Source organism: Thalassophryne amazonica, chromosome 1, assembly GCF_902500255.1.
Source record: "Thalassophryne amazonica chromosome 1, fThaAma1.1, whole genome shotgun sequence".
Taxonomy (NCBI): domain Eukaryota; kingdom Metazoa; phylum Chordata; class Actinopteri; order Batrachoidiformes; family Batrachoididae; genus Thalassophryne; species Thalassophryne amazonica.
Window position 1 is genome coordinate 2,754,604 of NC_047103.1, and position 107,462 is coordinate 2,862,065.

The window sequence follows — 107,462 nt, forward strand, 5'->3', positions numbered from 1 at the left end:
ACAGCTCCGTCCCGGCCACAGTCTCTGGAAGAAGTCCGCACTTTTTTATGTGTGACTCGCAATGAGTGTTTCGCTTTTTTTTGGCAACACACAATGCTTCACAAACACGGGAACTCAAATAAAATAATAATAATAATACATAAACCAGTGACCAGTGTGAGGCTGCATGTTCAACCTCCAGCAGAAAATGAAAAGCATTGGCTGAATCCCAGAGACAGTGTTAAAAAGAAATTCATGCAGGGACCCAGTCCACCGCCTTAATGAATAAATAAAAATGGTTACATTTTACAAGTTGGGGAAAACAAAAAACACAAAGCCACATCCCATCACCATTTCAGCAAAATGTCAAGACTTTAACTGAGCTCCTGACACCAGGAAAGATCCAAAACTTGTAAAGATGTGAAAAAAAAATTACCCAGAAAAACACAAAGGGATACACTAAATTTGACAGTCTCCGTGGTGACACAGTGACACTGTGCCATGACTTAGGGAGAGTCCTGGACTGTTAATGTTTTAAAACGCAAAAGTACTTTTTATCCGATTACTCAATTAATTGCCAGAATAATCAATAGAATACTCGATTACTACAATAATCGATAGCTGCAGCCCTAAACCAAATGATGCCATCCCGTCTTCACCATCGGAGCCGCCTTATGTAGCTACGCCTTTGGTGGCAATCCAGACCAAGTCAAACGAGATCCTACGAGCACATGCAGAAAGAGCTAAAACACGCTGACCCTTACCAACCTCACTAAATCTGTGGAATACAATTCATCACAGATGAAAGACTGCAAGGAAAAGAACAAAATGTTGGAAAATTAAATAAAACAACTGAAAGAGAAAAATGCACAGCTTGAGAAAAGGGCAGCTGAGTTTGAAAATCGTACAGCAGAAATTGAGAGGTACAAAAGAAGATGGAATCTCAGATTAAATGTCTTTAAAGAAGAAAACACAAGGGATCTTGTTGCAAGTCTGCTCACAAAGATTGCCCCACACTGGAAGGAAAAAATGGGCTTCATTCTGGACTCTCTACATGGACTCTGCACATAGATTGGGTCCCCCCCACAACCAACCATCCACGTCAGATTATCATACAGTTCACCCTAAGAATCTACAGGGATGAGCTTTGGAGAATGACAAAGAACCACCAGATCTGCAAAGACCTCAGCATCCGCTTTGTAGAGGATCTCATCAAAGAAGACCGAGAAGCAAGGAAAGTGGTTTGGCCCAAGGTGGAACAAGCCAGAAAGGAAGGTCAAAAGACTATGTTCCGTGGGCCCTATGCTTATATCAACGGTCAGAAGGTTATGCCTTAATTCATATGGTCCTACAGGCATAATATGTTCTAAATATTCAGGTTATTGCTACCACCTCTTTGTTGGTAACACTTTTGATACTGTTATTGATTGTTCAATTGTTTACATCTAATTCTTGCTGTTTAATATTCTATGTTTGAATTGAAAAACTCTATTTCTTTTCTGTCTATTAATGCAAGGGGTCTTAGAGACTTAACAAAAAGGAAAAGCTTATTTTTATTTTGTAAAGGGAAAAAGGTGCAATTATTTTTCTTACAGGAGACTCACTCAAAGGAAGAAGATGTCACATTTTGGACTCAACAATGAGGCGATAAAGTCTACTTTAGCCATGGCACTGCCAGATCAGCAGGAGTAGCTATTCTTCTAAAGAACTTCACTGGCCAGGTAATATATAATGATGCAGATGTGAATGGCCACTGGCTCACTATCGTGGTAAATATTGATAATATCACATTTATTTTGATGAATGTCTATGGATACAATAATATAAGTGAAAACAAACAATTCCTGGAAGAATTCAATTCTCTTTCGAATCACCTTAAAGTAGTACATTCAACTGAGAATATTCAGGGCTGCGAAAACTCCGCGGAATTCCACAGATTTCCTCATGGGAGGGGGGGCGGGACTGTTAGTGTTGTACTCTTTAATTGTGATCGTTACTGAGTTTTTAAAATGCTTATCGCAAAGCATTCTCTTTTTTTACATCATGCAAGTTGTATAATTCCGCGGACACTGATCTGTGTGTTACAGATACAAATCAGTTTCCTCGGATCCGCAGAGTTTCGAGGAGAATAAAAGCCACTCAAAGTCTAGCTGTTACGACAGTTGTCGTAAAGCGGGACTGGTTGGTTGCTGCGGTGACGCTGTGTGGCTCCTGTGCGAAGCTTAGCTAAACGTAGCATGTGGACATCGCAGAGTTTTAGAACTTTCAAGTTTTTAAAAGAAGAATTTAGCAGCATGTCTGTGTCACGGAGCGACATCAGACAGAGCGAAGGTGGCGAGAAAGACGGTTTGAAAAAGTCTGATAAGGACAAGAATCCGTGGAATTGTTGGTGACTTCATGAACACACCTGAAAGATAAACGGGAAAAACAAACTGGTAAGAATTTTTTTCTCTCTCTGGAAAAGAAACATTGTGCTGTTCAAACAGAATTTCAGAAAAGATTATGTGCCTTTTTTTCTTTCATTAATCTCGACTTTCTTTGATTGAAAAAAGACATTGTGGCTTTGAATGAATTTAGGCTACATGAATTTACACAACAATGTAAATTAGTTTTTATTAATGTAGACTTTTTTCATGGGAAAAAAGACATTGTGGCTTTGAGTGGATTTACAGCAATTTACACAAGAATGTGTGGCTTTTTATGATTAGGTATGTTATTGATATTTTACCCTGATTTTTTTTTTTTTTTTTTTATATTCTACAATCTACCCCCTGCGAATTTTCCTCGGATTTCACAATTTTCATTTCACAGCCCTGAATATATTACTGAGAGGAGACTTAAATTTGGTAAAAGATGATTTTCTTGATAAAAATTCCCTCTAAATACTCCTCAGCTCATCCTAATAGGGTATTCCATAATTTTTGTAATGAACTTTACCTAACTGATGCTTGGAGACACCTTAATCCTGACCTGAAGCAGTTTTCATGGTTTAGCCCAAACTGTAACTCAAAATCTAGAATTGACCATTGGTTAATTTCACATAATTTAGCACACTTTGATTACAGCTGTAATATATCAGCTGCTCCCTTGACAGATCATAGTGTGCTATATTTTGAAATTAAATCCAAAACCAAATCTTACTCGAATAAATATTGGAAATTCAATTCAAATTTGCTCAAAAGTGAGGAATACTGCAGCATATTAGAGCACTTATCAGTGATATTATATCTAATGAAGAGCTTAATACCCCAATCAAGAAATGGGAGTTCCTAAAATTTAAAATTCGTGAATTTTCAGTTTCTTACAGCAAAAAAAAAAAGAAATGGGAACTTGATCAGAAAGAATATGAAATTATTAACCATTTAAATATCCTCGGCAACAAACACAATCAAAACGAAGATGATAAACAAATGATTTTTAATCTCCAATCTTCTTTAGATGAAATGTATATTGACAAAGCTCAAGGAGCTTTTGTTAGATCAAGGGCAAAATGGATAGAAGAAGGAGAGAAGAACTCTGCTTACTTTTGCGGCTTAGAAAAAAGGCCAAGAAAGAAATGATGGCAAAATCCTTATTAATTGACAATAAGGAAGTCACTGATGAAAAATCCCTAGAATTTTTTAAATTTTATAAACAACTCTACAGTTCAAAGTTTTTTGAAACAGATTGTGAATCTTTTTTTAACAGAGGTTATTACTAACATTCCAAAAATTAATGAAGATTATAAAAAACCTGTGAAAGCCCCCTTTCTCTTGCTGAACTTGATGCTGTAATTGGCAAATTATCTCCCAATAAGGCGATGGGATTACTGGGAATTTCTATAAATTTTTTGGGGAAAACATAAAACATCTACTTTATGATGTATTTGTAGAAATTTTTGAAACTTGCTCACTCCCAGCAACTGTGAGACATGGGGTTATAATCTCAATCCCAAAACCGAACAAGGACTCCAGGATAATAGAAAATAGAAGACCTGTTACACTCAGAAATTCAGACTACAAGCTTCTGACATATATTTTTGCCTCTCGATTACAATCAGGTTTGTCTGATATTATTGGAGAGACGCAGTCTGGTTTCTTAAAAGGTAGATCAATCCATAATAACATTAGACAGGCTATGGACTTAATTGAGAAGCACGGTTTTATTTTCTTTTTGAACTTCTACAAGGCCTTTGATTCTGTAGAACACCCCTTTATTATCTCTGCACTTGACCATTTTGGGTTTGGTATAAAATTTAGAAATTTAATTGGTGGTTTATACAAGAACATAAACAGCTCAGTTCTTCTCTCCAAAGGCTCTACTCCAAGCTTTAGTATAGATGTTGGTATTCCTCAAGGATGTTCGATTTCTCCCAGTATTTAGTCACAGAATTATCTATTGATATCAAAAATTGTAATGACATCCAGAAACTAAATATCTTGGGTAATGAAATAGTTATCAGTCAGCTAGCAGATGATGCAACATTATTTCTAAAAAATGAACATCAAATCCAAATATCCATTGACAAAATCACCAAATTCCCTAAAGCTTCAGGATTATATTTAAATTTAAAAAAAATGTGAACTTATGTCTATTCATGACTCTCCTCTAAAAGAAATTTGCAACATCCATATTAAAACTGAAATCCTCAAAATAAAGCTATTTATCGTGATCGATGTGTAGCAGTTGGTTCAGTGGATCCGTATCTTATACCAGATAGTGAATTTAGTGGTGATGTAACGAACTGGCCGACAGTGTCACACTGCAATACTGTGAACTAGGAAGCTGCCGACCAGGTCAGCCTCACCGGCCTCCTGCAGAGCATCACAGTGGAGCTCTGAAAGCGGAGGTCGTCTTGAAGTCCTGAGTGATTTCTCTCACCAGGCGCTAGAAGGGCAGCTTGTGGATCAGCAGCTCGGTGCTCGAGGACCACAATGTAAATAAGCATCCGTATTGGAAGCGTTCTTGTGTTATCCTCAGCGGTATTTTTATGTATTCTTATATAATTTTATTGCCAAATAAGATCAAATTCTGGGAGCAGTGGATTTCTGGTAGCGGCGGATCTCTCTCAGCGCCACGGTGCCGTGAGGCTTCTTCACACTGACATTGAAGCTTCTGCAATTGTTCACCAAATGCACGTAGTAACACAGCGGCCACCGCGTTGTAATCCAGAATGGCCACGGGACACAAAATGACGTGACTGATACGTCACATGAAAACCCTCTATATAAATTTTTACTAAGAGAGCCTGCAAAAAGTCTGCCACTCACTCCGCCATCTTAGAAAAAAACAAACAAAAAAAGAACAAAAAAACAAACTTCTGCCACAGCTGCGCGGAATGTGCATGCGTTCAACTTATGTTTTTTTACCTGCTGTGTGCTGAAATCAAAGCCCAGAAACATGATCAGACACCAACACACCGGAAACACGTCATGACGGGAAACACGTGACCTCCACACTCAGTGACGCAGCAGCCGCAGATCAAAGGTGAGGTTTTTTTTTTTTTTATTTCTTGTTGAAAATCTTTCTGCATTTTTTCCTGCTGAAGACATTAAAATAACGTGTTTCTGGTCTGGAGGAAACTGACTATGATGTCATCTCCTTTTGTCTCTGATTGGTTGACACTGGTCTGACTTTCTCCCGGTCCACCACACTATAGCACCACTTTGGGCTCCAGATGGCAACCACCCAGTTAGTCAACCAGTCCATCTCCACTTTTCCAGAGTAACCTGCTGCAGCCAGGTGGAAATGTGGGCGTGGCCTTGGCCACTTGGAAATGTGGGTGTGGCCTTGACCAGGTGTGTGTCTTTGGTCTTCTACAGTCTCTGGGGTCAACACTGAGACACCTGGTGTTCAAGACATGTAAAAAAGAAAAGAAAAGTGATTGGACAGTACAGATCCTGTATGACCTTTGCCCAAATCTGAAGTCGTTTTGTTTTTATAATGTGGTCAAATCATTTATTTTTTGGTGCCATTGCGAATTTCAGTTCAATTTATTTTCATTTATATAGCGTCAAATCACAACAAAGTTGCCTCAAGGTGCTTCACACAAGTAAAGTCTAAAGGCTCCCAGAGCAAGAACACAGGAGACAGTGGTAAGAAAAAAATCCCTCTGATTTCAGGAAGAAACTGTTCTGTTTCCTAATAAAATGAATTTAAAAGGGTAAAAAATAACATACTATACCAGTATGCTAGCCATACGAAAGGGAAAATAAGTGCGTTTTAAGTCTGGACTTGAAAGTCTCCACAGAATCTGACTGTTTTATTGACGCAGGGAGATCATTCCACAGAACAGGAGCACGATAAGAGAAAGCTCTGTGACCCACAGACTTCTTATTCACCTTAGGGACACAAAGTAGTCCTGCACCCTGAGAACACAGAGCCCGGGCCGGTACGTAAGGTTTAATTAGGTCAGCTAGGTAGGGAGGTGCCAGTCCATGAATAATTTTATAGGTTAGTAGCAGAACCTTAAAATCTGATCTCACTGGGACAGGAAGCCAGTGAAGAGACGCCAAAATGGGTGTAATGTGGTCGAACTTTCTGCTTCATGTCAAAAGTCTGGCTGCAGCATTTTGAATCCATTAAATAAATAAATAAATGGTTGAGTTCTTCTAAAAACTGTTGAGGTCTAAAAGGTTCTAAGAACATTCTGGACTCACACAACATTCCAACTCATTATAGAAACTGTGCTTAATTTATTACCACCCTTGAAAAATGTCAGCTTCCTATTTTACAAACGCAACCCACTCAGGTAACACTCGAGTTTACATTTTTCTTGTCAAAAAAGAAAAAGGAAAAAAGCAGGATAAAGTATTTGCTATCACTGGGACTGACTTTGAGTTGAACCCACACTTCAACTTTTGTATTCTGTTTACCAGAGGCCAAAATATGGCCATCGGGTACTGCGAAGAATTTGCATCTGTCCATCTGTCCTCGGTATAAATCCAGTCCTAGCAGGGTCTTCAAATTTACAGGGAACATTTTTGGGACACAGACCTTGGACAAGCTCAAAGATGGCGAACCTTGACCTATTTTAAATGGTAAATGGACTGCATTTATATAGCGCTTTTCCATCTGCATCAGATGCTCAAAGCGCTTTACAATAATACCTCACATTCACCCCGATGTCAGGGTGCTGCCATACAAGGCGCGCAATAGGGGATTAAGGACCTTGCCCAAAGGCCCTTAGTGATTTTCCAGTCAGGCAGGGATTTGAACCGAGGATCTTCTGGTATCAAGCCCACACCTTAACCACTAGACCATCACCTCCCCTATTTTGAGAGGCCAAAAGGTCACATTCTGTTTTCTATTTCTGTGGTCATACAGCTGAGGGTGTTTTAGCATTACGTTATATTTTTTTGCTGTTGACGGGACAAAGATATGGAGTTCTCTGGTTCAGGCTGAGAAACACACGTGGAGCAGACAAACACTGAGGATTTAAAAACGCATTTCTTCAGGGATTTCCACAATAAGGAATTAAAGTATTTCCCAGGTGTCGTCTTCCAAAACAAGAATGTTTTCTCGTCAGGCTGTGACGATGAATCTGACTGAAACCTTGTAACGAGTCAGACGAAAACTTTATATGTACTCAGTGTGTGAATACTTTTGTTTGACACATCTAACAAATCTCTTCTTTATGAATTCAGTTTATTCAGAGCTGGTTTGACATTAAATCCCATCTGTGTTTCAGTTACTCAAATATCAAGACTTTAATGTTAAATTTAACCTAAAGATCATTTTTCTGCTGCTTCAGTGTAAAATAAAAACACACCCTGAAGGTCGCTTTGACCAGATATGAGGATAGAGACATGAAGTCGTTTGTGTGAATTCACCTGAAATTATTTACAGAAAACTACTGAAGGACAAGATCTTATTTTTACATCCATCAACAGAGGAGGTTACATTTTTGCCCCCATTTATTTGCCTCTTTATTTGTTTGTGAACAGCCTGGAGCCCACAATTTTCATTATTATTTTTTTTTACTGACGATTCATATCCTGATAGTCAAGAACTGATTAAATTTTCAAGGTCAAAATCAGGAAAAATCTGGGAAATTTGGAAAAATGCCTAACATTGAACAAATTTTCAAAAAATCATAACTGTCAAAAAAGATCACATTTCTTAAATATTTGAGAGCGTTAAGTAGAACGGTGTCCTTTATCGCCTGACAGAGTTTGATCCGGATCTGATCTGGATTGTCGAGATTTGAATTTAACATTAAAAATCCCATTTGTTTTACATTATATCTCAAACAAAAGTATCTCAGTCACTCTCGTTTGTGACAGTGAGGTGCAAACTAGTAGAGTTTGGAGTCTGTTTTATCTCTGGAGTGTAAAGATCTGTTAATTGTGTACAAGTTTTCATTTTAGTGACTAAAGAACTGCAAAAAAAAACAAAACTCCTGTAATGTTTGTCATTTTGAAGGTCTGAAATGAAGTCAAAATGTTTCCTTTAAAGCACATGTCATGTAATGTGTTGATTACAAAATACATAAAAACTGAAGGGAGCTTTTAGAATGGGTAAAAAAATATATTTCTGGGATGAAATATGTAAAATTGGACACATATTTTTGTGTAAAGGAAATCATAATTGTTACCTAATAACAGCATGTCATGAATCACTGCTTCAAAGTCACAGCCAGTCAATCACTGATCATCAACAAACAGCCTATAACCTTACAGTAGGACAGACGCATTAGATGGGGAAGCATGCGGTGTGGTTCCCTACGAGGAGCATTATGGTGGATAAACGGATTATTGGTCGAGAATAATCCAGGACAGCCACAGATGTTTTCAATAACTTGTTTATTCTTGAAGTATCATGTTGTTGGTCCAAAAAGTAGAGGTGCACTGATTGATCGGCCACCGATCATTATCGGCCGATCACGCCTTGATTGGTGATCGGCAAAATGCGCCGATCAAAAGGACCCATCACAACAGTGCAGGCAGTAGCACAGGGAGCGCTTGGTGTGTTTGTCAGGAAAATGATAATTTCTCTGCATTGATTACAGACCCTGCAGCAGGTCGGCTTTGCGCTGAACCTTGAACCAATCGAACCAGTGGTTCGCAGATTGAAGCAATGCTTCGAGCCTGTTGCTTCATTTATACTTTCTTTTTCGCTTAATTTTCCCCCGCTAAAACCCTAAAGAGCATACGTTTGTATTATTTACCATTTCTATGTTAAACCGACCTGTTATGGTCTTCTGAAACAGTTGATAGATGTATTTTATAACTTAAAAACGGGAGCGATGCTAACATGTTAGCATGTCTATGGCATTTTCAATGTTAAAGTTAGCATTATGCATTTGCAGCTGTCATCACGTTCGGGTGCATTTGTTTTCAAATTGTAATATTTCTTAAATTTATTTTTGTTTATATATTTATTATTATTTTGGGCATGATCCAAATATGTACTTGATCGGTATCGGCCTTGATCGTGTCGGCCGATCAAAATTTCCAGAGTGGCTTCCAACACATCTGAATTAGGAGAGGAGATGTGGTCATTACTGACGATCAATGCGGTTTTCCAGTGCAGCCATCCTACCAAAGATGGTTTCCAACGCGCAGTTGACACCCGCCGACTGAGCTGACACTGCCCTTCCAATCGAATCAATCATGTGGGGCAGCCTGGACGGGCCAATTATTGCAGCTTCCACTTTCTTAATTTTCCGGTAAACCAGCACTATGCCCGCTCCACACAGCAGGAACCCGGTCACCATCATGCCAAATATATACATATCTTCAACATCCTCCACAGACAGCGTGTAAAGGCACATGACCTGCCATTTCCTCCAACTGTCCATCACGTAACCCATCACGTGTCCCGGCAGGACAGGTCGGGTCCTCCGCTTCCGAGTGTCTTGTAGAAAAAATAGTGTCAATTGCGTTCAGAGACCACTTTATGCACTATTATTCTGAACACTACTGTATGCATGGACAACCACCTGTAGTTCGCTGTCCTTTTACAGCACAAGATTTCCTAGATTACTTTGAGAAGAAAATAGAAGACATCAGGTTAACCATATCCCAGCATGCCTTAATCCAGCCACTACACCCTGCTATTGAGGTGGGCGCCATTACTGAGGTATTACCTAGATTTACAGAATTTGATAGTATCTCACTAGACGTGCTGATGAACCTGTTTATTTGATCCTATACCAACAAAACTGTTTAAGGACCTGTGGTCCACTCTTGGGCCAACTGTGCTGGAAAATATTAATCTTTCTTTAACTTCTGGATCTGTTCCTAAACATTTCAAATCTGCAGTGATTAAACCATTACTTAAGAAACATAATCTTGACCCTAATGTATTGACAAACTATCGGCCGATATCAAATCTATCATTCTGTACTAAAATTCTGGAAAAAGTGGTGTCACAGCAGCTCGTAGACTATCTTACTGAGAATAATCTCTTTGAGCCACTGCAGTCTGCTTTTAGAAAATATCATTCCACAGAGACGGCTCTCACTAAATTGGTGAATGATCTTCTGCTTACATTGGATTTAGACACCACTACGGTTCTGGTGCTGTTAGATCTCAGTGCAGCAGATAAGAGAATATTTAGAATGGAATCTTGCAAATGGTGACACAAGCATCTAATCAGGCACAAATACACCTTAAACATGAACTCTTGAAATAACCGATTAGCCACCTGAATTTTCAACAGGCAGCCAGGTAGGGGTCAATTGAAGAATTACACAGGGGTCAAAATTAAAAGATGCTCTAATCATATTGAAAACTATATCACATTATTCACTTGATCATAATTCCAAAAGGTATAGTTTGGATTATCTGTGATTGCTGTTTTTAACCCCATAACTCCAGATGGTGATAAAGGTCAGTTTCAGTTTGTACAGGGGTCAAAAGTTAAAGTTGCCCCAATTTCAGTAAAAAGTGGTGCAAACAATTTGGTCAAAATGTGAAATTATGGCTGGAGAACATTTGAGCCTGGATTTATGTACGTCACCTCCTTCAGGCTGTCCAGGCTCCTACAGTCAAACAAGTTTTAACCCCTTAATGCCTACTGTCGCATATATGCTACAATATTTGACTCAAATATGCAACATACCAAACTGACCAGTATGCCTGCTGTCGCAAATTTGCAACATACAATTATTATTATAACATAACAAATTATTACCAAAATACCAAAATTACTATTTATTTTTTGTGCAAAAGTGAAATTGATAATCTCAACATTATTTACCATCTACTTAAAGGCAAAAACACACATTTTTTTTATATACAGCTATATAAATTCAGGCATTAAGGGGTTAAATAAGAAAAGTGACGTAAAAACACCGAGTCAAGACATCATAATAATTCAAAATTCTTTTATTCAGTGTAAAATGGTTTGTAGTGAAGGATTAAAACGTGACATTCTTTAAAACACGTTAAAAACCTTTAAATCTTTCAACGAGCACGAAAAAACTGACGACTTCTAATTTTACAGAAACATCAAAGTTGAAGCAAAAAGAAAAGCTCAAACTTATTCAATTATTGTTTCAGACTTTAAAACAGACACAAAATTACTTCAAAACCTCAGCTCGTCACTTTGAGGACATTCAATGTCACAGAGATTCTCCAAATACTTGTACACATTCTCAATACTTTTTTTCCCTAAGTTTTTTTAAGCAGCGCCATCACGTTTGTTTAGTTTTTTTTTTAATGGGGATTTTGGCACCATCCTTCAGAGCGTCCTGCTGAGCGCACAACAACCTCAGGCGCTTCACCACCAGGGGGCAGATTAGAGCTGAATTATCTGTATGTGCTGCCTCCCCAGTGGTCATGTTCTTACGTGCAGTTTACAGATGTTACTTCTGAGGTCGTGTATAAACGTGATACTGACAAAATGTAAACTGCAGCATGTGCACATGAGCTCGTAATTAAAAGTGAGATAGTTGATGCTCAGCCGCTAATAAAGTCGTACAAATACAACCAGTAAAAACTGGCTTGTGACAGTGAACGTGAGCCACTTCCTATTTTTTGCTGTTAAAGTGTGCCCCCCCCCCCCACTGTGACGACTTTAGGGAAATGCTCCATGTTTCCGATCTCATAGCTTGGACTTGGCCTGGAAGAAGCTCATGACGGCATTGAAGCACTCGTCAGACGTCCAGCGCTCAATCAGACGCTCCACCTCGGCGTCGTTGGTGCTGTGGAGACGCTCCTTCTGCAGCGAGCGAATCAGCTGCTTAGACAGAGCGACAGACTGAGACAGAGAGAAGAGAAACCGTGATGGTCACGCCTTCAGTACATTTAAAACTACAGCACCACTTTGGAACTAAACCCAAACAGAATCAACGTCAAATGTCTTAAAGTCATGTTCCTTTGCTGCCCCCTACTGGCATGTGTACGAACCTCACATGAAGGATAAAATAGCCAAACACTGAACAGATTCCAGCTCAAGATCACGTGTGTGCCACGTACAATTCATTCTAATTATGAACAATAACATTGCACTGTCTCACATTCTCACTGTGATTCTGCCGTCATTCTGCAAGTTATCTTGTGTCTGCATGCAAAATCCACCAATAAAGGACACGTGTGTGTGTGTGTGCACGTGCATGATTTGAAGGGAACGTCGATTTGTATGAGGAGGTGGGTGAGAATTTATTTATTTTTGCTGCCTTTCAGCACCATGGACAGCGAGCAGCACATTTCTCTCACAAAGCAGCACACTGACAGCTGCAGTCCGCGCAGCGTCAGTGAAGTCCCCGTTAGGGTTAATTAAGTAGTTAATGTGCCAATGCAGTTGTTACAACATCATTTAATTCTTAATGTGTCCCAATTCAACCACGTTTTCGCTACATATTTTCATCCACATTAAAATACTTTAATTGTGAAAGACAATCAGGAAAGTATGTTTTCAGCTTTACACATTTAGGTTTCTGCAGCAGGAAAACTGATTTGTGTGGAAGAACTCCCCCTGCTGGCTGTGTGTGCAGAGCTTGTGTGTGATTACGTTGCGAGGCAGCTTGGCGTACGTCTTCAGTCTGGTCCAAACCTCCGACTGGAAGCTGCTGTCAGGGAAAACCTCCGTCACCAGACCCAGGTCACACGCTTGAACCGCCGTCAGCTTCTTATTGAACAGCAGCATCTCACTGGCCTAAAATGCAACACACACAAACACAGATACCAATCTGACACATTATTGATCTGTTTTGAAGGCTCAGTTTGATTTTTTTCCGTTTGTTAAATTCATGATGGCTTTGGTTTTAGCCACTGTTGCTAAGTGAAGCTAATGATTCCATTTTTCCCGTGGTTAATATGTTAGCCGTGGTCACCTTGGCGACACCCATTATTCTGGGGAAGGTGTAGGACGAGCAGCCTTCAGGACTCTGACCCAGCTGGCTGAATGGCGTGTGAAAGGTGGCCTGGAAAGAACAAGAGCAAAACAGTCCAACTGGTCTCGGATCAGTTTCCCACCAAATAAATCAGAGAAAAAATAAACAAAAACACAGACATCACGTACCCGCTCAGTAGCATAGACCAAGTCAAACAGTCCCAGTACTGTGACAGAGATTCCCACTGCTGGTCCGTTCACCACGGCCACGAGCGGCTTGGGGAAGTCGATGTAAGCATTCACGTACTTTCTGTTGAGACACAATGGTAAGTAGAGGGGCACCCAGAGGGTGCATGCTGCCACCGAACAATGACATGTAAACTCAAGATCCAGATCAGTACCAGTTGTTACTTACTGACTCTTATATGAATCACGTTTAAACACAGAGGCCAACCGCCTTCATCATCCACCTGCACCAACCGCCTTCATCAGCTGCCTACATCATCCAACTGCACCAGCCACCTACACCATTTGCCTTCACCAACCGCCTTCACCAGGCGCCTGCACCAACCGCCTTCACAAGCCGCCTGCACCAAGCGCCTTCATCAGCCGCCTGCACCAAGCGCCTTCACCAGCCGCCTACACCAGCCGCCTTCATCAACCGCCTACATCCTCAATCTGCACCAGCCGCCTACACCAACCGCCTTCACCAGCCGCCTCCACCAAGCGCCTTCTTCATCCATCTGCACCAGCCGCCTCCACCAAGCGCCTTCTTCATCCATCTGCACCAGCCGCCTCCACCAAGCGCCTTCATCATCCATCTGCACCAGCCGCCTTATTATCCATCTGCACCAGTCGCCTGCACCACCCGCCTACTCCAACCGCCTGCACCAACCGCCTTCATCAACCGCCTTCACCAGCCGCCTTCATCAACCGCCTACATCCTCAATCTTCATCAATCGCCTACATCCTCAATCTGCACCAGCCGCCTGCACCAACCGCCTACATCCTCAATCTGCACCAGCCGCCTTCATCAGTCGCCTACACCAACCGCCTGCACCAGCCGCCTTCATCAGTCGCCTGCATCAGCCGCCTTCAGTCGCCTGCACCAGTCGCCCACACCAAGCGCCTACGCCTTCATCATCCATTTGCACCAGCCACCTTCATCAGCCGCCTGCACCAGCCACCTTCATCAGCCGCCTGCACCAGCCACCTTCATCAGCCGCCTGCACCAGCCACCTTCATCAGCCGCCTGCACCAGCCACCTTCATCAGCCGCCTGCACCAGCCACCTTCTCATCCATCTGCATCAGCCGCCTGCACCAGCCACCTTCTCATCCATCTGCACCAGCCACCTACACCAACCGCCTTCATCCTCAATCTGCACCAGCCACCTTCTCATCCATCTGCACCAGCCACCTACACCAACCGCCTTCATCCTCAATCTGCACCAGCCACCTTCTCATCCATCTGCACCAGCCACCTACACCAACCGCCTTCATCCTCAATCTTCATCGGCTGCCTGCACCAGCCGCCTTCATCAGCCCCTTGCACCAGCCGCCTTCATCGGCCGCCTGCACCAACCGCCTACACCGGCCGCCTGCACCAACCGCAGCTATTAAAAATCAACCAGATAAAACTAAATAAACCATCTAATTCAACACCTGGGCTTAAGGGCTCTTTCCTCTCGATGAGGTTTACAGATGGGAGGTGATGGTCTAGTGGTTCAAGCATTGGGCTTGAGACCAGAGGATCCCTTGGGCAAGGTCCTTAATCCCCAGTTGCTCCCAGTGTGTAGTGAGTGCGTCTGTGTGAATGAGTGAATGTGAGGCATCATTGTAAAGCCATTTGAGCTTCTAATGCTGATGCTGTAAAGTGCTATAACGAATGCAGTCCATTTACCATCAGCCAGTAAGTTTAAGACATTTATCCATTAAATTAAGGTGAAATAAATAAATCTATAAACCTGAGCAGAGCTCCGGCCTCTCTGGCCATCTTCTCCACACCGCCTTCAGGGATTTTGGTGAAGTTGGTTAAGTCGTTTCCACTGCAATAGAAATCACCAGCACCTAGGAATTACCAGCGAAATGTTTTCCTCTGCATCACCTTTGACCTTTCCTGTTCACAGCCCCCCACTCAAGTAAAAGTTGCTCTTGGCACCTTTCGTTCTGAACATTCAAGTCTGAAGTGGGAAACTAGCATGAAGCTGCTTAGCTGTTGCTGAGTTGTTTACCTCGGCCTACGTACCAGTAAACACGGTGAGGACGGAGTCATCTCTCGCCGCCTGCTCCAGAGCATTGATGATTTCACTGTACATCTGACAGAAAACAGACTCAACACATCAAAATGAAGCAAACGTTCTATTTAAAATTATGTATTTATTAGTACAAAGACATTTAGTGCCCAACTCAAATTACAAAAAATGTTTGCAGTCAAAATCTTGACGTGATTTTTAATCATGTTACAGGAAAGTAGTAAATCAAGAAATTTAAAGAAAAAAAACCCTCAGATATTTAAATCTAACACTTCAAAGGACACGTCGCACCAAAATCATAATTTAGATTTAGTCTGTTAGTGACCGTCCGATGATCCACGGGGATTAATTTGTGCACTTCCACGACCGGTTTCAAAGTATACGGCAATTGCAGCAAACGGCTATGGAGACGTCCAAGAACAAAGTACTCGTCAGATCCGGGACTTGTATTGAGATTATTTAGACAGCACTAATCGGTATGAACAAAACGCAATTCTAGATTCAGTTGAGAACATTACTCATACTGAACCTGACGTGACTGCCTCCCCTGACCGTCACCACATCCAAACCCTTTTCATTCAGCGACGGGTCCTTGCATACACAGATGACCCATTGGACTTTTTGTACTCCCCAATCCCTGAGACTCACTCCTGTGTAGATTAGCATCAGACACTCAGTCTGTCCAGTCACTCTCACCTACGACAGTCATGACATCGGAGACGGACATGACTTCCAGGCCACCACTCTGTGCACCAATCCTGGTCATGTCACCACCCTAATTGCTAACTACCCCGACCTTTATGACAGACACAGCACATGCCATCACACCACAAATCTCAACACCACATATGACAGACCTGATCGCAGTACAGACACTGATCTCATCACTCCACCACACACAAACCAGTCTTCAGTCATTCCTCCCTCAACCAACCAGCATAAACACTTGTTCCCTGCCATCCACATAAGACTCGGTAGTTCCCACACCAGTACCGCAGCCAGGCTTCCTTCACAGCCGGCATTCTGCTCTCCTCCTCTGCCACTGGCGCTGCCACATCTCCTCCACAGCTGACAATCTGCTCACTTCTGCCACAGTCGGTGTTCTGCTCACCTCCATTGCCGCTGGTGTCGGCTCTGCAGCCAGAACCCTGGACTCCAGCGGCAACCGCAGCCCTTGATTGACACCATCCGCGGCACAGGCAGCATTCCCCAGAGGAAGAAGAAATGCCGGTCTAAGTCCAGCCGCAGGTCCCACCAACTAGCTGACTGGGTTGCGGTCTTCCAGCCACTGCCGCCGTCTGGGCCGCTTGTTTGTACAGACTCTGAACTAACTGGCTCTGTTTTCCAGAGTGGGCGTGGCAGTGGAGCAACACACTTTCTCAGCTCATCTGTTGAGGTCCAACAGTGGGTCTGGTGTTCTCTCAGCTGACGGTGCAACTTTAGTGGAGCAGTTCGCTGCTGGTCAGGAAGAAATCGCAGTTCTGGATGGCACTGCGCGTGGTGACATTGGTACACCTGCGAGGCCATCTGGTTGTTTGACCAAATGTTTCACGATATGCTGTTGCACATTTGTCACATTGGTATTCCGGGGTTGTGTGGCGACGTTTTGTGTTAATAATAGTCATATTGCTAAGAGTTTGCTGTGTAACAACATTTATTGCCTGAATGAAGACATTTTGTGTTAATAATCGTCACACTGTGTGCTGTTCATGTGCGCACTGACTGACCTCAGTGGTGATGGCATTCTTTTTGCCCGGTCGGTTCAGTTTGATGGTGGTGATGCTGTCTTCAGTTGTCACCAACAGCGTGTTGTAGTTGGTCCCGCTTCCTGTGGACTGGGCTGCAACGTGGGTGGAGTCTGTTCCCTCAGCAGCCACCAGAGAACCAATGAGATCACAGTACTGCTGCCGGGCATCGTCCTGGTTGGAAAACAGCAAGTATAAATCAAATGAGTTATTCCTTGATGTTTAAAGACTGTTCACACTTAAACCAGAATTTCAAGATTTTTCACAAAAAAATAAAAAATCTTAAAAAATCACAGAGTAAGTGAAAATCACAAATGTTATGTAAAAAAAAGAATCAACTTTAAGAATAGCAGTGGGGGGGGGAGTCCATAAATATCAATGTTAGAACCACTGGTTCAGTTCATCTAGCAAGTGGCATTCAAGGATTTATCTTCATATTCATGAAAAACTGAGACTGGAGATGTATTTCCAATGTGTCAGCAGTTAGTCTGAGTCAAGTCCAATGTTCATTCGTGAATTAAAATTTGCCAAATCCCTAAGTAAGTTCTACGCACCTGTCACAATAGCCAATTTTGCTGGAAGACATACGTATTGCACCAGAGAATATCATGATAAATGATAATATGATATTATTATTGTCAATGACATCAACTCAGTGCAACCAGTACACCGAGTGCCCATCCCAAACCCGGATAAATGAGGAGGGTTGCGTCAGGAAGGGCATCCTGCGTCAAACAAGCCAACCCAACCATGCAGAATAAGAATTACATTTGTATACCGGATCAGTCAAGGCCCGGCTTAACAACGGCCGCCACCTGTGCTGTTGCCCAAAAAGGTGCGGTGTCGCCAACCGAACTGTCCCCCTAAAAATCGGTCCCCCTGATGATGCGGTTCACTTATCACCTCGTTTCTGCTTCAAACTGCCTCCAGTCATCATCTCTCTCAACGACAGACATCTGAAGCTTTTCTACAACAGTAATTTCCACATAAATTCAGCATTATTACATCAGAAAAGACGGCAGAAGCGATCAGAGCACCACGGCTAAACAAGCTGCTGGCTGATGTGTTCACTGTGTGTCGGACATTTCAAAGCGTCACAGATTTTTGCCTCGTTTCTGCTTCAAACTGACTTTAGAATGATTTAAGAGGTTTTACCTTTTTCATCTGATGGTTAATGATCCCATTAATCCATTTGATTGCTTTGGGTGAAGAGACTCCGTCTCAGACGTGCTGCTGTGGTCTGAAATAACACATGCACAGATGCAAAAGGCGGACTGATTTTTAGGGGCAGACCATTCGGTCTGCCACACTGGTGGAAACTGGGCTACTGCTGGGTGAAAAAGAAAAGAAGAAGAGGAGGAGAACGTGTAAAGGGAGCGAGCCGACTGACATGATGGAGAGGAGAAAGGTAGACATACTGTGTGTGCAAGAGACCAAATGGAAGGGAAGTAAGAGCAGGAGCGTAGGTGATGGGTTCTAGTTGTATCATGGTGAGACAGGAAGAGAAATGGTGTTGGGGTCATTTTAAAGGAAGAGTATGTTAAAAGTGTGTTGGAGGTTAAGCGAGTGTCTGACAGGGTGATGAGTGTGTAGTTTGAAATTGAAGGGGTGATGATGAATATCATCAGTGCATATGCCCCACAGGTAGGTTGTGAGATGAAGGAGAAAGAAGATTTCTGGAGTGTGTTAGATGAGGTGGTGGAGGGTGAACCCAACCATGAAAGAGTGGTGATAGGAGCAGACTTCAATGGGCATGTTGGTGAAGGGAACAGAGGTGATGGGGAAGTAATGGTTAGATATGGTATCAAGGACAGGAATGTGGAAGGACAGATGGTAGGTGATTTTGCAAAAAGGATGGAAATGTCTGTGGTGAACGCCTACTTTAAGAAAAGGGAGGAGCACAGGGTAACATATAAGAGTGGAGGAAGGTGCACACAGGTGGACTACATTCTGTGTAGGAGATGCAAACAAAGAATTCAGAGGCTGTAAGGTGGTGGCAGGAGAGAGTGTCATTAGATAGCATAGGATGGTTGTTTGTAGGATGCCTTTAGAAGTGAAGAAGAAGAAGATAGTGAGAGCTCAACAAAGGATCAGATGGTGGAAGCTGAAGGAGGAAGACTTGTGTAAAATTCAGTGAGCAGGTGAGAGAAGCACTGGTTGGAGGGGAAGACATTTTGGACAACTGGAAAAGTACTGCAGATGTGGTGAGGGAGACAGCTAGGAAGGTACCGGGTGAGACATCTGGACAGTGGAAGGAAGACAAGGAGACTTGGTGGTGGAATGATGTCCAAGAAAGCATAAGGAAAGAGGTTGGCAAAAAAGAATTGGGATAGTTGGAGAAATGAAGAAAGTAGATATGAGTTCAAGGAGATGTGGCGTAAGGCGAGAAGTGGCAAAAGCGAAGGAAAAGGCATATTGCGAGCTGTACAAGAAGTTGAATAGTAAGTGTAGTGAGAAGCCTGTCTTCAACCCCAACTTCCTGAGTTTGCATGAAGCAAAAACCATAAAAGTTTCTTAAAAGATAAACCAAACCGTGACCGAGGTCTGGAACTTGTCCACATGCCAAAGGATGTTTTTCTGAGCCCAACACGGGATGGGAAGATGTCTTTAAACCAACATCTTTATCAGGACTTGCGACCTTCAAAGTGGATTCTTGGTGAGGAGTTGGCTTGTTATCAGCTCTACAGCCAGATGCCCAAAGAACCCCCCCCTCCCCCACATGGAGAATACGAAGCCCCCAGTTGGATGAATATGAACAAACTTTTCCCCCAAATCCCAGAACTCTGTCTTAACAACAAAATTCCACTAAGTTCATAATACAGATGAACTGCTCGCAACTTGGAGAGTACAACACAGTTTCTTTGGTCGAAACTGACCTCAGATTGACGAAATTCATGTTTTAGAATTAAATAACAGATCCAGGCTTATCAGATACATGGAACACGAGTGACCCCTTTGGACACATTGGGAATGGACACATGACTTCAGTTTGTGTCATCCAAACTGAAACGGCATTTAAAAAGTTGGACTACTGTTTGTACTCTAGTCAGTATAAAATCTGTAGTCAGTATAAAATCCACTCTTATGGATTTTATACTGACTACAGATTGTAGAAAGTTTTATCAAATGTTTGCTTGTTTCCAAAGTACCCATTTTACAAGAGTTTGGTTAAAACAGGACCTGGTTGGTTTTAAGCGGAAATTTGAGAGTGGCAACCAATGATTTATTAGTGACCCAGACAAAGAAACTCAATCAAAGACCCAGAATTCTTGGGGGTGGAGTTAAAGTCCCTTTAAAGGTAAACGTCTCTGGGGATACACCCTCTTGGCTCTCTTGCTTCTTGCTCTTCTTTTCAGTCTTGGTTTTTGGAGATGCGTAGCCTTCTGCCATCTCGTTTATCAGCCTTTGTTCTTCCAACCACGTGCTGGTGGAATTAATTTCTTGTCCGTGCGCGCAACAAGAAATTTCGTTTTTCTTCCAAAGTTGCTCTTTTACCTCAACTTTTTGTGAAGTTTACGAGTGCTGGCACACATTGCTTCCTTTGACGATTTTTCAAATTAAAAACCCTTTTTCTTATTAGACTCCAAATCCACCTAGTGAACATTTTTGCTACAAAGTTAACAATTTTGTATCAAGTTTTTGGTTTTAACCGGGCTGCACAGATGACAACGGAAGACGCAGTTTTGATTTTGGCGAACAGAGAATAAAGACACTCAAACATTTATTCTGACAATCCGAGACAGCAACCTCACTGCATATATATCCATCTGGGTCAGCCAGAGCCGTGCAGCGATTCAAACCGCTGTCAAAAGATCAACAAGCTTTGACCGCATAAACGACTTCTGGTGACCAGCTAAAGCGGTCGTGCGGTGACCGGCAGAGCTCCTCTGTCAGGGTCCATCAACTGAGCTGTTTTGAGAAGTTGATGAATGAAGAAAATGAGAGAGAGAAAAGGTTGGGTGATGTGGAGAGAAAACAAAGAAGACAGAAGTTGGTGAAAAAAGCATTGGAATAGTTAGCTGAAGTAGACAGGAGTACACGGAGAAAAGAGAAGTGGCAAATGCTAAGGAATGTAAATAAGAGATTAGTAAGGATGGAGTGAGGGCAGCTATGAAGAGGATGAAGAGTGGAAAGGCAGTTGGTCCAGATGACATTCCAGTGGAGGGATGGAAATGTCTTGGAGAGATGGAAGTGGAGTTTCTAACCAGATTGTTTAATAAAATCTTGGAAAATGAAAGGATGCCTGAGGAGTGGAGACTAAGTGTGCTGGTTCCTATTTTCAAGAACAAGGGTGATGTGCAGAGCTGCAGTAACTACAGAGGCATAAAGTTGATCAGCCACAGCATGAAGTTATGGGAAAGAGTAGTAGAAGCTAGGCTTAGAAAACAGGTGAAGATCTGTGAGCAGCAATATGGTTTCATGCCGAGAAAGAGCACTACAGATGCAATGTTTGCTCTGAGAATACTGTTGAAGAAGTACAGAGAAGGCCAGAAGAAGCTACATTGTGTGTTTGTGGGCTTAAGCCTCGGTTCCACCGAATAATAAGCCATGAATAATGAGCCACGCATGGGTGTGTCAGCAATTATTTGAAGAATGATCCACATTTTCATCTATTGCATATCCATTATGAAGAAGCCTCTAGTGAGCCACAACCAACCTGTCATTTGAGCCTCGTCCAGCTTCAAATGGCTCGTGTCGCCCCATATGATCCACGTCAAGCCGCATATGACATGCAGTGCCATGACAACGCAACGTTAATGCACGTGTGTTCATCCGTTAATGTCTGCGAAATCACTCTTTTGCATGCGCACGTTCTTGGACAGTTGCCTCTGCTCTCCTTCTCGCTGGCTTCCTTTCTATCTGCAGCTTTAAACACACATTTGACACCGTGATCCAACTTTTAACTTTGTGTTTGGGCATTATTGACTGCAAAATCACTCTTTTTCGAGCTGGCGTTTTGTGTAAATGCTCTTTTTGAGTGCGAGTCATTGCGCAGCTCATTTGATCCATTATAGCAAGATGTTAAATCTATCATAAACATACTTTTACAGCAGCTCAAAAAAAAAAAAAAAAAACAAAGGAATGAACATGCAACTGTTTTACAAAGCTATTACAATAAAAAAATAGTTACCTTTTAAGGATTTCACGGACCGACTTGGCCTCTACTGGTGGTTGGCTCTCACTGCGGTATTCTATCACTTCCTGTTCCGGAGCACAGCGGTGTTTTGCTGTATCTGTTAGCTGTTTAATCTGCGCAGTTAGATTGATCTAGTTAACTAGATAACGATTTGTTTCACAGTGTAATCTTCACGTGCCTTAACTAACGCACTCCCTCTGCTGAATCACCTCTAAATTATTTACACATTATTCACTTTGTGTGTTTTAAGGAATCTGCTAGCTTAGCGCAGCTACTAGCTCTTAGCCGATTTAGCATGGCGGCTTCTCCTGTCTCTCCCACACTTTTCTGCTCTGGGTGTGAAATGTTTAGTTATTCCTCGGCCTCCTTTAGCAGTAATGGTACTTGTAATAAGTGTAGCTTATTCGTAGCTTTGGAGGCCAGGCTGGGCGAATTGGAGACTCGGCTCCGCACCATGGAAAATTCTACAGCTAGCCAGGCCCCTGTAGTCGGTGCGGACCAAGGTAGCTTAGCCGCCGTTAGTTCCCTTCCAGCAGATCCCGAGCAGCCGGGAAAGCAGGCCGACTGGGTGACTGTGAGGAGGAAGCGTAGCTCTAAACAGAAGCCCCGTGTACATCGCCAACCTGTTCACATTTCTAACCGTTTTTCCCCACTCGGCGACACACCCACCGAGGATCAAACTCTGGTTATTGGCGACTCTGTTTTGAGAAATGTGAAGTTAGCGACACCAGCAACCATAGTCAATTGTCTTCCAGGGGCCAGAGCAGGCGACATTGAAGGAAATTTGAAACTGCTGGCTAAGGCTAAGCGTAAATTTGGTAAGATTGTAATTCACGTCGGCAGTAATGACACCCGGTTACGCCAATCGGAGGTCACTAAAATTAACACTGAATCGGTGTGTAACTTTGCAAAAACAATGTCGGACTCTGTAGTTTTCTCTGGGCCCCTCCCCAATCGGACCGGGAGTGACATGTTTAGCCGCATGTTCTCCTTGAATTGCTGGCTGTCTGAGTGGTGTCCAAAAAATGAGGTGGGCTTCATAGATAATTGGCAAAGCTTCTGGGGAAAACCTGGTCTTGTTAGGAGAAACGGCATCCATCCCACTTTGGATGGAGCAGCTCTCATTTCTAGAAATCTGGCCAATTTTATTAAATCCTCCAAACCGTGACTATCCAGGGTTGGGACCAGGAAGCAGAGTTGTAGTCTTACACACCTCTCTGCAGCTTCTCTCCCCCTGCCATCCCCTCATTACCCCATCCCCATAGAGACGGTGCCTGCTCCCAGACCACCAATAACCCTTAAAAATCTATTTAAGCATAAAAATTCAAAAAGAAAAAATAATATAGCACCTTCAACTGCACCACAGACTAAAACAGTTAAATGTGGTCTATTAAACATTAGGTCTCTCTCTTCTAAGTCCCTGTTAGTAAATTATATAATAATTGATCAACATATTGATTTATTCTGCCTTACAGAAACCTGGTTACAGCAGGATGAATATGTTAGTTTAAATGAGTCAACACCCCCGAGTCACACTAACTGCCAGAATGCTCGTAGCACGGGCCGAGGCGAAGGATTAGCAGCAATCTTCCATTCCAGCTTATTAATTAATCAAAAACCCAGACAGAGCTTTAATTCATTTGAAAGCTTGACTCTTAGTCTTGTCCATCCAAATATGAAGTCCCAAAAAACAGTTTTATTTGTTATTATCTATCGTCCACCTGGTCGTTACTGTGAGTTTCTCTGTGAATTTTCAGACCTTTTGTCTGACTTAGTGCTTAGCTCAGATAAGATAATTATAGTGGGCGATTTTAACATCCACACAGATGCTGAGAATGACAGCCTCAACACTGCATTTAATCTATTATTAGACTCAATTGGTTTTGCTCAAAATGTAAATGAGTCCACCCACCACTTTAATCATATCTTAGATCTTGTTCTGACTTATGGTATGGAAATTGAAGACTTAACAGTATTCCCTGAAAACTCCCTTCTGTCTGATCATTTCTTAATAACATTTACATTTACTCTGATGGACTACCCAGCAGTGGGGAATAAGTTTCATTACACTAGAAGTCTTTCAGAAAGCGCTGTAACTAGGTTTAAGGATATGATTCCTTCTTTATGTTCTCTAATGCCATATACCAACACAGTGCAGAGTAGCTACCTAAACTCTGTGAGATAGAGTATCTCATCAATAGTGTTACATCCTCATTGAAGACAACTTTGGATGCTGTAGCTCCTCTGAAAAAGAGAGCTTTAAATCAGAAGTGCCTGACTCCGTGGTATAACTCACAAACTCGCAGCTTAAAGCAGATAACCCGTATTAGACCTCTATTAGACCCCATTCCTACCAGGCTCCTCAAGGAAGCCCTACCATTAATTAATGCTTCGATCTTAAATATGATCAATCTATCTTTATTAGTTGGCTATGTACACCACAGGCTTTTAAGGTGGCAGTAATTAAACCATTACTTAAAAAGCCATCACTTGACCCAGCTATCTTAGCTAATTATAGGCCAATCTCCAACCTTCCTTTTCTCTCACAAATTCTTGAAAGGGTAGTTGTAAAACAGCTAACTGATCATCTGCAGAGGAATGGTCTATTTGAAGAGTTTCAGTCAGGTTTTAGAATTCATCACAGTACAGAAACAGCATTAGTGAAGGTTACAAATGATCTTCTTATGGCCTCAGACAGTGGACTCATCTCTGTGCTTGTTCTGTTAGACCTCAGTGCTGCTTTTGATACTGTTGACCATAAAATTTTATTACAGAGATTAGAGCATGCCATAGGTATTAAAGGCACTGCGCTGCGGTGGTTTGAATCATATTTATCTAATAGATTACAATTTGTTCATGTAAATGGGGAATCTTCTTCACAGACTAAGGTTAATTATGGAGTTCCACAAGGTTCTGTGCTAGGACCAATTTTATTCACTTTATACATGCTTCCCTTAGGTAGTATTATTAGACGGTATTGCTTAAATTTTCATTGTTACGCAGATGACACCCAGCTTTATCTATCCATGAAGCCAGAGGAGACACACCAATTAGCTAAACTGCAGGATTGTCTTACAGACATAAAGACATGGATGACCTCTAATTTCCTGCTTTTAAACTCAGATAAAACTGAAGTTATTGTACTTGGCCCCACAAATCTTAAACATGGTGTCTAACCAGATCTTTACTCTGGATGGCATTACCCTGACCTCTAGTAATACTGTGAGAAATCTTGGAGTCATTTTTGATCAGGATATGTCATTCAATGCGCATATTAAACAAATATGTAGGACTGCTTTTTTGCATTTGTGCAATATCTCTAAAATTAGAAAGGTCTTGTCTCAGAGTGATGCTGAAAAACTAATTCATGCATTTATTTCCTCTGGGCTGGACTACTGTAATTCATTATTATCAGGTTGTCCTAAACGTTCCCTGAAAAGCCTTCAGTTAATTCAAAATGCTGCAGCTAGAGTACTGACGGGGACTGGAAGGAGAGAGCATATCTCACCCATATTGGCCTCTCTTCATTGGCTTCCTGTCAATTCTAGAATAGAATTTAAAATTCTTCTTACTTATAAGGTTTTGAATAATCAGGTCCCATCTTATCTTAGGGACCTCATAGTACCATATCACCCCAATAGAGCACTTCACTCTCAGACTGCAGGCTTACTTGTAGTTCCTAGGGTTTGTAAGAGTAGAATAGGAGGCAGAGCCTTCAGCTTTCAGGCTCCTCTCCTGTGGAACCAGCTCCCAATTCGGATCAGGGAGACAGACACCCTCTCTACTTTTAAGATTAGGCTTAAAACTTTCCTTTTAGCTAAAGCTTATAGTTAGGGCTGGATCAGGTGACCCTGAACCATCCCTTAGTTATGCTGCTATAGACTTAGACTGCTGTGGGGTTCCCATGATGCACTGTTTCTTTCTCTTTTTGCTCTGTATGCACCACTCTGCAGTTAATCATTAGTGATTGATCTCTGCTCTCTTCCACAGCATGTCTTTTTCCTGATTCTCACCCCTCAGCCCCAACCAGTCCCAGCAGAAGACTGCCCCTCCCTGAGCCTGGTTCTGCTGGAGGTTTCTTCCTGTTAAAAGGGAGTTTTTCCTTCCCACTGTCGCCAAGTGCTTGCTCACAGGGGGTCGTTTTGACCGTTGGGTTTTTTCTGTAATTATTGTATGGATTTTGACTTACAATATAAAGCACCTTGGGGCAACTGTTTGTTGTGATTTGGTGCTATATAAATAAAATTGATTTGATTTTTAAGCTGTTCCAAAATATGTTCTCTGCTTCATGGAGCAGGAGAGAGTGGGACAAAAAGGCTCCAGATGAAACGGTTCTGTGATTCCAAAAGCATTTAGAGGCGTTTTCAACATCCAAACTAACAGAAAATGATGAATCCGCTACAAAATAATCATTTTATATACAGCGTCCAGAGCACAAAGCAGGTGGGATTGTGTGCAGTAAATCAGTAACTCATATTTGCAAAGGGTGGTAGCGGTTAATGGCCCCTCGGTGTCTGAAGTAAGGGGCCATTTTCTCTGTATGATGGTTCATCAATGTCCCTGTAAAGTGGAATAGAATGAAACTGAGAATCAGGTTCACCTGTGAGATGGAGCCCAGAGATTTCCATGCATCCCATTTGGCCTTGTTGACAAAGTCCAGGATCCCGGGTTTGGGAGTATTACAGGGACCCTGAATGGCCTGGAGGACAGTTAAATTATGATGTCAAAAACAGCTTATCCAGATGACTGAGACAAAAATATGCAACAATTCTGATCAAAAAAAGTTATTGGTTGAGTTAATCAGGTTTTTAAAAGGAAGAGTTTGCAACATCTGTTCTGCTTTATAACATTATGGGGTAACATAGGTCAAAGGTCGTAGAATCCAATGGACCATGACATTGTTTGACCTTTACTTTAGAGACCAAACATTCAACAAAGTCAAAAGTATTTTATTAATCCTATTTGCTCCATCGTTAGCTTGCAACACCCCCCCCCCCCCCCCCCATTGGAGCAACTTTAACCTTTGACCCCTGTACAAACTGAAACTGACCTTTGTCACTCAACATTGTTGCTGTTTTTACCCCATAACATGCAGTCCTAGACTGTCCAAATGATACCTTTTTGGAATCATGAGCAGACAAAATAATGTGGTACATTTTTCAATGTGACTGAAGCAAGTTTGAACAGTTCTGCAACCGAGATGAACTCCAGCACCATTGTGCTCTGAATTTCTAGGAAGAGCCCTGTGAAGTGAGGATGAGGATGCTGTTGCCGTGGACTCAGAAAAACAAAGTAAGATTTTGTCTGTGATGAGACTTTTACCTGTTTGAAGAGAGCGTAGATTTTTAGTTTGACCTCGTTTCCTGGGTCGTCCTTCAGTGTGGACAGTTTGCTCTTTGCCTCCTCAAATTGTTCCATCGTCACACCTCAAGACAGACAAAACATCACAGTCAGCCACAGCCCACAGAGTCAGCCACAGTCCAGAGTCAGCCACTGCTCCTCTAACTTCACAGTTCCTTGACAGAACAGTTCTTTTTCTGAACTAATGCGTGTCTGACTCCTCCTGAAGGTCTGGTCACACGGCACTTAATGAAGGGCAACGAAGCCCAAACAAAACAAGAAATCTGGACTTTCGTTGGCATTGTTTAACCTTCACGCTGTTTTGTTCCTGCAGCCTGTGCTTCGTCAGGATTTTTAAACTGTCCAAAAATTTTAACAAATGCCGCTGAAAACCCTCCATTCGTCCAAATTTCGTTTTGCTGTCGTTCTTGACGGTTTCTTATCGTGTGCTTAGTTTCTGTAACGTTAGTGTTTACTTCGACATCGTTGGACCAGCTGAATGTTTTCACACAGTGCAGAAGCAGTTTTGTGAGCACTGCTGCTGCGTTCATGTATTGTTGGAAATTACAAATTACAGGGCAAACTCAGCCTGTTTGGTTGGATTTTTATCTGGGTTGGGGGGGGGGTCAGCTTCACTGGGCTCAGGCACCTTATATAGGCCAGAATTAATCTTCTCCAGGACTGAGCACTATGAGCTCCGTCCCAGCGCCTGGAATGCAGACTCACACTGCAGTGACTCCAAGTGCGCTTCGTTTAAAGCGTCGAGATCAACGTTGGCTTCAGTTTTGTTTTGTTCCTCTTTCCTTCCTTTTGCGCTCTTGATTCGCAGGCTATTTGGTGATGGGAAAAGTCAAAGGCTCATTCGTCCACCTTTTCTCAATAATCTTTTGACTTTTTTTCCCTTCGTTCGGGAATCGTCCTGTGCCGTGTGACCGGGCCATGACGTGGAACTGCTCTCATAAGTCATGTCAAATTTTTAAAATATGTCTGACTGAGCTCAAGGCATTTTTTTTTACATAAATAAATGCAAACGTTATAAAGAAGACTCCAGAAGCAACAGCAGGATCCTTTAAACCTGCACGGGTCAGGAAGCAGTCCCCTTCAAACTCATACCCATCTGTGGAGAAACAGTGGTGTGGATCTTCACACTCGAAGCTGCAGACAGTCTGAGGGACCTGGTGACAAAAAGAAAAAGAAAACTTTCAAAAGCCACCTAAAAGCATTTCTGCATGTGCATGCAGAGAAGTGCATTGTGGGTAACTGTAGCAACTTGTGCTGCGTTGTGTGTTTGACTCCTCTCACTCGCTCCCCTCGGGACGTGATCTCCAGCGTGGACTATTGCACGCGAAGGCCAAAACCCAGAATTGTGATATGTGGCCAGAGACTCCTTTAGCTGTTTGGGGAGTGAGGCTGCACAGCGACCCCTGCTGGCCTCCAGAGTATAAATTACACAATACCTATGAGTATCCAGGAAGAAAACAAGAAATCTCCAGAAAGAGTGTTAAAAGCAAAAAGGTTGTATATGAGAACTAGAGTCTGCACTCCCAATGCTGCCCACTAAAGGCCATTGTCCCTTCATGGACAGCGACATGACGCCTCCTAACCGCGCAAAATATGTGTTAAAATGTCGTTCTGAGATCCAGCGCCACCCTGTGGTTAAAGCAGATGTTATTTAACTTACCACTTGAAAGAATCACATATATTCATAAATCCAAGCAACAACTGTTTGAGAAGATCTGGAGACCCTTTATTAATTTTATAAGGGGTGTGGACCTAACAGATGAATCTGTGGATTACTGAGAATGTACACGATGCAGATCCACAGCTTTAAGTAAATAAATGTACACTTACTTGTTCTGAGATCAGATTCTAGTATTTGAGGCCAAGTTGAAAAGTTGAAAAATTATCTTAGCTGCCAAGAGAAGCTTTGGTTATTTTTTTTATTGATTAGTTTTTTTTTTCCTTCTTGTGTGTGTCAATGTTTTTCTTGTTTTAATATAAATGTCATGTAGTACAACCAAGTAACAAAATCAAAAGTACAGAGAAACCCATGATGTTGTAAGGTCATAGACAAAAACTTTAATAAAATGTTATGGTAAAAAAAAAAAAAAAAAAAAAAAAAAAGCCATTCTGACCTGGATATCGAGCCAGTAAAATTAATTAACATTAAATTATGTCAGGAAAGTATTAAACTTACTCTGACACTGACACTGACACACACACACACTCCCAAATATTATTTACACGGATCTGATCTGTTCCAGCTGCTGCTGTTTTCAGCGCAGCACAACTCTTAAAACCATCAATATATATATATATATATATATATATATATATATATATATATAATTATCCTTTACTGACCAAGTTTCATTCATGAAGTCAGTGGCGTGTGTGTGTGTGAAGCTGACTGTGAGCGGCACAGCGCGGGTCATTATAATCTGCGAGCAGCGTCTCGTTATTTTAAGGTGTAAATTTTTAAAAATCGTCAGTCTTGTCAAACAATTTTAATCACTAATAAGTATTTTAAGGAGACATGGGTCTAGAAGGGGAAAATATCAACTAGATAGAAGTGAAGAGTTAATGGTCCGTATCCTCAGATGACACGGGCAGGAAACACACAACTGTTTATCGTCCAAATGTCACGGACAAAGTGACAAGAACAAAAACCTCTTACTTATGGAAGGAAATATCATCTCCCTTCTTCCTCAGTTTGTGGCTTTGCCAACATGTGCAGCTTTCTGGTGTATTCCACCTGTTTCTTAGTGAGACTCATTGAGTCACGCCCCCTTGCTGGGACACGCCTCAGTTCGACTGCGGCCTCTAGTATACAACCTCTTTGGTTATGTCCTGTCCAGGGCGAGAGGCGGGGTTTACCTTGGACAGGGGTCTGTCCAGGATAAACCCCGCCTCTCACCCTGTGTCTGTTGGGACAGGCTCCACCTCCTGTGACTCTAGATTATAATGAATCAATGCTTCATTATGTCTATGGGTTGCCGCGGAGCCACGTCACTTCCGGCGAAGTGGCCAATCCAAAGGCGAGAATTCGTACTTCCACAACTGGCCGCCCGATGAAAACCACCGCAGGCTGCTTTGATTGTCAATTGAAATCAGATGGTTTTGTTTTGTCTCTAACTTGTTTCGTCAGTCAGTTGACGGCTCTTACTGCCTGCAACGATGAGATTTATACACCAAGCTGACCTGAAACGAACCACTGCACATTAAGCTGACTTTATTGACGAGTCTGACCCTTTTAAAAAGTGACCAAATTACATGTATTTGTATTGAGCTCGGTGATGTCATCGGTCAGAAATGGCCACCAGAGGGCGCTCGGTGTAAAGTCCGCGGTAACCCACATAATCTGGTGCAAAGGTCACTAAAACTATCACACCTATATTTAGTAACATCTAATTACTTGGCGCCAGTTAGTGGTGTGTTAACTATGTTTGTAAACTAGCGTTTTAGTTTCGCTAACGAGTCACAGACTACTTAGCTTTGTAGCTAGCGGCTCCTTTGGCGCTTTGTTTTCTCGAATTAAACTAAATGTTTTTGTGACTGTCACACGCACACAGAGAAAAATAAGATTTGTGTTTGTCACCTGGACAGTCGGACAAAGCGCCAGACAGCGGAGCTCTTGAGGACAGCAGCCATTTAACCAGAAAACAGGTAAGTAAAGCAGCGAACCGCCGTCTCTGAGACACCTTTCATCGACCCCCGAAGCTCTGAAACGTGTGTCGAAGCTGTATGTGAAGCCGCGGGCAGCCATCTTACCACTCCCTTCTTGTGTTCGTATACTCACTTTGGAAAGCCAGCTTTACTGCAAATGTTAACTTGCAAAGAGCAGGCTGCTGCATACAGCTGCTCAATAAAAGTTCCAACCAAAGAATGTTACACAAATGAAGCCCCGAAAATTACATTTAATTATCGTTTCCATCAGATCATAAAAAAATTTGTAAAAAAAAAAAATCTGTCAGAATGCACATATATGGATGAATCATCATCAAATGACCTGTTTGGCTTTTGTACTCAAATGTTATTATAAAAACAACAACAACCGAAAAGTCTTAGATACAGATTGAAGAAGAATCAGAATGTGTGAACTGAAGTGTCGGACCCAGAACACGTCCTTGAGGAACGCCAGAAGTTACTGCGAAAACTCAGACTTCCAGCTCGGATATTTGCTGCAGTTAATCCAGTTTATGTTGATCCTGGCTTTATTATTATATAATTATTGCTCATAATTTGTGTGAAATGTTGCTGATGTCACAAAGCAACGAGGAAGAACTGGTTTAACTTCAGAACCATTTGTTTAGGTTTCTTGTGTTTGTTTTTGTGGCATCTCGTACAGACATAATTCACTCAGTGTCTCTTCTTACAAAATAAAGACTTTCTGGTTGTTCTGGACCCTCTGGTCTGACCTGGGTCTCAGGTCTGGGTCTGACCAGTCTTTCAGTCCTGAGTCTGATCAGAACTGTTGACTGTGTTTGTCGGGGTGCTGGACTGTGGACGGTAAACTCCGGGCCGAGCACTTTCTTTTGTCCCTGACAGCAGAATCAGCAGGTTGAAAGCAAAAGGCCGAATCAGCAGAACTTTTAAAGCCCGGCGGCTCTTTGTCCCTCTGACCCCCCGTCGCTCCGCCCACTCACCCCCTGACGTATAAATTGGGACGTCCAACTTTTCCTCTGACACTGTGCGTGTGCTCGTGGTTCTGTTTGGACATCCAGTGGACAAAATGTCGCAGTACTCTGGGAAGGTGAGTAGAACCCAATGGACTTCAGGAACCCGACCCAACAACAGCATGTTCACAACTCTTCTTTTAAAAGGTTTTATCTCAACCATGTCACATTTTGATGAATTTTTAGGAAACTGGTGGTGTTCACGTTCACTGATGGCGCATTTGTTTTCTTTTCACGTTTGAAAATGTAACTTTAAAAAATGCAAACTTCGGAATAGACGTTAGATTACGACTTCTGAAACACTTAAAAAAATATTACTCCAATACAACATCCATGGTCAAGTCTGTTACCGTGTGATGGTACTGTGCATCACTGCATCTGTGACACCATGGAACCATTTTGGATTCTGGGCGGCAACCACCCAGACAGATAACGGGCCCATCACCACATCTCTAAAATAACCATCGATCTGCTGTAACAAGGGCAAACATGGGTGTGTCCTTGACCTCTTCCGTCCCTCCCGTGTCCTGGATCATGTCCAGAGAAACTCCCCACACGAACTAAATGTGGTGTCTGATGTTCCCTCACCGTGTCAGTGATCCTCCTCATCTGAGTCTCACTAAGTAACTGTTTACTGGACACAAAATCATTACAGCAGGAACCAAAGATCTTCCACAGAGACCTGGGACCAAAGACATCCAGTCCCTACCTCAGGTCACTGGTTAGAGTTCAAATCTCAGGAAGCACCAGGACTTTAAAGACTTGGACCTTTGTTCTCCTGCAGATATCAGCGTCACCAAACACCTCTGTCCTTTGACCTCATGACTCCATAGATCTTCCCAGGTGTCTCTGCATCTGAAAGACTGAGGACCCAGAGACATGAAGGTCACTGAGCTCATTGAATGTTTCTACAAGTTCAACACTTTGACCACATACAGAGACACATCTCATGGACGAGTGCAGGAAGTCACTGAAAGTTTGGATTACATGCTGTGTTCAGAACCCTCAGACATCCAGAAAGACCCAACAGAAAAAAACTCCTACTGCGTTCATAAGATTACCACAGTAATACGCACCATCAAGTACTTTGGCTCTACCACAGTTGAGCTAGGCTAATGTTATCATGTGGGCTAACGTTAGTGTCACGTGTTTGTTGATGTGTGGTGGTGCTAACGTCACTAACTGTACACAGAATGTAAATGTATCACATACAGCAGATGTCTTCTTAAACATTCACTTAAAGATGCATTTTCAACATTAGTATCGTCGTTGTCTCAGTGGTCACAAACAGGGCCACCGTGGCTGTGACAGTACTGCGGTTTACTTAATGTCCTCACGACTTTATGAGCGAAAATTCCAGCTCAACAACGCATTCCAGGCATTTCCCCTGAGCTAGAAGTTGGAATCTCCAAGCTTACAAGGGTTCTGAATGCAGCATAGTCCAGATCTTAGTCTGGATCCAAGACCATCGCAAACCCAGATACTTAAATTCTTCACTCAGCTTCTCAAGTCCTACAGTCAGAGTGTCCACTGATTCCACAAAGATCACAGCATCATCAACAAACTCAACATTTGTAAACCTTTCCTTAGCAACAAAAGCACTTAAGTTTACTAGTTTCTACAACCTGACCCAACACCTGGTCCAGCACCCAGTCTATCCAAGAACTGAACAGCGTAGGAACCAGAACACATCCCTGAGGAATGCCAGTTTTCACTAACTGTGAAAACTCAAGTCTCTGCCTCTGCTTCACACAGCACTCAGTGTCTGTGTCCAGGCTGATTATGATGTCCAGAAACTTCATGGGGATCCCAGAGATTCTCAGGATGTCACAGAGAGCAGTCCGAGCCACGGAATCAAATGCAAAGAAGTACTGCCAATATTCACATTGGTGTTCTACAAGGACTCTCAAGGCTAGAATGCAAAACAGTGCTGACTAAAATTGGTCCAGGGAAGGAAAACCGGTGAACCAGCAACAGGGTCGCAGATGGCAAAGACTCTGTGCAGTCCGATCCAACAGAAGGACCTGCTGCTCATGTCTTGGTATCAAATAAACAGTATTGGCAGATCACAGACAACATCTTAAAATCAGACTGATCTGTGATTTGCTGTGTCTTTGTCCATCTGTCTTCAGATCACTTTCTATGAGGGAAAATGTTTCACCGGCAGGAAGCTGGAGGTCAGAGGTGACTGTGATAACTTCCAGGATCGCGGCTTCATGAACAGGTGAGATGAACTAATCAGGGGTGCCCAAGCTTTTCTGAACCAAGATCTACTTTTAAAGTTGACAGTGTCTCGAGATCTACCAAACCATATCAAACGCCACAATTTATTGTGCACCAATATAATAACAATTTTCTGGCACAAACATCAAGTTTTTTTTTAAGACACCATGATAAAACAAGGTAGAGGAAACGTGATCCGGCCCGGACGAAGCCTGAGGCCTTCATCTGGAGCCAGGCCTGGATGTAGGGCCTGTCAGCGAGCGCCTGGTGGCTGGGCTTGCCACAGAGCCCAGTCAAGCACAGCCCAAAAAAGCAACGTGGACTTTCCATCTCCACCCTGTGGGCTCACCACCCGCAGGGGGAACCGCTGGTGATGGGTGCACCGTCCTTTGGGTGGCAGTGAATGTTGAGGGCCTCGACAGACCAGAAACAGGTGGCAGGGGCTAGCTCTGGGGGTGTGGAACGTCGCCTCACTGTGGGCGAAGGAGCCGGAGCTTGTGCGGGAGGTGGAGTAATACCAGGTAATACCAGTTAGATCTGGTCGGCCTCGCCTCCATGCACAGCCTCGGCTCCAGAACCACTCTCCTTGATAGGGGTTGGACCTTATTCTTCTCTGGATTTGCCCAGGGGGTGAGGCACCGGGCGGTGTGGGGAGACTCATGAGTGCCCAGCTGAGCGCTGCTACATTGGAGTTTACTCCAGCAGACGAGAGGGTCGCCACCCTGCATCTTCGGGTGGCCGGGGGGGGGGTGTGTGTCTTGAATGGAGTCCTGTATGGTGCTCCGGTGGGGGACTCCATTGTTCTGCTGGGGGACTTCAACGCACACGTGGGCAATGACAGACACCTGGAGAGGTGTGATTGGGATGAACGGCCTAACTGATCTAAACCCAAATGGTTGTTTGTTATTGGACTTCTGTGCTAGTCATGGACTGTCCATAACAAACACCATGTTCGAACATAAGGATGCTCATAAGTGTACATGGTACCAGAGCACCCTAGGCCGAATATTGATGATCGATTTTGTGATCGTATCATGTGATTTGGGGCCGCATGTTCTGGACACTCGGGTGAAGAGAGGGGCAGAGCTGTCAACTGATCAACATCTGGTGGTGAGTTGGATCAGAGGGTGGGGGAGGACTTTGGACAGACCTGGTAAGCCCAAACAGGTAGTGCGGGTGAACTGGGAACGTCTGGAGGAGCCCACTGTCCGACAGATCTTCAACTCACACCTCTGGCAGAGCTTCTCTAGCATCCCTGTGGAGGTTGGGGGCATTGAACCAGAATGGGCAATGTTCAAAGCTTCCATTGCTGAAGCTGCAGTGGGGAGCTGTGGCCTGAAGGTCTTGGGTGCCTCAAGGGGTGGCAACCCTTGAACACCGTGGTGGACACCGGTGGTCAGGGAAGCCGTCCGACTGAAGAAGGAGTCCTTTCGGGATATGTTATCTCAGAGGACTCCAGAGGCAGTTGCAAAGTTCCGACAGGCCCGAAGGGCAGCAGCCTCTGCTGTGGGGGAGGCAATGCAGCGGGTGTTGGAGGAGTTCGGAGTAACCATGGAGAAGGACTTTCGGTCGACACCAAGGTGCTTCTGACAGACCGTGAGGCACCTCAGGAGGGGAAAACGGGGAACTATCCAAGCTGTATACAGTAAGGATGGGACTCTGTTGACCTCAACTGAGGATGTAATCCGGAGCTGGAAGGAACACTTTGAGGAACGCCTGCATTAGACCGGAGCACCCTCTATAGTAGGGGCAGAGCTGGAAGCTGATGGAGGATTTTCATCAATTTCCCTGGTGGAAGTCACTGAGGTAGTCAAACAACTCTGCAGTGGCAAGGCCCCGGGGGGGTTGATGAGATCTGTCCAGAAATGTTGAAGGCTCTGGGTGTGGAGGCATTGTCTTGGATGAGACGTCTCTTCAACACTGCGTTAAGGTCTGGGACAGTGCCTAAGGAGTGGCAAACTGGGGTGGTGGTCCCCGTATTTAAAAAGGGGGACCAGAGAGTGTGTGCCAACTACAGGAGCATCACACTACACTACTCAGCCTCCCTGTTAAAGTCTACGCCAGGGTGCTGGAAAGGAGGGTTCAGCCGATAGTCGAACCTCGGATTGAAGAGGAACAATGCGGGTTCCGTCCTGGTCGTGGAACAACCGACCAGCTCTTTACTCTCACAACGATCCTGAAGGGTACCTGGGAGTATGCCCACCCAGTCTACATGTGTTTTGTGGACTTGGAGAAGGCGTATGATCGGGTACCCCGGGAGATACTGTGGGAGGAGATGCGGGAGTATGGAGTGAGGGGGTCCCTTCTCAGAGCCATCCAGTCTCTGGACTCACAAAGCGAGAGCTGTGTTCGGGTGCTCGGCAGTAAGTCGGACTCGTTTCCAGTGGAGGTTGGCCTCCGCCAGAGCTGCGCCTTGTCATCAATCCTGTTTGTGATATTCTTTTTTTTGTGATCAAATTTTTATTATTCAAAAAAATTTTCCAAAAAGAAGAAAGAAAAAAGAAAACGTGGCAAAAATGAAATTAGATACATTAACAAAAAGTAAGAGTAATCATCAAGATGAAATAAGCATAACCCAATAAATTCAATAAAAATAATCAACAACTCAAACTACATCTGAAATCAAGAATCACTTGGGAGGAGCTCGGAGTCGAGCCGCTGTTCCTCCACATCGAAAGGAGCCAGATGAGGTGTCTCGGGCATCTTTTCCAGATGCCCCCTGGACGCCTCGCTGGAGAGGTGTTCCGGGCACGTCCCATCGGGAGGAGGCCCAGCGGAAGACCCAGATCACGCTGGAGGGACTGCATCTCTCAGCTGGCTTGGGAACGCCTTGGGGTTCCCCCGGAGGAGCTGGGGGAGGTGTGTGTGGATCGGGAGGTCTGGGTGGCTTTGCTTGCCCCCGTGACCCGACCTAGGATAAGTGGAAGTAAATGGATGGATGGATAAATGCTTAAATAACCCCTCCCTCCCACCTACCTCAGGGACCTTGATGCACAACACAAAGCAGCTTCAGTGACCTTCAAGCTAATTAATTCTTCAGTTTCACAGAAAATGATTTTCACATTTCAATAGTCGTCTCTTGTGCTCGGTGCACTCGGGCTGTACACAGTTCTATGTATTCAATGTCCAAATACATAAGAAGCGAAGCCTGACGTGAAAGAGCATGCGGTGGTTTCCACTTTGTGGCAACCAGTTTCTTGGCTGCTGTAAAACAGGCCAGCAGAGCACGATGATCAGACAGTGACAACCCAAAGAAAGATAAATCATTGAAAATAAATATGACAGGTGATAATGGAACATTAAGCCCAAACAATTTAGAAAGATTGGAGGCAACCATCGCCCAGAACACAGACACCGGAGGGCAGTCCCAAATCATGTGATAGAAGGTTCCAATAGCGTTCAGAGAACACAGTTTACAGTGGGGGTCAGAAATGAGCTTCATGGAGCAAAGCTTTCTTGGTGTCATATAAGTTCTGTGGACAAAATTAAAGTGGATCTGCTGGTGATCTGGGTTTCTAGAGGCCAACAGTATGTTAGACCAGACTTCCCCCCCAATTATAATCTGTGCTAAGATTTGGAATATCAGCCCTCTGTGAAGCCTTCAATGCCAAGGGTCTATATGCATGTTCAGAAATAAACCGATATATTTTGGAAACTAGGCCTCTCGCACTTCTGGCGCTGCATAAGATCTTATCTAATGGATGTGGCGTAAGCGGAGATGGAATTTTGCAAGCCCTCAAAACAGATCTCAACTGCAGACAGAAAAAAAAGGAAGAACGTGGAATGTCAAATTAGGTACACAAGTTCTGAAAAGAGTGCAAACCTTCATCACAAAATATATCTCCCAACGTACTAACTCCCCTAACCTCCCAGAGGGGATATTGTATGGGACGTCGGCCTATCAGCAGTTTGGGGTTATTAAATATAGGTGACCGAGGATGCCACTCAGAAAACCCACTCATCTTCTCTACAGCTCCCCAAACTGCAATCATCTGGCAAATTACTGGGCCGAATGCTTCTCTGCGTTGTGCTAAAGGGACTTTGGAGTACAAGAAGTTTTGAAGGGTATATGGATGTACAAAACTCTCCTCCATGGCACGCCAGGACAATGGAGTGTTAGCCCCAAACCAGGTTGTTAATGGTCTGAGAGTAAAGGCCCAGTAATAAAACTTAAAGTTCGGCAAAGATAGTCCACCTGCCAGTCTATCACGTCGCATTGTAGTGAGCTTTATACAAGGACGTTTGCCTGCCAAACAGATTTAGTCACTGCACCCTGAAGTTTGTTCCAGTACTGAGTTGGTGGTAGGAGAGGAAGCATCGAGCTTACAAAATTAACCCTTGCGAGAACATTCATTTTAATTATACAGACTCAGCTGTGTAGAGAATTGGGAAGAGAAGCCCATCTGTTTAAATCTGAAATAATTGCATTAAGGGTATTCTCAAAATTATATTTGGCAGTAGTACTGACTGATGGGAAGATCTCAGTGCCCAAATAAGTGAAATGTTTGCCCACTGGGATGTTAACAGGTGCACAGGCTATGGCATTGTTCAGGTGCAACATGGCAGACTTCTGCCAATTTATACGAAAGCCAGATAACTCCCAGAATCTGTCAAAAATAACAAGCAATCGAGGGATAGATTGGGTTGCATTATCCACATACAGTAACAGATCATCAGCATACAATGAAATGTGATGGTATGTTCCATTGATCGAGATTGGAGACAAAAGGGGAGATGATGGAATCGTCTGGGCTAGTGGTTTGAGTGAAAGCACAAACAGCAGAGGGCTTAAAGGGCAGCCCTGCCTGGACCCCCTAGCAATCTCAAAAAGAGTAGAGTAGGTCTTCCCGGTGCCAACCATTGCAGTAGGGTTTGAATATTAAACCTTGATCATATTGATAAAAGAAGAACCAAAACCCATAGCCTCCAGCACCGACAACAAGAAAGGCCATTTCAGTCTAGCGATAAAATTGCCGCAGGGGAGGTCAGGTTGCGTGCTCCCTCTAAAATATGCAGAAGCCTCCTTACATTGTCAGAAGCCAGTCTAGTTTTTATAAAACCTGTCTGGTCACAATGCACCAGCTTTGCCCTGTAGCCCTGAAGGCGACGGGCCAGCACTTTAGCATAAATCTTTACATCTGTATTAAGCAGTGAGAGAGGTCAATAACTAGCACATCCCAGTGGGTCTTTGCCCTTTTTCAAAAGCAGGGAGATCAGTGCTATGTTCACATCGCAAGCAAATGAGCCCTCCTGTATTGAGAACTGAATCATATTGTAAAGTAAGGGCCAAAAACCAAGGTAAAACTCTGGGGGAATACCATCCAGACCTGGTGATCTGCCCCTACGCATCTCCCCTAGGGCCTGCCTGACCTCCTCCAAGGTGATAGGTGCATTCAGTGCTTCAGAATCACTTTTTGCAAGTTGAACCAAACCTATGTTACTTAGATATCTGTTATAGACAGGCTTATCCTGGACTGTTTCAGAGCTGTACAGTTCTTTATAAAACATTCTAAAAGTAGAGTTAACGCCCACTGGATCAGTCAAAACTACCCCGTTTTGATTTGATGCTAAAAATATCCGAGAAGTGTTCGCTGGTCCTAAGCCTCAGCGCCAATAGGTGATTAGGCCTTGCAGCATGAAAATAATATTTCTGCCTGGTTCTGTGAATAAGAAATTCAGATTTCTGTATGAGAAGTGAGTTGATTTCTTTTTTAACTAGCTCCTTTTGAAGGGCGACTGAGTCAGTGTACGTGTGCTGGAGGGCAGCATATTGTGACTCCAAGGTCTGGAGTCTAGCAGCACGGTTCTTGCTGAGGTTAGAGGCACAGAGGCTCGTGTAGCTTCTCACATAGTCCTTCACCGCATCCGAGAGTGTCCTAGGATCAGCCACCAATCCCTTATTAAATGTCAGAAACTCCCGAAAGCCAGATTCAAACTGTGACTTGTAAGCTTCGTTGTTTAATAGCGAAGTGTTAAAACGCCATCTCTGAGCTTTAGAAGGAGCAGACCTAATGAAGGCGGAGCAAAAAACAGGCTTGTGGTCAGACCAGGTGACTAGGATGTGAACTGTGTTTGTAACGTTTTGGAATAAGTCTTTAGAAGCAAATAAATCTATGCTTAAAAATGATCTGTGCCTGGCGGAAAAAAAGAATAGTCTTTTACAGAGGGGTTCAGTAAACGCCAGAGATCAGTCACCCCATTTGGTTCGTCTCAACGCCTCAGATGTGAGCCGCTGGTCTCTAGTCTCCGTCCCAACCGACCTGTCAATACTATTGTCCCATACAGCATTAAAATCTGATCCTAATAGTCGATGGAAATCTGTCAAATCAAGGAGAGTTTCAGTGGGAGTCTTATAAAAATCTGAGTCAAATGTATTTGTGCATAAACAGATACCAGTCCTAAACTCCTTCCCTCAACTGCAATAAGCCCCTCTGTATCTGACCATGAGCCCAGTAAGTCAAATTTCAAACTACGTTTGCAAATGACCATCACTCCCCCAGACTTTGTAGAGGCCGAAGAAGAAGCAATTGAGTGGTAAAACTTGTTTGCAAAGCGCCAGACGTCCCTAAAAGGTATGACTCCTGTACCGTCGCAAAATCAACCTTATTTTTTCAAAAGAATTGTAAAATAGTAGCCCTTTTGTGTGGGATATTAAGACCCCTGGCATTGATGGACACAAAATTAAAATTGGTCATGGAGAGACTGAAAAGGCAGGTAAAAGTAAAAAATGTCATCGATCCCTGAGGTAGACCCACCCAACACAAAAAAGACCCCAAAAAGTAAACATATGAAACAAAATATGGAGAAAAATGAGGAGAAACTTTGCTCCTCATTGTTCCTGATAAGTCCACCGTTGGACAACCAACTCAACTTAACTTCAGATGACAACCTAAGAGAGGCAGCACCATCACCTGCTTGAAAAAAAATGAGTTTCATTAAAAACTGTAGAAAACTATAAACCATATGAACTGTCAGACAATAATTAGAAGCAATTCCTGTTATGTGGATTTGTAATTTGCAATATTTATGTCCTAGGCAATTTAACTCAGTAGAAAAAAGAAAAAAATAATCTGTTTCATCAGCACACCGGCATAAAAAAAGAAAAAAAATAGGGTTCCAGTGATGTTAAAGAAACTTAAAATGAAAGGACACAAAAGTAAAGTGTTTTAGTCCCTGTAGCAAAATAATGTTGTAGAATAAAAACAAATTCGTCTGAGGAAAAATACAAGGGCTACCTGAAAACAGTCACCAAACTCAGAATAACAAACAGGAACTTAAAGCCGGTGAAATGATGCAGTGAAGCCTGCAGCAATATGTCTCTTACCAGACTGTATTTCACCGAGAACATGAATGTGACGTCAGCATGTTTGCACCCAACCTGCATATAATGTGGGAGTGTCGAGTCAGAGCACTTTGAGGAACTGCAGCGCCTTCTTTGGATCATTAAATGAAGTGGACTAACCACTTGCAATCCAAGAAAGTGTGTTGCCGGTCCTGGGTTGCCTTTGAGAAATCCTGATAAATGCTGATCCAGTTTCCCTGCCAACGCATGTCGCTGATTTCTCTGGCTGGCTCCGTTTGTTAGAGGTGTTAGCAAGTGTAAAATCCAAAAATGTCCAACAGTTATGGCCAATGTGCCGTTTAAAACAGCAAAAAGGTGGCGATGGTACCAGAGCTCGCTTCTCAAGCAGCCAGCTTACTCAACGTCACCCTGGAAGTCCCTGTTTGTGATATTCATGGACAGGATATCAAGGCGTAGTCAAGGGGAGGAGGGTTTCGATTTTGGTGGGCTCAGGGTCTCATCACTGCTTTTTGCAGATGATGTGGTCCTGTTGGCTTCATCGGCCTGTGACCTCCACACTGGATCGGTTCGCAGCCGACCGAGTGTGAAGCGGCTGGGATGAGGATCAGCACCTCTAAATCTGAGGCCATGGTTCTCAGCAGGAAATCGATGGACTGCCATCTCCGGGTAGGAAATACGGTCTTGCCCCAAGTGAAGGAGTTCAAGTACCTCTGGGTCTTGTTTACGAGTGAGGGGACGATGGATCGTGAGATTGGCCGGACAATCGGTGCAGCAGGGGCGGTATTGCATTCGCTCTACCATACTGTTGTGACGAAAAGGGAGCTGAGCCAAAAGGTGAAGCTCTCAATCTACTGGTCAGTCTTCATTCCTACTCTCACCTATGGTCATGAATGTTGGGTCATGACCGACAGAACTAGATCGCGGGTACAAGGGGCCGAAATGGGCTTCCTCAGGTGGGTGGTTGATGTCTCCCTTAGAGATAGGGTGAGAAGTTCGGTAATCTGTGGGGAGCTCAGAGTCGCTGCTCCTTCGCGTTGAAAGGAGCCAGCTGAGGTGTTCCAAGCATGTCCATCTGGGAGGAGATCCCGGGGAAGACCCAGGACTAGGTGGAGAGATTATATCTCCACACTGGCCTGGGAACACCTCAGGATCCCGTCAGAGGTGGTCAATGTGGCACGGGAAAGGGGAGTCTGGGGTCCCCTGCTGGAGCTGTTGCCCCCGCGACCCAAACCCGGAAAAGAGATTGAAGATGAGTGATGAAACAAAGTTTTAACAGCAATAATACATTATTGAAGTAAATGTGCATGGTCAGGGCTGTGAAATGAAAATTGTGAAATCCAAGGAAAATTTGCAGGGGTCTGGGGGGGGCATTCAGCACCCCAGGAGCCGGGGTCTAGGGCCCTGTGGGGCCCCAGAATGAAATTTTTATCTAATGATACTTTTTCAGCATCTCCTGGAAGAACAAATCTCAAAATTAGTGGATATTTAAATGATCCTATATTCAACCTTTTATTTGACCTGCCAATGATCACGTTGAAATAACAGAATAAGACGTGGAAGTAGAACCTGGAATGATTTTCCTTTTAATTGTAAACCAAATTATACATTAACTCAGAACAATTAAACTACATGAAATTTATGAAGACTTCAAAAACCACAGCTAAAGCTTGTAGAATGTTTGGAAAATCATGGTAAAATATCAATAACGTACCTTATAGTAAAAAGTCACTTATATTCTTGTGTAAATTCATGCAGCCTAAACCCATTCAAACAATGAAAGAAAGTCTAGATTAGCGAAAAAAGTCACATAATCTTGTCTAAAATCCTGTTTGAACAGCAGAATATTTATTTTCCAGGGAGAGAAAAGTTCTTACCGTGTTTCCTGACGGCACAGTTCACTTTTCCCGTTGCTTTTATCTTTCAGGTGTGTTGATGAAGCCAGCGACGATTCCACGGATTCTTGTCCTTATCAGACTTTTTCAAACCGTCTTTCTCACCATCTTCTCTCTGTGTGACGTCGCTCCGTGACACAAACATGCTGCACAATTCTTTTAAAAACTTGAAAGCTCTAAAAGTTTGGGATGTCCACATGCTTTTAGCTTCAGTGTCTTGCAGGAGCCACACAGCGTCGCCGCAGCAACCAACCAGTCCTGCTTTACATCAACTGTCGTAACAGCTACGCTTTGAGTGGCATTTTTTACTCCACGAAACTCTGCAGATCCGAGGAAACTGATTTGTATCTGTGACACACAGATCAGTGTCCGCGGACTTATAAAACTTACACAATGTCATAAAAAAAAGAACGCTTTGCGATAAGCATTTTATAAACTCAGTGATGTTCACGATTAAAGAGTACATCACTAACACCCCCCCCCCCATGATGAAATCCGCAGAATCCTGCAGATCTGCAGAGTTTTCACAGCCCTGATGGTGCAAAGAATATGCACACGTAGGCCTCGGACTGGCCCATAACAACACAACAGCAAACAACCCAAATAATACGCCTAATTCAAGTTGGAAAAGTTGTTCCCTACCTTCGTGGGACTTCTGGCACTGAGAGGAGCCAGCTGGTCTCTCATAGTCCAGCCGTAAGAAGGCCACACGGTGGTCATCAGTCATGGCGGATCTGTATTTAGACTTGATGATTTTCATGTGTGAAAAGATTCACACAAATATATTGATCCAAAAAAAATCAGATTCTGTGCAGTTTGTCTGAGGTTGGGCTGCTTCTCTTTTTGCATTATTGGTGTGGGTTTGAGTTCAGTCCTTTTTCAGTGTGAAACATGAGGTGGGCTTCATAGATAATTGGCAAAGCTTCTGGGGAAAACCTGGTCTTGTTAGGAGAGACGGCATCCATCCCACTTTGGATGTAGCAGCTCTCATTTCTAGAAATCTGGCCAATTTTATTAAATCCTCCAAACCGTGACTATCCAGGGTTGGGACCAGGAAGCAGAGTTGTAGTCTTACACACCTCTCTGCAGCTTCTCTCCCCCTGCCATCCCCTCATTATGGGGATGGGGTATCTATTTAAGCATAAAAATTCAAAAAGAAAAAATAATGTAACACCTTCAACTGCACCACAGACTAAAACAGTTAAATGTGGTCTATTAAACATTAGGTCTCTCTCTTCTAAGTCCCTGTTAGTAAATGATATAATAATTGATCAACATATTGATTTATTCTGCCTTACAGAAACCTGGTTACAGCAGGATGAATATGTTAGTTTAAATGAGTCAACACCCCCGAGTCACACTAACTGTCAGAATGCTCGTAGCACGGGCCGGGGCGGAGGATTAGCAGCAATCTTCCATTCCAGCTTATTAATTAATCAAAAACCCAGACAGAGCTTTAATTCATTTGAAAGCTTGACTTTTAGTCTTGTCCATCCAAATTGGAAGTCCCAAAAAACAGTTTTATTTGTTATCTATCGTCCACCTGGTCGTTACTGAGTTTCTTTGTGAATTTTCAGACCTTTTGTCTGACTTAGTGCTTAGCTCAGATAATTATAGTGGGCGATTTTAACATCCACATAAATGCTGAGAATGACAGCCTCAACACTGCATTTATTTGTCTTCCGGGGGCCAGAGCAGGCGACATTGAAGGAAATTTGAAATTGCTGGCTAAGGCTAAGCGTAAATTTGGTAAGATTGTAATTCACGTCGGCAGTAATGACACCCGGTTACGCCAATCGGAGGTCACTAAAATTAACATTAAATCGGTGTGTAACTTTGCAAAAACAATGTCGGACTCTGTTGTTTTCTCTGGGCCCCTCCCCAATCAGACCGGGAGTGACATGTTTAGCCGCATGTTCTCCTTGAATTGCTGGCTGTCTGAGTGGTGTCCAAAAAAGGAGGTGGGCTTCATTGATAATTGGCAAAGCTTCTGGGGAAAACCTGGTCTTGTTAGGAGAGACGGCATCCATCCCACTTTAGATGGAGCAGCTCTCATTTCTAGAAATCTGGCCAATTTTTTGGGATCCTCCAAACTGTGACTGTCTAGCGTTGGGACCAGGAGGCAGAGCTGTGGTCTTATACACCTCTCTGCAGCTTCTCTCCCCCTGCCATCCCCTCATTACCCCATCCCCGTAGAGACGGTGCCTGCTTCCAGACCACCAATAACCAGCAAAAATCTATTTAAGCAAAAAAATTCAAAAAGAAAAAATAATATAGCACCTTCAACTGCACCACAGACTAAAACAGTTAAATGTGGTCTATTAAACATTAGGTCTCTCTCTTCTAAGTCCCTGTTGGTAAATGATATAATAATTGATCAACATATTGATTTATTCTGCCTAACAGAAACCTGGTTACAGCAGGATGAATATGTTAGTTTAAATGAGTCAACACCCCCGAGTCACACTAACTGTCAGAACGCTCGTAGCACGGGCCGGGGCGGAGGATTAGCAGCAATCTTCCATTCCAGCTTATTAATTAATCAAAAACCCAGACAGAGCTTTAATTCATTTGAAAGCTTGTCTCTTAGTCTTGTCCATCCAAATTGGAAGTCCCAAAAACCAGTTTTATTTGTTATTATCTATCGTCCACCTGGTCGTTACTGTGAGTTTCTCTGTGAATTTTCAGACCTTCTCTCTGACTTAGTGCTTAGCTCAGATAAGATACTTATAGTGGGCGATTTTAACATCCACACAGATGCTGAGAATGACAGCCTCAACACTGCATTTAATCTATTATTAGACTCTATTGGCTTTGCTCAAAAAGTAAATGAGTCCACCCACCACTTTAATCATATCTTAGATCTTGTTTTGACTTATGGTATGGAAATAGAAGACTTAACAGTATTCCCTGAAAACTCCCTTCTGTCTGATCATTTTTTAATAACATTTACATTTACCCTGATGGACTACCCTGCAGTGGGGAATAAGTTTCATTACACTAGAAGTCTTTCAGAAAGCGCTGTAACTAGGTTTAAGGATATGATTCCTTCTTTATGTTCTCTATTGTCATATACCAACATAGTGCAGAGTAGCTACCTAAACTCTGTAAGAGAGTTAGAGTATCTCGTCAATAGTTTTACATCCTCATTGAAGACAACTTTGGATGCTGTAGCTCCTCTGAAAAAGAGAGCTTTAAATCAGAAGTGTCTGACTCCGTGGTATAACTCACAAACTCGTAGCCTAAAGCAGATAACCCGTAAGTTGGAGAGGAAATGGCGTCTCACTAATTTAGAAGATCTTCATTTAGCCTGGAAAAAGAGTTTGTTGCTCTATAAAAAAGCCCTCCGTAAAGCTAGGACATCTTTCTACTCATCACTAATTGAAGAAAATAAGAACAACCTCAGGTTTCTTTTCAGCACTGTAGCCAGGCTGACAAAGAGTCAGAGCTCTATTGAGCTGAGTATTCCATTAACTTTAACTAGTAATGACTTCATGACTTTCTTTGCTAACAAAATTTTGACTATTAGAGAAAAAATTACTCATAACCATCCCAAAGATGTATCGTTATCTTTGGCTGCTTTCAGTGATGCCGGTATTTGGTTAGACTCTTTCTCTCCGATTGTTCTGTCTGAGTTATTTTCATTAGTTACTTCATCCAAACCATCAACATGTTTATTAGACCCCATTCCTGCCAGGCTGCTTAAGGAAGTCCTACCATTATTTAATGCTTCAATCTTAAATATGATCAACTTATCTTTGTTAGTTGGCTATGTACCACAGGCTTTTAAGGTGGCAGTAATTAAACCATTACTTAAAAAGCCATCACTTGACCCAGCTATTTTAGCTAATTATAGGCCAATCTCCAACCTTCCTTTTCTCTCAAAGATTCTTGAGAGGGTAGTTGTAAAACAGCTAACTGATCACCTGCAGAGGAATGGTCTATTTGAAGAGGTTCAGTCAGGTTTTAGAATTCATCATAGTACAGAAACAGCATTAGTGAAGGTTACAAATGATCATCTTATGGCTTTGGACAGTGGACTTATCTCTGTGCTTGTTCTGTTGGACCTCAGTGCTGCTTTTGATACTGTTGACCATAAAATTTTATTACAGAGATTAGAGCATGTCATAGGTATTAAAGGCACTGCGCTGCGGTGGTTTGAATCATATTTGTCTAATAGATTACAGTTTGTTCATGTAAATGGGGAATCTTCTTCACAGACTAAAGTTAATTATGGAGTTCCACAAGGTTCTGTGCTAGGACCAATTTTATTCACTTTATACATGCTTCCCTTAGGCAGTATTATTAGACGGTATTGCTTAAATTTTCATTGTTACGCAGATGATACCCAGCTTTATCTATCCATGAAGCCAGAGGACACACACCAATTAGCTAAGCTAAACTGCAGGATTGTCTTACAGACATAAAGACATGGATGACCTCTAATTTCCTGCTTTTAAACTCAGATAAAACTGAAGTTATTGTACTTGGCCCCACAAATCTTAGAAGCATGGTGTCTAACCAGATCTTTACTCTGGATGGCATTACCCTGACCTCTAGTAATACTGTGAGAAATCTTGGAGTCATTTTTGATCAGGATATGTCATTCAAAGTGCATATTAAACAAATATGTAGGACTGCCTTTTTGCATTTACGCAATATCTCTAAAATCAGAAAGGTCTTGTCTCAGAGTGATGCTGAAAAACTAATTCATGCATTTATTTCCTCTAGGCTGGACTATTGTAATTCTTTATTATCAGGTTGTCCTAAAAGTTCCCTAAAAAGCCTTCAGTTAATTCAAAATGCTGCAGCTAGAGTACTGACGGGGACTAGCAGGAGAGAGCATATCTCACCCGTGTTGGCCTCTCTTCATTGGCTTCCTGTTAATTCTAGAATAGAATTTAAAATTCTTCTTCTTACTTATAAGGTTTTGAATAATCAGGTCCCATCTTATCTTAGGGACCTCGTAGTACCATATCACCCTAATAGAGCGCTTCGCTCTCAGACTGCAGGCTTACTTGTAGTTCCTAGGGTTTGTAAGAGTAGAATGGGAGGCAGAGCCTTCAGCTTTCAGGCTCCTCTCCTGTGGAACCAGCTCCCAATTCAGATCAGGGAGACAGACACCCTCTCTACTTTTAAGATTAGGCTTAAAACTTTCCTTTTCGCTAAGGCTTATAGTTAGGGCTGGATCGGGTGACCCTGGACTATCCCTTGGTTATGCTGCTTTAGACGTAGACTGTGGGGGGGTTCCCATGATGCACTGTTTCTTTCTCTTTTTGCTCTGTATGCATCACTCCGCATTTAATCATTAGTGATCGATCTCTGCCCCCCTCCACAGCATGTCTTTTTCCTGGTTCTTTCCCTCAGCCCCAACCAGTCTCAGCAGAAGACTGCCCCTCCCTGAGCCTGGTTCTGCTGGAGGTTTCTTCCTGTTAAGAGGGAGTTTTTCCTTCCCACTGTTGCCAAGTGCTTGCTCACAGGGGGTCGTTTTGACCGTTGGGGTTTTTCATAATTATTGTATGGCCTTGCCTTACAATATAAAGCGCCTTGGGGCAACTGTTTGTTGTGATTTGGCGCTATATAAAAAAAAAAGTTGATTGATTGATTGAATCTATTATTAGACTCAATTGGCTTCGCTCAAAATGTAAATGAGTCCACCCACCACTTTAACCATACTTTAGATCTTGTTCTGACTTATGGTATGGAAATTGAAGACTTAACAGTATTCCCTGAAAACTCCCTTCTGTCTGATCATTTTTTAATAACATTTACATTTACCCTGATGGACTACCCTGCAGTGGGGAATAAGTTTCATTACAGTAGAAGTCTTTCGGAAAGCGCTGTAACTAGGTTCAAGGATATGATTCCTTCTTTATGTTCTCCAATGCCATATACCAACACAGTGCAGAGTAGCTACCTAAACTCTGTGAGTGAGATAGAGTATCTCGTCAGTAGTTTTACATCCTCATTGAGCACAACTTTGGATGCTGTAACTCCTCTGAGAAAGAGAGCTTTAAATCAGAAGTGTCTGACTCCGTGGTATAACTCACAAACTCGCAGCTTAAAGCAGATAACCCGTAAGTTGGAGAGGAAATGGCGTCTCACTAATTTAGAAGATCTTCACTTAGCCTGGAAAAAGAGTCTGTTGCTCTATAAAAAAAGCCCTCCGTAAAGCTAGGACATCTTACTACTCACCACTAATTGAAGAAAATAAGAACAACCCCAGGTTTCTTTTCAGCACTGTAGCCAGGCTGACAAAGAGTCAGAGCTCTATTGAGCCGAGTATTCCTTTAACTTTAACTAGTAATGACTTCATGACTTTCTTTGCTAATAAAATTTTAACTATTAGAGAAAAAATTACTCATAACCATCCCAAAGACATATCGTTATCTTTGGCTGCTTTCAGTAATGCTGGTATTTGGTTAGACTCTTTCTCTCCGATTGTTCTGTCTGAGTTACTTTCATTAGTCACTTCCTCCAAACCATCAACATGTCTATTAGACCCCATTCCTACCAGGCTGCTCAAGGAAGCCCTACCATTAATTAATGCTTCGATCTTAAATATGACCAGTCTATCTTTATTAGTTGGCTATGTACCACAGGCTTTTAAGGTGGCAGTAATTAAACCATTTCTTAAAAAGCCATCACTTGACCCAGCTATCTTAGCTAATTCAATCAATCAATTTTATTTATATAGCGCCAAATCACAACAAACAGTTGCCCCAAGGCGCTTTATATTGTAAGGCAAGGCCATACAATAATTACAGAAAAACCCCAACGGTCAAAACGACCCCCTATGAGCAAGCACTTGGTGACAGTGAGAAGCAAAAACTCCCTTTTAACAGGAAGAAACCTCCAGCAGAACCAGGCTCAGGGAGGAGCAGTCTTCTGCTGGGACTGGTTGGGGCTGAGGGAGAGAACCAGGAAAAAGACATGCTGTGGAGGGGAGCAGAGATCAATCACTAATGATTAAATGCAGAGTGGTGCATACAGAGCAAAAAGAGAAAGAAACACTCAGTGCATCATGGGAACCCCCCAGCAGTCTAAGTCTATAGCAGCATAACTAAGGGATGGTTCAGGGTCACCTGATCCAGCCCTAACTATAAGCTTTAGCAAAAAGGAAAGTTTTAAGCCTAATCTTAAAAGTAGAGAGGGTGTCTGTCTCCCTGATCTGAATTGGGAGCTGGTTCCACAGGAGAGGAGCCTGAAAGCTGAAGGCTCTGCCTCCCATTCTACTCTTACAACCCCTGGCAAAAATTATGGAATCACCGGCCTCGGAGGATGTTCATTCAGTTGTTTAATTTTGTAGAAAAAAAGCAGATCACAGACTTGACACAAAACTAAAGTCATTTCAAATGGCAACTTTCTGGCTTTAAGAAACACTATAAGAAATCAAGAAAAAAAGATTGTGGCAGTCAGTAACGGTTACTTTTTTAGACCAAGCAGAGGAAAAAAATATGGAATCACACTGTAAATTTTCATCCCCAAAACTAACACCTGCATCATATCAGATCTGCTCGTTAGTCTGCATCTAAAAAGGAGTGAACACACCTTGGAGAGCTGTTGCACCAAGTGGACTGACATGAATCATGGCTCCAACACGAGAGATGTCAATTCAAACAAAGGAGAGGATTATCAAATTCTTAAAAGAGAGTAAATCATCACGCAATGTTGCAAAAGATGTTGGTTGTTCACAGTCAGCTGTGTCTAAACTCGGGACCAAATACAAACAACATGGGAAGGTTGTTAAAGGCAAACATACTGGTAGACCAAGGAAGACATCAAAGCGTCAAGACAGAAAACTTAAAGCAATATGTCTCAAAAATCAAAAAATGTACAACAAAACAAATGAGGAACGAATGGGAGGAAACTGGAGTCAACGTCTGTGACCGAACTGTAAGAAACCACCTAAAGGAAATGGGATTTACATACAGAAAAGCTAAACGACATGCATCATTAACACCTAAACAGAAAAAAACAAGGTTACAATGGGCTAAGGAAAAGCAATTGTGGACTGTGGATGACTGGATGAAAGTCATATTCAGTGATGAATCTCGAATCTGCATTGGGCAAGGTGATGATGCTGGAACTTTTGTTGGGTGCCTTTCCAGTGAGATTTATAAAGATGACTGCCTGAAGAGAACATGTAAATTTCCACAGTCATTGATGATATGGGGCTGCATGTCAGGTAAAGGCACTGGGGAGATGGCTGTCATTACATCATCAATAAATGCACAAATTTATGTTGATATTTTGGACAATTGAAAGGATGTTTGGGGATGATGAAATCATTTTTCAAGATGATAATGCATCTTGCCATAGAGCAAAAACATTCTTTGCAAAAAGACACATAGGGTCAATGTCAATGAGCAGATCTGATTTGATGCAGGTGTTAATTTGGGGGATGAAAATTTACAGGGTGATTCCATAATTTTTTCCTCAGAATTGAGTGATTCCATATTTTTTCCTCTGCTTGGTCTAAAAAAGTAACTGTTACTGACTGCCACAATCTTTTTTTCTTGATTTCTTATAGTGTTTCTTAAAGCCAGAAAGTTGCCATTCGAAATGACTTTAGTTTTGTGTCATGTCTGTGATCTGCTTTTTTTCTACAAAATTAAACAACTGAATGAACATCCTCTGAGGCCGGTGATTCCATAATTTTTGCCAGGGGTTGTACTCCTCTTACAAACCCTAGGAACTACAAGGAAGCCTGCAGTCTGAGAGCGAAGCGCTCTATTGGGGTGATATGGTACTATGAGGTCCCTAAGATAAGATGGGACCTGATTATTCAAAACCTTGTAAGTAAGAATTTTAAATTCTATTCTACAATTAACAGGAAGCCAATGAAGAGAGGCCAATATGGGTGAGATATGCTCTCTCCTTCTAGTCCCCGTCAGTACTCTAGCTGCAGCATTTTGAATTAACTGAAGGCTTTTCAGGGAACTTTTAGGACAACCTGATAATAATGAATTACAGTAGTCCAGCCTAGAGGAAATAAATGCATTAATTAGTTTTTCCAGCATCACTCTGAGACAAGACCTTTCTGATTTTAGAGATATTGCGCAAATGCAAAAAAGCAGTCCTACATATTTGTTTAATATGCGCTTTAAATGACATATCCTGATCAAAAATGACTCCAAGATTTCTCACAGTATTACTGGAGGTCAGGGTAATGCCATCCAGAGTAAGGATCTGGTTAGACACCATGTTTCTAAGATTTGTGGGGCCAAGTACAATAACTTCAGTTTTATTTGAGTTTAAAAGCAGTAAATTAGAGGTCATCCATGTCTTTATGTCTGAAAGACATGATGTGTTTATCAGTCAGATCGGTAAGAAAGGTGAAATCCAAGAGCGTCTTCTAGCTGTGCATAGTCTACATGGTTTGAACGTTTCAGAAATCCTTTAATTTCAGGCAACAATTCAGAAAACTGTTCCAGACATTTATGTCTGTGTGCAGCAGCAGATCTGCATGTCTCCTCCAGCTGCACATGGAATAATCGCCTCTGCAGACTCCTGGCCCAAACAGAACACACAGCCTCGTTCCTCACATCCATCACATCTTCCATATTTATGGACTGTTGTGCTGCTAGCCGAGTTTTCAATTCCTGGACTTTTCGGGCATGCAGAGGTGATTTAGCATCATTGTGGCTCATTTTAAAATGCTGCCCCAAATTCCCTTTCTCCAGTAAAGCCACATTTTTATTACAGGTAAGACAGATGGACTTGGTGTTCAAATAAACAACAACAAAAAATCCTCATCCCACTCTGAATGAAAATAAGTGTTCTATTTTTTAGCTTCTGTTACTGTGGTATCCCCTTGCTCTCTACTGTAGCTTTTCATGCCCTTTCGACCCTGCACACGTGAGATTTTTTTTTTCATGTGATGGAACAATTCAGTTCGACATGGATTGGAGATAAAATTAACTTTCACATTTTGCTCCCAACCTCATTATCAATCAAACTTTATTGCAGACTCCAACGTCCAAATAGACATACCATCGCATACAATACATAAAACAAAGTAAAAGGCCTTATATCACCCCATATTAAAAAAGTGCTTGTACAAATTCAATAAAAGGCTTCTCATAAGTAAGAGCAGCAAAAAATGCCATTTAAAAAAAGTGCGTACACATTCTATAAAAAGGCACAAATAGCAGTGTTTCCACATATGGGACTGGTATCTGATAGGACTACACCTCGGATTGATCTACTGTATAATAAGATCATTCAGGGACGCCTGCAGTCTACATATAAACTTACACATCAGTCTTCTCAGGGTGGCCTGATGATGCAAAAGCAGAAAAAAAAATCATCTGATTTTCTTGTGATTTTTATTGTTTCAGTTGTGAATGCCCCCCCCCCCCCCCCCCCCCCCCCCCGATATTTAAAATACTTTTTGAAGATGATTTATTTTCTGTGAAGCAGTTTGACTTTTATCTTTCAGAGTGAACTCTATTCGCGTGGAGAGTGGCGCCTGGATCTGCTACGACCATCCGGACTTCAAGGGCCAGCAGTACATCCTGGAGCACGGAGAATACCCAGAATTTCAGAGGTGGAACTCACACAATGACCACATGGGATCTTGTAAGCCAGTCCGCATGGTGAGAACCTCACATCCAAGAATGTCACTTAGCGCCCCCTGCAGATCCAAATTTTATTTTCATCCAACAGACTGCTGCTCTTCCACAGTCACCGCTGTTGATGTTTCTACTCAGATTGTTTCATTATTTTAACGTCATGATGAGCCACTTTTTTTTTTTACATAAATTAAACCTTCCAGCTTTAAATTTGAAGGACAAAACCTTCTCTTATTTTACAACCCCAATTCCAATTAAGTATATATATATAAAAAAAAACAAAACACAATTTTCCTTCCGCAGCTTTAATTTTGTTGTGACTTTGTAATGTGCAAATATTACTGTCATACACACGAGGTGATCAAAGTGTTGCCCTTTAACCTCCAGCATGGCGAGCACTACCGCATCGAGCTGTTTGAGGGCTGTAACTTCACCGGACACTGCGTGGACATCTGTGACGACTGTCCCTTCCTGCAGAGCCGCGGCTTCACCAACAACTGCATCAACTCCGTCAGAGTCTACGGAGACGGCGCGTGAGTCCATCGTGCACTTTACAACCTCAGTGGCACTCAGACGAGCGCACGCCAGGCGTTCTGGGTCAGACGTGCTTAATTTATTGATGATCTCTGCTTAGTTTCGTTTGTCTCCTTATTTAATCCGACAACAGCTGAGGCACAAAACGAGACGTCAGGACGAACAACGAACACGTCCAAAAGAACTGATTCTGACCCGAATTACAGCCCAGGTGCACTCAGCTAGCTGGTGGATGACGAAAAGCCAGAATTCATTCATTCATCCTAATGTCCCATGAACTGGGTCGGGTCCAAACTTTTTTGTGAAATTCAGTTAAAATGTTTCTAGGCTCCGCCTCTTTTTGCTGATCCACCTCAAATTTAATCAGCCTGGTCTCTACCCAATGACCCAAAGTAACAACTTTGTGTCCAATGAAGGGTTACTTAGTGGGACTCAGATGAGGAGGATCACTGACACTGTGAGGGAGCATCATGAGCCAGGACACGTCTCAGTGTGGAGGACCTCAGAGACGGGAGACGGTCAAGGACACGCCCACGTCAGTGGACAGATGGTTACTTTGGTGGTGGTGGGGGGGACTGGTTGTCTGTCTTCCTGGTTGCTATTCGGGACCCTGTGCAGGTCCGTGACACCCTGAGGCCCTCGTGCACGCTCACTGGCTGGACTTAAATACATGTTTTTAAACTTGTCATGTGACAGTAAGTCTGATAAATGCAGGATATTTTGTTTATTGTTGAAATAACATCCAGAGGTTCACACAACGCTGTTGTTGTCGTTTCTTGCAGATGGGTGATGTACGAGGAGCCAAATTTCCGTGGCCGTATGTACATTGTGGAGCGAAGAAACTACTGCAGCCATAACGAGTGGCAGGCCCAGAACCACAACATCCAGTCCATCCGCCGAGTCGTCAACTACTTCTAGACAGACCGAACTTTGACCTTCAACTGTGCATGTGATTTTTCACCTGTTTATCAGAAATAAATCCAGACAGACAGATTCTTTCAGGGTGGTTGGTGGGCTTTTTTTTTTTTTTTTTAATGATAATCACATCCACTGAATTTTCACATTTTATAAAACGAGGTCAATTTGAACCCAATAAAAAAAATAATTTATCCAATTTTTTGTTTTATTTCTGTTATCCCATTTATTTGACATTTACTCTTTGATGTCAGGTAGATTCTGAGTCTTCCTTTGATTTAATCATCTGAAGTAAAGATAAAATGTCTGGTGGTATTTCTGTGACATATGTCACAGATGTCTAAAACGAGCTGTGTCCGTCCTCAACAATTTTTATATAAAACAGGAGAATATCTGTCAGAATATTCACAAATTTGGAGATTTTGAAGATGCTTGAATTTAAAACCCAGACACCTGAAAATGTAAAAAAGGCTGATTAAAAAATGATTTTATACAATATGATCGCTTTAATCCAAGCGAAGCAATGTGCAAGCGGCGCAAGCTCGCTCATGGTACAGGAAGTGCCAAATTTTGAACACTTATTGGATTGACAATAAAGGAGATCCACAGGAATTCAGTGGCGAGTTGACACTGAAACAGGAAGTGCCAAATTTTGAGTTCACAGAGAAACAGGATATGTCATATGTTAAACAGCAGATTTTAACCAGTTTTTCATTGTTTTTGCGCTGCTGTTTATCCTCTGTAAGGTTTTTGTGTAACTTTTTGATTGTCTCAATTAAAAAAATAAAAAAATTAAAATAGAGATGAGCTCTTGCAGGAATTCAGAGCACAGTCAACACTGAAACAGGAAATGTTAAATGTTGAGCTGACACTGACCCCGAGAATGCTAACGTGAGAGGCAGCGCACACCTTGAGAGCACAGGAGGTCAGTGAATATTTAGTGTGTAAACTGCATGACGTTTTTAGCCATGCTAATGCTGCCCAGAACTATGTTACTGAAAAAGTCTGAAGAACCTAAATGAGATGGTGAGATGCTGAAGCGCGTTGCTCGTTCATGTCCACAGCATATACATATTAATCTCATCTGATGAATGATTTTCACTGCTAAAAATGGGAAAATTCACTTAATTTGTAATCCTGATACAGCCCGAAAATAAATAAATAAAAACCTTAGTCTGCACAAACAAAATACTGATGCACTATTTAATCATGGAGATAATTAAGTTCACTTTCATTAAATAACTTTGTCCCCACTTTAATTCAAATAACACATCAAAGTTCAAGAGGATTATTTTTTTAAACAGGCTTCATTAAAAAAAAAAAAAAAAAATGGATTCTGCAGAATTGAACCAAACATCTGAAACATTGCACAAAATCCCCAAAACAAATAAACCACCTTAAGAAAGAAAAGTCTCAAACAAAACAGTTCTTCATCAAAATGTCTGGAAAAATATGACAAATGTCGTAACTTAACATTATTTTTATGAAGCTACGAAACTATTTGCATACATAAAAATAATTTTTGCATTATTGCTAACTCGCCCGATGAGTCGTAACGTTACGAAAGAAGAAACACTCAGATTTTGACCAAAACCAGACTTTGATCCACACAGCATGAAGACCGACAGGAAGCCAGAATCCAGCGAATAGGGGGCGCTGCCATCCTCTGCTAACCACCAAATGCATAAAGTACCAAGCTGCTAATGTTAGCAATACGCAGGCAACAGCCTAACGGAACCAAAGAGCTACTGTTAGCATAAAAAAGATCAAAGGTGAACTGTTCAACGTGAGATCAGCCATCAGTCACAGCTACCGCTAACCAATCACAGTGCAGCAAATTCACTCAGGCCACGCCCTTTAAGTATGGCATCATAAAGGATGAAATTAACATTTCTGCACCAGGTCACACAGGTGTGAACCTGACCCCAGAAAGGTCAAAAGGTCAAAGAGGCTGCAGGTTTTTCCAGCAGGTGATTTCACTGATGAACAGCAGACAGACGAGTCCATCAGTGAAATCACCTGCTGGAAAAACCTGCAGCCTCTTTGACCTTTCTGGGGTCAGGTTCACATCTATGAGGTCATGTGCCCTGTGGCTTCAATTTAAAGCAGATCCAGATCGGGTTCCAGGATCCTGTTGGGGGTGTTACCGTGATATTCTCCCACATGCTCTGACACTCTTCCTCATGTGGATTATTTTGATCCAGATCGGTTCCAGGTGATGATGTGTGTGATGTCACCGAGGGCTGCTGTATGACATCATAAGGTGAGCTGCAGGTCACATGGTCTGCACGTCTCCCCAGTGCAGGTACGTCTTCATGGTGTCAATCAGCTCGCTCTCCTCCTCCAGCGTCACATCCAGGTAATCCTCCTCGTGACGGGAAATGTCTTCCAGCACCTCGTTCACCAGCTCGCTGTCCTCTGGAAAACAAAGCAATCACATCTAATGAACAGATCGTTTTTTTGTGTGTTTGTGATGCAGAATTTTATTTTCATTGATCCAAGAGATCTTTAGCTGCATCTTCCTGTTTGTTGGGGGGGTTTGGACCTGGTTTTGGGTCGGGGTCTGTGAACAGGAGTACAGATGTCACCTGTGGAGGTGGAGGAGGTGCTGGGCTCCTCTGTGGATGGTGATGACAGGGAGGAGGGGGGAGACATGGACAGGAAGTCCGGGGAGAGGATGCCCTGGTTGTCCAGCAGCAGCTGTGTCGCCGATTGGATGTCCCCGCCTGTCAATTTGAGCGCTGCCTCGGAAACAGTCCGCTCAAATCCCAGATAAGACAACTGGAACCAGAGAGAACCGGATTAAGATCAGACCCGAAACTTATGGTTTTGACTGAATAAGAGGATGTTTAAATTCAGCAACATGTGAACAATCCACAGACAACTGCAGGCTAGCATGACGCTAACACTAGCATACGAGCTAAGATGTCCACATATTCCAGGGGACACGTCTTGTTAGAAACTGACAGCATGTTGACGTTCACCATAAAGCACGGTGAGCAGGAGCTCCGCCGTTATCGATAAGACACGCCTACCTGCGTTAGTGCTCAAACTCCTGAAACAGTTTGAGAGAGGTACCTGCTCCACCTTTTCTGGACTGACCACACCCTCTGTGTTGTTACTGGTTAGCTGAGCCGCCTGGCTGCAGTCCAGCAGAATCTGTTGAAGCAACAGGACACAGTGATTCCAGGACATGTGGACCGTCCCCAGGCGACTGACAGGTACTAACCTCATACGCTCGGTCCACGTTGCCGCTGGTCTCGTGAAGCGCTCGGGCGGTGTCTCTCCTGGAGAAGCCGAGCTCTGTGAGGGCGGCGATGGCCTCCATCCTACTCTGTCTCTTCCGACGCTCCCGCTGCTTCAATTCCTCGCGTTCCTGATGAACAAACAGACAAACAACAGTCCTTTTTCAGCTTTACGAAGAACTCACACCCAAGAACTCAACCTTCAGGGTTCCCAACCAGTCGCTGTACATCATGTCCAGCGTGTAACACAGTGTGGAGTGGGGCAGAATCTTTCCCAGTAAGCTCTGGTGTTCCTCAGGGGTGTGTTCTGGGTGCTGGGTCGGGTTGTGGAAACCAGTGTTTAGGTGGTTTTGTTGGTGAGGAAAGGTTGACTAACCCTGACTTTGGACGATGCTGTGATCTTTGTGGAATCAGTGGACCCTGAGTGAGGAGTCAGAGTGTCTGGGTTTGTGATGTTCCTGGATCCAGACTAAGATCCAGGCTTTCAGTGGCTTCCTGGACATGTCCATCAGAAGTGTCTCTGCATGTAGTGAAAGTGTTGAACTTGTAGAGACATTCACTGATCTCAGCAGGGACGTTGTCTCTGGGTCCTCAGCCTTTGAGATACAGAGACACCTGGGAAGATCAGGTGGTCAAGAGGTCAAAGGTCAGAGGTCTGGTGCCTCAGTGTTGAGGACCCCAGCAGCTGGAGAAAGTCAGGGACACGCCCATGTTTCACTTTCAGCAGACAGATGGTCACTGTGGAGACTGTGGTTGTCCTCCAGGACCTGGGTCTGGTCTGGCTGTGTGGTGTGGCAGTTGCAGCACCTGCTCCCTGGCCTGTCCGTGGATGGTTGTCTTACCTGTCTGCGGTTGATGATCTGCGCAGCGGCCTCCTGCAGGTCGCCGTTACACGCCCTGAGCCCAAGTCGAGCCTCACGCTCGCTGAAACCTAGAGCCATCAGCTCAGCCATTTTCTCCGAGTCCAGACACAGACGTCCGTACAGAGTCTCCACCTGATGGGGACAGAGGACACGCTAACTGCAGGCTGGCAAACAGAGACACTAAACGCGGGCACTTGTCTTACTTTGGACAGCTGCTGTCTGGCCTGAGCGTCGTTTCCCTCGATGTAGAAGAGGAGGCTCTGCAGGAGGTATAGTCTGAGAAACAGCACCTCCTCCCGACCCGTGTTACCCTGGACAATGGACGCACAACCAGACCTTCAACAGACGCACAATTACAATCAACTCAAAACATACTTATTATTCATTACTAAACAGTAAGTCACAAAGCCAATTCACTCCACGGTGTCAGAGTTTAACTCCGATCAGAAATAAGAATTCATTTACCGATTTTGGAAAACATCCGAAATGGATGTTGTCGGGCCGTGGAAGGAATACTTCGAGGATCTCCTCAATCCCATTGTCTCGTCGTCCGAAGAGGAAGCAGAGACTGGGGACTCAGAGGCGGACTCATCCATTACCCAGGCCAAAGTCACCGAGGTGGTTAGAAAGCTCCTCGGTGGCAAGGCTCCTGGGGTGGATGAAATCCGCCCTGAGTACCTTAAGTCTCTGGATGTTGTGGGACTGTCTTGGCTGACACGCTTCTGCAACATCGTGTGGTGGTCGGGGACAGTGCCTCTGGATTGGCAGACCGGGGTGGTGGTCCCTCTGTTTAAGAAGGGGGACTGGAGGATGTGTTCCAACTATAGGGGGATCACACTCCTCAGCCTCCCCGGTAAGGTCTATTCCAGAGTACTGGAGAGGAGAATTTGACCGATGGTCGAACCTCGGATTCAGGAGGAGCAGTGTGGTTTTCATCCTGGTCGTGGCACACTGGACCAGCTCTACACGCTCCATTGGGTGCTCGAGGGTTCATGGGAATTTGCCCAACCAGTCCACATATGGGCTTTGTGGATCTGGAGAAAGCGTTCGACCATGTCCCTCGAGGCACCCTACGGGGGGTGCTCTGGGAGTATGGGGTCCTTTGCTAAGGGCTATCTGGTCCCTGTACGACCGCAGCAGGAGCTTGGTTTGCATTGCCAGTAGTAAGTCAAACCTGTTTCCAGTGCACGTTGGCCTCCACCAGGGCTGCCCTTTGTTCTGTTCATTATCTTTATGGACAGAATTTCTAGGCGCAGCCAGGGTGTAGAGGGGGTCTGGTTTGGGAACCACAGAATCTCATCTCTGCTGTTTGCGGATGATGTGGTTCTGTTGGTTTCGTCAAATCAGGACCTTCAGCGTGCACTGGGGCGGTTTGCAGCCGAGTGTGAAGCGTCCGGGATGAAAATCAGCACCTCCAAATCCGAGGCCAGGTGCCTTGCCCTCTTCAGGTCGGTGGAGTGTCCTTGTCTCAAGTGGAGGAGTTTAAATATCTCAGGATCTTGTTCATGAGAGAGGGACGGATGGAGTGTGAGATCAACAGACAGATCAGTGCAGCATCTGCAGTGATGCGGTCGCTGTATCGGACCGCCATGGTGAAGAGAGAGCTGAGTAGGGGGGCAAAGCTCTCGATTTACCGATCGATCTATGTTCCGACCCTCACCAATGGTCATGAGATTTGGCTCATGACCGAAAGAACGAGATCGCAAGTACAAGCGGCCAAGATGAGTTTCCTCTGGAGGGTGGCTGGGCGCTCCCTTAGAGATAGGGTGAGGAGCTCGGTCACTCTGGAGGAGCTCGGAGTCGAGCCGCTGCTCCTCCACATCGAAATGAGCCAGCTGAGGTAGCTTGGGCATCTTTTCCAGATGCCCCCTGGACGCCTCGCTGGAGAGACTTATCAGGAGTCTTAATGCTTCCATATAAATGATGATAAAAACAAACAAAAAAAGTCAGGTCAGCATTTTGGTTCATTTGAATTTAATCCTGTGAACTGTAAATTGTCTCTGTGCAGCAGAACAAAGTTTCATCCTTTTTATCGTTTCAACATGACGTGGAGTTCAACAGTAAAATCTGTAATGGCGTCTCTCATTGGCTGCCGTGTGGAAGAGTGGCGCCGCGTTACATAATCCTTCAGTCTCGGATCAGGACGTAAAAACCCGGGACTTAACGTCCGCCGTGATGCCTCAGAAACATTTCCAAAAGATTATACGAACATCATGAAATCAGACCACAGACTAAATCCAACGCAAGCCAGGAAAACAAAAGCAACCCAGAAGCTTTCACTACAGAAGTAAAAACTCCCATCACTGTGTTGATGTTGAGATTTGAATCAGTTTTTGGTTTCACAGGCACCTTGATCATCATCAGCCGCTGCTGCTGCTCCCCATAACACTGCAGGAAGCACTGCTCCGCCCTCTGTAGCCTCATCTTCCCGTCCTCCAGGCAGGACAGCGCCTCCAGAGCGCGGTAGCACCAAACGATGTCAAGCTGCAGCACAGCGTAGTTATCCACCGAGCTCAGGAGCACAGAGCCGCACTTACTGCACAAAAACACACCCTTCATTTCCCCGCACGCTGCTGCAGTCACAAACACAGGCCTGTGAAATGTGTGCAATCAAAGGAAAATTTGCAGGCGGTGTGGGGGGCACAGCACCCCCTGGAGCCGGGGTCTCAGACCCCATGGGGCCCAGAAACCAAATCGATTTTTTATCTAATGATACATCGTCAGCATCTCCTGGAAGAAAAAAGCTCAAAACTAGTGCATATTTAAATGACCCTGTATTCAACCTTTCATTTGAACAGTCAATGATCATGCTGAAATAACAGAATATGATGTGGAAGTAGGACCTGGAATGATTTTCCTTTAAACTGTAAACCAAATTATGCATTAAGTCAGAACAATTAAACTACATGAAATTCATGAAGACTGAAAAGACTGTTACAGTATCTCAAAAACCACAGCTAAAAATTGGAGAATATTTGGAAAATCAGGGTAAACTATCAATAACATACCTTATAGTAAAAAAGTCACATTCTTGTGTAAATTCCTGTAAATCCAGTGTCTTTTTCCCATGAAAAAGTCTACATTAATAAAAACTCACTTACACAAAGGGAATCGCGATGATGTCACACGCCGGGCGGGGCCACACCGGTAAGCAGAAAACTCTTAATGCAACCACTGACTGTGTGCACTCAGTGATCCATCACACGCTGACAGATCAGCACCGTGCATAAAAAAGAAAACACATCACGTCCAGATGGATGACAACCCGTTTGAAAAATTTTCACTTTGCAGCATTTAAAGTCTCATGGATCAGATGTGGTCTGGCTCAGAACTGCATGCAGTACAGGTGAAGATGGATCACACGAGCTCAGCCTGTGTTCCAAAAGAATTCGATGGTTCCAACACATCACATTAAAAACAAACCTCCCCTTCTGTAGATTTTTTTCTTTTTTCCTTTGGTTTTCTCTGTGCAGCTCCACATTTAGGTGATACCAGTTTAAAAAAAAAAAAAAAAAAAACAGTTTTATTTGTTATTATCTATCGTCCACCTGGTCGTTACTGTGAGTTTCTCTGTGAATTTCAGACCTTTTGTCTGACTTAGTGCTTAGCTCAGATAAGATAATTATAGTGGGCGATTTTAACATCCACACAGATGCTGAGAATGACAGCCTCAACACTGCATTTAATCTATTATTAGACTCAATTGGCTTTGCTCAAAATGTAAATGAGTCCACCCACCACTTTAATCATATCTTAGATCTTGTTCTGACTTATGGTATGGAAACTGAAGACTTAACAGTATTCCCTGAAAACTCCCTTCTGTCTGATCATTTCTTAATAACATTTACATTTACTCTGATGGACTACCCAGCAGTGGGGAATAAGTTTCATTACACTAGAAGTCTTTCAGAAAGCACTGTAACTAGGTTTAAGGATATAATTCCTTCTTTATGTTCTCTAATGCCATGTACCAACACAGGGCAGAGTAGCTACCTAAACTCTGTAAGTGAGATAGAGTATCTCATCAATAGTTTTACATCCTCACTGAAGACAACTTTGGATGCTGTAGCTCCTCTGAAAAAGAGAGCTTTAAATCAGAAGTGCCTGATTCCATGGTATAACTCACAAACTCGTAGCTTAAAGCAGATAACCTGTAAGTTGGAGAGCAAATGGCGTCTCACTAATTTAGAAGATCTTCACTTAGCCTGGAAAAAGAGTCTGTTGCTCTATAAAAAAGCCCTCCGTAAAGCTAGGACATCTTACTACTCATCACTAATTGAAGAAAATAAGAACCCCAGGTTTCTTTTCAGCACTGTAGCCAGGCTGACAAAGAGTCAGAGCTCTATTGAGCCGAGTATTCCTTTAACTTTAACTAGTAATGACTTCATGACTTTCTTTGCTAATAAAATTTTAACTATTGGAGAAAGAATTACTCATAACCATCCCAAAGACGTATCGTTAGCTTTGGCTGCTTTCAGTGATGCCGGTATTTGGTTAGACTCTTTCTCTCCGATTGTTCTGTCTGAGTTATTTTCATTAGTTACTTCCTCCAAACCATCAACATGTCTATTAGACCCCATTCCTACCAGGCTGCTCAAGGAAGCCCTACCATTAATTAATGCTTCAATCTTAAATATGATCAATCTGTCTTTATTATGTACCACAGGCTTTTAAGGTGGCAGTAATTAAACCATTACTTAAAAAGCCATCACTTGACCCAGCTATCTTAGCTAATTATAGGCCAATCTCCAACCTTCCTTTTCTCTCAAAAATTCTTGAAAGGGTAGTTGTAAAACAGCTAACTGATCATCTGCAGAGGAATGGTCTATTTGAAGAGTTTCAGTCAGGTTTTAGAATTCATCATAGTACAGAAACAGCATTAGTGAAGGTTACAAATGATCTTCTTATGGCCTCAGACAGTGGACTCATCTCTGTGCTTGTTCTGTTAGACCTCAGTGCTGCTTTTGATACTGTTGACCATAAAATTGTATTACAGAGATTAGAGCATGCCATAGGTATTAAAGGCACTGCGCTGGTTTGAATCATATTTATCTAATAGATTACAATTTGTTCATGTAAATGGGGAATCTTCTTCACAGACTAAGGTTAATTATGGAGTTCCACAAGGTTCTGTGCTAGGACCAATTTTATTCACTTTATACATGATTCCCTTAGGCAGTATTATTAGACGGCATTGCTGAAATTTTCATTGTTACGCAGATGATACCCAGCTTTATCTATCCATGAAGCCAGAGGACACACACCAATTAGCTAAACTGCAGGATTGTCTTACAGACATAAAGACATGGATGACCTCTAATTTCCTGCTTTTAAACTCAGATAAAACTGAAGTTATTGTACTTGGCCCCACAAATCTTAGAAACATGGTGTCTAACCAGATCCTTACTCTGGATGGCATTACCCTGACCTCTAGTAATACTGTGAGAAATCTTGGAGTCATTTTTGATCAGGATATGTCATTCAATGCGCATATTAAATATGTAGGACTGCTTTTTTGCATTTACGCAATATCTCTAAAATTAGAAAGGTCTTGTCTCAGAGTGATGCTGAAAAACTAATTCATGCATTTATTTCCTCTAGGCTGGACTATTGTAATTCATTATTATCAGGTTGTCCTAAAAGTTCCCTGAAAAGCCTTCAGTTAATTCAAAATGCTGCAGCTAGAGTACTGACAGGGACTAGAAGGAGAGAGCATATCTCACCTATATTGGCCTCTCTTCACTGGCTTCCTGTTAATTCTAGAATAGAATTTAAAATTCTTCTTTTTACTTATAAGGTTTTGAATACTCAGGTCCCATGTTATCTTAGGGACCTCGTAGTACCATATCACCCCAATAGAGCGCTTCGCTCTCAGACTGCAGGCTTACTTGTAGTTCCTAGGGTTTGTAAGAGTAGAATGGGAGGCAGAGCCTTCAGCTTTCAGGCTCCTCTCCTGTGGAACCAGCTCCCAATTCAGATCAGGGAGACAGACACCCTCTCTACTTTTAAGATTAGGCTTAAAACTTTCCTTTTTGCTAAAGCTTATAGTTAGGGCTGGATCAGGTGACCCTGAACCATCCCTTAGTTATGCTGCTATAGACTTAGACTGCTGGGGGGTTCCCATGATGCACTGAGTGTTTCACTGAGTGTGTTGATCTCTGCTCCCCTCCACAGCATGTCTTTTTCCTGGTTCTCTCCCTCAGCCCCAACCAGTCCCAGCAGAAGACTGCCCCTCCCTGAACCTGGTTCTGCTGGAGGTTTCTTCCTGTTAAAAGGGAGTTTTTCCTTCCCACTGTTGCCAAGTGCTTGCTCACAGGGGGTCGTTTTGACCGTTGGGGTTTTTCTGTAATTATTGTATGGCCTTTGCCTTACAATATAAAGCGCCTTGGGGCAACTGTTGTGATTTGGCGCTATATAAATAAAATTGATTTGATTTGATAAGCTGTGACTGAAGTTATTATGAGAGCTGCAAACTAACCATCTGATTTTCAGTTCATTTTGAAATCAAATAGTTTAACGCACATAAAAGAGTGATTTTGCAGACAAACAGATGAACACAGAATGTAAAGTTGGACTCAGCAGCGTCAAAATGACTGTAAGCCACAGAAGAAATAAACCCAGCGAGAAGAAACAGAGGAAACTGTCCAGGAACCCAGGGTTTGGTTCAAGCTGGTCTGTTGGCTTTGAGGTTGTTAAAATGTATAAATACATACATTACACACACACACACACACACACACACACACACACACACACACAGTAGTGTTCAGAATAGTAGTGCTATGTGACTAAAAAGATTAATCCAGGTTTTGAGTATATTTCTTATTGTTACATGGGAAACAAGGTACCAGTAGATTCTCACAAATCCAACAAGACCAAGCATTCATGATATGCACACTCTTAAGGCTATGAAATTGGGCTATTAGTAAAAAAAAGTAGAAAAGGGGGTGTTCACAATAATAGTAGCATCTGCTGTTGACGCTACAAACTCAAAACTATTATGTTCAAACTGCTTTTTTAGCAATCCTGTGAAACACTAAACTAGTATTTAGTTGTATAACCACAGTTTTTCATGATTTCTTCACATCTGCGAGGCATTAATTTTGTTGGTTTGGAACCAAGATTTTGCTGGTTTACTAGTGTGCTTGGGGTCATTGTCTTGTTGAAACACCCATTTCAAGGGCATGTCCTCTTCAGCATAAGGCAATATGACCTCTTCAAGTATTTTGACATATCCAAACTGATCCATGATACCTGGTATGTGATATATAGGCCCAACACCACAGTAGGAGAAACATGCCCATCTCATCCCAATATCTCACCCATATTGGCCTCTCTTCATTGGCTTCCTGTTAATTCTAGAATAGAATTTAAAATTCTTCTTCTTACTTATAAGGTTTTGAATAATCAGGTCCCATCTTATCTTAGGGACCTCGTAGTACCATATCACCCCAATAGAGCGCTTCGCTCTCAGACTGCAGGCTTACTTGTAGTTCCTAGGGTTTGTAAGAGTAGAATGGGAGGCAGAGCCTTCAGCTTTCAGGCTCCTCTCCTGTGGAACCAGCTCCCAATTCAGATCAGGGAGACAGACACCCTCTCTACTTTTAAGATTAGGCTTAAAACTTTCCTTTTTGCTAAAGCTTATAGTTAGGGCTGGATCAGGTGACCCTGAACCATCCCTTAGTTATGCTGCTATAGACGTAGACTGCTGGGGGGTTCCCATGATGCACTGTTTCTTTCTCTTTTTGCTCTGTATGCACCACTCTGCATTTAATCATTAGTGATCGATCTCTGCTCCCCTCCACAGCATGTCTTTTTCCTGGTTCTCTCCCTCAGCCCCAACCAGTCCCAGCAGAAGACTGCCCCTCCCTGAGCCTGGTTCTGCTGGAGGTTTCTTCCTGTTAAAAGGGAGTTTTTCCTTCCCACTGTAGCCAAGTGCTTGCTCACAGGGGGTCGGTTTGACCGTTGGGGTTTTACATAATTATTGTATGGCCTTGCCTTACAATATAAAGCGCTTTGGGGCAACTGTTTGTTGTGATTTGGCGCTATATAAAAAAAATTGATTGATTGATCATGATGCTTGCACCACCATGCTTCACTGTCTTCACTGTGGCTTGAATTCAGAGTTTGGGGGTCGTCTCACAAACTGTCTGCGGCCCTTAGACCCAAAAAGAACAATTTTACTCTCATCAGTCCACAAAATATTCCTCCATTCCTCTTTAGGCCAGTTGATGTGTTCTTTGGCAAATTGTAACCTCTTCTGCACGTCTTTTTTTAACAGAGGGACTTTGCGGGGGATTCTTGCAAATAAATTAGCTTCACACAGGCGTCTTCTAACTGTCACAGCACTTACAGGTAACTCCAGACTGTCTTTGATCATCCTGGAGCTGATCAATGGGTGAGCCTTTGCCATTCTGGTTATTCTTCTATCCATTTTGATGGTTGTTTTCCGTTTTCTTCCATGCATCTCTTTTTTTTTGTCCATTTTAAAAGCATTGGAGATCACTGTAGATGAACAGCCTATAATTTTTTGCACCTGCGTATAGGTTTTCCCCTCTCCAATCAACTTTTTAATCAAACTACGCTGTTCTTCTGAACAATGTCTTGAACGTCCCATTTTCCTCAGGCTTTCAAAGAGAAAAGCATGTTCAACAGGTGCTGGCTTCATCCTTAAATAGGGGACACCTGATTCACACCTGTTTGTTCCACAAAACTGACGAACTCACTGAGTGAATGCCACACTACCATTATTGTGAACACTCCCTTTTCTACTTTTTTTTTACTAATAGCCCAATTTCATAGCCTTAAGAGTGTGCATATCATGAATGCTTGGTCTTGTTGGATTTGTGAGAATCTACTGAATCTACTGGTACCTTGTTTCCCATGTATCAATAAGAAATATACTCAAAACCTGGATTAATCTATTTAGTCACATAGCACTACTATTATTCTGAACACTACTGTATATACTCTCAAATCCTTACGGATGGGCTGATTTCATTGTTTTTCTCCATTTTTTTCAACCATAGACACACACGCAGAACTGCATTGAATGACTCTGTCACACAGGTGAACTGCAGCCTGACGCACGATGCGCACACAGGCCGGACTGTGCACAAGTGTGTTTTTTGGACCGCGTTTAAAAAGTTCTTCAACTTCAGAGCCCGTCCTGCTGCTGTACTCACACAGCCCATACAGACGGAGCCAGACAGCAGAAAGATCGCAGACAGACATCAATGTCTGCAGCAGCAGACTGATAACAGTGATCCCTCATGTGACCACTGATAAAATAATTATATTCCTCCAAAAACTTGAAATTCTTCACGGTCATCGTCTCCAAGATTTAATTTCTCACAATATCGCTTTCAATCTTTGGGATCAAGAGTTGACACGTCGTCTGAAGTCATCTTCCCGTGTGTTTTCTCATTATATCTACTTGGAGTCTGGAGTTTTCTGCCTACCGTCTGTGTGCACATGTGCGGGAAAGACGGAAGTTAATAACAACAGCGATCCCTTCTATTCTTGTGTAAATTCATGTAAATCCATTATTCAAAGCCACAATGTCTTTTTCCCATTGAAAGAAAGTCTAGATTAATGAAAAAAGTCACATAATCTTGTGTAAAATCCTGTTTGAACAGCACAATGTTTATTTTCCAGAGAGAGAAAAATTCTTAGTGTGTTTCTTGACAGCACAGTTCACTTTCCCGTTTCTTTCAGGTGTGTTGATGAAGCCAGCGACAATTCCACGGATTCTTGTCCTTATCAGACGTTTTCAAACCGTCTTTCTCGCCATCTTCTCTCTGTGCGACGTCGGCCCATGACAGACATGCTGCGCAAGTCTTCTTTTAAAAACTTGAGAGCTTCAAAAGTTTGTGATGTCCACATGCTACATTTATCTTAAGCGCCGTGGAGGAGCCACACAGCGTCACCGCAGCAACCAACCAGTCCCGCTTTACGTCAACTGTCGCAACAGCCAGGCTTTGAGTGGCATTTATTCTCCGCCAAGTTCCGCAAATCCGAGGAAACTGATTTATATCTGTAACACACAGATCAGTGTCCACAAACTTAAAAACAGAACACTTTGCGACAGACATTTTAAAAACACAGTAACAATCACGATTACAGAGTACAACACTAACACCACCCCCTCCTCCCCATGGTGAAATCCGTGTAATTTTGTGGATCCGCCGAGTTTTCACAGCCCTGCAAACACCTCCTGGCTGCTGGGACGTCTGTACCTGAAGTGCTGGTCGGCCTGCAGCAGGTGACACAAGGCGTCGTCATACTGCTTCCTCTTCATCAGCGAACGGCCTTTCTCATGGAAACCCATGGCAACGATCAGCGCCTGAACACAAACAGTCACAGAAACGCTCACTCAGGGGCTCATTGTTTAGTGAGAACTCACCTCTGGTCTGGACTTTGGTCCAGACTCTCCCTCAAACTGGAGGTGCACACTTTCAGGATCTCAGGAAAATATTTCAGGTCAGGATGAAACTGACTCCAAAACACTTATTTTCTTTTTTAACTGACACAAATTTTATTCTCCCCAAACACACAGATTCTGCTCAGGTCTGAAAAAGAAAAAATACAAGTACACATATACAGGAGAGCGAGAGTGATTTATTATAAATGACTGTCGATCTACAGACCGCGCTCACACCGCCGACCCACCCAACTCCACCTTTATTTTTAAAGCACGTTTAAAATGACAGCAGTCGACCAAAGTGCTGCACATAATTAAAAATGGGCACCAAGTTACCCCCAATCTTAAAGACAAAGTAAAATAAAGAGCAAAAAGTAGTAGGAAATAATTTCATTAAATTTATTTTCATTTACGTATAAAGCATCAAATCACAACTAAACTGCCTCAAGGTGCATCGCATAAGTAAGGTCTAACCTTACCAACCCCCAGAGCAAGAACACAGGAGACAGTGGGGGAAAAAAAAACTCCCTCTGATGATTTGAGGAAGAAACCTCAAGCAGACCAGACTCAAAGGGGTGACCCTCTGCTTTGGCCATGATACAGACACACTAGACAAATATACACATCTCGATAGCCGTAAAAAAAAAAAAAGCAAAAGCAGAGTAGAAGCAAACAAAACTGTAAGAGAGCAAGGCAGATGGCTTGCTAACACGGGCGCCATCTTTCTCTCCAAACCACTACGGTGCGGTGGATCCACCGCGCTCAGACTGAGTGTGCAATTGTGTACTACCGGAGCATTCTTTAATCAAATCTATGATTTGAATGTACATGAAACTGTTTTAGTTTCAATAAATGTTGTTGTGAGCTCATGATTTGGGGGTTACTGTGAGCTTAAGTAACTGATTGTCCAATAGTTTGGAAACATGTATGTAAAAGGCAAAAATATCATGGCCTAATTAAATTAATTAGTTAATTGTCTCTTAAGTTGTATACAGTAAAACTAGCATAAAATGGATTCAGGTGGACCAGCGAATTTTGGCCGTCACAATTGAAATCCATTATATGTATAAAACAGACAAAAATCCTTTTTTTTTTTTTTTCCTAAGTCTGCTGTGGAGTGGGACCTTAAAATCTTAAAGCCTGATTTAAGCTTCTCCAGCTCTGTAACTACACACTGATTTTTAAAGTTCTCCGTCACGTCTTTATGTAATTTGCTGCAGGAACGGCGGCCTTTTCTGGATTAATTTGTCCCTCAACGAGGGACACTTCTTTATACAATCATCAACCTCCAAACCAACAGTATGGTACGTACAATTTCCTCCATGAATTACGGGTCATTTGAGCGTCTTTTTCTGACTCAGTGTTGTGAAGTTGGTCATTTTTACGAACTTTTCTGCCAAATGTATTTGATCCATAAATTGAATCAAATCATGGTCTGGTGCGACATGTGACACGACTCCCCGCCCCCAATAACAACACCAAAAAAGTGTTGCAGAGTAAAGTCATCAAAGGGGGCGTGTCAAACAGCCCCGCCCCCAGAGTTCAGCATGTAAACGCTGCTCCATCCCATTGAAACACATCAATCGAACATATTTGGTTACAACAGTTTTTCACAATCCTCAGTGTTCGTGGAGACTCCAGGATAGACCCAGAGCACACGGTCTGATTCTACATGATTTCATACCTTCTTCTCCTGAGAGGGGATCTTAAGCGGGTTTCCTTTCTGGTCAGTGATCTCCAGGAAGGGCGTGGTCTCAGGGTCTTCACTGCCATCTGCCAACACAGCATCAGGGGAGGGGTGTCAAACAACCAACCTGACCAAGCCAACAGTGCAAGAGTAAAACCTTCTGTCTGTAGTCCAGATCTGTCCCGGCTCCACCTACTCCCGATGAACTGGCGGGAGCTGAGAGACAGCCGAGTTAAATAATCAGTAGACATGATCACGTGCTCCAGGAACAGATCTGGGCGGTCCTGGACTCTGCTGGGTCTGACATGCAGTGTGAGGTCCAATTTGATGATACTTTGCGCTAGCCTGCTAATGTTAGAGTGACATTACCCTTTCACAATAAAGCTCTTTGCCCAATTGTGACATTCAGCATTTTACAGTAAAGCAGATTCAGGAGAAGCTGAGCCATCAGAGCCCAAGTGTCCCCGAAGATTCTCTCTGAACCTGCTCCATAGTTTATGTTGTCGTCTGTCTTATGGACGGACAAAGAGACACTTAAACACCACTTCCACTGCAGGTGAGGGGACAGTAAGGAGCAGACAACTGTCTTAAATGTTAAACAGGAAGCTGACCTCGCTCTGACAGGATCTGGAACCCTTTCTGGGTGCGGTGAAGGCTCTCGTTCTGGTTCTTCAGTTTGTCCTCGCTGGCCTGCTGCGTCCACTCGGAGTCACTGAGCCTCAGCACCATGATCTTACTGTGGTTCTTCACGCCCTGCTCGTCCAAACGCACGTCTGAGGGCAGCACGACAAACCACTCAAATTAATAAAAATCACAAACCAGAGACACACACAGACTCTGGACTCACCTGGAGACAGTGTTTTCCCGTTGAGGATCAGTTTGAGGTGTTTCAGTTGGAACTCATGTCTGATCCTGAATAACAGAGGAAACAGGATCAGTCCTGAACCCCAAACCAAAGTCCAGCTGACTGTATTTACAATGTATTTACAATTTACTTCTACAACACCAGAGGTCACAGTCAAATAGAAAATGTGCCACCTGTCCACCAAGTCCTGAGTTGGTATATCCAGCCTCGTCTCCAGGAAGTTCTTTGACTTTGGATCCTGAAATCATCATCAGTGACATCATCACCACAAAATACATCCACAGTGACACCAAACGTGCTCCGAGTGTGTTCACATCACACCCAGGACACAGCAGTCCACCACACAGTTCAAGGACACTCCAAACACACATACTGAAGTGCTAGGGTTCGACTCCCAAATACATTTACAGATAAATTAATTTAATGGACACATTAAGACAATTTAAATAAACCATTAAATCAACTTTACTGACAATAAATCTGTGCAACATGTACACCGAGTTCATCCATATTTTTGGAGAGGTGGCGGCCTGGATGTTAGAAAGGCGGAGTCAAAACCTGAGGGTCCTCAGTTCAGACCAGACCAGACCTGTGAGCAAGGCCTTGAACACCCAAGTTAATGCTCCTGTGTGTGTGTGTGTGTGTGTATAAAGAGCATTGAGTATCTGCATCACATGCAGAAGTGCAGCACACCATGTAACTGAAAAATGTACATGAAACAAATTACATCATCAATTTAACAAAGTTAACCAACTAAATTTAAGCGATAAAATTACAAATATTATGACTCAGAATATGTATCTAGTGTCGTGTTCCTTTGGCTGACTATTCTTGTGCAACCTAAGTCGAGAAGCAATGTTGAGTGCACTGGCCCCAGGAATACATTTAACGTCAGTTGGCGTCTGTAATCTAACTTTGCGGGTGATAGAATCCCCTATCACTAATCCACAGCATTTCGGCCAGGAGACAGGGTAGAAGTCACCCGTGGACTTGGAGGGCTATCAACAGGCATGTCCTAGGCTGAAAAACCGTTCACAGTGGCGACCGTGATCCGGTTACCAAAACCTTACACAAGGACCTATGCAACATCTTAAGTCTAACAACAGTCCGAAAGCCAACCTCTTAAGCAAATTCAATTTTTTTCTATTTATTTTCATTTATATAGTGCAAAATCACAACAGAGTTGCATCAAGGCGTTTCACACTGGTAAGGTCTAACATTACCAATCCTCAGAGCAGCAGTGGTAAGGAAAAACTCCCACTGAGGAAGAAACCTCAAGCAGACCAGACTCAAAGGGGTGACCCTCTGCTTGGGCCATGATACAGACATAAATTACAGAACAATTCACAGAACGAATATACAGGAAATGCTGTTAGTGCACAGGACAGGAGGGTCCTACCAGTATACCAGTATGCTAGCCATACGAACAGGAAAATAAGTGTGTCTTAAATCTGGACTTGAAAGTCTCCACAGAATCTGACTGTTTTATTGATGCAGGGAGATCATTCCACAGAACAGGGGCACGATAAGAGAAAGCTCTGGGACCCGCAGACTTTTTATTCACCCTAGGGATAAAAAGTAGTCCTGCACCCTGAGAATGCAAAGTCCAGGCTGGTACATAAGGTTTAATTAGGTCAGCTAGGTAGGGAGGTGCCAGTCCACGAACAATTTTATAGACTAGTAGCAGAACTTTAACCCTCTCAAGGCAGGCGCTGCAGATGTGCAACAGCTAAATATCTGATTTTTCATGTTACTAAAAATTAATTTAACCCTGAGAGGGTTTTAAAATAACCCGACGCTGCTAAGCTAATGCTAATGGACGAGCTAGCCAGACCAACACTAAACTTATCTGGAGTGCCCACAACAACTAAACTTGTCAGAACCTGGCAACTTGGTTTCAGAACTTTTCTTTCTGAAACCAGCTATAATAATACACACACACACACACACACACACACACACACACACACACACACACACACACACACACACACACACACACACCCCTTGCTCAGAGACATCTTAGCAGTGGTATTTAGGGTGAAAAAAAAGCTGTTCTTCACTGACTTCAGATCAAACTTACAACCTTCAGAACACCCGACGTTTTCTGTGACTTTAAGGTTTACTGTGTAGCTAAACAATTTTTTTTTCACCTTCTTGATGTCTCGTGGCAGCAGCAGCTCCAGTGTAGCGACGCTCGTCTCTCTAAACACTTTGTTTTCTTTGCCTCTGTTCACTGCCTGCACTCTGATGACCTCCAGAGAATGCCCGACTTCTGACACTGACAGACACAGCAGGGGCGCATAGTGCTCCGCCAGCTCCTTAAATAATAACAAAAATAAATAAATAAAAAATAAAATAAAAAAAGTCCTGTTATTTCCATATGAACACAAACACAGGAGAGTCTGGCTTCAAAATGAAATCAACAAATTGAATTTGTTGCCATAGTAACTTTGAAAAGTTACTTTAGATTTGAGTTTATTCAGCAATAAAATTACATAAAAAATACGTAAAAAGTACTGCCAAGGATAACACAAGAAAGCTACAGATATGGATGCTTATTTACATTGTAGTCGTCCTTTAGAAGTTACTAATGTCATTTATGAAAATCTAACTGTTTAAAAACAGTTAGATTTTCATAAATGACATTCATAAATGACTGTTTAAAAACAGTTAGATTTTACAGTTAATTCATTATCAGCTGTAGACAACCTGTTGGCAGCTGCTGAATGGTAACTAATAAAGTAACTCTAACTTGGTTATTTTTAAGATTGAGTAATCAGCAAAGTAATAAATGGTTACTTTGCTGATTACTCCATCCATCCATTCATCCATTTTCTTCCGCTTTATCCGGAGTCGGGTTGCGGGGGCAGCAGCTCAAGCAAAGCCGCCCAGACCTCCCGAGCCACACACACCTCCCCCAGCTCCTCCGGGGGAACCCCAAGGCGTTCCCAAGCCAGCTGAGAGATCTAGTCCCTCCAGCGTGTCCTGGGTCTTCCCCGGGGCCTCCTCCCAATGGGACGTGCCCGGAACACCTCTCCAGCGAGGCGTCCAGGTGGCATCCGGAAAAGATGCCCGAGTCACCTCAACTGACTCCTTTCAATCAATCAATCAATCAATCAATCAATTTTTTTTTTTATATAGCGCCAAATCACAACAAACAGTTGCCCCAAGGCGCTTTATATTGTAAGGCAAGGCCATACAATAATTATGTAAAACCCCAACAGTCAAAACGACCCCCTGTGAGCAAGCACTTGGCTACAGTGGGAAGGAAAAACTCCCTTTTAACAGGAAGAAACCTCCAGCAGAACCAGGCTCAGGGAGGGGCAGTCTTCTGCTGGGACTGGTTGGGGCTGAGGGAGAGAACCAGGAAAAAGACATGCTGTGGAGGGGAGCAGAGATCAATCACTAATGATTAAATGCAGAGTGGTGCATACAGAGCAAAAAGAGAAAGAAACAGTGCATCATGGGAACCCCCCAGCAGTCTACGTCTATAGCAGCATAACTAAGGGATGGTTCAGGGTCACCTGATCCAGCCCTAACTATAAGCTTTAGCAAAAAGGAAAGTTTTTCTTTCGACATGGAGGAGCAGCGGCTCGACTCCAAGCTCCTCCCGAGTGACCGAGATCGTCACCCTATCTCTAAGGGAGCGCCCAGCCAACCTGCGGAAGAATCTCATCTCGGCCGCTTGTACCCGCGATCTCGTTCTTTCGGTCATGAGCCAAATCTCATGACCATAGGTGAGGATCTGAACGTAGATCAATCGGTAAATCGAGAGCTTTGCCCCCCTACTCAGCTCTCTCTTCACCACAACGTTCCGATACAGCGACCGCATCACTGCAGATGCTGCACCGATCCGTTTATCGATCTCACGCTCCATCCGTCCCTCACTCGTGAGCAAGACCCCAAGATACTTAAACTCCTCCACTTGAGGCAAGGACACTCCACCGACTGAAGAGGGCAAAGCACTTTTTTCCGGTCGAGAACCATGGCCTCGGATTTGGAGGTGCTGATTTTCATCTCGGACGCTTCACACTCGGCTGCAAACCGCCCCAGTGCACGCTGAAGGTCCTGATTTGACGAAGCCAACAGAACCACATCGTCCGCAAACAGCAGAGACGAGATTCTGTGGTTCCCAAACCAGACCCCCTCTACACCTTGGCTGCGCCTAGAAATTCTGTCCATAAAAATAATGAACAGAACCGGTGACAAAGGGCAGCCCTGGCAGAGGCCAATGTGCACTGGAAACAGGTTTGACTTACTACCGGCAATGCGAACCAAGCTCCTGCTGCGGTCGTACAGGGACCGGATAGCCCTTAGCAAAGGACCCCGGACCCCGTACTCCCGTAGCACTCCCCACAGGGTGCCTTGAGGGACACGGTCGAACGCCTTCTCCAGATCCACAAAACACATGTGGACTGGTTGGGTGAACTCCCATGAACCCTCGAACACCCGATGGAGCGTGTAGAGCTGGTCCAGTGTGCCGCGACCAGGACGAAAACCACACTGCTCCTCCTGAATCCGAGGTTCGACCATCGGTCGAATTCTCCTCTCCAGTACTCTGGAATAGACCTTACCGGGGAGGCTGAGGAGTGTGATCCCCCTATAGTTGGAACACACCCTCCGGTCCCCCTTCTTAAACAGAGGGACCACCACCCCGGTCTGCCAATGCAGAGGTACTGTCCCCGATCGCCACGCGATGTTGCAGAGGCGTGTCAGCCAAGACAGTCCCACAACATCCAGAGACTTAAGGTACTCAGGACGGATTTCATCCACCCCAGGAGCCTTGCCACCGAGGAGCTTTCTAACCACCTCAGTGACTTCTGCCTGGGTAATGGATGAGTCCGCCTCTGGGTCCCCAGTCTCTGCTTCCTCTTCGGAAGACTTGACGATGGGACTGAGGAGATCCTCGAAGTACTCCTTCCACGGCCCAACAACATCCCCAGTCAGGGTCAACAGCTCCCCACCCGCACCGTAAACAGTGCCGGTGGAGAGCTGCTTCTGCCTCCTGAGGCGTCGGACGGTTTGCCAGAATCTCTTCGAGGCCGACTGATAGTCGTCCTCCATAGCCTCCCGAACTCCTCCCAGACCCGAGTTTTTGCCTCTGCGACTGCACGGGCTGCGGAACGCTTGGCCTGCCGGTACCTGTCAGCTGCCTCTGACTGTCAGCTGATTACTCAATCTTAAAAATAACCAAGTTAGATTACAAGTTACATTACTTATTAGTTACAAGTTGTTGGCAGCTGCTAATAAAGTAACTAAAAAAGTAACTCAAAGTAACTTTTCAAAGTAACTGTGGCAACACTGCTCAGCACTAAACCCCCTGTAAGTGTACATTTTCACCCAGTTTGTGTTTTAATTTTTTTTAAAATATTTCAGTATTTTTAATAGTACATTGTCTTAGTACGCTGTATTTTAAAACATTTTTAAACTTTGTTTTTATGCTGTGACTTAACCATTTTGAAATATAATTCAATCAAACATATATGTTAAGTACATTTGGTATTTAAATGTGTTGCGTTAGTCACTGGCTGTGAACTAACTCCACTTTTGATATTTCAGTGTTGGATTATCTCAGTCAAATAGTGCATGCTGGAAATTCACCCAGTAAAACAGAGATGTTTTGATTTTCCCACCTGCAGCTGCTGCTGTCCAGGCTGGTTGTCCTCACTGGTGTAGGGTGGATTCCACAGCTGAACTTTGTCCTGTTTCAACAGGTTCTTCAGCTTGGCCTCCATGTTCTGCTGTGCCATCACCTGACAACAAACCACAAAAGGAACTTATCGTCCTGCCGCCTTCTATCCAGACGGTGGACAAGCAGTTATTCTGCTGGTTTCCACAGAAGGTTCCCAGTGTGAGACCACCTCCGCTCACTCTCCACTTAATGTGGAGATGTATCAGGAAGGACAATCTGTGTAAAACCTGTATCAAGTCAACCTGCAGATCCATGTGGTGACAGTGACTCATTACAAACTCAGTCACTTTATGTTGCCTGGATTTCGAGGATCAACACTGACATCACTGTAAATAAACAGTCCAGTCTTAATGTTTTATAAATTATTCAACACAAGAAGTAAAACCCAATCTGCTGATATTGTATTAAAACATCTACAGCCATAATATTAGGTACTCGATGGCAACGCCACCACACCTGCAGGCCTCAGTCAGTGTATGAAGATTATACTCACCCGTATTCTCATCAGAAGAAATAGTTTTCTTCATTCACTGTTACTTTGAGGTAATTCTATACAAGAAAAATGGGTTTCATTTCAAGGGAAGTGTTCATTCACAACTTCTTTAATATTTTGTCCTTTGAATGTGGTTTTTGATTTTGCAGGTTTTTTCTTGATCTTGTATGCAGTTAAATTTGTTTCATTAATAGCTGCTAATGCACGGAGGGCGATTTACAAATATCCTTTGATTTGTAAATATATCGTTTTTTTTTTCCATTTGTTAAAAAAGCATTTCACACGCATTCATCGTGTTGCTCACTTACGCAATATTGAGACATTCTCAGCGCAAAACTGCATTTGAGTTTCACAAATATGTAAGTTGCTATTCACATTTCCATCCAATAGATGGCAGTGTTCTACGCATTTTTGACAGGTGGTTAGTAGAGGTGGGCGATACCAGGAATTTTGGTATTGATCCAATACAAAGTAAATACAGGCCCAGTATTGCCAATATCCATACCGATACTTTTTCATATTTAAGCTTCATAGATCCAAAGAATCCAAAAGGCCGAGGATAGAATTTCGCCAAACATTGTACGTGACAACAAAATACTTTATTATCACAATCAACGTTTTTGTTTAAAAAAAAAAATATATCACTCAACACAACTTAAAACAAAATCTCCTGAGGTAGAGGGCTGACAAACCACAACACAAGGGTGCGCTGCTCTGTGTTGTGACACAGTGCAGCGCTGCTCTTACAGACGGAATAGACTGTGATGAATCTGCGTGCTCAGCAGTCAGTGCGTGCAGGAGAGAAAAAAGCTTGAGTGTGGATCTTTTTACACGAGGATCGTTCAATATCAATACCACCGTTGGTATTGATATTACGATCGATCTGCCCACCTCTAGTGGGTAGCGGTGAGACTAAGCGCAACTGAACAACATCCAGTTTTGCAAATGCTTTTTTAACAAATGAAAAAACGATACATTTACAAATACACATTTTTTTTGTAAAAACCAAGACGCAAGTTACAAATCGGAAATTTGTGTTTGTGGATCACAAAATGTGTACAAATTGAGGAATATTTGTAAATCGCCCTCTGTGTATTTGTGGGTATGAGAGTGTTGCTTTGTGTGAATCACGAGCTGTTTGTGGATTTTTGCAGTTTTGTGTTCAATATTGCGTAACAAAGCAAAGTGATGAATGTGTGTAATCAGTGATCCACAAATGCTGAATCACACTTCAGAAACAGAATTTTCAGTTTTACAAATGCTATTTATTTATTTATTACAAATGAAAAAAAGGATACATTTACAAATACATTATGTATTTGTAAAAACCAACACACAAGTTACAAATCAGAAATTTGTGTTTGTGGATCACAAAGTATGAGTACAAATCAAGGCATACGTATTTGTAAATCGCACTCTGTGCATTTGCAAGTATTAATGAGACAAATTTAACTCCATAATCTTGCCAGCAAAACTAGCGAAACTCAAGAACACTTCGTTTCATCCAAGTGTTCGTTTAACATTACTGTCAGTTACGTTTACTTTATAGACACGCCCCCTGACGGAACTCAAAAGCCACACCCAGTTTCACTCAAGATTTTTTTTCTCGTCACATGATTTATAGTTTTATAGACGTCTGTAAATAAGTTTATTTCATTAAATACTGACATTCTAATTTTATGCAGATTACTTTCAGTGTAAACAATTACGAAACAAAGTTTTAAACATTATTAAAAGCATGTTTTGTGGCTGTCTGTTTCAAGGTTTTTTTTTTTCACCTGTCAAAGTGAATTCTATCGTCTTTGTTGAGAAAAAAGTACATTTTGTTGAGTTTTGTGTGATCTTTAGCCTGTTTGTAGCTAACGTGACGTCAGCTGCTAGCTGTCGTTTTAAATGTCGCTGCGACTCACCTCAGTAAAAAATAAAACCACGACGGACACTCCGAAACCTTTGTTAAACGTCTCTTAAAGTCGATATCGAGCTTCTCTCCGATGCATTGAAAGAAACAAATAAAACGCAGCCGCTTTTTTCACGCAGAAATACTTGCCAGTCCTACCGATGACGTCACTCGTCTTCTTCTGTGGTTTTACTGCGGATGATAACCGTCCGGCTCAGAGCGCCGCTCTCGTTGGAGCGACAACACACAGAATGTGTGTCTTTGGCTCAGATTGATCTCTTTCAGTGCAGCTTCTTGTTCTGACTTTAACAACAAATTAACACCCGAGTCTTTCATTGCCAACTGTAAATGGTCATCAAAACATTCCAATCGTATCTTTCTGAACTCTTCCGCATCAAACTCCATCGTGTCAATGTTTATAATGCTCATACACTTTCAAGTTTCTTAAATATTTATTATGGCCACTCTTAAAACTTCAGTTCTCTTTCACAGGAATATATAACAATTATCTGGGAACTACTTTTTGCGCAGGAATTCATCAAGCACGTAGGCCGTGGGCGCGTATTAACACAATATACAGAAACTGTGGAAAGTTGTTCGGCCATAACGAGAGCGTCCACTGTTAGCTTGTCATGAGTTAAGCTAGTGTGGACAATAACAACAGCTCTCGTTTTCCGCGCCACGGCCTAATCGGATGACTAGGGTTTCTAATCCGGTATCTCTGAAATAAAGGGAACAGTTGGTTCGGTTCTTTCTGTTTGACACAATGTTTAATGTTATTTAAGATAAATGATTGAATATGGTTCTTTTTGTTGTTTTTATTCACAGTATCCGCAGGTCCACATTTGCTTACGTACGACGACGACGACGCCGTGTTGCAGCGTTTCATATCGACTGTGTAACTGGACAGTGAAAAATATTTTGGAAACTTTCATTGTTTTCACCAAGTCTCGTGTCTGCAGCTCCTGTACTCTGTTTTCACACATGAACCTCTGTATTCACCTGTATTCACCTGTACCGCGAGGACAACCCTCACCGTAGTCGGGCTAGTAAACCTTCTGGCTCTTAACGCCCGTCCACCTTGTTGCCTATGATATGGGCTAGGGACTTCCAAATAAATTTTAGTGTCAGCAGCGAATTTGATTATGTGAGATGATCTATTCTCATCAATATCGTTGACATATATAATGAAGAGTGTCAGTCCCAGGACCGAGCCCTGGGGTACTCCACTTAGGACCGGTGTATTGGCTGATTTCTTCCCATATAATACTACTCTCTGGGTCCTATTTGATAGCCACTTTTCTATCCATTTTGAAACCTGTTCGCTTATCCCATGTGCTTCAACTTTTGCCTTGAGGCAAATATGTGGGACCTTATCAAACGCTTTGGCAAAATAAAGATAAATAGTATCCACTGGCATGCCTTTATCAAGTGCTTCAGTTATTTCTTCCAGGAAGACAAGGAGATTGGTAAGGCAGGATCTACCTTTGATGAAGCCATGCTGGGAATCCCTTATTAAAGAGTGGGTGTTGAGGTGGTTAATTATCCTCTCCTTAATAATACACTCTAATATCTTACAGACAGTACTTGTTAAGCTTACTGGTCTGTAGTTCAAGGGTAGTGCCTTTGAGCCCTTTTTGTATATACGCGTCACATTTGCACTCCTCCAGTCTGAGGGAACTATTCCTTCAGCTAAGCTCCTCTGGTAGATAATACTCAGAGGGGTTGCCAGTATATCCACACACTCCATTAGCATTTTAGGGTAGAGTAAGTCTGGACCTGGTGCCTTGTTCTCCTTTAGAGTACTTAATTTTTTCCTCACTTCCTCCTCTACTATTATTATGGATGTCAATCGTCCCGTAGGTGGGCCCTTGTAGACGGTTTTTGGCTTGGGTATGTTGCATGTGTCCTCCTTAGTAAATACGGATGAGAAGTAGCTATTGAGTAGTGTGGCGGCCTCTTCTTTGGATGTGACAGTTTCACCATTTTCCTTCTTGAGTGGTCCGACTACTACGTTTTTTATTTCTCCCGCACGTATGCGTAAAACAACTTGGGGTCTTTTTTTATATTGTCTGCAAGTTTGGTTTCAAAGTTCTTTTCGGCTGCCTTAATAGCTTTCTTTTTACAGTATTCCATGTAACTTTCATATTCCCTAGTTTTCCGGTATCTTTTCCAGAGTTTTAATTTCTTCCTTAATATTCTAATAGCACTTCTATTCTTCCATAAGGGTTTCTTCCTCCCGGTCCTTTTTTTAAATTTGATGTTTCGTCTAACAGCTTCATCAACTGTTCCTTTAAAACTCTCCCAGACCTGCTCTAGTGGGAGCGAGCTTAGGGTTGTCCAGTCTGCCTCTTGTAGGTCTTTTTTTAAGTCCCTTAAAGTTAGAATTCCTGTAATCCGGAACCTGCATTATGCTATCTTCCCGTTGCATTTTTGTGTTGATAGTGCACGATATATCATGGTCGCTGTCACCTAGCTTACCCGCTCGTTCTGTGTTCTCGATTTGGTCAGGTTCACTTGAGAAGATTAAGTCGAGAATGTTATCGCCTCTAGTTGGTATTTCTACATGCTGTGTTAAACAACCCCTGGCAATAATTATGGAATCACCGGCCTCGGAGGAATTGTCTTACAGACATAAAGACATGGATGACCTCTAATTTCCTGCTTTTAAACTCAGATAAAACTGAAGTTATTGTACTTGGCCCCACAAACCTTAGAAACATGGTGTCTAACCAGATCCTTACTGTGGATGGCATTACCCTGACCTCTAGTAATACTGTGAGAAATCTTGGAGTCATTTTTGATCAAGATATGTCATTCAAAGCGCATATTAAACAAATATGTAGGACTGCTTTTTTGCATTTACGCAATATCTCTAAAATCAGAAAGGTCTTGTCTCAGAGTGATGCTGAAAAACTAATTCATGCATTTATTTCCTCTAGGCTGGACTATTGTAATTCATTATTATCAGGTTGTCCTAAAAGTTCCCTAAAAAGCCTTCAGTTAATTCAAAATGCTGCAGCTAGAGTACTGACGGGGACTAGAAGGAGAGAGCATATCTCACCCATATTGGCCTCTCTTCATTGGCTTCCTGTTAATTCTAGAATAGAATTTAAAATTCTTCTTCTTCCTTATAAGGTTTTGAATAATCAGGTCCCATCTTATCTTAGGGACCTCGTAGTACCATATCACCCCAATAGAGCGCTTCGCTCTCAGACTGCAGGCTTACTTGTAGTTCCTAGGGTTTGTAAGAGTAGAATGGGAGGCAGAGCCTTCAGCTTTCAGGCTCCTCTCCTGTGGAACCAGCTCCCAATTCAGATCAGGGAGACAGACACCCTCTCTACTTTTAAGATTAGGCTTAAAACTTTCCTTTTTGCTAAAGCTTATAGTTAGGGCTGGATCAGGTGACCCTGAACCATCCCTTAGTTATGCTGCTATAGACGTAGACTGCTGGGGGGTTCCCATGATGCACTGTTTCTTTCTCTTTTTGCTCTGTATGCACCACTCTGCATTTAATCATTAGTGATCGATCTCTGCTCCCCTCCACAGCATGTCTTTTTCCTGGTTCTCTCCCTCAGCCCCAACCAGTCCCAGCAGAAGACTGCCCCTCCCTGAGCCTGGTTCTGCTGGAGGTTTCTTCCTGTTAAAAGGGAGTTTTTCCTTCCCACTGTCGCCAAGTGCTTGCTCACAGGGGGTTGTTTTGACCGTTGGGGTTTTACATAATTATTGTATGGCCTTGCCTTACAATATAAAGCGCCTTGGGGCAACTGTTTGTTGTGATTTGGCGCTATATAAAAAAATTGATTGATTGATTGATTGATGTTCATTCGGTTGTTTAAAATTGTAGAAAAAAAGCAGATCACAGACATGACACAAAACTAAAGTCATTTCTTTCTTTCTCTTTCTTTCTTTCTTTAATATTTATTTCATTCATTTAAAAGAAAAGCAGAAACAAAGCACCACAACACCAGAATGAAAAGGAGCAGAAGGAAGTCTTATGATTTCTGCCCCTTTTAACAGTACAATCTTTCAATATCCAGCATCATAGTCAACATTATTTAACAGATTGCATTTCTTTAACTTGTCACATACCACTGACCCATTTCATAATTATGACTATTAATTAATAGATTACATCTCTGACAGGTTACATTTTACACTTAAGACACTCCAAACATTATTAACAGATTACCTTTTTTTTTTTTTGACTTTCTTGCAGCCCACTGACTTATTTCATAGTTTCATACTTACTTAATACATCTAATTTAATATGTTTTTTAAATAATTTAAGCGACCTTAATTCTTTAATTTATTAAGATTATTCCATAATTTGACACCATTTACTGCAATACTCCTTTCCTTTACTTTGGTTCTAAATCTAGGTTTTTTAAAGACTTCTATTCCTTTCAGTTTATAACTACTTACTCTTTTTTCAAACATATTTTGAATGTTTGTTGGTAAAGTATTTTTATTAACTTGGTACATTGTTTGTAATATTTTCAAATTGACTAAATCATGAAATTTAAGTACCCTATACTTAATAAACAATGGATTAGATGGATCTCTAAAACCACTGTTACTAATCACTTTTAAAGCTCTTTTCTGCAAAATAAATAAAGGTTGTATATAGGTTGTATATGTTAATCCCCAGATTTCTACACAATAAGTTAAATATGGGACAATCAATGAATTGTACAATGTTAATAAACCATAACTATTTAATGAATATTTTACTTTATGCAAAACAGCAATGGCTTTTGCTATTTTTCCTTTTATGTAATTTATGTGTGACTTCCATGTAAGATCTTCATCAATCATGACTCCTAAAAATTTCGTTTCTTTTACCCTTTGTATATCCATTCCATCTATTTGTAATGACACATTATTTTTTTTCACTATCAATAAACAATATAAAATTTGTCTTATTAATATTTAGTGACAATCTGTTTATATCAAACCAATGTTTAACTTTTTCCAACTCTGTATTTATCACTTGTGCTACTTCCTGTATATCTGATCCAGAGTAAAACAGTGTTGTATCATCAGCAAATAAAATGCTGCCAAGCACATTGGATACATTCACAAAATCACTGATATACAAAATAAACAGTTTGGGTCCAAGTACCGATCCTTGTGGTACTCCATAAATAATGTTACACAATTCTGATTTGGTATTATTTATCTAAACAAACTGTTTTCTATTTTCTAAGTAGCTTTTTACCCACTGATGTGCAACACCTCTTATTCCATATTGTTGTAACTTGTGAAGCAATCTTGAGTGGTCTATAACATCAAAAGCCTTTTTCAGGTCAATAAAAATACTTACAAAATAATCCTTATTATCTATTGTTGTTGATATTTTCTCTATTAGTTACATAATTGCCATAGCTGTTGAATGTTTTGTTCTAAATCCATACTGAGCATTATTTAAAATATGATGTTTCTCAATAAATTTATCCAATCTTGTCACAAAAACTTTTTCCATAATTTTAGAAAACTGTGGAAGCAATGATACTGGCCTGTAATTAGAAAAATTATGTTAGTCTCCATTTTTATATAATGGGACTACCTTAGCAATTTTCATTTCATCTGGAAAAATCCCAGTTGACAGAGACAGATTACAAATATAAGTAAATGGTTCAATAACAATTTCTATTATACTTTTTACAGTTTCAAATGGCAACTTTCTGGCTTTAAGAAACAATATAAGAAATCAGGAAAAAAAAATTGTGGCAGTCAGTAACGGTTACTTTTTTAGACCAAACAGAGGGAAAAAATATGGAATCACTCAATTCTGAGGAAAAAATGATGGAATCATGAAAAACAAAAGAACGCTCCAACACATCACTAGTATTTTGTTGCACCACCTCTGGCTTTTATAACAGCTTGCAGTCTCTGAGTCATGGACTTAATGAGTGACAAACAGTACTCTTCATCAATCTGGCTCCAACTTTCTCTGATTGCTGTTGCCAGATCAGCTTTGCAGGTTGGAGCCTTGTCATGGACCATTTTCTTCAACTTCCACCAAAGATTTTCAATTGGATTAAGATCCGGACTATTTGCAGGCCATGACATTGACCCTATGTGTTTTTTTGCAAGGAATGTTTTCACAGTTTTTGCTCTATGGCAAGATGCATTATCATCTTGAAAAATGATTTCATCATCCCCAAACATCCTTTCAATTGATGGGATAAGAAAAGTGTCCAAAATATCAACGTAAACTTGTGCATTTATTGATGATGTAATGACAGCCATCTCCCCAGTGCCTTTACCTGACATGCAGCCCCATATCATCAATGACTGTGGAAATTTACATGTTCTCTTCAGGCAGTCATCTTTATAAATCTCATTGGAACGGCACCAAACAAAAGTTCCAGCATCATCACCTTGCCCAATGCAGATTCAAGATTCATCACTGAATATGACTTTCATCCAGTCATCCACAGTCCACGATTGCTTTTCCTTAGCCCATTGTAACCTTGTTTTTTCTGTTTAGGTGTTAATGATGGCTTTCGTTTAGCTTTTCTGTATGTAAATCCCATTTCCTTTAGGCGGTTTCTTACAGTTCGGTCACAGACGTTGACTCCAGTTTCCTCCCATTCATTCCTCATTTGTTTTGTTGTGCATTTTCGATTTTTGAGACATATTGCTTTAAGTTTTCTGTCTTGACGCTTTGATGTCTTCCTTGGTCTACCAGTATGTTTGCCTTTAACAACCTTCCCATGTTTGTATTTGGTCCAGAGTTTAGACACAGCTGACTGTGAACAACCAACATCTTTTGCAACATTGCGTGATGATTTACCCTCTTTTAAGAGTTTGATAATCCTCTCCTTTGTTTCAATTGACATTTCTCGTGATGGAGCCATGATTCATGTCAGTCCACTTGGTGCAACAGCTCTCCAAGGTGTGATCACTCCTGTTTAGATGCCGACTAACGAGCAGATCTGATCTGATGCAGGTGTTAGTTTTGGGGATGAAAATTTACAGGGTGATTTCATAATTTATTCCTCAGAATTGAGTGAGTCCATACTTTTTTCCCTCTGCTTGGTCTAAAAAAGTAACCGTTACTGACTGCCACAATTTTTTTCTTTACTTCTTATAGTGTTTCTTAAAGCCAGAAAGTTGCCATTTGAAATGACTTTAGTTTTGTGTCATGTCTGTGATCTGCTTTTTTCTACAAAATTAAACAACTGAATGAACATCCTCCGAGGCCGGTGATTCCATAATTTTTGCCAGGGGTTGTAGGATTTGACTCCCTTCCTTGTCGGCGTAAAGATCTTTCCAGCTGACGTTCAGGTAATTGAAATCCCCCATCACGATTAAATCTTTTCCTGCAGCCTCCGTCAACATAGCGATTAATTTTTCATTATTCAGAGTGTCAGAGTTGGGCGATCTATATACAACCCCAATCCATAGTTTACTACCTTTAGGTTCTATTATGTCACACCATACATTGTTAGAGAAACTGAACTTGTCATATTCTTCAACGTGGCAGGAGGGCATATCGTCCTTGACGTAGAGAAAGACTCCTCCACCGCGTCCTTTCTTTGTGTCTAATCGATCTTGTCTATATAGTACATATCCTTCCAGAGTGATCTCTGCATCTGCAATATCGTGGTGTGCCCTTGATTCTGTTATACCTATAATGTCCGGTTTTCTTAATTCAGTTGATGTTTGCAGTTCATCTCGCTTATTCATGATACTCTGTGCATTGAGGCATAAACAATTTAATCTCCTCCCATGACTCCCGTACTTCTTATAGTTCATATTTGAATTTAGTTTGTCGTATTCCTTCTCCTCACCCTCCTGATTATCAGGTTGGGCGCCGTTCCGACCAGTTTGTGGATCCTTTCGCCTGTTTCCTCGGAAAGTATCCGGTTTTTTGCCTCTTGGGCCAACTCACGCACATGTTCCCTTTCCTCCTTGGTTAGATCCCCAGTTACACTAATTCTTTTATATTTTTCTTCCACATTCTTGAGTTTGAAGAGCTTCCCCAGGATCCTGAAGCGTTCCTCTTTCTTCTCCAAAACCACTTTTACCGGTTGTGCTCTGGCCGAGGGGTCCTCCTTTCATCTCACGATTTGGTGGATGTCCTTCACTGGCACCACAATTTCTATCAGTTCACACACCTCTTGGAAGAACTTCCTGTCCTCTTCCTTCCGCACTTGTCCTTCCTGTGCTCTACTTTCGGGTATGTTGTGGATAAGGATAACCAAGTTGTGCTCCCTACAGTTGATTTCTTCCTCCTCCTTTTTCTGCTGCATCGCCCAGGCTGGGCGAATTGGAGACTCGGCTCCGCACCGTGGAAAATTCTACAGCTAGCCAGGCCCCTGTAGTCGGTCCGGACCAAGGTAGCTTAGCCGCCGTTAGTTACCACCCTGGCAGATCCCAAGCAGCCGGGAAAGCAGGCTGACTGGGTGACTGTGAGGAGGAAGCGTAGCCCTAAACAGAAGCCCCGTGTACACCGCCAACCCGTTCACATCTCTAACCGTTTTTCCCCACTCGACGACACACCCGCCGAGGATCAAACTCTGGTTATTGGCGACTCTGTTTTGTGAAATGTGAAGTTAGCGACACCAGCAACCATAGTCAATTGTCTTCCGGGGGCCAGAGCAGGCGACATTGAAGGAAATTTGAAACTGCTGGCTAAGGCTAAGCGTAAATTTGGTAAGATTGTAATTCACATCGGCAGTAATGACACCCGGTTACGCCAATCGGAGGTCACTAAAATTAACATTAAATCGGTGTGTAACTTTGCAAAAACAATGTCGGACTCTGTTGTTTTCTCTGGGCCCCTCCCCAATCGGACCGGGAGTGACATGTTTAGCCGCATGTTCTCCTTGAATTGCTGGCTGTCTGAGTGGTGTCCAAAAAATGAGGTGGGCTTCATAGATAATTGGCAAAGCTTCTGGGGAAAACCTGGTCTTGTTAGGAGAGACGGCATCCATCCCACTTTGGATGGAGCAGCTCTCATTTCTAGAAATCTGGCCAATTTTCTTAAATCCTCCAAACCGTGACTATCCAGGGTTGGGACCAGGAAGCAGAGTTGTAGTCTTACACACCTCTCTGCAGCTTCTCTCCCCCTGCCATCCCCTCATTACCCCATCCCCGTAGAGACGGTGCCTGCTCCCAGACTACCAATAACCAGCAAAAATCTATTTAAGCAAAAAAATTCAAAAAGAAAAAATAATATAGCACCTTCAACTGCACCACAGACTAAAACAGTTAAATGTGGTCTATTAAACATTAGGTCTCTCTCTTCTAAGTCCCTGTTGGTAAATGATATAATAATTGATCAACATATTGATTTATTCTGCCTTACAGAAACCTGGTTACAGCAGGATGAATATGTTAGTTTAAATGAGTCAACACCCCCGAGTCACACTAACTGTCAGAATGCTCGTAGCACGGGCCGGGGCGGAGGATTAGCAGCAATCTTCCACTCCAGCTTATTAATTAATCAAAAACCCAGACAGAGCTTTAATTCATTTGAAAGCTTGACTCTTAGTCTTGTCCATCCAAATTGGAAGTCCCAAAAACCAGTTTTATTTGTTATTATCTATCGTCCACCTGGTCGTTACTGTGAGTTTCTCTGTGAATTTTCAGACCTTTTGTCTGACTTAGTGCTTAGCTCAGATAAGATAATTATAGTGGGCGATTTTAACATCCACACAGATGCTGAGAATGACAGCCTCAACACTGCATTTAATCTATTATTAGACTCTATTGGCTTTGCTCAAAAAGTAAATGAGTCCACCCACCACTTTAATCATATCTTAGATCTTGTTCTGACTTATGGTATGGAAATTGAAGACTTAACAGTATTCCCTGAAAACTCCCTTCTGTCTGATCATTTCTTAATAACATTTACTCTGATGGACTACCCAGCAGTGGGGAATAAGTTTCATTACACTAGAAGTCTTTCAGAAAGCGCTGTAACTAGGTTTAAGGATATGATTCCTTCTTTATGTTCTCTAATGCCATATACCAACACAGTGCAGAGTAGCTACCTAAACTCTGTACGTGAGATAGAGTATCTCGTCATTAGTTTTACATCCTCATTGAAGACAACTTTGGATGCTGTAGCTCCTCAAAAAAAGAGAGCTTTAAATCAGAAGTGCCTGACTCCGTGGTATAACTCACAAACTCGTAGCTTAAAGCAGATAACCCGTAAGTTGGAGAGGAAATGGCGTCTCACTAATTTAGAAGATCTTCACTTAGCCTGGAAAAAGAGTCTGTTGCTCTATAAAAAAAAGCCCTCCGTAAAGCTAGGACATCTTTCTACTCATCACTAATTGAAGAAAATAAGAACAACCCCAGGTTTCTTTTCAGCACTGTAGCCAGGCTGACAAAGAGTCAGAGCTCTATTGAGCTGAGTATTCCATTAACTTTAACTAGTAATGACTTCATGACTTTCTTTGCTAACAAAATTTTAACTATTACAGAAAAAATTACTCATAACCATCCCAAAGACGTATCGTTATCTTTGGCTGCTTTCAGTGATGCCGGTATTTGGTTAGACTCTTTCTCTCCGATTGTTCTGTCTGAGTTATTTTCATTAGTTACTTCATCCAAACCATCAACATGTTTATTAGACCCCATTCCTACCAGGCTGCTCAAGGAAGCCCTACCATTATTTAATGCTTCGATCTTAAATATGATCAATCTATCTTTGTTAGTTGGCTATGTACCACAGGCTTTTAAGGTGGCAGTAATTAAACCATTACTTAAAAAGCCATCACTTGACCCAGCTATCTTAGCTAATTATAGGCCAATCTCCAACCTTCCTTTTCTCTCAAAAATTCTTGAAAGGGTAGTTGTAAAACAGCTAACTGATCATCTGCAGAGGAATGGTCTATTTGAAGAGTTTCAGTCAGGTTTTAGAATTCATCATAGTACAGAAACAGCATTAGTGAAGGTTACAAATTATCTTCTTATGGCCTCAGACAGTGGACTCATCTCTGTGCTTGTTCTGTTAGACCTCAGTGCTGCTTTTGATACTGTTGACCATAAAATTTTATTACAGAGATTAGAGCATGCCATAGGTATTAAAGGCACTGCGCTGCAGTGGTTTGAATCATATTTGTCTAATAGATTACAATTTGTTCATGTAAATGGGGAATCTTCTTCACAGACTAAAGTTAATTATGGAGTTCCACAAGGTTCTGTGCTAGGACCAATTTTATTCACTTTATACATGCTTCCCTTAGGCAGTATTATTAGACGGTATTGCTTACATTTTCATTGTTACGCAGATGATACCCAGCTTTATCTATCCATGAAGCCAGAGGACACACACCAATTAGATAAACTGCAGGATTGTCTTACAGACATAAAGACATGGATGACCTCTAATTTCCTGCTTTTAAACTCAGATAAAACTGAAGTTATTGTACTTGGCCCCACAAATCTTAGAAACATGGTGTCTAACCAGATCCTTACTCTGGATGGCATTACCCTGACCTCTAGTAATACTGTGAGAAATCTTGGAGTCATTTTTGATCAGGATATGTCATTCAAAGCGCATATTAAACAAATATATAGGACTGCTTTTTTGCATTTACGCAATATCTCTAAAATCAGAAAGGTCTTGTCTCAGAGTGATGCTGAAAAACTAATTCATGCATTTATTTCCTCTAGGCTGGACTATTGTAATTCATTATTATCAGGTTGTCCTAAAAGTTCCCTAAAAAGCCTTCAGTTAATTCAAAATGCTGCAGCTAGAGTACTGACGGGGACTAGAAGGAGAGAGCATATCTCACCCATATTGACCTCTCTTCATTGGCTTCCTGTTAATTCTAGAATAGAATTTAAAATTCTTCTTCTTACTTATAAGGTTTTGAATAATCAGGTCCCATCTTATCTTAGGGACCTCGTAGTACCATATCACCCCAATAGAGCGCTTCGCTCTCAGACTGCAGGCTTACTTGTAGTTCCTAGGGTTTGTAAGAGTAGAATAGGAGGCAGAGCCTTCAGCTTTCAGGCTCCTCTCCTGTGGAACCAGCTCCCAATTCAGATCAGGGAGACAGACACCCTCTCTACTTTTAAGATTAGGCTTAAAACTTTCCTTTTTGCTAAAGCTTATAGTTAGGGCTGGATCAGGTGACCCTGAACCCTCCCTTAGTTATGCTGCTATAGACTTAGACTGCTGGGGGGTTCCCATGATGCACTGAGTGTTTCTTTCTCTTTTTGCTCTGTATGCACCCCTCTGCATTTAATCATTAGTGATCGATCTCTGCTCCCCTCCACAGCATGTCTTTTTCCTGGTTCTCTCCCTCAGCCCCAACCAGTCCCAGCAGAAGACTGCCCCTCCCTGAGCCTGGTTCTGCTGGAGGTTTCTTCCTGTTAAAAGGGAGTTTTTCCTTCCCACTGTAGCCAAGTGCTTGCTCACAGGGGGTCGTTTTGACCGTTGGGGTTTTACATAATTATTGTATGGCCTTGCCTTACAATATAAAGCGCCTTGGGGCAACTGTTTGTTGTGATTTGGCGCTATATAAAAAAATTGATTGATTGATTGATCATTGTCTCTAACGATTTGCTGGAATGGCGTTGGCTTAGCCTTAGCCCTCGTCTTGACTTGGGTCCAAGGGCCTGGGCTTCACCCGCCCTGGTCTGTAGTATCTTGTTGTACATCCTTATCTTGCTCTGGTTCTACTCGTTGCGTGAGCAGGGTATCCATGTTCGATTCCCTTTGGCAAATGTCTTCACACAGGGTTTCGATCTTATCGACTTTCAGCTTGGTGTTTTCCCCCAGTTCTCTCATAGCCTGAATCTCCTTCACTAGAACAGAGACCTCCGCTTTTAATCTAGCAAAGCCTGTGTGCAGCTCATGAGCACCAACTTCACAGCTGTGACAGTACCAATGACAGACATTGGTCTTGTCACTCAGGACATCGTACAGGGCATCTGAGACTTTGCCGCATTTCTTGTGATACCAGTGGAGGCAAATTTCACATTCTATGCCTTCGTCTCTTGGTCTAACAGCTTTCATGCATGCCACACACTCTTGTTTTGTACTCATTTGGCCTTCGGGCATCGCTTTCGCTCCGGTGTCGTCTCTCTTACTCACATTAGTTTGGCCCCCATCTTGTTCAGCTCGTAATCCAGTGGCGCCGTACGAGGTAATGTCATCAATGTCTTGTCCGTCTTTTCTGCTGTATTGGCAGACCCACTCCGCAACTGACGTTGACATTGCTGCAGTTTTGAAATAAATACAAATCGGGGCAAAAAGACTTTTGGGAAGAGACGAGATGGACCACAAACTGTCTGATGTACTTATAAAAGCCGAAGAGACTCAGCAGAGAACAGGTTTTCTTCCGCAATGACGTGACACGTTCACTAACAGCTCCGAAAACCCTGAAACACATAAATCATGATTTTCACACATTTCTACTGAGACCCTTCGGCTGCTCCCTCGTTTGCACTCGGGGTCATCACAGCAGATCCAAGGTGGATCTGCATGTTGATTTGGCACAAGTTTCACACCGGATGCCCCTCCTGACACAACCCCTATTACATGGAAACATGTGGCAGGGGTGGGGTTTGAACCGGGAACCTTCCGCAATGAAACCAAGCGCACTTTGGTTCTTAAAGTAAAATCCTACAAAAATAAAAGACTTATTAAAATAATTTTATTTCTTGAGGAGCTTCAGCTGTTCTGACTTTTAAAGATTCCCCAAATTTAAAAAAAAAAGAAAAAAAAAAAAGGTCAGTTTTAATATCTGAGTAAATGTGTTTCAAACTAAACATATCAATACAACTAAAAACAAACAAAATGTCAGCTTTTATTGTGAAGTGAATATTTATTAGGAGCAGGAGAATTTACTGAGAAAACATTTTAAAAGTGTTAAATATTAAGTGAACAGAAACCAAATCCTCAACACTGTTCTTTGATCGACCAACAGGGGGCAAAAGAAATCCCAATTTTATATTTTATATATATATATATATATATATATATATATATATATATATATATATAGTTTGTAGAACAATGAAAGAAATAAATCCTGATTTGACTTTAACATCTCTAACAGTGCTGAAGTGAAGCTAACAGTCTAACTCAACAAAACTCCAAGTTAACCAGACTCTGTTAAACCAAACCAGATTCATCCAAACCCAACCTTGGCTAAACCTTGTTTTAGACACATATAACCCAAAACCGGTTAATCCAAACCAAATACTAGTTAAAAACTAATTGTAGTTTATCCAAATCAAATCCAATCCTAGTTCAACTCAACTAAACCTGCAGTGAAAATATCCAACATTTAACCAGATAGCAGATCAACCAAACCTGACATCACTTAAACCAAACTAAACCACATGACCTTAAACTCATCAGACTGGAGTTCCAGCTAACCAGAGGTTAACCAAAGCCAATCTAAACTACTTCATCCCACCTGGTCTGAAAGAAAACCAGTTTAAAGGTCGTTGTCCTAACCTGGATCTTTCTGAAGCTGAATTTTTTTTTTCTCTCTTTTTATTCGTTTTTTGTTTTGTTTTTTCCTCATCTTCTGGTGTTGAGTCACCTGGCTTCTGTGACATCACCAGGCCAGAACCTGGTAAGTTCTAAGTGATCAGAGGTTAACCGTGAGGTTTCATCAGAACGAAGAGTACATCCCGAGTCTCTTCGCGGCCTCAGAGATCCTTGGTGACTTCCTGTGAGGGAACGGGAAGAAGTCGCTGGCAGAGGAACCAATGCCGCCGACGCTCAACTGCCTGGTTACTCTGGATGCAGGACCCTGGAACTTTCTGGACCGGTGGCATGCTGGAGTTCCATCACTGTGCAGGACGGGCTTCTGGTCTAAGTCAGAGTTTAGGTTGCCGGTGGAGCCAGTAATGGAGGCGACAGGGGCGGAGTCCATCAGGTGGGCTGTGGCTGAGGACTCGCTTGAGCTGCTTCCTGAACTTCTCTTTGAGGAGCTGGAAGAGACACTGAGTGATCTGGGGACAGAACCCTGGACTGCCTCATGCTCAGGTTGATCAGATGTAGCGCAGATGGAATCGGGTCTGGGTCTCTCAGTGGAACTGCAGTCTGCATGTCTGCTGGACCGGTCTACGGCTCCTTGGAAGTGTTTGTCTTCTTTAGCGCCGCAGGGTGATGCGTTTCCGGAAGTGCCAGGTGACTTGATCGGAGAATCCACCAAAAGTTTGCTGTCGGTGGAGCTACAAGACCTGAACAGAAGACATGTCAGAAAACCGTCAGACCAACATTCTGGAACCATTGACAGATAAACCATGTTCCCGCCATCTAAAGGGGCAGACTACTGCATACAGCCAGCCGTCAGACCTGGAGGGACTGCAGCCTCTGGTGTCCATCACCTCGGGGGACACAGCAGGAAGTTGCACCGTGACGCCGCGGTGTGAGCGTCGGTGGAGGCCCAGATGAATGTGCCAAGGGTCACAGGTCATTGGCTCAGGCTCAAAGGTCACATCGGATGGACTGGCAGCCACTGAGCTTCCATCTGGTTCCCGTGATGACCCCAAAGCCTGTGGTACTGGAACGATGGTGATGGCCTCGGACAGGTCCTCTGAGACTGTTGAGACAACAGGAAGACAAACTGACTAACTTCACACTGGACTGACACGCAGGGCGACCCTGAAGATGATGGGTGTGGCCAAACCTCCCTTGATGTCGTGACAGTTTCACTCAGACGCTTGTAGACAGGTTCAAGACGACACTCCGCGCTCGCCTGTTGCCACATGCACAGACACCTTGCTGCCAGAAGGGGGCGATCTACAGAACCAGACTCTTAGTGGTCCAACCTTTTAACCCCTGGCCTCCTTTGCAGTTTCAATCCACGTTCTGAGATTTACACTGTTTTACACTGGGAACCCTTCCTGATGGAACTCTAGAAAGGTGTGTGGCCTGTGTGCAAACCACTGTGAAACTTTTCTGCACACATTATAATTTTTTTTTTCAATCTCTGAATCTTTAAGCATTACCTCACAATACCCAATTATTTGTGGTTTCTGCATTTTACTCACAGATCATTTGTTTTTAATTATAATTTTATTTTACGGTCAGAATCAACATTTATTTTTCCAGCTCATATGGATCCAGACAAAGAGCGTACGTTGACAAGAAGTGAATACCTTTGAATACCTTCTTTTGAGATTTTTATGTGGCTTGGGGGTTTTAATCATGCTGTACATGTTGAATGAATGGTTTGTGTTAGTGTGTTTGATGTGCACTGAGATCTGCTCGCAATTTTTTTAATTCCAGTGTGGTTTTTCTACTGCAAATGGCAATACACTGAAACTGAAAGCTGAGTGGTCATCTCACTGCTACATCAGCATGTGGCAGTGCTACGCCTCCGCCACACAGGACCGAAACTGACCATCAAGCAAAACGCTACGCTTCAAAAAAACAAAGTCAAATAAAGGTCTTTGTATTCTGTCATTGTATTTAACACCACGACTGTTTGAGCTCAATGAGTCAAGCTGTGACAGCGACACACGAGATGAGCCGCTTACCCGCACAAATGCATTTACTGATTTAAATTCATAAAAGAGAAATCTGTGAAACATTAGCATTAATTTATGAAACAAATAAAATGTTCAAATCACACACTCAGACAAAATTTTAATGTTCCCCACAGAAGACATCAAACTTCTAATGTCACCCGTGCAGTATTTAAGGCGCGGTCCCACTGGCGTTTAGGATGATTTGCGTATGGATTGCGCACAGAATTGGTTCATATTTACTAAACATCCGCAATATGTGTGAAACATGCTTGTATGAGTCGGCTGACAACCACACATGTCTGCAATTATCCGCAGAGGCACGTTTTTCCGTTGCCAAGATTTTTGAGCTGCACAAAATTTTGGCTGCGGATGACATCTGCCTTACATATTCAACACATAATCTATGCGCTGTATAGCCACCATTATCCACTGATATCTGCAACTGACGGGGTATTGCGGCTTGGCAGTGGACTGGGACAGTCTGTAAAACAGATGTATAGCATGTCTATCATGTCCACATCACAAACTAAAATAAGATTTAGCGACTGCATACAGAGTGGCCACAAATAAAGCGTTTTTATTACGTCTGCTTTGCATCTGATTTGTGGATAATTTGCAAATGCACAACAAACACTCCACGTAAACCCAAAGTACCATGGCAGACATAGACATACCTGCCAGTCAGTGCCAGTCCAGCTGTGGAAACGTACAGATGTAGTTATGGATCCCCAAAAACACCATCCAACAACATAAATGTGCTGGACACTGCATATATAAAATAATTATTTCGTGGCGGATTAATCAAGTTTTCTGCAAATTCGCCGTTGAAAACGGGTCTAATCGCTTCCTGAATCACAGAGGAGGCTGCAGCCCGAGCCGTTCGCGCGTGCCTAACAAGCTGCAGAAAATGTTTTGAGCCGTCTAAAAATGTAATTATTTGACTTGTTTACATTGTCAAGGCTTGATAAAACAGTTGCGTGTTTTGTCCTTCTTGTCTGCAGCTGTTACCAGGGCTGGATCCAGAGTGAAAATCTGACAGATGCATTTTTGCCAAATAATAAAATAAAAATCGTACGTGTCTTGTTATTCAATAATCTTCAATCTTTTATTCGTGTACAACATACACTGTCACACTTCTTTTAATATATTTATTATACTTCATGGACCATAGTGAACACTTCATATTTGTATAAATATGATGTCCTAAAAAAAACACTATAAATTGACTCTAAACAGGATCAAATTTATTGCCAAAATCTTTCAATTATACCTGAATCTATATATGATTTTTTTTAATTGATAAAATCAATAAAAAGATGACTGCATATATTCTTAAAAATAATATATTGAGGTACAGACAGTTCACAGAAGACATTTTCCATTGATACCAATCAAAATTAGAAACAGTCCAGCAGGTAACAATATGCATCATGTCCATGACTAAATATACTAAAACAAATACATCACAATTGTGATATGTGTACAATTGTGATGTATTTGTTTTAGTTTATTTAGATTTTGTTGTGATTTGGCACTTTATAAGCTGATTAAATTGAAACTGAATTGAAATTGAACATTTTATTGATTCTTAAAGTAAATAAATATGAAAATGGTCACTGGATCCTTAAACTTTGGACATAATAAACTACATGGTGGATCCTTGATCTCTGGACATAAATAGGAATAAACAAAATCTGTAGTTTTTGTCAAAAGCATTTCCTTTCAGACATTATTGGCATGAATGTCTTTCCATATATGTGAGCTGAGCTCTTACAGCTGCTGTGCTTCACTTCAGGATGTAATTTGTAAAGAAATACAGCACGTTTCATTTTGGGAGGAAAAAACGTTTTAGTCAATTGTAGTTTCTTGTCTGTATTACAACGTTTGTAAGAGGTGTCATTTTATTTAAAGCGGTGATTCATTCTGAAGTTAGTAATTCTGACCGGACTGTCTCGGCCGCGCAGCATGTGGAGTGTTTCGTTTCTCGACTGCAACAAGACAAGAGTCCCAGTTAGTGACTTTAATCCAGACAAAAGTGACTCACGGTATTTTAATGGCTTTGAGAGGAGTTAAGAAGCGGACCTACCGCTTCTGAAGAGCAGCGAATCAAAGAACCAATGAGCCAGTGGATCGAAGCATTGCTTCAATGGTTCACGGCTTCAAAGTGAAGTCGCGCTGCAGAAATGGTTGATTACAGAGCCGCTGCAGACCAAACCCTGAATATCTGACTTTATTTGTACGTCCGTATGACTCTGAAACTCGGAAAAATCCGTATAATTTACGGACTATAGGTTGACATGAAAACCACCGAAAAGCTGTGTTCACCGCGGGGACACGTTTGGCACTATTCAGAATTATTCAAGTTTTTTTTAAACCGATGACAAACGATGCATAAAATTTGACCGATGCAACTGCATCAGTCCAAACCGGTCTGGATCTGGGCCTAGTTACAGTATTTATTTCTATGTTTATAACAGATTTAACTTCTTGTTATAATCGTTGAGACAAGCTGCGCTCTGATGTGATCCGCTGACGTCACCACTCGCCCTGTTCACTGCTTCTTTACTCCAATCAACTTGTCCAAGTCCAGCAAATACTCCAGAGGCTGTATTGTTGGTGTGAATAGTGATGCCGAAAGGAGCGAGTGCGCTTCATTTATGACCGCAATGCAGATCCCGTGCACGTGCAACACGTGCGCAATGCATTGTCAATACGTCTGTAATACCTCCGCGATAATCCCAATGTGTCTGATCTGTTTGCGCAATACATGTGTTATACAACCGTGACTGTTTGTCATATATTCACTGTACATTATTAATATATCCATAATTCATACTGGGACATGGATGCTGAGGATGGAGCCACCAGGCAGGAGGAGAAGAGGGAGACCAAAGAGGAGGTTCATGGATGTGCTGAGGGAGGACATGCAGGTGGTTGGTGTGACAGAGGAAGATACAGAGGACAGGGTGAGATGGAAACGACTGATCTGCCCTGGCGACCCCTAACGGGAACAGCCGGAAGACAAAGAAGAAGAAGAATTCATACTGGGACATCTGTCATTTTTGGCCACTTTTGTTGCAGACAACAACAAACGCCCCAACATTTGTATACTCAATTCATGCACAATTAATCCTCTCCCAGTGGGACAGGGCCCTTAACTTAGTAGGACAAGAAGTACAGCGTAGTACAGTTTATTCATGACATGAGTGTTTGTGTTCCATGACATCAGCCTCATTCTATTCATCCAGTTCATCAATTATTCATCAAACAGAGTAAACCCAAGAGTTTGGAGTCAGACTTTATCATTTTTTGCTGGTTGCGAGTACTCGTGTCCTTCCGGTGGACGGGGTCTGGAGGTGAGGCTGTCCAGACCTTTGAGTGGGGTCTTGTGTGGTCAGGTGTTAAAGCGGCGTGTCTTAACCCTGATCATCAGAAAATTCATTTTAATTTCTTACATAGGATGTACTTTATTCCTGTCAAACTTTGTCATATAAAAATCATAAGTCATCCTCTGTGTTCACTGGGGGTGCAGGAACGTTCCTTCACATTTTTTGGGACTGCCCTCCATCAAACAGATTTGGGGGGTGACCTTGGTTCATCAAACAGTGGCTGTCACAGTTCTTTGATTCTAAATGACCTCTCAGCTCTTAAGGTGTCCAAACTCAATAAGCCTGTGATTTTTGCTGGACTGACAGCAGCCAAAAAATTGGTTCCAACACGTTGGCAGTGCCCCCCCCACACTATCAGGACTTGGATTTGATCCTTTCTGGATGTGGTTTATTTGGAATTATCACCTGCTGTTAGAATCAGGCTGCTCTGGAGGCCTGATGCAGGACCACCAACATACTAAAAACAATTGGTCATGAGATCAACCTCACTGCCCCGCCCACTGGGTTCCTCCCACTCTCTCTTTTGTTTAATGTTTGTCTGTGTCTTGCTCCACCTCCTCTGTGTGTGTGTTTTGATATAAACACGTATTTGTCTTATTATTGTTCATTTAATTCCTACTTCATGTTTGTAATATTTAGCTTTTACATAAAAGATCTGTTCTGTAAAATTTTGTTTAAAAAAAAAGAACTGCTCTGTGAAAAAATGAGTGAATATGTTTGCAAACTTTGATGTTTTTTTTTTTATACCTTTTTCTGTTTTTGTTTCCAATGTTTAGATATAAATTAAAGTATGACAGAAAGAATTCAAAAGTATTTTTTCCTGCTACATTTCCATTTGTGGAAATTAAATTTACTATAAATTACCAAGAGGTTCATAATAAAGAAATGGTTTGTACGAGCATTTTGAAATCTACATGAATGTTATTATCCATAAACTCACAGAAATCAAGCCAAAATAATTTCACATATTCAACGTAAATTAAATAAATCCTCTGGAAATAAACCAGAAAAACAACATTTACTAGCAGTATCTCAGTTAAACTTTGTCGAATAAACATTCTGGAGTTCTGTTACCGCTGTTATTTCATGTCGAAGGTGATGAAAAGCGGATGTGCTCCAACTGGCGACTTCAGTCCTTTCAGGCCAAAATGTCCGCAGCGCCACCTAGCGGCTGGCGTCGAACCAGAGTTTGGAGGCTGTCCTTTGACCCGATTCGAAACTGAGGCGGCCTGGGCCGTCTCCACCACGGACACAGCTGACGTCAGGCCGAGTCTTTGACCGAAACGGACACGACTGGCCTCCGCCAAAAACTACACCAAACGTCTAAGCAGTGGTGCTTTTATTCTGAAAGGTTAAATGGGAAGTAGTGCGGTCCTGTCGGCTAACTTGACATATCCTGAACTTTGGAAAAACAAAGCAAACTGCGTGAAGCCGAAAGTTTGTGATTTAATCCGAAAACTTTATCGTCAAACAGACTGACGCGTTTTTAGACTTTTCGATTCTTTACATTTTTTTTGTATTTTTACTAAGATGAGTTTTTGTGTCACGTGACGGCGTTTTAGCCCGTCGTTCTCACCTGTCCTGAAGAGCAGCAGGTGAGTTTGTCTCCTCTGACTCTCTCTGCTCCTCCGGTACTCCTCTCTCAGCACCGACACGTCCATCTCACTCCTCTCCTCCTCCTCCAGCAGCCGATCTCCTCCTCGCTCCTCCCGCGAGTCCGCCCCTTCAGGTGACACGCATCCTGTGACCTTTGACCTGGCCCAACTTCACCCTCAGACCGACATTCCAGCGATTTTTATTTATTAGTTGTTTTTTTTTTTAATCTGAAAAAAAAGATCTTCAGAAACTCCTGAACAAATATTTTATCATTGAGGGTTCTTTAAGCTTAAAATATTTTGGGAAAAAAACTGAAAAAGTTGTGTCAAAGTTAAAAAACATTCTACTGGACCAATAAACTGATTGAGACAGACTTTGAGCAATTTAAAATAGTGTGCTGTGTTATTTGGCGGCTTCCCTCACTCATTTCCAGATGAGTGAGGGAAGCCACCTAAAAGTGAGATGGGTGTGGCAAGCCACCAAAAACATAAGATGAGTGTGGAAAGCCACAAAAACATGATGAGTGAGGAATAATCAGGTCCCATCTTATCTTAGGGACCTCGTAGTACCATATCACCCCAATAGTGCGCTTCGCTCTCAGACTGCAGGCTTACTTGTAGTTCCTAGGGTTTGTAAGAGTAGAATGGGAGGCAGAGCCTTCAGCTTTCAGGCTCCTCTCCTGTGGAACCAGCTCCCAATTCAGATCAGGGAGACAGACACCCTCTCTACTTTTAAGATTAGGCTTAAAACTTTCCTTTTTGCTAAAGCTTATAGTTAGGGCTGGATCAGGTGGCCCTGAACCATCCCTTAGTTATGCTGCTATAGACGTAGACTGCTGGGGGGTTCCCATGATGCACTGAGTGTTTCTTTCTCTTTTTGCTCTGTATGCACCACTCTGCATTTAATCATTAGTGATTGATCTCTGCTCCCCTCCACAGCATGTCTTTTTCCTGGTTCTCTCCCTCAGCCCCAACCAGTCCCAGCAGAAGACTGCCCCTCCCTGAGCCTGGTTCTGCTGGAGGTTTCTTCCTGTTAAAAGGGAGTTTTTCCTTCCCACTGTAGCCAAGTGCTTGCTCACAGGGGGTCGTTTTGACCGTTGGGGTTTTACATAATTATTGTATGGCCTTGCCTTACAATATAAAGCACCTTGGGGCAACTGTTTGTTGTGATTTGGCGCTATATAAATAAAATTGATTGATTGATTGATTGAAAGCCATGTAAACATTACATGAGAGAGGGAAGCCACCTAAACATGAAATGAGTGAGGGAAGCTACCTGAACATGAGATGAGTGTGGAAAGCCACCAAAACATGAGATGAGTGAGGAAAGACACAAACACATGAGATGAGTGAGGAAAGCCACCTAAAGATGAGATGACTGTGGAAAGCCACAAAAACATAAGATAAGTGAGGAAAGCCACCTAAACATGAGATGAGTGTGGAAAGTCACAAAACATGAGATGAGTGTGGAAAGCCACAAAAGCATGAGCTGAGTGTGGAAAGCCACCTAAACATGAGCTATGAGAAAAGGCACCAAAACACAAGATGAGTGAGGAAAGCCACTAAACATGAGATGAATGCGGAAAGCCACCTAAACATAAGATGAGTGTGGAAAGCCACAAAACATGAGTTGAGTGAGGAAAGCTTCCTAAACATGAGATGAGTGTGGGAAGCCACAAAACCATGAGATGAGTGAGGAGAGCCACCAAAACATGAGATGAATGCAGAAAGGCACCTAAAAATGAGATGAGTGTGGAAAATCGCAAAACATGAGATGAGTGAGGAAAGCCACAAAAACATGAGATGAGTGTGGAAAGACACCAAAACATGAGATGAGAGAGGAAAGCCACCAGAACAGCTCATGGCAACCTGTGTGTTTCCTCACTCATCTCATACTGTGCAAACAGCAGCTTTTGCTATGACGTCGGACAATAGAACGGTTTTATTAAAAAGATGTCACCCGTCTTCACTTTGATTCTTTACGTTCAGCTCTGAAAAGAGCAGAAACTTTGTCCAAACATTTGTGGTCCTGGGTGTTTGTTTTACCCTTCAGCAGCTCCCTGCAGCAGGAGCAGGACATCCTGTTGGCATCGGCAGCCGACACGCTCCAGTCCTCGCTTTAGTCCCGTCAGTAAACGCAGCGTTCACAGCAGCACTGCCGGTAATGCGTTTGAGGTCCTCTGACAACAAAACGCTGCAGTCTGCGAAAAGTCCAACAGAATGGGTCAAAGTTCAGAGACGCTACAGAGAAAAAAACAGCAGAGAACAGCTGCTGGTTCCTGGTCAGATGGGAACCACGAGTCCGACTTTGAGACGTGTGTCAACACTGGAGGACGTTTAGTTTCACAATCAGTCCAGCTTGTTTGGAAAGTAAATAATGAAAACACGGGTCCACAAAGAACCAGTCAACAAGAGCAGGACAGCAGAACCACACTGACCCAGATATCAACACAGAACCACACTGACCCAGATATCAACACAGAACCACACCGACCCAGATATCAGCACAGAACCACAAAGACCCAGATATCAACACAGAACCACACCGACCCAGATATCAACACAGAACCACAAAGACCCAGATATCAACACAGAACCACACCGACCCAGATATCAGCACAGAACCACACCGACCCAGATATCAACACAGAACCACACCGACCCAGATATCAACACAGAACCACACCGACCCAGATATCAACACAGAACCACACTGACCCAGATATCAACACAAAACCACAAAGACCCAGATGTCAACACAGAACCACACTGACCCAGATATCAACACAGAACCACAAAGACCCAGATATCAACACAGAACCACACCGACCCAGATATCAACACAGAACCACAAAGACCCAGATATCAACACAGAACCACACCGACCCAGATATCAACACAGAACCACAAAGACCCAGATATCAACACAAAACCACACCGACCCAGATATCAACACAGAACCACACTGACCCAGATATCAACACAGAACCACAAAGACCCAGATATCAACACAAAACCACACTGACCCAGATATCAACACAGAACCACACTGACCCAGATATCAACACAGAACCACAAAGACCCAGATATCAACACAAAACCACAAAGACCCAGATATCAACACAGAACCACACCGACCCAGATATCAGCACAGAACCACACCGACCCAGATATCAACACAGAACCACAAAGACCCAGATATCAACACAGAACCACACCGACCCAGATATCAGCACAGAACCACACCGACCCAGATATCAACACAGAACCACACCGACCCAGATATCAACACAGAACCACAAAGACCCAGATATCAACACAGAACCACACCGACCCAGATATCAACACAGAACCACACCGACCCAGATATCAGCACAGAACCACACCGACCCAGATATCAACACAAAACCACACCGACCCAGATATCAACACAGAACCACACTGACCCAGATATCAACACAAAACCACAAAGACCCAGATGTCAACACAGAACCACACTGACCCAGATATCAACACAGAACCACAAAGACCCAGATATCAACACAGAACCACACCGACCCAGATATCAACACAGAACCACACTGACCCAGATATCAACACAGAACCACAAAGACCCAGATATCAACACAGAACCACACCGACCCAGATATCAACACAGAACCACACCGACCCAGATATCAGCACAGAACCACACCGACCCAGATATCAACACAAAACCACACCGACCCAGATATCAGCACAGAACCACACTGACCCAGATATCAACACAGAACCACAAAGACCCAGATATCAACACAGAACCACACTGACCCAGATATCAACACAGAACCACAAAGACCCAGATATCAACACAGAACCACACCGACCCAGATATCAACACAGAACCACACTGACCCAGATATCAACACAGAACCACAAAGACCCAGATATCAACACAAAACCACACCGACCCAGATATCAACACAGAACCACAAAGACCCAGATATCAACACAGAACCACAAAGACCCAGATATCAACACAGAACCACACCGACCCAGATATCAACACAGAACCACACTGACCCAGATATCAACACAGAACCACAAAGACCCAGATATCAACACAGAACCACACCGACCCAGATATCAACACAGAACCACACTGACCCAGATATCAACACAGAACCACAAAGACCAGATATCAACACAAAACCACACCGACCCAGATATCAACACAGAACCACAAAGACCCAGATATCAGCACAGAACCACACTGACCCAGATATCAACACAGAACCACACTGACCCAGATATCAACACAGAAACCACACCGACCCAGATATCAGCACAGAACCACACTGACCCAGATATCAACACAAAACCACACCGACCCAGATATCAACACAGAACCACACCGACCCAGATATCAGCACAGAATCACACACTGACCCAGATATCAGCACAGAACCACACTGACCCAGATATCAGCACAGAACCACAAATACCCAGATATCAACACAGAACCACACTGACCCAGATATCAGCACAGAACCACACTGACCCAGATATCAGCACAGAACCACAATGACCCAGATATCAACACAGAACCACACTGACCCAGATATCAGCACAGAACCACACTGACCCAGATATCAGCACAGAACCACACTGACCCAGATATCAACACAGAACCACAAAGACCCAGATATCACACAGAACCACACTGACCCAGATATCAGCACAGAACCACACTGACCCAGATATCAACACAGAACCACAATGACCCAGATATCAGCACAGAACCACACTGACCCAGATATCAACACAGAACCACACTGACCCAGATATCAACACAGAACCACACTGACCCAGATATCAGCACAGAACCACAAAGACCAGATATCAACACAGAACCACACGACCCAGATATCAGCACAGAACCACACTGACCCAGATATCAGCACAGAACCACAAAGACCCAGATATCAACACAGAACCACACTGACCCAGATATCAACACAGAACCACAA

At 42.7% G+C, this 107,462-nt stretch overlaps 4 protein-coding genes and 1 long non-coding RNA gene across 8 annotated transcripts; 1 reads left to right on the forward strand and 4 right to left on the reverse strand.

The window, feature by feature from the left end:
- The first annotated feature begins 1,621 nt into the window (after window positions 1-1,621).
- Window positions 1,622-56,033, forward strand: LOC117522394 (gamma-crystallin N-B). 3 transcript variants are annotated; one of them, XM_034183825.1, is made up of 6 exons: window positions 1,622-1,700; window positions 27,610-27,666; window positions 34,523-34,614; window positions 54,253-54,409; window positions 54,773-54,918; window positions 55,702-56,033. In XM_034183825.1, the coding sequence occupies exons 2-6, from the start codon at window positions 27,631-27,633 to the stop codon at window positions 55,835-55,837; spliced, it is 567 nt and encodes a 188-aa protein (XP_034039716.1). In that variant the 5' UTR covers window positions 1,622-1,700; window positions 27,610-27,630; the 3' UTR covers window positions 55,838-56,033. The 3 variants fall into 3 exon arrangements, with proteins under 3 accessions (XP_034039716.1, XP_034039869.1, XP_034039793.1); XM_034183978.1 differs by lacking the exons at window positions 1,622-1,700; window positions 27,610-27,666 and adding an exon at window positions 30,641-31,380 and having other exon boundaries at window positions 55,702-55,912; XM_034183902.1 differs by lacking the exons at window positions 1,622-1,700; window positions 27,610-27,666 and adding an exon at window positions 31,967-32,467 and having other exon boundaries at window positions 55,702-55,912.
- eci2 (enoyl-CoA delta isomerase 2) lies at window positions 11,624-31,474 on the reverse strand. Its single transcript, XM_034183720.1, has 11 exons — window positions 31,313-31,474; window positions 28,828-28,889; window positions 27,697-27,800; window positions 26,975-27,073; window positions 17,220-17,411; window positions 15,486-15,555; window positions 15,205-15,307; window positions 13,429-13,549; window positions 13,241-13,330; window positions 12,919-13,062; window positions 11,624-12,165 (listed from the first exon to the last, which is right to left on the reverse strand). Exons 1-11 carry the CDS (start codon window positions 31,363-31,365, stop codon window positions 12,010-12,012), a joined length of 1,194 nt encoding a protein of 397 aa, XP_034039611.1. The 5' UTR covers window positions 31,366-31,474; the 3' UTR covers window positions 11,624-12,009.
- LOC117522596 lies at window positions 14,331-14,723 on the reverse strand. Its single transcript, XR_004564263.1, has 3 exons — window positions 14,697-14,723; window positions 14,453-14,593; window positions 14,331-14,400 (listed from the first exon to the last, which is right to left on the reverse strand). It is a non-coding gene; the product is annotated as an uncharacterized LOC117522596 (long non-coding RNA).
- A 990-nt stretch (window positions 56,034-57,023) lies between the features above and the next one.
- Window positions 57,024-81,179, reverse strand: nub1 (negative regulator of ubiquitin-like proteins 1). 2 transcript variants are annotated; one of them, XM_034183621.1, is made up of 15 exons: window positions 81,162-81,179; window positions 78,554-78,673; window positions 75,071-75,238; window positions 73,091-73,155; window positions 72,900-72,964; window positions 72,664-72,825; window positions 72,050-72,138; window positions 70,181-70,287; window positions 62,292-62,478; window positions 60,146-60,253; window positions 59,922-60,074; window positions 59,064-59,210; window positions 58,913-58,993; window positions 58,423-58,615; window positions 57,024-58,252 (listed from the first exon to the last, which is right to left on the reverse strand). In XM_034183621.1, exons 2-15 carry the CDS (start codon window positions 78,668-78,670, stop codon window positions 58,110-58,112), a joined length of 1,785 nt encoding a protein of 594 aa, XP_034039512.1. In that variant the 5' UTR covers window positions 78,671-78,673; window positions 81,162-81,179; the 3' UTR covers window positions 57,024-58,109. The 2 variants fall into 2 exon arrangements, with proteins under 2 accessions (XP_034039512.1, XP_034039446.1); XM_034183555.1 differs by lacking the exon at window positions 81,162-81,179 and adding an exon at window positions 81,016-81,155.
- A 14,327-nt stretch (window positions 81,180-95,506) lies between these two features.
- Window positions 95,507-104,533, reverse strand: LOC117518846. Its single transcript, XM_034180091.1, has 4 exons — window positions 104,500-104,533; window positions 102,435-102,581; window positions 96,292-96,538; window positions 95,507-96,176 (listed from the first exon to the last, which is right to left on the reverse strand). The coding sequence occupies exons 1-4, from the start codon at window positions 104,531-104,533 to the stop codon at window positions 95,603-95,605; spliced, it is 1,002 nt and encodes a 333-aa protein (XP_034035982.1). The 3' UTR covers window positions 95,507-95,602.
- Between the last annotated feature and the right edge of the window lie 2,929 nt (window positions 104,534-107,462).

What these genes read in the sequence shown, in the direction of transcription:
- LOC117522394 (XM_034183825.1), top strand. Translation starts at nt 27,631, where the DNA reads ATGAGGATGCTGTTGCCGTGGACTCAGAAAAACAAA. An exon ending in CGTGGACTCAGAAAAACAAA is followed by an intron (nt 27,667 to 34,522) that starts GTAAGATTTTGT and finishes ATCTGTCTTCAG; the next exon opens with ATCACTTTCTATGAGGGAAA. An exon ending in GATCGCGGCTTCATGAACAG is followed by an intron (nt 34,615 to 54,252) that starts GTGAGATGAACT and finishes TTTATCTTTCAG; the next exon opens with AGTGAACTCTATTCGCGTGG.
- eci2 (XM_034183720.1), bottom strand. Translation starts at nt 31,365, where the DNA reads ATGGCTGCTGTCCTCAAGAGCTCCGCTGTCTGGCGCTTTGTCCGACTG. An exon ending in TGGTCTATGCTACTGAGCGG is followed by an intron (nt 13,331 to 13,428) that starts GTACGTGATGTC and finishes TGTTCTTTCCAG; the next exon opens with GCCACCTTTCACACGCCATT. An exon ending in ACGCCAAGCTGCCTCGCAAC is followed by an intron (nt 12,166 to 12,918) that starts GTAATCACACAC and finishes TCTCTGTCTCAG; the next exon opens with TCTGTCGCTCTGTCTAAGCA.
- nub1 (XM_034183621.1), bottom strand. Translation starts at nt 78,670, where the DNA reads ATGGCACAGCAGAACATGGAGGCCAAGCTGAAGAACCTGTTGAAACAG. An exon ending in TGCCACGAGACATCAAGAAG is followed by an intron (nt 73,156 to 75,070) that starts GTGAAAAAAAAA and finishes TGATGATTTCAG; the next exon opens with GATCCAAAGTCAAAGAACTT. An exon ending in AGATCATCAACCGCAGACAG is followed by an intron (nt 59,211 to 59,921) that starts GTAAGACAACCA and finishes TTTGTTCATCAG; the next exon opens with GAACGCGAGGAATTGAAGCA.
- LOC117518846 (XM_034180091.1), bottom strand. Translation starts at nt 104,533, where the DNA reads ATGTCCTGCTCCTGCTGCAGGGAGCTGCTGAAGG. An exon ending in CCTGCTGCTCTTCAGGACAG is followed by an intron (nt 96,539 to 102,434) that starts GTGAGAACGACG and finishes TTGTCTCAACAG; the next exon opens with TCTCAGAGGACCTGTCCGAG. An exon ending in AGAGGCTGCAGTCCCTCCAG is followed by an intron (nt 96,177 to 96,291) that starts GTCTGACGGCTG and finishes TCTTCTGTTCAG; the next exon opens with GTCTTGTAGCTCCACCGACA.